At 43.8% G+C, this 111528-nt stretch overlaps 4 protein-coding genes, 1 non-coding gene and 1 pseudogene across 7 annotated transcripts; 1 reads left to right on the forward strand and 5 right to left on the reverse strand.

Moving 5' to 3' along the window:
- Positions 1 to 1359: 1359 nt before the first annotated feature.
- Positions 1360 to 5296, reverse strand: LOC118790470 (toll-like receptor 4). Its single transcript, XM_036547387.1, has 3 exons — positions 5179 to 5296; positions 4208 to 4374; positions 1360 to 4007 (listed from the first exon to the last, which is right to left on the reverse strand). Exons 1-3 carry the CDS (start codon positions 5275 to 5277, stop codon positions 1802 to 1804), a joined length of 2472 nt encoding a protein of 823 aa, XP_036403280.1. The 5' UTR covers positions 5278 to 5296; the 3' UTR covers positions 1360 to 1801.
- Positions 5297 to 8921: 3625 nt separating this feature from the next.
- On the reverse strand, positions 8922 to 14946 carry si:ch211-198a12.6 (uncharacterized protein LOC563253 homolog). The gene is made up of 2 exons (XM_036547450.1): positions 14813 to 14946; positions 8922 to 12003 (listed from the first exon to the last, which is right to left on the reverse strand). Exon 2 carries the CDS (start codon positions 11869 to 11871, stop codon positions 10264 to 10266), a length of 1608 nt encoding a protein of 535 aa, XP_036403343.1. The 5' UTR covers positions 11872 to 12003; positions 14813 to 14946; the 3' UTR covers positions 8922 to 10263.
- Positions 14947 to 19272: 4326 nt separating this feature from the next.
- On the reverse strand, positions 19273 to 47037 carry stox1 (storkhead box 1). Its single transcript, XM_036546905.1, has 4 exons — positions 46551 to 47037; positions 24160 to 24312; positions 21655 to 24013; positions 19273 to 19662 (listed from the first exon to the last, which is right to left on the reverse strand). Exons 1-4 carry the CDS (start codon positions 46879 to 46881, stop codon positions 19506 to 19508), a joined length of 3000 nt encoding a protein of 999 aa, XP_036402798.1. The 5' UTR covers positions 46882 to 47037; the 3' UTR covers positions 19273 to 19505.
- Positions 47038 to 50613: 3576 nt separating this feature from the next.
- Positions 50614 to 52136, forward strand: LOC118790408 (annotated as a pseudogene).
- Positions 52137 to 64139: 12003 nt separating this feature from the next.
- On the reverse strand, positions 64140 to 91592 carry ccar1 (cell division cycle and apoptosis regulator 1). Of its 3 annotated transcripts, XM_036546352.1 has the most exons (26): positions 91520 to 91592; positions 90511 to 90666; positions 89189 to 89364; positions 87902 to 88021; positions 85913 to 85945; positions 85486 to 85682; positions 81984 to 82110; positions 81711 to 81824; positions 80038 to 80236; positions 79391 to 79532; positions 79054 to 79209; positions 77133 to 77358; positions 76250 to 76363; positions 75625 to 75791; positions 74601 to 74811; positions 73195 to 73278; positions 72458 to 72646; positions 71709 to 71900; positions 70652 to 70885; positions 70296 to 70431; positions 69651 to 69739; positions 69370 to 69510; positions 67620 to 67740; positions 66825 to 67010; positions 66447 to 66652; positions 64140 to 64360 (listed from the first exon to the last, which is right to left on the reverse strand). In XM_036546352.1, the coding sequence occupies exons 2-26, from the start codon at positions 90620 to 90622 to the stop codon at positions 64304 to 64306; spliced, it is 3729 nt and encodes a 1242-aa protein (XP_036402245.1). In that variant the 5' UTR covers positions 90623 to 90666; positions 91520 to 91592; the 3' UTR covers positions 64140 to 64303. The 3 variants fall into 3 exon arrangements, with proteins under 3 accessions (XP_036402245.1, XP_036402249.1, XP_036402248.1); XM_036546356.1 differs by lacking the exon at positions 81711 to 81824; XM_036546355.1 differs by lacking the exon at positions 91520 to 91592 and having other exon boundaries at positions 90511 to 90727.
- LOC118790548 lies at positions 75887 to 75951 on the reverse strand. Its single transcript, XR_005005496.1, has one exon. It is a non-coding gene; the product is annotated as a small nucleolar RNA SNORD98 (small nucleolar RNA).
- Positions 91593 to 111528: the final 19936 nt, after the last annotated feature.

The raw sequence follows: 111528 nt of genomic DNA on the forward strand, positions 1-111528 counted from the left end.
CAGGTAATGCTATTAAACACTAACAGTTGGTGAAGGCCTCTTCTTCACAGTTGATTTCTGTATGTTGCAAGGGCTGCTCAGCGGCTGGACAGGGCAACAATGAAGAAATTATGTCAACGCTGAAACTGTCACAGATGACGTCAGTCAATTACAAAAGCATGAATACATTGTTGAGGTCATTCTTAACTCCACACAGAAGAAGAACAACACTTGGGTTTACTGTGTTAGAAGTGAAAACTGAGAGAAGGAATACAGCAAACATCGTTGGGAAGAGATTGGCAGTGTGGCAATAGTAAAATATCTGAGAAAATTAATAACACAGAAACATCAACCTTGTTCACAGTGTACAGAACCAGTTTCAGTAGGTCAGACACCAATGAAAACAGGAATAGGAAGTTTGAAGAGAAGCTACTCGTAAGAGTGTGGAAACTGATTGACTCAGTGTAGGAAACTGTAAAATACTGCAGAATACACACCAGAAGTTACATTCTGGTGCTGAATGTGGAAGTATTTTAAACTAAATCACATTCAGTGCTTGTTGGGGAGAAAGCAGATGCTTGTTGTGAGTGCAGAATGGGTATACATTAATCAGTAAACTACATCAGCACATACACTACACACAGAACTGAAGTCATATTTTTGCTTTGAAAGGGTGAAAACTTTTTGAGCATTAATACGTCTGAAAAAGCTCCAGCTCAGACAATAAAAGGAGAAGTCACATGGTGGTCATTGTGGGAAAACATTTTAAAAGGGTAGCATGAATCAAGTATGCCAAAATATACGTAGGAGAGAAGCCACACTGATTAATCAGTTGTGACATAGCCTTAGGTAGCCTTAGGTACTTTGAAAAACTTTTTTTTTAGAATTATATTTGCACAAGAAAGAAATCTGAGTTGGGTAGGAGACAAACACTTAACAACATTGAAAATGCATCAGTACTCCTGCTGAAAAGACTGCAGTCTCGTACTTAATTAGTCAAACGAATGATCTATACCAAAACCTTGAAAATGGACAATAAAGGGTGTTAATTAGAAAATGCTGTCACAATGATGCATTCTATCTTTGTTCTATTTTCAAAACCAAGTTCAATTAAGAGAATGTTTCCTCCTGAACTTGAAAATTCTTCTTGATCTGGAGGAAAAGGAATGTTTCACATGACAGCTAACATGTGTATCTTTATGCTAATGATCAAACACCATGAAACAAAGCTTTATTCTGAAATTTCAGATCAACAGTATGTAGCCTACTAATATGTTTTAAAACAGTAGGCATATTGCAGACAGTAGTTCTACCAAAAAAACCTGAATGTACCAATTGTTGACAACAGTATTGCTTCACATTTTAAGTAATGGGATTGATATGCATTGCATGCAAACATAATCTACAAGACATCCTTGTCTGGTTGTCAGTACACTGTATCTACAGATTAAAAAACAAGCAGTGGGGGCTGCCGAGGGGCTCACTCATTTAAGGTTGTTATGCACTGGTTGAGCCCTACAGCCCAGTCTCAGGTTCGAGTCTGAGGTATGTTGTTTGCCTACATCAATAACTTTTGCATATCAGTGCATATCAGTGGGACACAACCAACTTTGTTCCCCTGGGACAAGGTGGGTTACATTAGCCATATTTAGTTAATAAGTCGAGTTGGAGCTAGCAAGAAACTTGCTATTGAATTTACAAGTAGTCTGTACAGAGCTAGATACTCAGATGGATATGACCATTGTAAGGATACATGCCTGCAGCTTTCTGAGTTTGCAGTTTGTGGGCCAGTATCATGCAGCGCTCTCCACAGAGCAGGATTCTACTTCCCTGCAATAATAGCATTCCTGAGTCTGTTCCAGAACTTCACATTACTCAGGTAGTTGCCCTTCCACTTCAGGTAAGTGTTCTTTTTCAGGTACTTATGAAGGCCCAGCACCTTCCTGGTCCTCTCCTCCTCCACGTCCTCGAGGATGACAATGATGAGGCTCGGTGTCTCCTCGAAAACAGACCAGGACTGAGCGAGCTCAAACTCAAAGCAGCACCAGGCGCTGTCGAAGAAGTGCCGCGACACCACCACAATGACCTTCCGGCTGCCCACTATGCCCTCATCGATGATGTTGGAGGTGATGGACTTGCCCACTTCGAAGTCCCGCATGTGGAGGCACAGCCGAAACGGTGGCACACCTCTCTCAATGTTCTCCACCAGTTCATCCATCACCCAGGCCTCATCCTCACTGGAGTAGATCACAAAGGCATCGTACTGGAATTCCATGTGTTTTGGGTTCCTGTAACCTCTCAACAGGATAAAACCATAACGCAGATAGAATTTGTACCTGTAAGCCACTGCAGCCACAAAAGAGAGCATAAAAAGTATAGCAATGGCATAGCCCCAGTTATACCTACAGTTAGTAATATCAACGTCAATCACTCTTATATATGTTGAAAATGTAGTTTTACATAAAGTTTCATTGAGGTTTTTTAACTTTTCCCTCTGGTGAATGGTCCATTTGATGAAGTCTTCATTGGAACAGGAGCATTCCATAGGATTGTGAGATAGGTCAAAGATCGAGAGGTTTGTCGGAAGACTGGACAGAACATTTTGAGGGATGGCCACAATGTTGTTTTGTCCTGCATCTATCCATGCTAGTGCTCCAAGACTCGGATTGGTCAGAAAGTCCACCGCCAGTAGCCTGTTGCTGTTGAGAACCAAGTGTCTGAGTTTTTTTAGCCTTGTAAAGGAGTGCCAGCTCAGGGCTTTGATCTCGCAGTTTGAAATATCTAGATGTTCCAGATTGGTGAGGTTAGCAAATACATAACGAAGGCTGTCTCCTTGGAAACCATTGCCGGAAATAATCAGCACCTCCAAGTTGCTTAGACCCACCAGTGGAATTTGGCTCATGAAGACAGTACCTGTGTAGGAAATGTCCAAGTACTTCAAGCGGTTAAGGTTGGACAGCAGAGGATACTGCCCGACAGCAGAGAGCTGTGTGTGCTGGAGGTCCAGTACCTCCAGGAGCTCAAGGCCCTTGAAGGGCATGGTGTCAAAGTATATCTCTGTATTGTGCCTCATGTTCAGGTACCTGAGTTGAGGCGTGTTGTTGAAAAGTCTTCGGCAGCACTCCCTTACTTTGATTTCGTTGAAGCTTAAGTCAACGTGCTTGAGGTGAGGCAGGTCCACAAAGCTTTCTCCAAACTCCACTGGTAGTCTGTTATCTGTAATTGTCAGTGTCTCCAAGGTGTGTAGATGAGAAAGTTGCCTTGCTGGTATGGCACGTAACTTATGGTTCCTTAGATGGAGCTCTTTCAGTTGTCGGAACTGAACAAACTCCATGTCATGCTCAAAGCCTTGCACAATGGTGATTTTTGTGGCATTCAGCATGCAGCGGAATACACTGATAGGTCTGGGTCCTGTTTCTCTGTGCCGAAAATATATCTCCTGGAAGTTGACGGAGCACAGCCCGTCCAGAGTGTCTTCACCCGAAGTCAAAATCTTGGTCGCGTCTCGGTATTGTCCAACCACTAACTTGTCAACCTTAAGGCCGCTGAGGCCCATCACATGGGATTTAGTGAGATTAGCCACAGCATGGTTTCCCAGTAGGCAGAACTCATGGAGGTAGATGCCCTGGAAGGCACCTGGCTCTATATGCAGAATAGGATTTCTGGAGAGGATCAGCGTGAGGTTTCTGCCACTCATCTCCTGCAGGATGAGCGTGTGAGCCACCGTTATGACACGTATTTTGTTGGCGTGAAGGTCAAGCAGCTTGAAATCTGAGAGGTTGACAAAGTAGTGGGGAATCATCAAAGACTCAATGTTATTTGTCCCGGCATTCAGCACCTGCAGTTTCGTTGAGGGCCATAGATGCAGCTCTTCCAGGGAGGAGAGACTATTGTCCACAACAACTAGCTCCTGGATCAAGTTCAAGGACTGATTCCCCAACTCTTTGATCTGGTTTCCAGTAAGAATTAAAGTTGTCACATTCCTCACATTGTGGAAAGCATTAACAGCAATAAGTTGTATGTGGCACCTGGTGAGGTAGGAAACCACAAGATCAGATTCTATAAGTTCTTTAAGACATGAATGCTCAACACAGGAGAATGTAAGCAAAAAACATTGTGGATAAGGCTCTGCTAACAACATAAATAATGTCTACAATAAAGAATTTAAGTTAGTAATGCCTTTAAATTTAATGAATGCCTTTAAAATGAGTTTGCATTGTCCAATTACCTTGTGAGATCAAGAACACGTAAATGGGGTAATTGAGGGAACATAGCCTGGTGCAAATTGCCCAAGTAATTAAAACTGAAATCCAGATTTTCTGCGGTGACAGGTATCTCAGCTGGGATGTAGTTCAGTTTTGTGCCCACACATGAAAAGTGGGTATTTGGGAGTACCTGTACAAGGAAGACACAATATTGTTAAACGTTTATAAACACACATAATCAACAAGTAAGATATTATGAAACAACGTTAAAATTGTCCGTTAAAAATGCTGTGGGGCTTATAATGCAGACTTGGTCATAGATTTAAGGGAAGCTGCTTGCTACAGCTATTTAAGAATATTTATGAATGTAATTGATGTTATTTATTTACAAATGTACTAAGAATGTAATGATGATAGTCAAAGAGGGTTCCACTGATTTTCATAGTTATATTGAGCCTAATGAAAGTGAAAAAGCAAAAGCAAAAATAGAACTTCAGAGGGTGTCTGCTTACACTGCAAAATCTGGTAGCCCAATGCATGTATTAATAACTCTGCTTTTTGAAGAATGTTTTCCCAATGTAGTGGAATTTTAACTTTCAATAATTTCCACCCATGTCCTCTTGTTCTGCTTACAGAATTCAGCTTTAACTGGTTCCCGTTGCCCACTTTGTTAATCCCTTTCAGAAAATTTTAAAAGCGCAGTGGAAACCCTCAGCTCTCCTTTGGCTTCATCTAAAGAGGACAGGTATCCTTCATGAAGGGTAGAAGTATCAAAAGTGAACTCTGAAAGTATCAACTTTTAAGTTCCAGTCTAGAATAAGATTAACATTATTAAGTAAATTGTATAATAACTGATTTGAATTTTCGCTCTCCCCGAACTGCTGAAGTAGATTCGCTAGTCTCAAATGTGTCACCCCTTGCTAAACACTGTGATATAATAGTTAATTTTCCTACGACATTTTCTACACAATCCTCAAACCTGCAAAAAACATACCTCTTTGCATTTTTCTTCTTTCCCCAAAGGCAGCAGAATGAATCCTGCCAAGATGCATTGCAAAACTACTCCCAGCTCCAGAGACTTAACGATAGTCATGTCTAAGCTCCTTGCCTGACCTCATCCATCACAATGATTTGCGGAAATGGCGACTTCTTTACGGGAAGTAGAAGTACCATCTAATCACACTGTAAGAGGAACCGAATGTTGGGGCATGTCACACAGGACTGACGTGTGTTCAGACGTAGTCAGGCTTTGTATGTTTCATTGTTCCTGCAACTTTAAAACATGATTTGTGAAGTCACTCTGGATAAAGGTGTCTGCTAAATGAATACATATGATGTAAACACAGCTGGGGCTAACTCAATGGCTACCCAGGAGAGGCAAAGGCTTGTAAAGGCAGTCCCTCCCTTCTGAGATGTGGGACCCAGTGTTCATGAGGTGCTGCACTGAAACAAAGCAGGTTCATGCCAGAAAATAGAGCTGACTGGTTGATTTTACCAGCTTCATTCAGCCCTGCAAAGATGTTACATGAAATACATGGAGATGGTTCCTACGGCAGCACTTTGCTGACTGTATTCAGGAAATGGTTATTACTTCTCTAATGTCTTCAAAAAATCTCTTAAGCTGGGAGAGCAGTCATAGTGGTACAGTTTGTAGTGGGAAATTTGAATTGATAAGCGCTGAGATCAAGCATAAAAACATTTGTTGCCAGAGTGGTTTAAGGCTTTTTTGCTTTAATGACTAGCTGCCACATAGTACACAATAACATCGTTGCTAAGCTTTCTGAAATCCGCCTTGTATTTTAGATTTGAGAAGAAGTGATGGGTTAATTGGTAGTATTTGGCATACAAGAAGCCAAAACTGTTTAACCTGTGAACTGGCATATCTGGGAACACATGACCCAGGTGGTTACTATGCATAAATGTAGCTGTGAATTTGATTCACATCCTTATGGTACAAATGCTTTGTATTTTAGACTTTCCATATGAACTTTCCAGCCTTTCTTTTTGTCCAATAGTTGGGGAGCGGTCACTGCTCTTTAAACAACTGCACTGTGTTGTCAGAGCAAAGGGGGAGGCACTTCATTGATAACAGACTCAGGAGACAGGAGTGATAACCTTTGTGTATTCATAGAGGTGTGGGAGAAGGGAATTGAAGGGGGCAATCCATATACAGACTTCTTAGAGACAGACAGTTCATGAAAGCTAATCATTGTTCACCATGATTTCAGAGATCTCAGGTGGGAGTTTTCTTGAGGTCTGTTCCTGAAATTCATCCACCTGTACAACTGGGCATAATGCAAGTAATCTACCATTGTCAAATAATGGATGGAACCTCATTTTTCTAAAATCGATTGGCCATGTCATCATTACTGAGAGTGTATGATGACTGCTACCTGCAGCATAAGAATAATGGGATCTTCTATGGTTGATATATACAGGGAATGAACCAACTACATGTGCCGGGGGTTTGGACTTTCAATCAAATCTGTGCCTCTTAATTTTCATCTCAAAAGACAGCAATATCAAACTTGGAAATACAACTGTATGACTAAACAGAGGTGTTCAAGCAGAGGACTGGGATCACTTGCATCAGTGCAATTTTCTCCAGGTTTAATCTAAAAAAGATAAACACATAGATTTCATCAACTGTTTCATCTCAAATATTTAAATTGTCTCAAGTGTTAAAGAAGAGTGGGCCACTTGATTGTTGATTTAGATGTTTAAGTGAGACCTCTAGTGGAGGTGTAACATAAAATTGGTAAACCACGAGCTGAGGATCAGCTTCCGAAGTGTTTTTTTCCCCTACCCAGTTTCATTTTCCAACCAGTGATACTCATGTCTCTGCACTTTAGAAGTTGCTGTGCAGTATGCACCATGTAAAGCTGTGGAATCTTATTTTCCTCAAATAAGACTGGATCATCAGAATTATAACATAGAACGTGTGCATAGCCATATCGTCAGTGGTCTTGTTTTTTCCATCATTCTTGTTCATAGGTTAAAATGGTATCTGAAACGTTGTACCTGAATGTTACGACTTACCAGTTAGTGAAAACAAAGCCAGATTCAAAACCTTCTTGATCACACAGCATTGGATGTTGAGGTAACCATCATTCATTTACCCCTGACAAGAAAAACTAAAAGTGCTCAGATTGTCTTGCTCATTAAATGAGCAATTTGCCAATGTCTATATACTGCATACTACATAATGAGATTAAAAGGATCAGAAATTAGGATTAATTTCAAAAAGGGGTTAAAAGTAGGACTGGCCAAAATTAAGGTTAATACTAAAGCCATTTTTGTGCCCTGAATGCTGCCCTTAATGTGCTCTAAATGCTACAGCTAATTGAGTACAGGACTCCATTCCTACAGGGCCTTTAAAATTCAGGCTAAAAAGTAAATAGCTCCTGCCTTGGTAATGAAAATTAAAGCAGGATAATCTGCCTTCCAGTGTGACAAAAAGAACAAATATACATCCATATTTTACAGCTGTAATGGCAACATGTGTCTTGAGGTAGGTAGTTGCCAGACATCTCTACTGCCAAAGAGTCACACCCCACCCCATCCTCCTGTACATTTCCACAGCCCACAGTACAGATGCAACACAGCTATACAAAAACTGATAAAAATGGTGCACCAAAGCCTCTGTGCAAAATTTTGATTAAGCTTCACAATTAAGTTTCACATTAACATACAAAATCCAGGTATCAATTAAATATGGGGTGTAATGTCATCTTGAGGCATTTCTGATTACAACTTACAACTCAAACAGAAAAAAGTTCAAAGCTCTAACCTGCAATATCTTATTTTAAATTGAAATGTTCTCATTTCTAACAAGTAGATGCATGAATTATTCAAAGTCATATGTATACACTTGTGTAGTGTCTAAGTGTGAAAACTAGATGACAACTGAATAATCACAATTTCAAAAAACCAATGAATTTTTTTTAAAAAGCCACAGCAGTTAAGACAACAGATCACACCATACAGAAGTTGACAGTCAACCTTTATTTATCCATAAATGTGCCACTCAACAAAGATTGGGAGACAGGTGTAACAATTTAAACCTCTATAAAGAGGCCAATCAAAATATGGATTGATGACGTAACTTATCTGAACCTCTAACTATCTACACTGAGGCCAATCAACAAAGATGGAGAAATTAAGAGACAATAGTAACATATTGTAAACATATAGTCATATACATAGAAGCAAAACAAAATAAGTATCGAAATCAAAATCAAAACATGGGTTAGTATGGAGAGGAACAAAGGAGAGATTGCAAAAAACCTTACAAATATTCTCATTGACAGCTCAGCATACATTGCTACACACAGCATGCAATAAGGCACCTATATCTAACACAATGAATAAGCCTATGCTACTAATTGAAGCACAACTGTTATCCAAAAAACATTTTCTCAACGAAAGAAACCAGATCAACAACGTTCACTCCCATAAAAACAATATTCTGTTCGTTTCCCTTTCAAATAATCCAAACCATATTTTAAAAAATACATCAGTTTGTAAAAGAGGATCTTTTTTTCCAGACACATAACAGTACGTAGAAAGCGCAAACCAATGGAATTTTGAAAATTTGAAAGAATTCAAATTAAAGTTTCTTCAGTAAAAGCAAGCTATATACTCTGTACTTGTTGGTAAGTATAATCTACAATCTATTACTATGTCAAATTGGATAGCTTGTAGAATGTAATGCAGTCAGAATATAAGTTAACTATATGCTATACATTGCTAATTTGTTTAGTTTCCAAAGCAAGAGCAAGGAATATTTTGAACATTTGTAAATATGCACAATCACTTATTGGTGACATACATTTGGTGTAATACCAAACAACTGGCTAGAACGAGTTGGTAGAAGGAAAATTCAGGACGCAAGTCAAATGTAAATCTTTAAATTGTGTCAAAAAAAAAATCTAGCACTTGATTCCTTTAACCAAATGCGTTTCGGCCAGGCTAGAACATCTGAAAATCAGTTGAATCTAGTGAGAAACACACAGCACTGATCAAATGAATGGGGCAACAGACTTCGTTTCTGGCTCACAGTTTTGACTGGGGCTGCGTTGGTATGGCGCTTGCGGCCTACTATGGATCCACGCACAATGTTAGCGAGAGGTGAGCACACGAGCACTAAGATCACTGGGCGAAAATGTTTCAAACGCAGGTCATTATTGTCCATTTTCTGTACAAGCTGCGTTACATCTGACACAGAGTACAGCTGTATAGTTACCGCAAACGGAAGAATCCGATTCCTAAATCAGCCGCTTCACAACCCTCTCCCCACACTTCCATTTTAGTTAGTACCCCCCCAACCACATATATATATACTCCCATGTTATTTTGAAGCTGGATGAAACCATAACCCTTTGCTGACAACGTACTGAAAATCGCAAACGTCTGACCGGTGTCCAGCTTTAAGCATGCTTCAAAACAAAAAAAAGCTCTGTTTAAATAAGAGACGCCCTGGGCCTTGGTCCAGAATAAAGCTACATGTTTGGAACTCAAATACACGCTAACTCACCTATGTAAAATCACTTATTTACACCCGCTTCAACTACTCACCACCTGAGTCTTCACAGAACTCAAAAACATTGCAAGATATACTAACCGGTATTAAAAAGATTCCTGACCCGCCACACAAACGGTTATAAAATATTTACAGAAGACATTTCCTTATCCTTTTAATTGCATACCTTTAAATGTTCGCTCAGATTAATGACTTGCACTCTGAAGGCATTTCAGGGGCTCTGCTAATTGTAAGCACCGTTGTCAGCGGGTTCACAGGCTAATTCTGTTCTCAATTACCCCAAACATGATTAGCTCAAATTCTTACCGACTCCTGTCTTTAAGGATCATGCTTCATCAAAGAACTCAAGCTGTTAGCAAAGGGTTACAGATCTTCCAACACTGGCTACAACTGACTAATTTTTACACAGAAATTAAACTTGCAACTTTATTTTTATAAAAGGAAGTCTTCCCACGTTGGGTACAGCTGTTATGGTTGCCTAAACTATTTAGTGGGACCGTACATAAAAATCGTTCATCACTGGTCAGAGCTGCAAGCTCATACATCTGAATGGGTTCTATGGTGTCTTGACAGAGAGGATGAATGGTTGAAACCCTTTCCACACTGAGAACACCTGTATGGTTTTTCGCTTTCAAGCAGTTGCTGGTGTTGTTTTAGAATGGTGGAATGGGGGAAAGCCTTGCCAGTCGGAGGAGAGGTGTATGACTTCATAGCTTCTAAGTGAACTCGCTGGTGTCTCGACAAGGAAGACGAGTGATTAAACCTCTTTCCGCAATGATTACAGCTGTACGTCTTACCATCTAAGTGAGCTCTTTGGTGCCTTGACAAAGAGGACGAATGATTGAAACTCTTCTCGCACTGGCTACAACTGTATGGTTTTTCACCTTCATCTCTCTGGTGTTTCAGTGAGGCCCCATAAGGGAGGCCTTTCCCACTTGGGGAAACGCCATACATCTTTTCATCTAAATGAGATTTGTGGTGTCTCGACAGGGAGGAGGAGTGGTTGAAGCTCTTCTCGCATTGTGAGCAACTGTATCGCTTTTGACCAGAGTGAAGCTGCTGGTGCTTTTTGAGGTGGCGCCTCCTAACGAAGGTCTTCCTGCACTGATTACACTTGTACGGCTTTTCACCCGAGTGAATTCGCTGGTGCTCTCTCAGGGTGCTCGCTGCGGCAAAGCTCTTACCGCACTGAGCGCATCTGTGCGGCTTATCACCCGCATGGACTCTCTGGTGTTGTTTCAAATTGGATGCGGTAGCAAAGCCCTTCCCACACTGGGAGCAGCTGAATGGTTTCTCGCGCGCATGCATTTCCTGGTGTTTTTTAAGATGACGCCGTCGGATAAAGCTCTTTCTGCACTGTGCACACTTGTATGGCTTGTCATCGGTATGCATTTTCATATGCTCTCTCAAAGTGATCGCCGCTGCAAAGCTCTTCCCACACTCAGAGCACCTATGCGGCTTATCAGTTGTGTGGATGATCTGGTGCGGCTTCAAGTTGAACGGATCAATACAACCCTTCCCAACTACGTCTACCCCCTTTAGGTGAATTTTCTGGTGCTCTTTTAGGCTGGCTTCGACAGCAAAGCTCTCACCACACTGGATGCAGCTGTAGGGGTTCCCCGCTTTGTGAATCTCATAGTGCTGATGAAGCTCGGCTGCACTGGTAAACAGCTCCCCGCATTCATTGCACTGCAGGCCCTGCGCCTCGTGGATGACCACGCCGTTCTCAGACTCCACGGTCAGCTCGCCGGCACACTGAGGCGGCCCACCCTTGTCGTTTTTCATGAGATCACCCAACAGTGTCTCGTTGGACACGCACTTGATTTGATTACCCATGTCTGCGGCGCTGAAGCATTGCAGGTCTGTCTGCTGTTCGGCCTTAGTGTAGTCATGATCAGTCTCTGTTATGATTTGGTCGGTCTCCACGCATGGCACGGAGCCAAGCTCCGCTGCGCCTAGGCCCTGGATCTTGGTAAGATCTGGGCTGTGGATGGAGCCCAGCTCAGACTCCCTCTTTTCGTCTAGGGCCATGATCTCGGATCCGGAGGCGTAGTGCACATCACTGACCTGGCTGTGCGGTATGACACACTCCGATCCGAGTGTATCCAGTCCCGGTGTGTCACACTCAGTCTCTGACTCTGCCATCAGTACAAACTCCAGTCCACTGGCTGCCTGGGTCCCGTCCGGTGCTGAGTAGCCCGCCAAGCTCTGGCTCTCCCCCGACTGAGTCGCCTCGTGCTCCACCTCTGCGCAGAGTAGGATCAAGTAATGCAGCTTCTGGTAAAAGGAACAACACAAGAGGACTGAACCAAACTAAGAATGACATTATCTTCAACTAAAACTGCCACCTCCCTCAAGAAAATCAAAACTCTAGCTCTGACTGATGTCTTGCACATCCTTTGAGTACCTGAAATGTAGTTCATTATACATCCATGCTATGAACATGCATACAAGTCAAATTTAAGACACAGACCTTTATTATGCTATTAAACTTTTCCAGAAATTTCAGTTTACAAACAGACTCACTTTGCAGTAGCACTTTCACCATATGCGGTTGCAGATTTCATGTATGGATTTATTTCAAGCCAACTGTGCTATCAATTCTTTTAGACAAAAGATCAAACAAAAGGGACACTAGTTAAATGGCCTGCATTATTCAGCTAAGAGAAGAGTCCCTTAATTTCACACTAGGCACTGAGGCTAACAGTGAAGGATTGTAATGCCAGTCTATAATATAGTAAACTAAGCCAACAAGGTATTTGTCTGACTACTCATCTGCCATTTTCACACTAGATGTCTATACCCAAGTTATCCATTTCAAACATTTGGCATTACCCTTAATTTACTAAAAAGAATGAATATACACATTGTTCCCTCCAACTGATTTCTGAAAACTACAAACTAGCTTTCAATTGTCTTCCAGTAATTACCCATTTGTGTTTTAATAATTGTGATAAATTTCTGTTTTTCTATTAACCCAGAATTTTGCTCATTACATTAAACAGCCAGGTTGAATTGCATGGCTTACATTTCTGTATTTTGCATATATACAGTCAGCTATTTAACTAATGCTCTAGCTGGGATTTAATCCTGCAGCCTTCTTCAGTGAAGCTCTCCAGTGTGCTACACAACACGAGACATTGACATCTGGTTGATTTAAAATGAATGTTAAGCCTTTACACGCTGTGTCCGCACTAACCCCTTCACATGGCACATCTTTCAAAACAAAGGCATCTGCATAAGGATAGCCGCAAGCTCAAATAGGGACAACGCTTCCGTTAAAAGATCCACTCTGCCTTGAGTGTAAATGTTACATACTGTTAAGTGTTCACTCAACCTCTACTACAGAAAACCCCGCAGTGGAGGGGAGCTACCAAGACAAGCCGGTCCTACTGCAAGTAGCTAACTAACCATGAACCATGGCTTTAAAGTTGATTCGTTAAGCAAATCTCACGTGAAATCTCACCTAATGAACCCCATGGCGTTCCTCCAGTTACAAGATGCATGTCGTCAAAGATGACATTTTGGCGACTAGTAACTAGCTAAACTTAGAGTACTTCTACAGAGCACCCCGTGCACCAATTTAAAGCGGGGTAGCGAAATCGGCGGCAACCTAGCTAAGCTAGTCAGCTAACTGGCTAGCTAACGTAGCCAACTTAGCTGGCTACATTAGCCAGCTAGCGGGCTAGTTAGCGGCTCCCTAATAGCGCCAGGGCTCGCTAATGTATATTTATACCTAATGGCAACCCAGCTGGCTAACGTTAGCTAGCTAATAGCAGCCCTGCTCGCTCAGATAGCTTGCTAATATCAATCCGAAGGCGCACCTGCACCGGACGGGCTGCCTATACCGAGTTAACATGGTTGACTAATCTGGTTAAGAGGACCGTGTGCGATTTGGCGTGAGAACAGAAGTAATCATTTTAATGAGCTGAGAAATTCTGGCCCTATGAATATAATATGTGATTTATAGCAAACAAGATATGTTATGTTAGCCATATATCTTAAGTTAGCCAGCTAACTAGCAAACGTAGCTAGTAGCCAGCTAGCTACTAAGCTAGTTAGCTACAATTAATATCGTTCGTGGCGCAGATGTGATGCACACTGATCGCGTTCACTATACATTGCAAAGATGGTATGCAACTTGGAAATGGGGTATAAAAAGAACTGCTAAACCTGGGACCTAGAGACTTAGAGCAGGATTTACCACAGGCCTTTCGGAGTGGGCATCTTAGCGAGGTATGCCACTTCGGTTAGGAACAGCCCTAAAATGGCCGCCACCGACTTCCGCCCTTCAAAGCGCATTTCAGGGCGCAAATCTGCCGTTTGGATCATCGCCTAATGTTCGTGGCGATACTCGAGATAAAGACCGCGGGAATGTCCAATACAGCTACCGGAGCACCAATTGTGGCGGATCCGGGAGGAGGCCTCACTAATACGGCTAAACCTTTGCAGAGATCGACGGCTAAAAAAAGCCCGGGAAAGGCGGCACCATCTTATATAATCAACAACAATGCGTCTCGATAATCGTTGAGGTGTATCTGAATTAAATTTAGAACGACTATGAAATTCCACACATTTCAATTGCAGTATAATTGACATTTACGAAAGAACTGGAGGCCCAGACAAAAAAATTCGAATCAAATTTCACGTGCAACGCAATTTCTCGGAGGTTTTCTGCCCACACTGCCGCGCCATGGCCTACTTTGTTAGCTACTAGCCAGCTAGTTAGCGTGCTAGGTACTGGCTAGTTAGCTGGCTATCTAGCTTCCATCATTGCTAGTAGCTAGCTATTCATGAAATACAAAATCCAACATGGTGTTCAACGTTTTAAAATTATAATTCAATAGTTCTATAATCCAAATCTCCCGACAAATTTCAACTACAACGACACACGAACGATGATTTTAACAGCAAGAAAAAACTGCGAGGACAAGGGGTGCTCGGCTTGAACGGACACATAGCCAGCTAGCTGGCTAAGATTAGCTTGTCAGCCATGTTAGCTAGCTAACGAGCTAGAAAATCATTTCAATTCGGCGGTAGATCAGTGGATGGTTGTTATATTTTGGTTATTTGTAGATTTACCTACCGGTGTTGGAATTAATTGTTTTTGATTTGCACAAGTTTGTGGATTTCTTTTTTTCGCGTCGACTTCCTCGACTTCTTCACCCGTCCGCCTCTCCTCCGTCTTCCTCTCTCAGCAGCGCTGGCGCCACTGATCCAATGGCGCCAATAGTGTTGAAGTAGTCAGGCTAAAGCTTTACGGCAAGTCTCCGTCATGCAGACGCACTGTTGCCACCTACAGGTGTGGATGTATAAGGTCGGTAGACGCTGCAACGTCAAACAGCAAAAACTACCACCTGCAGTGATACCATGAATACTACTAGTTATTGCATACATTGCATCTCTTGTCGTGAAAATTCTTTAAAACACTGGATTAAATAGTTAAATGTTTTAATAACAACAAAGTAATAGGATAATTTAAATTAATCCAATCTTCAAAACCATAGCACTTTGCACCATATCTAATGGTGACACCCAGATACCTTTTAATCTATATAATAGAAAAAAAGTCATATGTCCTGGCAAAAGAGGAAAGGGCTATTTGTTCTGTTGTCAATGAGTGCTGCTCTGCATGTATATGCCTGTGTGTTACCATTTCTGGGTGAATATTCACAGCAAATTAATGTTTTATGCGACAAGCATTGCCAAAGAGGGATTGGATCACCTCCACTCATGCAAGAGATGTCACATGATTGTATATATCCTATTCACTTACTTCAAAAACAGATTCAAGAAACAATAACATTTAATTTAGTACCCAATGTGTAGTTCATCTGTGTCAAAATGCTTTCAGCATTACAGGCCAAGTTACTAGAACACACAAATGTTAACTCAGTACAAATATCTACGAAAAATAAGTAAATCTGAGTTATTAACTCCAACAAAAATGCCTTGCACATACAAATATGGCAACAGGTGCCAAACCTCATATTCTTGTTCTAATACATAAACCTTTGCACATGTAGTTTTGCCATTTAAAGTATCAGTATAATAATAATTTACAACTAACACATTTGCTCACACACTAAACATTCAATACCCTGTATTTTGTCAGTTCTTCCATGTAACTTGGACCCTTGGTATACCTTTTAGTATGGATTTTATGTCATCTTGTAGTGTGCTTTCAGTATTAAAATGACATGCTGATGAACTTATGACAACAAATGTACGCAGACAAGCATACACACATGGAGTTAAATGAATAATGGAAATCATTAGGATTAAAGTAGCGCAAATCACACTGCACTAGACTTTTTTAATTATTCCAAGCGTATCCATGTAAACCGATTTCTCACTGGCCTGGTTAAAGGGAAAAACCTATGATCGAATGTTTTCACACCAGTAATTAGTATTATCCATAATGATTTACAATGAGCTATGATGAACAGATGTAGCTACAGATTGAATATGATGAAAACAGCTATCCAAAAATTCCATGTTTGACAATTGATTGTGTGGTCATATTAAGTTGTATCTGAGGTCAGGTGATGGGGTTAGATGATCTAGATTAATCAACTCCACTGCTCTGGTCAAGAAGGCTCAATAGCGGCTCTACTTTTTAAGGACACTTAGGAAGACCAACTTGTCCACGGAGCTGCTCATGTCCTTCTACCACTGCTCTGTTGAAAGTGTATTGACATACTGTATTACAGCATGGTATGCCAACTTCACAGCAGCAGACAGGAGAGAGCTCTCGAGAGAGTCATAAACACAGCCCAGAAAATAATTGGACTCCCCCTGCCCTCACTGGAAGACACCTTCAGATCACGCTGCCTCTGCAGAGCCAGTAGCATTCTGAGGGATGCAACTCACCCCTGCCATCACCTCTTCTCTCTGCTGCCATCTGGAAGGCACTACAAGGGCCTTAAAGACCCGCACTTCCAGGCTCAAAAACAGCTTTTACCCCAGAGCCATTACTGAACTGAACTCCACAAAACACTGACCCCCTACCACAACCACCCCCCCCCCCCCCCCCCCAACATCATCATAACACTCCACACCACAGGACTAACAATTCTAAATTCTAATTCTAATCTTGATGCGCTTTCAACATATACTGTATACCTGTACAGCAACACCAAAAGGGCCTGACATTTACTGTTTTTAAAAGTATGCCCATGCCATCCTGCATCTTGCGGATGGCATACCTGAGTATGTAGGCTTATCATGACAGTGTAGCTCATTTACTTTTAACTGATTGGTAAACTGAACAATAGAGCAGCAGCTAAACATTTTCTTATGCTTTGAAAGCATTGTATTGGTGTCTTGCAAAACTGCTGATAAAGCATCCATGGTTACTAAATAATAACAGGTAAACATATTTTATATGTTTTCAGTAACAGGTAAACATACTCCAACAAAACACTACTTGTAATAACAGCAGGTAGTATTTATTAGCTGTATTGCTAAGTAAGTGTTCTTCTTTTCGGCCCATTTTTGGAGTTTTGTGTAAATTGATACTTGATTTGACTTTTTTTTCTTTCTCTTTTGTGTTTTTTTATTGCAAGCAAAATAAATGAAGATATTACTACCAAAACATTTGTAATTGCAATCATTTTCTGGGAGAAATTGAGCATTATCTGACAGAATTGCAGGGGTGCCAATACTTTTGGCCAGCACTGTACATAGCTGAGACAAACACACTGGTTTTTGGTTCATCACAAATTCATTACCTATTAAAGGCCTGCCATTTCACAGAATGTGAGTTGAGTGAGTTGACGGTAGGACAAAGGTATTCAATCCTAAATTATGTCCACGTGTTGTACATAGAAATTAATGAACATGAAAAAAATCGTGTAAAAAGAATTCGATTGCGTAAGGGTGATGTCACTTTACCATCCGTTTTCTGTGCAGTTAGTACCTATACTATAGTTTGCTGAAAGAGCGTAACATTGGAACCTGTCAGAATTTGGGAAAAGGCACGTGATGCGTGTAATGTGTGCCTGTTAAGTCAATGAAAACGTACAGATTTTCGCACTATAAACTATAAATAGACTACAGTCATTCTACACAATTCGGTGTCTCTCATTTAATCACTGTCATTAAGTTGTTGTTCACCGATACATATAAAAATTTCACTTTTTTGTATAGCTTCCTATCTGCATTTTTATCATTTAAATCTCTCAAAGCAGATGAAAATACATGCAATCTGTCTTTCCAGCTGCTCTGTGCTCCCCTGGTCGTTTTATCAGTTTTGCCTACCCTTCTGTTAACACATACATTGCCTCCTGCATGCGCGAACCTAGACAATCTGCGCTGCGTCCCAAACCGCGCTTCCTTGCCCTGTGCCATACACCCGGGGCAATCTCAGCGGGAACATTTTCAACTTGACCAGTGACTCGGCGAACAGTATGGGGGAAGGGAAAGGCGGGAAATTTAAGATGTTCACTTTGGGACACACTCAGTCGATAACAATGACATTCTGTGACAGAATTGTTCGAGAACAAAGGCGCCGCTCGTTGAGTATTTATTGGTCAGTCCCTATACAACATTTTAAATATTCTGCTTAGCAATCAACAACGGTCAATTATTTGCCTGCAAGCCAACGAATGGTTTCCAATTATTGCTAGCAAGAAAAATTCTGATGTATTGACAGGAGTAACGGTTTGGCAAATTAACTAATTACTTTGCTCCTGATTATTATTTAGCTTGCCTGTTACTGTAATCAGATGGCTAATCATAACATGTAACCAGCTATAGCTAGATAGGCGTGTAACACAGATAGCTAGTAAACTGTTTTAAACGGATAGGTTATACATGGCTTGCTATACAGCTGCTGCTTATATGCTTCTGTAGTTGGGCAAGCTAATTCAAGCAAGTTGGTACTTAATTTCTCAAAGATGACATATTTATGCAGAACGTTACGTTTAAGTGATTATGTCATACGTAATAATATTGGATTAAATGATGGTGACAATAAAAATGAACAGGTGTTCGAATTTACGCAGACGAGACCCCGCCAAGTTTCGGTTTTGGCTGACTCTGAAAAACTAAGTAAATCATCTCTGTTCAGAGAAGGTTGTGAGTCATCATCTTCGCCTGCAAGCTACCTAGCCTAGGACATTCGATTTAATGACGGTTGAGCCAAAAGATGCGCTGTTTGCTTTCATTAATTAGGCTATAGTACGGCGATATTGTATCATCAACCTAATGAACCCCAAAAATAACGTTGTTTTAACTCGCACACAAATACTCTACGAAATGGACTAAAATGATACTGCAAGTCGTGAAGTCTGAGCAAAAAGAACCAACTCAAACTAATACAGTATGCACTCAATGTATGGCAAATGTCTTACTAAATTGCTGCTGGACTGATTCAAAGGATTTTACTAAAACAACAATTTCCAATTTAAATCATGCCAACACAAGATTAATGAGACAAAAATGTATGTAAAGTTTGTTTTAGTTTTATTCCTGCAAAATGTCTACAAGGAAAAGTAGGAACATGTAGTTGCATTATAAGACATGGAATTGATTTAAGCCCTGTAGGATGTAAAGAAAACAAAATATTTTCTCACAAATAAATGACCCTCAGATCCCTCAGTACAAAAAATACAGTTTTATGCTAAGCATAAGTCATGCACATGTCAGCAAATACACAAAATGCAATTAGGAAGCAATGCACCGGGGACATTTTGAATCAGCATGTTATTTACACACAGCAGCTCTATTTACATTTATACAGTAATCTATGTATAAGCTGACGCTGGCTGTGGTGGTCACATGTTCATGACTGGCGTAAGCTGCAGCAGAGAGCTCTGCTGGGGTCGCATGCCGTTGCTTTTGGAGTGCAACTTCTCCAGGTCCTGCAGAAAGCTCCGCCGTTTCAGGCCCTCCAATATCACCGAGCTGCTGGAGGTGAGGCTCACTCGAGTCCTAATGGGGGAAAAACAGGGGTACAAACAAGGCCATCAGTTCATGTGACATTTTAAAACAATTAGACTAACTGGGTGCTTTGTGTCAGGGGTGTAGGGGGGGGGGGTTCACATGGTGGGATCAGGTGAATTGCACTTAACTTGGGCCACAATGTAGAACTAATGAAGCACAAACAGCAATAAACCCTTTAAGGAATTACCAGGATATACATTTACATTTATTCATTTGGCAGACGCTTTTATCCAAAGCGACTTACATAGGTTACAGTTCTTTACAATGTTATCCATTTATACAGCTGGATATTTTACTGAAGTACCTTGCCCAAGGGTACAGCAGCAGTGTCCCAGCAGGGATTGAACCAGCAACCTTTCGGTTACAAGTCCTGCTCCTTACCCACTATGCTACACTGGTAACTCATGGAAATATGATGACAAGCTACAATAGCAGAATGCTGGTTTTGTGGTGTCAATAACCAGAGGCATTTTCTGTCATTTTAATTTGTTATGATTATTCATCATGTCTTTGATGGGCTATACCTGCTTGACACTTGCCAAAGCAATGAAAGAAACATTATTAGGATGTTAAATTACAGTGTGTTACATGTATTGCTTGTATGAATAAAGCTGATATCTCCAGTTATAAATTAACTTTCAAATGATAAAAACTGTGGTAATTTGACACGTGTCGTTCAGTTTAAATATTGCCAGGAATAGGCAATTATGTAATATGAATTCCACTGATTCCGTAATTGGGCAAAACAAAACAAAGAGAGCCAGGCCAGGAGCAGAATTAGCTAGTCCTGCTAAATCCAGCTGGTTACAGAAATGGCTGAAGGCAGTGCAGTATGTTCAGAGTGGAGATAGTGGAACAGGTTCCTCTGTGCCTTCACACCTAACAGGTAGATTGTCATCACTCAATCCATAGGCAGCCTCTCCATTACTGCACTCCTCGGTTTAAAACTAACAACATCCATCCTCTAAAACAATAATCTATATTGCACAAGGGCATCTCTTGAAGAGCTGAAACCACTTACAGCCACTTATTTTTGCAGGCAAGGTTTGTTGGGGAATTTTTATGAGAAGAGGCAGTATAGATAAAAAGCCTACATTGATAAAGGCGCTATGAATAACTTAAATAAATATGCACAACAAACACTGATGGTGTACCCTCAGCGCTAGGAAAGCCATTTGAAGTCCATGAACTTGCATACTAACCATTACTATCACCATTAGTCTTCCTCAAAGAAAATCTGCTCCCAGTCGGCTGTGAGGAAAAGCATAGTAACAATATCTCTATCTTCTGTATATTTCAGTCACCATCACAGATGTCTGTACAATAAATGCTTGAATGGACAAATAAATAAATCATGCGTGTGTACACACACAAAGGAATAGACTGTGGCAGGGATGTGAAGCAAAGTCATCTGAATGCCCTGTAAACTTGACTGCATGAATACTTATTTACATATTACAATTTATGCAAAAAAAAAACAAATAGCTTTGCAAGCAAAAATACACCAATAATAGGATAGCTCCACACATTTTATATTACTGACAGTACATTATTCTACAAATTCATTGCAATCAAAGACTTGAAGACATCCTTTCTTGAATGATAATTGTGAGCTTGTTGGGGTCACCTGCTACAGCAATTCTCTTCAAACTCTAAGCTCTCTGAAGGTACTCTCAAATTGTTTGGAATTCTCATCAGTGTCCCCAACTTTTTACCACTTTATGACTATTTTTATGATCAGCATATCAGTTATCTTACCAACATCTTTACTTTGTGACAAAGTTTTTTATACTTTGCAGACAGTTAACTCTTATTCTTAAAATTTTCTATACTTAAGTTTTTTTGCACATCGTCTCTGTTTCAAATTAACTAATCTGTATTTGTATTATAAAACCCTACCAATATGTGTCTCTACTCATGACAAAGAGTCACAAAATCCATGATTCAAACTGCTGGAGTCAGACTGCTTGTGACACTTACCTTGGAGAGTCTATCCCGCTGTCTCCTGTGCTGCTGTGATTTTCGACCGTTTCGCCAGTGCTTGTTCCCTCGGGGGCATTCTGGCTGGGGGTGTGAGGGCTGCTGAGATCTTCTAGGTTCCCAAATGACTCCAGCAGACTCTCTTCCACGTTGGGACTGCAGACCCAGTGGGTGGACTTGCCGTCTCCTTCATCGGCAGATTTGTGCAGGGTTTCGGTGTCTGACTCCACTTCACTGGCCTGGCAGTAGTCAAATATGCTGCTTTCTAAAGCTTCGGTAGGCCTTGCATCTAGGTCAGGCTCCTGTGGGCTCTCATGCATAAACTGGGACCCCCACCTGGTGACAATCTCGCTCTGGGAGATCAGGGATTTGCTGGAATGGTGCTGAGAGTTGGGCCCCTGCCACCTGGATTCAGCAGGTTGGTAGGTTCCTAGCATGGGCTCCTGATGCACACCAGTGAAGCTCTCCTCTACCAAAGTGCTGTCCCAGTCCCCCTCACCAGATAAGGACCCGTCATGGTGGACTCTGCCAATCTTGGAGGCCTCGCTACTGTCAGCAGTGGAGTCCTCATTGAGGTAGAGGGAGCTGCAAGCATCCTCATCCTCTACCACCCTCTGATAGAGAGTTTGGTCCTCATCGCTGAAACCATCACTTTCTGTTTGGCTACTGCTTCTAGACATTTGCTTCAGTTTTGTGTTGCTAATTTGCTCATGTGAGGGAACATGATCAAACCTCTGGGTTGTGTCCTCCTTGCTGTCTAGGGGTTGAAAGGGAGGAGAGAGTCTATGTTTGGCAGTAGCTTTGGGCCAGGATGGCAGGACTGCTGCTGTGTTGTAGTGGTAGGTGATTTGGGGTGGCAGTGGATGGGCAGGAAGCTCTGTATCCTTAGTTTGCCTTGTGACATGCCTCAGATCTGATGCACAACCTGTCATCCCCTCATCCTGTAGGATCTTGTGCTTTGGGTCTTTCACCCTCTCCTCTTTTGAACTCCTGTCTCTTGATTTACCTTCTTTGAGGTGTTTAATTTTGTCCTCTATCCTCAGGGTGCTACTGTCTGGGTAACCGGAGCTGTAGTCCCCCAGCTCCTTCACGGGTTTGTTGTCTGGGCTTACGTCTAACCTCAGTCCTCTTTCATCAAGTCCCTCGTAGGATCTGTCATTGCCGGCCGACACCCTCCCGGTTTCATTCGCGGATGATTTTGTACGCGAGGGATCCCAGGACTTTGACCTGTGAGACACCCGCTCCCCACTCTCAACCCCTTGCTGCCTCTCCTCACGCTTTTTTAGGCCTCTATGGCTTGACCCCTGCGTTGTGTCTCTCCCTGATCTTCGCTGGAAGGGATTCTCTATCCTTTTCTTGTACACATTTTTGGCATCCACTGTGGAACAGCCCTCATAAGCTGGATGGTCTGGTTCGTCCTCTGGTATTTCAAGCCTGAGGCGGGATGGAATGTAGTCTGCCTCCAGGTCAGCGGGGCATCCAGAGGTCTTGTTTCTTGCCCTCTGTTTCTCCCTGGAGGAATGTGCCCTTTTCTTGCTGCGGGCAGTTTTGGGTGCAGGCCTCTTGCTGACAACCTTGCTGGAATGGTGCCGCTGCTTGGAGGCAAGGACCTCTGTGGACATGCCCCTGTTGACGCCCTTGTCTGCCCCCTGCTCCTCTAGCTTCTTCATCAGCACGGTGTGGCGCACCAGGTTGTCCACTGTCAGCTCAGGGTTGATGCGCTTGATGATGGCGTGCTCCAGGTCCCGAGGCAGGTTGTTCAGGTCGTCCTCGTCCCGCACAGGCCACTCCGCAGGCGGAAACTGCCCTGAGAATGTGGCATACTCCTTCTTGGGCTTGTCCTTCTTTCCCGCGTTGCGACGAAAGAGGCTAAGGCTGAACTTGCGTCCAGCCTTGTCCTTGTCCTTCTCTTTGTCCTTGCGGCTGGTGGTGGACTTACTCATCTCACTGGGCTGGTAGTCAACGGCTGTCGACGTGGACTGGTGCTGGACAGAGGGCTTGGTGTCACGGGGCCACCTCAGGCTCTTGCCTGTGCATTCACTGATGGACTGGTGGTCCTGGACAGAGGGGGCGGGCCGAGGGGAGAAGCAGCTGCAGGACTTGCAGTGAGCTATGATAGGAGCCTCTGGCGTGGCGTCCATGCAGCTCTCGTTGCTCACCAGGTAAGTGATGGGTGGTGGGGAGGGGGGGTCATTCTCAGAAGAAGCCCACCAGTGCTTGTCCTTGACCACACTGTTGGTGATGAAGTAGGTCTGTGGGGTGACAATGAAGTAACCCTCGCCTGTATGGTAGATCTTCCTCTCCTTGATCAGGGCACCCAGCGCATTGTAGAGGATGTCCTGGGTGGGAATGGTCATTCCTGAAACAGAGAAGTCATCACGGATTAAACCACAGAGTACCACTAAAAGATGCTGACAGGCTAACTCTTTTTAGGTGCATTCCTGCTCAGCAAAAGCACCAAGTCCACCAAAAAAGAGGGAAAAAAGTGCATGTGGAGTGTGTTACCTGGGTGAGCCTTCATCATGTGACTGATCAGGGCCTCCTGGTTGACAGTGACGTGAGCAGCGTTCATGTCAGATATGACTGAGCAGAGAACTTCAGACAGGGGGATGAACTGGGACTGTAATATGGGGGCCATCTGCATCGGAGACAGGTCACCTGGAACATACACACACAAAGGGGGAAAAAATCATTGAAGTGTCTCGCAGTAAGCATCATCAAGTACACACTTTTTCTGAGCTGCTCGGGGGGAGGTATCATGAATCAACACACTGATTCAGTGACCACTATCCAAATAGGACAACTCACAGAAGATGGAATACATCTAATCTGTTGCACACAGATTATTCCCACTTCATTCTGAGTGCATGGCCTTCCCTTTGGGCTTGTTAAGGAAAACTAACAATCAGGGTCAGTTCCATTTTTCAGTAAAAACGCCTCTCCTGACATGTTCAAAATATGAGTGCTACTGAGCAGAATTGCATGGCATTGATTTCCATGCAAGCACCAAATTGATTTTTTGAACTGGGGTTGGCCATAGTATTCCAGTTCTCCTTCAAAACACACCACAGCTCTGTCTCCCGGGGTAACAATTATCACATTTCCTGCTTTGCATTCAGTCTAGCATTGCCATTTACAGAAGGTCTGTGTGCACTGAAACATGTAGAGACATCAGGTCCAATTTGCAGTGGGCCCTTGCATGGGCCACAATAAATAAAAGCTAAGAACACATGCATGTACAATATCGCCAAAGGATTTCGGTGTTCCTGTCTCATGATACACATCCATTACTCACAAAGACATGATCACTGTGCTTTAACATTTCCTGGTAATGCTGTTATGCTGTAATTAAGAATCATGTTTTTACAGTGGTCATTGTAAAAGCACATGATGCACATTTAATGTGAACTGTGTTTTGCTTTTCTGTTCTCATATATCCATCTAATATGTCATGTTCCCTGGATTCCCATACAAAGAGCTATTTTAAAAAGCTTGACTGGATATTTATAGCTTCCATGTGTTGCAGAAGTGGTTGTGTGTTTAGAGCACTGGACAGAGACACAAGGGCCAGGGATCAAATCCAAAGAGCATGGACCTGCAATACTGCAGTACTTTGCTGCAATACTTTCAGTACAGATTACACAACCGTCAGCCTCTAATAAGTCTAAATGTATCTGCTGTCCATAAAAAATGCAAATGTTGACAGCAATTCTGCCCACTAGTAACAACAGATGGTTGACTGTTTTATAAAAAATACACTTGTGTGAAAAAATTAATATAAATGTCAATTCGTACACAGTGCTATTCCTCCAAAAATTCCCCTTAAATTACAATGCCATGTTGCCTCTATAACTAGAAACTAAGACAAGCAAATACGTCAAGAGGCAATGCACGTTTCACTACAAAAAGGCGGGGACCTCTGGGCAAGTCTTTTTGGCTTAAGAATAACTGTATACAGCTGGGCAGGGCCTCTCACTTGAATAATGTGAATGCAGCCTACGAAGCTGAAGCGGGTTTATCTTAAAGGCCAAACCCATAGCCGAAAAACTAGAAAAAAAGACTAACTCTCCTCACTGTGCATTACCTCAGGTCTGTGAGCCGATTATTTCCCTGCTCAGTTCTTAATGTTTAACCACTTAGTTAGTGGACCAAACAGAGCTCTAACTGAATGTGCAGTGGAGTGATTTTAAAAATCCCAGGTAAGTACCTAACGGTCAGACAAAGGGGTTCAGCTGCAACACACGCTCCCATGCCTCCCTCACCTCATAATGCTTAACCAAATACTTTACTGTTCTAAAACACCACCTTTCACTCCCGTGAAGACGGGGTACCCCAGGGCAAGCACTGCCATGCCACACTGATGTCAACCGTCTCCGTCAGGTCTTTGTTGTTGATTTCATTTGATTTTATTTGGTAAGCTTAAAAATACAACATCACCACAACATTGACACCCTACAACTTAAAACCAATTGAGGATAGAGCAAGGAAGTCACAAGATTCACCTCCGTTCCAAGTGCTGAGGAATCAGTGGGTAGGCAGAACAGGTTAACACTTACACTTTGTTTACAAAGAGGATGCATGATGATGGAGGGCAGTTACTCTTACCCATCAATCTGCCATCATAACACCAGGGCACCAGGCTCTGCGTGCTCTAGGCACCGGCAAAGGCTCACAGGAAAAGAAAAATAAACTCTCCATCAAAAGGTGGCCTTGTACAGAGATACGGGCTGCGAGCTGAGTCATGCAGCTCCCTCTCATGCACTTTTAAACAGAGAGGAGACACTTTGCAGGAAACACAGATATATGGAGGGAGTACTGCCACTACCAAAGAGGTTAGAGCTCACAGAGAGAGTTTGTGGTAAGAACTGGAAAAAGACCCAATTTTAAATGATAAGGAAATAACATAAACACTGGCTTCTATGTACCGATGTACTATGCATGTGAACCCAGTTCAGGTTTTGGCTACACTGACATTGTTCCTTCGATCCTGATTTGTGGCAATAAACCATTGTTGTCCGCTCTGAATTCGCTGTCCACAATCACACAATGAGCTTCCTCAATGACCCATGGTTTGGAGGTCCATTATATTAGGTCTAGTAGGTCTAGACCTGGCAAGAACCACAGGACTAAAGAAATGCTAAATATTTACTTTGGGCAAACTGATTCTTGCAGTATGTGAAACCAGAAATGACTTCAGTGCCTTGGAAATCTGACAGAAAAATGTTTGCTTGCAACAAACTGATTTCAAAGCCTGATCTGTAGGCAGGCCAACCTCAGCAAGGCCTACAGATGGCGCTCTTCTGCTGTGCTGTGTAGGCCACCTTGGCAAGTGCACATAGCAACAGACACTGACAAAAGTTTTCACAAAGCATTGGGGGGCCATAGGGGGTGGGATGGAAGGGCGGGGACAGAAGAGTCTCAGGAAAGCAAACAAAAGACATCAATGCCCCTGTCCTCGTCACTGTCCTCACAGGATGTCCTGTTTGATTCCTCTCATTGTGTGTGTGTCTGAGGGAACATGAAAAAGCCTTGGCCGCAGAGATGTGGAAAACAGACCCTACCAATACAATCTGTATGTGCGTGCAGAGAGCAACACACCAATGGCCCCACAGCAGCCACAAGGCCCCGTGCTTCATCTGTGGATATGCATGAGAGGTGCGCGTTAATATTGAACTGGCTACAACAGTCATTTGGTCCATTCCTCCCTTTTTAAATGACTCCTCGATGGTGAATTTTGCTTGACTGTATTTTAACTGGGTTGGAAAATGTGATTGCTCTGAATGAGGATCAAATTAAAGACTCAGTTTTGCCCTTCGGCCAACCACACTACTGACCTTGTGTGTCTTTTTATTATTTATTCTTCTTCTAGCCTTAATACAGCCTACAATGTTCAAGCTACAGACACCAAACCAACACCAAATCGACCAACTTGTTCACCACTGGAGTGCTTGTACTTTTATTATTTTACACTTTTATACTTGTAAAGATATTTTAAAAATCACTCAAAAATTTACCCCCTTTATAAAGTATAGGAACGAACAGCAGGAGGATTTCACTCCCGGCTTTGAACAATATGTTTTTTACACAGCTGTACCTCCTTGAATTCTGGCTCTAGGGGCATAATTAATTATACATCAAAATGTAGGAAAAATTGTGTGCAGATTCTGACGATGCCTGTGATGAACGGTCTTTGAGTTATGAGCCTAAATAGTTGAGGAGTTCAGCCACTGCACTTAAGTCACATGCCCGTGTCAGACACAGAGGGAGGGTGGATAAGAAGGCACATGGCAACTCCAATAATGATATTAACCTTTTCATGCGCACGGTTATTAATGCAAACATGCAAATACACATTGCATTGTCTTCAGGAAATGCACAAAAATCTAGTTATGTGTGATTTCTGAGATGTGATTGGCTTCATGAAACAAATATGTTCAAAAAAAAATCAAAATAGTCAACCAATTAAGTAAAAAAAATACCCTGTGGTTTATGACTGACGCTAGCAAAACACAAAAACCCAAAAACCAAGCATGTAATTTATCTGTCCCTCTCCAGACCATAAGTCTTCATAATTTATAATGCTATTCACCCTTTGCCAGATGTTCCCTCTTTCCTGAACTGGATCATACCTCCAATATGCATCTTGTTGAGTATACAGTGAGTATGGTATTCTACAGGAGTACAATTGTTTTAATTTTGGTCTATGAGGATTTTCTATACATAGTCTGACTGGTATGACTGCTTAGCAATGTATAGAGGGTCAAAAGGACTGAAAACAAAAACGTGGACAAAAGATCCCTTCATTTCCATTTGAAAAGTACTGCAAGGGTAGAGTATACATGTGTGTGTAACAGAGAGATGCTTCTTGCCCCAGAAACAGGTGGGAACAGCTCCGCAGGCCCCCAGATTAGGCTTTTTAATTCCTTTGGATATTAGCGGGCATGACTGCTATTTGGGGATCACTCTTATAACTCTCCTCTCCCCAGGGGCAGAGGGCTCTATTGCTCGCTGTAACATGACACGGTGCAACGGACATTAAGGGCTTTGTTGCGTACAGAATGAGCGCCCTCCTGGGCGCCATGGCAACGGTGCATTGTGCCAGAAGCGGGGCAGGGTATTGGTGGCAGAGGAAAGAAAGTACCCCGGCCAACACGGGTAGTGCTGAGAGCAGAGTCACAGTCCTGACCTGGGAGCACTTCAGTCTAAATGCTTCAATTACCGTACTGCTGGTAGTATTTGTGCACTCTTGACTGCGAGTGAATTGGCTCTGCGTGGCATTTAATTTATGACCTGAGTGGAGGGAAAACAGCCTCCATCTTACAAACAATTTGGGAATGCAAAAGACAAAAGAGTGGCTATGTGTAGGTCTATAGGTTTGAGAGACAATCTTGCATCATAAAGATAATGCTGTGGAATCTGCTTCACATGGATTGCACATGTGGTTGATGGGTATTCATAAAACTCCTCCTTTCCCTCCTGCCTGTCAGAGAAAGTGGTAAATGAATCTAGCAACTCTGTATCTTATCCCCTAGGACAGGAAAACTCATTCTTTACAAATCTGATCCCACCCATTAAATTGCAGAAGTCATCTTTTATGAGGGATGAACCCTAGATACCCTGTTTATCCGCTGAGATTACAGTTAAGGCAGGCATTGACCAATAGCCCGGTCCACGTGGAAAAGGCCTTAAATGATTTCAATTTTGGCTGTACACTCAGTAGGGTGTTGAGAAGGACAGAGATGTGAGTTAAGGGATTAGCACTCTGGGGAGGAAAGGATAGCCTCAGACAAGCCAATATTGGACCGCTGTCTCTCAGCGGGAACAACACACAGACTTGACTTTCTTTTTTATAGACTTGAATGGTAAATACTGCAGATGACAAAAATTCATATAGCTATAACTCAAATTAAATATTTTCACAGCTCAGAGGATATGTGGTGTTTCTTTACACATACGTGGTACATTTAAACCAATCAACACCTAACACAAAGTCAGTGTAGGGCAGTGTATGAATGAATAAATCCATTCTTGTCTTGTTTGTGCACATGTTGCACAACTGCAAAATCCCAAATCAGTTTTTTCAAGGGGGATTAGCTCTTCCAAAGTTCCTGTGAGTTTGATAAGAATTCTTTTCTTAGGTATTATAACATGGTCACACTGGCTCAGCCCAAACATGTCTCCCTATTGACACCCAGCCCTGAAACCAAACTGCAATTTCCCTTACATTTGATTTACAATGAATGCAAGTGTTCTGGCTTTTTCCCAATGTAAACACAATTATTTTCATGAACATATTGGTGATCACTGAACTTGAAATAAACTGTGACATGTGCATATGGCTGTAGGGTCAAAGTTGAGGGCAAATGTTGTTTGTGTCTAGATGCCTGTCACTGCACCAGAGACTATTTAATAAAGTTATTCCTAGTCCAGATAAAGGTTTCCAGTCACCACTGAAACCAATAAGAAATCTGAGTCATGGAGTCTTAGCTCAAAAAACAAGGGGACGCTCCCATTCTGTGTTGTGAGGGTGCTGGCCAATGTACCCCACACAAAAAATGTAAGGAGTAAAATTACCAAAAATCAAAGCATTTGTGTTTAGAAGAACTAGCTTCAAGCACAAGCACAGCCACAGCAAAAAAAAGAAGTGAAGCTGTTAACCTGCCACACACCTGTATTTAACAAACCCATTGGTTACACAGGTGTCGTTAAATAATGCCTGGTCCACATAAATAATCACACAGACTATTACACAGAGAATGGATATCACAGTTGTTTTGAACAGAGCTGATTGAATCAGATATGGCAAGTGTGAATTGTTGATTCAGACAAAGATTCATCTCACATTTACCCAAACACTAAACAGTTAACGTTACAATTAAACACTTGTTTGCTCATTTGCTCAGTTTTTGAGGGACACTGTGTAGAGTATTGGGAGTCCTGTGCAATCAGGAGCTTCTTCCCCTTGCTACCTGACCTGTCTATCTTCCCCAAAGGGTCGTTGTCAGCCTCTGGGCCTGCGCTTTCCTCACGATGTAAACAGGTTGGGGTTATTGGAATCATACTCCTCAGATTTAAAATCCCAGATTGCCGCGTGCGTTCATGTGAGGGTGATCCCGCCCAAGTCACGGGGATGCCGTTTCGTGGGCTCTGATTGCATTACGGGCCTGTAACACAGAGCTGGGTAAGGACAGTCGATGATGAAGAGGCCGACCAAACTCAGGTTCTGAGCTGCTCTACAGGACAACCCTCAGTGCTTGTAATTTCACATCCTACACATTCCATACAAGTTTATTCACCTGTAACCAATTTACTGTGGAAAAACTGAGGGAGAGCACTACGCCTGAGGGTACATATCTGTCCACCCCAGATTCCAACTACCTCCTCCACAGCTCTATGCGATAACCCCAACACTACACGATAACCAGCTCAACAGAGAAATCTCACTGTACTCTGAGAGATGCTACTTGCAGGCAATTCACACAGATTGCATTAGATTACATTACAATCATTTAGAAGATGCTCTTACAGAGAGCAACTTCCAGCACAAGAAGAACAGAAGTGCATCCATCCAAGTTATATGAGATATAAGAGGATATATAAGAGTGTCAGGCTAGCTAGGAACATTCCCAGATAAGTGAGTGTGAGCACAACACCATTCAAACATCACAAGTTAACTTGCTAGTGCTAGTGTCTAGTGCTAATCTGAAACTAGACAGCCTGGAAAACTATGGGAAGTCACACGCATACACTGCCATATATCTCAATGTCACTAAATCACAAATTCCATAACACAGCAATACTTTAAGTAAATAAGAAGCAAGTCATACTAGAACAAGTTCTGTACACTGGTTCTGTGGTAGTTATTTGAATTAGTGCTGGTGAATCACATGCTCAATTGAAAATTGTAATGTTACCAGCTGACAAGAACTTGCTTTATTTTATCAAATCTTAACCATCTGACGGTGTGAGCTCATCTTGTGTTGAAGGTTGTGGTCGGAAATGATAGTCTTAGAGAAACCATACTAGTGTACATGCTACACATCCACTGTGCTTTCCTCTCTTCCTTTTCTGGGGAGGGAGTGACATTTTTAATAATCTGACCCCTTCAATGGCTGTTTCTTTCGGTACATTCAGACCACACCTCTGCAAGCTGAGATGTTTGTCTGCATTATCAGACCATGGCCTGGCACGTTTCAATGCCCCCTTTATTGGAGTTAGACCAATGGGCTTTGGCCTTCCTGTAGATGGACCACTGAAGCAATTAACATGGGAGGGACTCTGGACTCAGCATGGGCGTGTCTGTCTGGTGAGGGCCCAGCTTCATACCCGCCCTTCAGGCACAACAGCCCACTCTGTGTGCTAATGACCACAGCCCAGGTCCTCGTCACATTAGGGCCGTCCCTGTGTTCCTCTTCGCATCTAAAAACAGGGCTCCCATTGGGACCTGCCTTGCAAGCCCCCTCCCCAGCGGGTGAACAGCTGACGCCATCAGCTGGGGGGAGGAGGGAAAACAAATGGGGCGCCTGTGCTGGAAGATAAGAGCGTCTGCTAAATGCATGTAATGCCTGTGAAGGGAGGGGAGGGGCCCCCAGCGAGCCGCCCAAAAGAGAGGGGTCATGACCAGGGCGCCTCGGCTGTCATGAGGCCCCCCTGAAAAGTTTCCTTGTGCCCCAGGCCCAGAGGGTCTGGGAGGTGTGGGCTCCCAGCATGATTCAGGTTCCGGAGTCAAAAGGAGAGGCGCACCTGGGGACATGAAGAGGGGACGCACATGCCTTTCAGGGGCTTTGATCACCATTGGTCTTTGGATTCACCGCTAGTCTGATGAGGGGATCCAGTGTACAGTGCAGAACATTGCTCTGTCTGTTTGGGGGAAAGAGGCTGATTTCATAGTTCACAGTACTCTACCTACTCTATGAAGTCTAACTTTCAGCTCCTTAAATCTTACACAGATAGACATTAAACTGAGGTCCTAACTCCATTTTACAATGAAACTGAAATTCCAAAAAGTCTCACACAACAAAAAGTTAACTGGTGTTATAAATGTAATGACGTATTAGTTATACGTAATTTTATTGCAAAAATAAAATTCCCATTACACCTCCAGGCTTCGTACATGTTAATAAATATGTTCATTTATTTGAATACCAGAAAGTAAACTAATATTTCTCTCACTGGAGAGCTACGCTAATGAAGGCTATCAGAGTAAAAAGAGAGGTCTGTTTCGAGTGTTTCTGAACAGAAGCCATGTCCCACTGCTAGTTATTTTGGTGACCTGCTAATTGCTTTAGCCTGTAAGGTTCTCAGCTCTAGCGGAGAGAATCCCCGCAGAACCCTGCCAATCTCCCAGAAGGTGGGCCCTCAGGTGTGAGTGATGGGATTAGCAAAAGGCCAAGGGGCTATACAATGTTCTCACAACATTTCTACAATGTTCTCACAACGTTCCTCACATTCCGCAACCGATCACCACAGAAGAATGGAGGCCGCATGTGTCTCTCACACTCTGGCTGACTGGTCAGCTGCTCTGTTATCAGAACTGGCATGTAACAGTCATGTAACCTGCAGACCAGGGCACTGCTTCTTAAAGTATACAGCTATCTGTGGGTCCTGGACTTATTGTGGGTTGTAATCATATACACAGATAGACATACAGAAGCAGATGGTAACACTACTTCACTTTCAAAAAAAAAGCTTTTTAAAGAACTGAATCCTAGGTTGCCAACACTTGGCTGCAGTTCAGCTCTTCCCTAATAAGTAAATACTGAGCATGCTGTCATGCCTGTGTAATTGTGTATAAGACAACTGACACAGTTTGAGGCTTTTGGTCCTGCAAGGCTTAGGTTGGGTACCTTAAGCCAGGCAAACATGGCATGTAAAGCCTGAGACAGAGCACTTCCAATGAGGCCTGTTAGTCTTTCCTTTAACTGATGACAGGCATAATCTCTGAGCTGTCCCACCCCCAGCCTGTGCTGCCTGACACTATTTTCTGGCGTGCTTTATCAGGTCTTCCCCATCTCCTCGGCTCCCGGGAGGAACCCCTCCACGAGCGACTCCCTGTCTTTCAGGAAACCATGGAGCCAAGCTTTAGAAAGGATGTTATCAGCACTGAGCCGCCCACACACGACTCAGCAAGATTATACACAACAGATTGGGGTGTAGCGCTCCTGAGCAGCCTGGCTTCAGAGCCATGGTGAGGAACAGCTGTAGCATTCTCACCACAACCAGCACTACTGGCTGGTCACTACAGGTCTCCTCAGGGCCCCCTCCAGTTCTGCCATTGGCGCCGCTGGCCACGCCCTCTGCCATGTTTGCTCAGAGGGGTTTATGGGAGTCGGTTCCTTTGAGCACCGCAGAGCAGACAGATGTGGTCAGGGCTGTAAAATGGGGCCGTAAACCTGAAAGGAGCGCTTTCTCTGTTGGCCAAGACTTACGCATCTCTGCCTCTCGGCTTCAGAAGAAACACAATACACCTGGAGGCGTCAGAGTGGGAGAGAGTTTGGGCTCTTATCGCTAAAGGCTTTTAAACGTGTTTGTTTTTTGTCCTTTATTTAATGTCCAAAGCTTTCAAATAAAAAAGACTTTATTCAGAAATCTAACTAGGAGTGGGTGTTGAGTGTAATGGTGCCAAGGGGAGAGGGGGGGTGCGTGAGTGAATGTAAATGTGAGACGTGCCAAGAATCAATATGCTAACAGGGACACGTACCAGCTACTTCATGCAGACCCTGGCATAGCACCTCACTCTTCACAATGAACCAAATCTGCACTGACCCCTTAGATGAATAATGATGGATACTCTCTACACACCACATGAATGACTGAGGCTAGCACTGCATTGTCTGATAAAGAGTTTCTCTGTTTATGCTCCATTGTGGTTCAGTCAGCAATCCACCTTAATCTTGCTCATGGTGTTTCATTTGGCCTTTGCCGCTGTTTAGTACGGCCGTTCCACATGTGTTTGACTTGACTGAGAATATTCTCAAAGAGAATAGTAGTCCACAGACACTGTCGCCCTGGGCTACTTGGGCGATGCATGGTTCAATTAAAAACAACAGTGGACAAAATCTATGAAAAAAAGATTTAAACACTCCAAGGGCATGTGACATGAGCTAAAATAAAAAATAATTACTACACTAGGAATGAAAAGCTGAGCTGCTTAGTGGCTGGGCAGAGTCAGACTGGGAGTACTTTTTAATGGTGACTGTTGTACAGAGTGGTCAGAAGGTCCTGATTTTTTAGCACGAAAACTTTGGATAAACAATCTTTATACAATCCATTTGCTTCTACATTGAGCAACTTGCAGTACGGTACAAGGGAAACGCATACACACGTGTGCGCACGCAGACACACACGCACAGGTGCACACATGTGCACACACATACACATGCACACACATATACAGAGCCCCTCCTGAACCCAAAATTCACTAAAACCAATGCAGCAGACCTCCAACTTGCCTGTGTCACAAAAACAACATTCACACAGTCCAGTCATTTCTGTGCTGAGCAACCCGAGGCATGTTAAGAAAGGGCGAACACAAACACATAACCGGAGCCCTTATGATTACTTAACAATTATCCTGGATTTCAGGACTTCAGCTCAGTGCAGGCCCTGAATAAATACTCCAGCAGGATCCTGGTGTTTACGGTCCCCACGCATCCAAGTTTAAACATTAAATGGCAGTCCTGAGTGGGGTACAAAGACCAATATTTTGACTGGGTTCTTATCTTGGTGGCAGAACAAAAGGAATGGCAGTGCTGGCATATTCGCATGCATTCCAGCATCTGGGAGAATGGCTTATTTTACAGCGATTTCACAACATAAATAGCAATAGTTAAAGGCTCTTGAAAGTGGCTGGAAGACACAGCAGATCGTGTTCACAGAGCTGCAGGGGGCACATGGCATCCCAGTTAAGTGCAACACTCGCACTTACACTTGGGATAGATCCAGCATTTCACACAGGAGTGAACTGGACCCCCACACAAACAGGGACAGTACCACAGAGCACCTTGGTCCTACAGAGACTTATAGCACTCCCAATGCCCTGCATTCTGAGCCGTTCCAGATTTTACTAAGAGCCAGCTGGGCTACTGTGCAGAAGCCACCAACGCTCACACACGCCATCTCCTAGTAAGAGTTGAAAGGCCTCAAACTGCTGGGAACTGGCAGAGCTATAATACAAGTGCATTATAATTTAATATATTTGCTTTAAATAAATGCATACAGGTCAGTCCATGTACTGGAATAACCTTGCGCCACAGCACAGACAGACCCATATGTATTTATCTGAAGAAAACATATTAAATTATAATGCACTTCTATTATATTATAATGTAATATATATGCAAGGGTATACAAAAGAAAAGGACAACACAATCCGGTGCTTTTTCTTTCTTGTATACAGTATAACATTAGCATACCACTCTGAGACCTGCAGAGGCTCAGATTTCAGTACAAAGAAAGGCCTCTTTGCAACCCCTGCTCACACTTTCAATGGTGTAGGTGGGGACCAGGCAGAGGGGCAGAGTGTAGTCTTTGCTCTGGAACAAAGACCACATGTTACACAAATGGCTGGCAGAACACCAGGGAGCGTCACAGAACATTTGTTCCCTCAAAAGGATTTGTTATTAAGGCAAACATCGAATGAGCAGGGACAGAACCCTGGGCCACTTCCTCTGTAATACTGGATATGAAAGGTGTAGCGTATCAGGGAAAAATCACTTTATCAGATCGTAACAGTTCAACACCAGCCAGCGAGCTTGAAAATGAAAACAAAAACCCCTGAAATGTGATTGTCACCATCTTCCTAAGGACAGAACCTGATGAAATAAATTGCTGGTCTCCCTACACTGTTATAATGTGGGTAAAATTGCATCACACCGTGCAATTATCAAAATTAATGACTCCAGTTGCAACAGACTAGCCCCCTGTGTCTCTGCTCCAGGTTCTTGTCATACTGAATTCAGCATTCAGAAAGAGACCTTCGCCCTAGACACACCTTATCTATGATGCTGAATACCATGCACTCTGGATTTGTTCGGCCAGAAATCCACAACAGGATATCCTAACATTCAAAAGATTATCTCTAGTTTCCATGTTATCAGTGCACACTCCTATCTTTAAGATGTGAATGCTTATTCTGAGATTTTCAGACTGAGGTGCACAGTTTGTTCACCATGAATTGCCACAAATCCATGGCATCACCATCAAAGTGCACATTACCTTTCATGGAACAATTTCAACATCTGATTGGACGAAGTCCCTGTCACTCACATATTTAACTGAAAAACAGGTAGTTACCAATACTGGTCGAGGAAATGGTGAGGAGATACACTCCCTTCAGAAAGGCGGTTTATAAGCTGGAGTGGGAATCCCATTTCCCCTCTTTTTCAGCCAATATGAGGGTGGTGGAATGTCAGAGGGTACGATTTCACAGGAAAGGTTCGAGATGTTTAGACGTCACGGGTGTGCTCCAAGCCGCAGCCCCACCCAAAGGCTCTGTCTCCGAATTAGACTTTGTGTTTATGGCACTCCCACCATCTAATCAAGACAGATGTTGGTAATTTCTCCAAGATGAAGCCCATTTCCTTCTAAACAACCTCAACTGGTTTGTTTGAAAGCCTTGACTTGGAAGAGGCTATCCATTTCATTCAAGATAACAGCCATACCAGCTAAGCCATCCCTTTGAATAAGCACATGAGTATCGTAATGTCTCCACATGCTATTCAAAAATATTAGGCCTACAGGTAAGAAAATATGCACAGTATTATTACAGGAAGTGAAAAATTACACTTCATCAGGGAGACACACAGTACATAAAAATGATTACGGTTTTACCCGTCTTAATGTACTGTCTCATAAGACAAAAACACTGCAAATAGTGAGCATACAAGCAAAAGTAGATAAATGCTTTTCTAATAGCCCCTTATCTGGTGCCCTGACCGCTGTTCATAGATTAGGTGTGAGGTGTGCTGCTGTTGGTGTTTGTGTTGGCAGCAGTTGGCGGACGGTGAACTCCAGAGCCGGGTTCATAAATGTGCTCTTTAGACTGAGTGGAGGGTGAGCTTCCTGTGGAGTGGGAAACAGGACTCTGGAAATGGCTGTGCCGTGTTTGCGAACAGAGGTCAAGCTCGTGAATTGAGGGTGGGCTCTCTCTTCCCATGTGGACTGATGAAAGCCTCCTCACATAGAACTGAGTGCCAGGGAACAGCACGCGCGCGCACACACACACACGCACGCACTCACACGCATTCATACTCAGACACAGACAGACACACCCATACACACACATATATGCATACATACATACATACACAGACATAGCCATACACACACACACACACACACACAAAAAGGCATTCATGCATATACATGCACGCACACGTTCATAAACACACATGCACACACGCACACACTAACACAGATACTTCTAGACTGCAACTTTTACCCACGAGTATGGGGAAACATAACCAGCATTGATGGATTAAGTTATTAATTGGACGAGTCAGGCAGAGGAAGTGTGCATTTCAAACTCTGCCAGCAAGTGCGGTCATGAAAAGGACCCCACAGTCCGAGAGTACCCCTTCAACAACACAGCAACCCTCCCACACTTCAGCCACATCACACACAGCCACTTTCCACTTTAATCACCGCCAAACAGCAGCAGGCGGAGCAGCCTGCAGCCGAGGGCTTTCAGGCACAAATGAGGAGCAAAATGACCGTGGTTGTGTTTGGTAATTGTCTGAATTGACTGGGGGAGGAGGTGGGGGTTTCAGGATAATTGGGACTCACAGGGAGTTTTCATTTGAAAATCTGAAATTGAAAGAGGCAGGGAGAAAGGCACGCGCTCTGAGGTTAAGGGGGTGTGTGGTGGTGGGGTGGGGGGCCAATGCTCGCCAGTGTGGCCCTTGCAAGATCCAACACCGAAAAGAAAGCTCCTCCATCCCCCATTGCTCTGCAGGGTTGACAGGATGGTTCAGTACAATACGGAGGGATAACAGTGGGGGCCAATCACTGAAAAAACAGAAGATACAACTTGAAAGACAAGGTGCAGAACAGATTTTGGGTGTCTGGTTACTTCCCTAGATATTCTGACAGGTTTTTTTTCTTTAGAAACATGATACCGGCCAGATTATCTGAATAACCCCAGTCTCCTTTTCTAAATAAAGCTAACCGCATGGACGTCAGTTCAGTTACCTTGGCTCAGATTGGTCTGTGATCCAGTGGGAAAAAAAACATGTTTTAAGAAAAAAAAAACATAAAAGAGCTCACCTACAGACTCATATAAAATCTAGAGTTCAACATGGTTTTGAATACAATACATTGTGGTCTAGAGCTGGTATTATTCTTGACATAAAAATACCAAATCTAGTAACAATGATTATGTTTGTGCCAACATAACATGTGAACGTACTGCTCGATGTGAGAGGCAATGCAAACCCCGCTCTTTGCAGAGGCACAAAGACACCTTGGTCCTGTGCAGCTCATCCAATTTATTAAGTACTTTATTAAGGCTGATTCTCTGCCCCAAACAAGCAACTTTGATTCAAATCAAAGCCAGTGCTGGGACCCATTTCTCTAACTTTCTTTCCCAGGTTGACGATGGGGCATCAAAGTTACAACTTTTTGTGGATCAGTATGCAAAAAAGCAAAAGAGTAAGAAAGTCATTCATGTGCAACCCTACCAATATGGAAAATTACAATTCAGTAGAGATAAATGTCCATACAAAATGTAAAGACTGCAAATGAGGTTGTTATTGTGGTACTTTTATTTGGCCTAGAGTCTGATGAAGGGCTCACACCTGGCTGTGGGCTGCAGTTGTTGACCCCACTTGTGGACATCATACACAGGGAAAGGAAAGGGGGAGATGGGATGGAAGAGAGATACTGTTAACAGCTGACGCAGAAAGGAGCTGTTCAGTGTAATTTTTACAGTCAAGGATATTTGTCTCGGTTTGGTTAATTGCATAGGGATTGTCTGAAAATTATTCTCCCAAATCTTCATGTTGAACTCCAATTGTTGGAGTTGGATAGGGAAACTTTGTCTGGGAAATGCCTGGTTGCTTTCTAAGCACTGGTACTGGACAGTGGAGACATCTGTGTGGCCTCCTAGAGCCTTATCCAAAACGAGAGTCACTGCTGTACCTCATGGCTCACTGCAAGCTTTCGGCCAGGGCCTGGATGGGTGTCCTTAACAGGTCCAGGTGTGCTCAACAGACAGAACGATATGACCCTGTTGCACATCTGAGCCTCTGTCAGCAAGTTCCCCCCTCTCCCTAACCCATTGAACCTCTTGTCTCCCAAGTGTTTAGGGTTTTAGGAGCATTAGTGAGCTTCTGCTTTTGTACCTCTCATTCCTACATTCCTATTGGTCAAAGATGTGCTCACTCAATTTCCTTCGCTGGATTTCATGCATGTCCAATTTCCACCCGCCATCGAAAGCTGTCTTACAGCTCCCTTATTTGGAAAAAAGGGTGTTTACGTCACCATAACAACGGTTTCTAGTAACCCTGCTCTTAGTGGAGACCAGCTTTTTTCTTTTTGTTGTGATGTGACTCTTGGCTCATATAGGAAGCAGGTCATTATGGGAGTTTTACAGTACACAGTCTGTGTTAGCAGATCTCTGCTGCATTTCACTTCCAGCTGCCAGCTGCACCGTGAGCCACCCTGCTACTGTTTTTCCATTCTACACGCTTGAGTTTAAATAAAAAGTGACATTTTGCAGTAGTATTTTAAAAACACACTTCATGAGGCAGTCAACATTCTGACAAGCTACTGTCTACAAAGTGAAAAAGGCTTTTTAACGCAAAAACATTCTGACATCACTGCTGACATTATTCCACTTGACAAGAAGTGAACTTGGAAGAAAACAATCACATAAAATATTACAAAACACCAACAAACCGTGACTGTGCATGAAGAACACACATCTTAGGCCTTTATTTAATGCGCCCAGTGATGACCCTTGCGAAGGACAGTAACCTCTGGGAGGAGGGGGGATGGGTGGAATGGAACTCACTGCATGGGGACGCCAGTATGCTGGTGGCTGTATGGGGTGATTGCAGGGTGGGGGGGCTGCCACAATGATTGCACGATGATGATCAAATCTCAGTGACTCCCTTTTGCCAATCCTTCCTCCACATTCACCCCTGTGAAGGAGCAGAGCAGGAAAACGCAACCCATTGTCTCTGACTTTCCACCCTGTGATTTCGGAATGGGGAAATGCCTCCCGTCCAACAGCAGGGGAGATAAAAACAAGCAGATGCCTGACAGTTTACATAAATGCCTCACCTTCCTTACCACCTACCAACCATCATCAACACCCTTCCCTCAACATTCATTTTGTTACAAATGTTCAAAATCGCAATTGTTTTAAACAGATTTTCAAATACAGGCTTGCACATATTTCTTAAGAAGCCGAGGATACCCAGAAAATCATCTTCTCTGTAATGACACTTGAGAGGTCGATTGTGCTGGATCAGCTGCGTGACACCAAACACCCAATTACAACACAGAGCGGCCCCACATCAATATTTCACCCCCTGCAGCCACATTTGGTCTATTTTCAGCACCATCCCAAATTATTTAATAATGCAGAGGCAGTGAACAGATACGGCAGCCCAAGGCTCCCGTTTCACCTGTATGGACAAGTTGGAAAACAAACCCTGTGACAAAACGGCTCTCATCCTGTGCGGCACAGGAATGAGAGCCGGAAATGATGGGCAAACTTCAAGCACAACATCCCAAGAACAGGAGATAATGAAAAACTGAGAAAAGAGCAACAAAGGCTTGGAATCCAGGCAGTACTGCATTCCATGCACCAGACTTGAGCAAACCCTCTTCAACTTACACTAAAGCAGGCATCTGGGTTTCCCTGACACTTCCATACTTTAACAGAAACCAAGGATATTAACATTTCATATCAGCACTGGCCTTTATGCCTAACAGGTAACAAGTAGGCCCGAGCTGGACAGGACGGACACACAGAGGTCACTCTCTATTGTATAAATCATTTATGGTATAAAAGCCCTGCCACTCATCTCCCACTTAATAGTGAAGCCTCCACACACTAAGAGCCCAGCCAGGCCCCACTAGAACTCCTGAAGGAATTGTGAGAGGTTCATTATCCCATTGAGCGAGTCACTTTGGACATAGTGGCACACTTGAGACGCCCTGAAAGTCTCAACAGCAAAATTTTGGGGGGTCTCTGGAAAAATCTTTTAAAAATTATTTGTCACTTGCAGTTGTCACTAAAAAGGTCTTTTAACCCTTAAAGCCCAACAGACGCAGCCTGCGTCCAAATTCACATCCCTTCTTCTCGGTTGAATCGCTCACGAAGTATTCATCTCTAACGATGCTAGATGCAAGTGTTGGCAAGAAAAATAATTTACATCAAATTTAATCACAGTTACAATCTGCATACAGCTCTGCGTCCATCTCCACTCCCATTACTCTTGTTTGAATTACTCATGAACTCGTCATTGGATAGATATGGAACACATATCACAAGAAAGAGCCGAACCGGAGCTTTGTAATGATGCTAGTCACATATTTGTACATACCGAAGTAATCACGTTATGAAGACAGATCAAACTTCTGCAAAGTAATATCTTTACTAATTTCTTCCCCCATTTTCACACTCCTGCTTCTTGGTTGAATAAGTCACGAAGTCCCTATCGCTTCACAACGATAAATAAACAGCAGAACAGAACTGCCTTTGCAATGATACTAGTTGTTTCTCTGTGCGACAAAGCGTTGTTGAGTAATCCAGTTTTGAAATCACAGAAAATTTCTGCATTGTCTCCAACATAGGGCTGACATTACATCCCACTTTGTATGAAAAATAAACACAAAATAATGTATTTGCTTTTCATTGCAATGATTCAAAAGTTGTGGTCAAAAGAAATGCGCAGGTGTTTCTCCTGGGAAACTCCCGTAATTTACATGGCAAACTTTATTATGAATAATCGTCATACACAGATACATAAATTTTGTATGTTTGTCTGATGTTACCCAAGTTGCCAGATTGTCTATGAAACACAATCTACAGACACAATCCACACACTACATACAATTATTAATTTAGGCTACTATCCACAACCCCCCCACACCCACCGCCAAAAAACCTCCTGTATTTTGAAACCTATATGTTGGCAAGTAGGGGGTATACCATTGCCACCGGGTATTTTGCACTGTGCTTGTAACCGAAAGGTTGCTGGTTCGAGTCCTTCCTGCAGCACAACTGCTGTAGTGCTGGGCAAGGTACTTAACCCAGAATTACCTCAGTAAATATCCAGCTGTATAAATGGGTAACATGTATAACTGTAACTTATGTAACTTGCTTTGGATAAGATCATGTGTGAAATGACAACAATGTAATGTAATGTAAAAGATCTGACTTTATTCAGCAGTATACTGTCTGTAAAATCTAAGCATGTTGGTGGGATTGCAGAATGCACCTCAGCATCTTGCACAGATATCTACCTCCTGCCAGAGCAGAGTTTACAGATGACAAAATAAGATCACAAATCACTGAAAATTGACCTGCAAAAACCAATTTCAAAAAATCTATTAATATGAAGAGATCCATCAAAGAGCCAGATGAGGGCGTGTTCAGGACCCAGCCGCCAGGGCAAAGTCAAGGCCTCTCTTCTCCTTTGCCTGTGTGATGAAAATGAGCCCAGAACCAGGCATGAAATAGGAGGCCATCAATCCCAGTGGCGGCGGGCTGTTGAGCAGCCAGGGAACGGGGGTGGTAATTGAGCTCAACATGGAGCGCAGTTGGGACAGGCAGTAAAAGGAGGTGACACCATGCCGTGGCACCTACACCCCATCACTGCGGAGGAGAGGCACAGATGAAAGCCTCGGGAGATGTGTTGTCTGGCTTTAGGGGAGTGGCCAGGGGCGGGTGGGAGGGTGAGAGGAAGCCTTCCACACCACCCCACCCCCACATCCCTCTGTGTGGTCTCCCCTCCTGCATTCCTCAGGTTTACACCCTCACACACCCCACCAGGGTCAGCGTTCACCTTGCGAAACGCAGGACACAAGGAGCACACAGCAGGTCTGACACATGGGGCCCTGCACTCTGTGTGAGTAAAAGCTGCCCGCGTCAGAGAGCCACCCACAAGGGCGGGGAGTTCCGCCATGATAAAATGCTATCAGGGCCAGTGGGGGTAGATTTAGGGTCACGCCCAATTCTTCAAAAGTCACTTCTAGATGTAAATTCAATTCCTTGCAGCAGCTGGTGCAAGCAATGTTTTTATTTTAAGCACAACAATTTTCAACTATAATCTGTGTCTCTCAGTCAAGGATGTGACAAGCTTTTTCCTTTCCTGCTCAGTATGTCTAGGCTATATCATTATAAGTGTACCTAATTATCCTTTCTCATGCTGAAACAATGATTAGTTATTTGGTACAAACTTGATTCCATACTATGTAACCAACAGTCTCAGACCCGCTTATTCTCCACCCAATGGGAATGATCTGCTACAGTGTCACTACAGATTTGCAAAACTGCTGGAAAGTGTCAAGTTTACACCAATCCCAGGCTTGGCGGTTGTGCATTCTGTCACAGACACTGACAAACGCAGACCTGTTGGCTAGACAGATTGCAGCGGTTAGGGATCACCAAGCTGAGTGTTCCCCACAGAGCCTTTGGCAACCATGTGAAGAACAGGAAGCGCTGGGGTGACACCCTTAACAGCAGAGCAGTGTCTGGTAATCATGACCCAGAACTGACTGGACATGGTCAAAAAAAGACCCCTGCAAAATTAAGAGCTGCTTCAATAGCTGCTCCTTTAATGGCAACGTTCAGATACGTACAAAAAGTTGGCTTATAATAACTACAAAATAACTAGCCTACAATCTACCATTAGCTCTTAATCCAGGGAGCTATCTGGCCAGATTCAGGAGGCTACTTAGTTAGCCATGTTCCCAGCTAGTTTTGGAGTTAATAATGTTTGGTGGCAGGCGTGACTGGCAGTCTTTGCCAACCTCAATATGTTTGAGGTCAGCACAGTCGACACTGAAGACCACTGAAAATCAAACACAACAGCTAAAGGCCTGTCAGTGACATTTATATGCCATGTTACATACATCTATATTGAAACTTTTGGGAAGGGGGTGCACTTATGGAATGCTCATATGCCTACTTTGTTAACCAAGGTATACCTAGACTTCATTTATTGATAAAAAATAAAATTCTGAACTAGTCGGCATGCCCCCAAATTTTGTTCTGATAAGAGATACATATGGGCTTTTTGGGGGACTTGTGGTTCATATTTTACATGCATTCTTTCTATAGGGCTACGGACATTCCGAACTTGATTTTTAAATCCAGAAAAGCGCTGGGGAAAATGCGGTAATTATGTCAGAGCCCGAATTCACTTCCCCTGTCTGTGTGTATATTTTTGCTACGTCTCACAGCGCCAGACAGCACAGGAATTTTACCGGTGATTCAACGAGGGACAATAACATCGACAAGAGTTGGAATAAGATCAACAAAGTTCAAATGGTTTGAGATAGCCGAAAGCAAAGCTCAAAACACGAGACTGTACATTTTGAGCAAGTAGCCTAAACATTGCAGTTACGTACGTATGTAGTTCTTTTAATAACGACCAAAATCACCTTTAACTTTCAATCCGGGAAAATGGAAACTCATGACAAAGCTAGAAAATATTTGGGCGTACCAAAGAAGTCCAAATATTTATAAATTGCCAATAAAATAACGTGTGTGTGTGTGTGTGTGTGTGTGTGTGTGTGTGTGTGTTTTTTTATTCTGCCGGGGTGAAAAAACAATGACATTATTATTACTGTCATGAGGCACTAAATGAAGTTAGAATGAAAATGAAATGAATGCTCCCAAATGTTCCCGAACCCCCTAATTAGAAAGTAAACATGTAGTGACAAGCGGGCATGATACAATTATGTAGGCAACACACAGTAACCCTTTAAATCTTGAGCAAAATAGCTAGCGTCTAGTGTTTAATCAGATTTAATGTCCCCATGAAATTGTTAGATAAGCGTTACTTCATCAGAATTTGCACAAGAACCCCTTGGAACAGGTAAACCGACTGTGTAGAAAAATGCTTATTCCAATTCCAATAATTCTGAAGCGAGGTTGTGATTCTGTGTGCCACCAACCACACCACCAACTGGGCAACTACTTGCGGTGTACGTACGCTGTCTGAATGTCCGAGAGGTGGCGAACCAAATCCACCAACAAAAGTTAAATGTACCAATGTCAGCTTTGAAAACTGCACTTCAAAGCACTCAGAACACGAATTAACGCCTGGATCCATGACATCGGTTAAACACTCAGTTCAAGGGGATTTGACATGCAATTAGTTTTTGAGATCATAAAACAAAACTGCAGACTGCCAAAGATCAATTATAAAAGCTCGTGTGGTTTGTGTGTATTTCAAAGTATGGCGCATGCAGTCTTTCAAAAAACGGCTGCGCAGGTTGGACAAGTCTTACACCTGCAGAATGAGCTTTTTCGCCGAGTGTTAACAGCACTTGAAAAGACGTACACAAACACATAAAACCGCAGACAGTGCTGGAACTCACGTCCTTGTCATTTCACGTGTTTATTATTTTACTACGCTTTTATCTAGGCGGAATGCGAAGTGCAATGTAAACAGTGTTTGCACCGCAGTTTCCACGCATTTCCTTACTTGCGAGCAGTCAACAACTTTGCGTTGGATCATGTTTCACGGAACAAGGAGCAAAAGAGTTTGCTCCTTTGCTTTCCTCCAAAGCCGCTACCTAGCTGCTATGCTGATATACGCGACAGAGCATGCTGAATTACAGTAAATATACCTTATACACATTTCGTAACTTTAAGCTAAAGTATGCCTATGGAAAACGAAACAAGAGAACGAAATTCTCATTAAAAGACGTACCCACAGCTCTGATGACAAATCCTCTTGGAGACCTCAGTGCCCGGCGCATCCACGCTTCCCTAAGCACTTCCAGATTGTTAGCATTCCCTTGGACAAGAAGGACAAAATTCTCCATCCAACCTTGGAAATGGACTTCGGCCATGGCTTTGACCAGCCTCTTATTCCAAAAGCTTCTCAGGTTCTGCGCTTTAAAATCCGCGAATATCTCCTGGCCGCTCGAGCTGGCGGCATTGTGTTTGCCCCCGCCGGCTCTCGAGCTCTCCTCGTCCCTGCCGAAGACCAGCGCGAGGGACGCCGCAGACAGTTGCACAACTCGTTGCTGCTGGGACATGATCTTGATACGTTCACCTCCAAAAAAGAAAAGTCATAGCATAGATCTTCGTAAGCGGACTGTCCCCTCCAGTAGATTATGGGATGGGTTGTTGCTTTACCTTCCTGCTGAAACCTACAGTTCATTACATTCCTCTGGACTGCTACACAGGCTAACCTGTAGTGTAAATGCCTAGATAGTTTCTCCTCGCTTCCAAGGTAACCGGCGGTGACGGTGGCAGAAGGGGCGGTTGAGAGGGAAATCAGCCACTTGAGACAGACCAATAAAACTACTTCACTCGATAGAGGCGTGCTTTGGAAAAGCTGCCACTGGTTATCTCGAGGGTCAGGTGCGAGGTCTTGGGTAAAGATGCTAATTAGTGCATATGGAACTGTCAGTGCTTACAGTGTTTTTGCAATTACTGTTTGTGTAAGGTACCGTAAGGCTTTTAGAGTGCTCCCTTTGTTATGTTATCCAAACATGTGGAAATAAATCTTTGTCATTTGCAAACGAGAAGTCTTTGTTGAGATAAAAACGCACAACAGAAGCTTATACAGCAAAGCTACAATAGGTATGCAATATTCCTTTAAAAGGCTGTAAGTATGTTATTAGTATTGGAGTGGCAACAAAAAACATCTCTGCCCCTCCCCTATGAAAGTAACATTCAGTTATATATATTCAGTGTTATTTATATTATTTTGGTTGCTTATAATTACGTTGCATATTTTCTCTGGCGCAGTTTCTCCACTGTCTCCAGGACCGAAATTGTCATTGTCCAGTGTAGAGTTTCAGACAGCGGAGAACCTGTACTACGCTGTAAACGAATCACTCAGTAACATGTGAGGTGTGAGAAATTGCAGCAAGCAATTAAACCGACCAATTAAATGAAACGCTCAAATGTTCTGGACCGGTAAAATGTGAAGTGGGAGCGAGCGCTTGCGCACTGCCGTCGGAAAAGAACAACCTTAGAGATGCCACAAACCGAAATTAATGTCAGATGTTTGTTTGTAGTTTACGTCGACATCACGAAAGAGATTAAAATCAGATCGCTCCCGAGTCAATGTGCCGGGATTCCTTGTAAACACTGGGCTGCTGTTTAGGGCTTTTTCATATGAATGTAAGCCTTCCACGTCAGAAGAGCATTCTGGGAAAGTTTATAGGCACCACCACAAAGGCAACTTTTGTTGAGGGCATCTGTCCCAAGCACAGCTTTTGCTGGCCTGTTGCCTCGGGTGACCACCTTGGCAACATGTTGGCAACAGCTAGGCAACTCGCTGGCAAATGGTCCTAAATTGTGACCTTTAAGCTGTAAATGGAATGGGCTGTTAGGGCGAAGCACTGGCTGGCGCAGCCCAAATGAACCAAAACTGGTTTTGCATTTATGGATATGCTTTCCCCAGCAACAGGGGTGACGTGGCGTGCTTATGGTGAACATTTTGAGCTCTATGTGGTGAACCATATTCCACAGTTACAATCGGAAACACTATGGTCGGGCAATTTCCTCTGACAGAGGTGAGTAGAGGCTGCACTCTGTTTCAGTGTGCAGCATTGTATGTTCTGAGTTTACCAGTAAAGTATTCCATAAAGGAGTCACACAATATAACTGAGCCCACTGTATAACTTGCCAACTGAGAGCTGCTTCAAGGGTGAGCCATTAGTATACGCATGTTGACATGTTTCAGAGAACTTCCCAAGTCTTTGTAATTCATTCACATGCACACATATTGCTATTTAAGTGAGTACTATGACTCAGGGCCTCAAAACGCACCACACAATGAAAGCAATTCTGCCAGAGCTTGGAACTTTAGTTCAAAAAAATAAAAAAGGCACCTTCATTAGCCATAGGTTTTGTCACAGTCTTTGCAGGCATGTCAAAAAAACAGAGACACCTCATATATCAACCACCAATGCTTTGGCGTTTAGATTCCACAAGCCATTGAGTTGGGGGGGGGGGGGGGGGGGGGGCACCTCACAATATTAAGCCCACTCTCAAAGCAGGATATTACACTCCTACTAATTCCTCTGAACTTTTCAGTAAGATGTCGCCTCACCCAATTATATATTAGAAGCAGTCCGTGGGGGGGAGGGGAGGAAAGTGCAGTGGAGGGTACGGCATTGTGGGTAAAAAAAAAAGGTCCTCCACAGGCACCCAGCCCGGAGGAAGCGTTTGTTACTTTGGCAGTGGAATCACTTTGTGGTTGGGAAAGGGGGGCAGGGGTATGAGTCTGATTATCCCTCTTCTGGATGTGTTCCCCTTCACTCCCACACCACTTGGCCACACATTCAATGCACCAGGAAGTCTCCCTCATCAGCAGGCCCGGGTCACCCCCAGCCTCCGAAGGAAGTGGGCCACTTTGTGTTGAACTTGGACGTGCCTTTGTTTAGCAAATGTGTCGCCAGTGTCAGATGGTGATGGCTCTTTCAACATCCTAAATAGTACGTTTTGGTAGCATGATGACTGTGTGCATTTGTGCAAATTGCCGGATCTGAAACCACTTCCTCATTTACAGCTGGAGTACTCAGCCATGTTCTTTAACATCATCATAATGCAGAGACTGGCCACAATTACATAGGAGGGGACAGAAGGTTATAGTTTAAGATCTGACATACATATTTGGCATGTGTTCCAGGTTTTAAAAATATGCATTGTGTAACGCACATGGTAGTGTATTAGTGTATGCGTTTAAGTGTCTCTCAAAAGATTTGCACACATCAAATGTCATCACGTGTTTAGATTTTTCTTCTTCCATGAACACTGCATTGTAGATCTTCAGTAGTTACAGGTATGAACTACACATTGAAAGGCCAAGATTTTCACTCATGAGGTAAGGCATGCGTCATGTCCACAAACCCTGCAAATAATGCTTTCAGAATAAACCCGTTTTAGATTTCTTCCCTTCCTTGGCCACTTTTTCAAAACTGAGCAAACATTTCCGACACATGAGGAAGTCTTACAGATAGGGTGGCATGTCTGAGAGGAACCAGGAAGCGTGTGGAACTCATCAGGATCCAGCTGGCCACTTTTTATTTGGTTAACCTGGCGGGTGAATATTTTGGGATGCTATTGCTGCAGAGACCCCGCCGGGGCAGCCGGAGATCAGATGCTGGGGTGTCAGACTACCCACAGAGGGGGTGGGGACAGAGGAGCAGCAGGCCCCAAGTGCAGGTCAGTGGACCAATCTGGACAATCTGTTTGTCAGATGTGAGAGCAAAAAATTCACAGTCCCTTCACCTTATGTTAAGTAAGATGCTCTTACCCAGAGTGACTTTCAGCAAAAGAGAATAGAGGTGTATCTTTTCAGGTTATATAAACAACAGTGTCAGATCTGGTTAACATCACTCCCAGACCAGTGAGAGCCAGCACAATACAATTCAAGCATCACCCCAAGTTAAAACCTAGACAGCCTAGAAAACTATGGGAAGTCATCAAGTACATACACTACCATATATCTCAATGTCACTAAATCACAATAAATAAATTTCAAACACAAACAGGCAATTCCAGAGGAAACCAGGGGGCTGTACTACAAAGTAACTGGCTTATCCAGGTAACTTCAGGAGTAACTCCGTGATGTCGAGTGTAACTTCCCGATTAACCCGTACTACGAAAGGTGGATAAGTCTTACCCGAGGTATGTTGTCATGGCAATTTATGCTGCATCTCTAAACTGCTCCGAGCAGGTTATCTTCATGGTTAACTCGATATTACCCTATATAAGCACCGCCCCTTTCGCCTACAATCTTGTCAAGAAAAATGCCGGCACATTTGGAAGACCCAGTCGACATTGGCGCACGGATTGTGAGAGGCTCACTTCGCAGGGCGAGGGTGTTTAGAGACCGTCAGAATCCTCTAGCTCAGCGTTTCTCAAACCTCTCCTGGTGGCCCATTGTCCTGCGTATCTTCTATCTATCTTTGCTGCTTGATTAAATCAGGTGTGCTCAGCTAATCAAAAGTGCCACTGATGAGTTCAGTCAGGTAGGTAGAGCAAGGACAGACAGAAGATATGCAGGACAGTTGGCTGCCAGGAGTAGGATTGAGAAACACTGCTCTAGTTTACCCTGGTGATGTTCTCTATGAAAGATATTGATTCTCGTCTGAGGCAATTCAGTATCTTTGCCGGCTTCTAGGGCCAAACGTCTCCAATAGCACTCGCTGGAGTAATGCCCTCACTGTTGAACAGACAGTGTGCCTTGCTTTACGATATTTTGCCAGCAGACACTTCATGTATTCCATCGGTGATGCTGAACATCTGAGCAAGAATACTGTATGCTGTGCAGTTCGCAAGGTGGTACTTGCTCTCACTAAACTGCTGGATGCATTTGTTGTGTTCCCTGGCCATTTAAGCATTCTCAAGATCAAAGAGGCTTTTTATGTGATCGGAGGTAATTCACAATATAAAAATACTTGGTCTATTTTTAATATGCATAGGCTAGGCCTATATACAGAACACATTTTTTTCCATAGGAATCCTGAGGGTGATTGGTGCAATTGATTGTACGCATATCCCTATAAGAGCACCCCTGAGAGGACATGAGGGGGATTATGTGAACAGGAAGTCATATCACAGCATCAATGTTCAGGTATTTGATTATGTTGTGTTTGATCTGACATGTAGGCTAGCCTACATTAAACTTAAAACTTCTACTTATATTCAAGACAAAGACACATTAGGTGGTGATTTTCTTACAATGGTAGTATGTTACAATGGCCTGAAATCCTTGGTCAGATGACATGTGATCCCCATTTAATGGTGACCAGTCTGGAGGCTAGATGGCCTGGGTCTGTGCACGATATTTCGGGAATCCACCCCTGGTAAGAGATTTGAACAAGGTAAGGCAACCACCACTCTATATTTCACACATCATGCTGTATTGTGACAATTTCTTTCTATCTTTCAAAGGGCATTTTGATGGTCTACTGCTTGGGAACAAAGGCTACCCGTGTCTGCGTTACCTGATGACCCCCTATCCTGACCCACAAACAAGGGCACAAATAAAATATAATGTGGCTCACAGTAACACAAGGGTCAGGATAGAGATGACATTTGAGGTCATCAAAGCACGCTTTGCTTGCCTACAAGGCTTGCGGGTGTGTCCGGAGCGGGCATGTGAGGTGGTGGCAGCATGTGTGGTGCTCCATAACATTGCCATATTAGAAAAGAAAGAGAACCAGGCCAGCTGCTGATGCCACCAGATGTAGTGGGCCCAGTGACACTGGATTACCCAACAGGAAGAGCCGTCAGAGACGCCATCACAAATCAATTTTTTGATCAATAAAAAAGACACATGAAATTATTCTTTTTTGATTTATGTATTTATTTATTGGCATTCTCCCTTTCCTAGAAATTAAAAGAAAAAAAGTTACAGATGGTAGAGACATTGATCAAAGGATGGTCAGTGTATAGCAATACCTTTTTGTCATGTTCCAGTTTTTCTATTTCCAGTTTAAGTTTTTTTTTATTTGTAGCATTTTTTTCTGGCAGTCGAGCTCAAGCATACGCTTATAGAGCCACCGCACGTTGTCAAATCCAGCCTGCACAGCAAAACACAATGAGAGAACGAACATGGCATGCAGGGTTCGGCATCATTAGTGTTACATATTGTCAGTATGAATAATCCTTTTAATAGCAAAGGAAAAGCTGCCCTTTGAGTTCTCTGAGAGGCCTGAGAGGAGGTAGCCATGGGTGGGGAGAGTGGTTGATTTAGCTCCTCCTGAAAGACAATAATGCGATTGCCAACTAACCAAAGCTTTGTTCTCTTGAAGGTTCATCCTCATTCAATAGATGTATGACTGGAAATATCAGCTCATGACAATTTGCCATACATAGCCTAGTATTAGCCTATGTTCACAGTTAAATAGACATAAAAATACAAGTGATGAAATGGGTCAACCTCGTCAATGTAAGACATGTCTGACATTGTCTCCTTACCCAAGTCCTCCTGAAAAAAAATAAAGAGAAAAGCTGTTAAGCTGTGTCAACATATCAGCATTGATAAATCCACAGAACTCCTCAATTATTTCCACACTTACCTCTACCTGAGAGTCAGAATGAAGGGCATACTGGTGGCTGGAGCAGATCAATAGTATCCCCCTCAACTGTACATAAGACAGGCATGTAAACTACATAAAATTATTTTAAACTGGGCAATTAAAACAATTGATATGATATTATCCTGTACACAAAGGGTGGACATTGAGCTGCCACCAGTCAGAACTGACTGCCCCCTCGACCCCCTCCTTTATAGGCCTTCCTCTCCTCTGCCTGTGAAAATATAGCAGGAGGTGGCTATATATTCACTATCTCTGCCTTTTTTTCTGTTTGCTGTGAACACGTGAATATGCTATTATAAGTGTAGGTTACACACACTGTAAAAAAATTATGCTGCTCCAACTTAAAAAAGTAAGGCAACAAGCTGCACAGCCTTTTTAAGTAAACTCAACTTAGGGGGAGAAAGGGTCTAAAATGTGAATTTCTGAGTTCAATGAAATTACAATTTCAAGTTTTATCAACTGTAAAAATGACGTTTACCAGATTACACATTTGCTGCCAGTACTTTTAAGCCTGAGTTAGGTGAACTGGTGGATTTGTATCAATTCAGTTTGTAGTTGTTAAAACTACTGAAAGTATGTTGTCTAAAAGAGGTTAACTAGGCCCAAATAATATAACTTTTCCCTTTTGTTGCTGTAACTTGAAATCTTAAGGCAACAGGCTTCACAGCCTTTTTTAAGTTTACTCAACTTTGTCTTACTCAACGGGTCAATGTCAGAAATGTAGCCCATGTGTAGGCTATAATTAAACTATCGTAATTGTTTTTACATATTTAGAGAGACTCGGCTATTTTACGTGTCCTTACATCTCAATCATCTTACAAATAAAAGAAGAATCCGTAAGACAAAATAGAGAACATACGACAAGAACACTGTTCTTACGAATTTACTCCTCTCTGGCTTTGTTGGCCGCCACGGTGACGATGTTAGATTTAGCCGTTAACGTTTCTTTAAACTCCTCATATCCTAACATTATCAATGTGCATTCTTTGGGGAAAAATACAGAGCACGAGCCATTGTGCAAAAACTCTGCCTGCGTTGCCTTTTATGCGAACGCGCACGAACTTCGTTATCTGAGAGAAGCAAAAGCAAAGAAAAGCCATAACAATGTATACATTTTTGACTTTGTATTGCACACAAAAATATGTGGGTGTGTTTTCCAGCACACTCTTCACACTTTCTTTGTTTTCACTGAACTACGGATTCCGAAATAAGGATGTCTATATGATTACAAGATTCTTAGAAGTTGTCTGAAAAGGAACAATTGTATGTTTGAGTATTTAACATCTGATAACCAATCTACTCGACAAATAGACTTCCTGTGGAACATAACCAGTCGTCTCCACTGTCAAATAAGAGATTGCCTGTTAAAACTAAATATTTTTGTAAACATTCTGAATGTGCATTCTAGGTTTTAAAAAGAACTAATGCAATTATGTTTCAGTTGCTCGAAATGTGTTTCAATGCTCCTGTGCCCACAACGGAAGGTTTCTTTTTCTTTTTTCCCAGGTCTTAAAGTTGCTCATTTACTTTTCATTAAAATCCCTTCCCTTCTTTAAAGAGGATCAAAGACGCTTCGATCTGCTCTCTGTTAAAAGTTTACTACGCGTATTGATGTACTAAAAAGCAACGGACGTCCACAAGGGTGTTTTAACACAGTCCAGACTTAAGACATTAAAAAATCAATGTTCTACTCTCCGAAAGCTTAAAGGAGACTGTAATTTAAGCTAAGGAAAAAACAGCCACAAACGACCGTAACGAGTTTAGTCCGGATCATAAAATTTAATTGCTCCAGTCAGATCCTAAGGGGGTCATCTTGTTTTAATGTCTCGAAGCTGGAAAAAGCTTTTCAAAAACAGCGCGAAAACTCCCTGCTCACAAGAACAAAATTATTCTGCGGTGGTTTAGGGCCTCTTTTTCTTAACTAGATTGTTGAGGTCTTCAGAAATTGTAAATGGCACATCGCTGAAAAGTGCATCAGACTGTTATTCAAGTTCAGCAATTAATTAGATTATATTAATTTATATGCGAGCGAGCTTGTGTTAATGGTAACCTCAAAGATTTCTCAGTCACTTTTCATTGGCTAAACATGAAAGAAATTTGCGCAAAAACAATCATAATAATAAACAATCTCCTGCGCGTTGACAAAACGACTCCTGCGCTTGCTGTCGCATTTTCTGTGCGGAATGCAGAACGAGTAGCCCCTGCTTATCTGTTGAAAATGTTAAGGACCTGAGCCCTCATGTCAAAACCATTATCGACACTTCTTTGGATTCTATTAAGCACGATAGGGACATATTCCCCTGGGAAATCAGAAAATAATATGATCAGCATAAACATCACAGCCTCGGACACGTTGAATGACGATGTATCAACTCAGACCTGCTCTGGCAGGAGTGGAGGGGCTGGGGGATGCCATGGCTGCGAAACATAATATCCATGTTGTTACCATGAAGAGCAGAATACGTATATGTTGCGTTCTGTCAACATTGCAGAAACCTTATAGAACGTCGCGTTAAAATGATGCACCATCTGATCCGCTCACTCGTACCCCATGCTCAGGGTGTTTGCTGTGCGATTTGTATTTAGTCATTCATAATGAATCACTGGCCACTGCAGCGACACACGTGTGGAAGCAGCGATCTCTCATTAATGGAGCCAGTTTCCTACGCCCATCCCGTACACCTCATTGATCTGCCGGTGGATTAGGGAGGGGCTGGGGGAAAGGGAAGCCATTCATAAGGCAGGAAGCTACAGCTGTGGTTTCCTCTCCCAGTATATTAGTTGATTACATTTCCCCACCCAACACAACACAGCAAGGCTGGGGCAGGCCAATGCTGATCCTTACAGCAAAGTGAATGCTGGTTATGGCTGTGCTCTGAGTGGCACTGCGCTATAGAGCAGGGCTTCACAACCCAAGTTTGGCTTGCAGCTGTCTTTCCCTTGGGCGAGGTACTTAACTTGAATTGCCCCAGCTGTATAACTGGATTACATGTAAAAAAATGTAAGCTGTGTCAATCGCTCCAGATGAAGGCATCAGCAAAGCCAACACAATGCAACCTGAGTACCAAAGAGGCCCTAAGGGGCCTTTCTGAATGTGTACTAGAGAATAACGCAAGCCCCAGCATAGTAGGCCTACATAATCATACACACACCCTGAACACAGTGTTAGGCACAGTGAGGAGTGTGATAATCATGCACACACCCTGAACATGCTGCATTAGGAGCGGGCAAAAGGATGGAACAAGAGCCTGCCCTCCGCCTTGAAGCTCCTGAGTGCAACAGTGCCTTTTTAATGCATTTGCAAATAGAAGTAACATGAACAAAGTTCCAACCAGAGTTGGTTTCAATGCCATTTCAATTCAGACAATTCAGGGAGTTAACTGAAATTCATTTCATGAATTGAATATTCCTAATCAGCTTCTGTGAATATTTTCAATTAACAAATTGAATTTCAGTTCATTTCCTGAACTGACTGAATTGAATTGGAATTAGCCCCTGTTCTGATTTCAACCCCCATGTAATCTTCATGAGGATCTTCAGTTTGCATTGTGGGATAAACTGCCCCTGGGCCAGTCTGAATGTGTGCACACAGAGTTTTGGATAAGGGCATACAAAAGAGGGCAGCACAGTGGTGTGGCTTTTAGAAGCAGGACCTTTTACCCAGAGGTTGCTGGTTTGATTCCCAGGTGGGCCACCACTGTTGTACACTTGGGCAAGGTACTTACCTCAGATTGTCCCATTAAATGGCCATCTGCACAAATGGATAACATGTAGAAATTGTACGCTTTGTAAGTCACTCTGGATAAGAGCTTCTGCTAAGATAATGTCATATAAATCTTTGTGGCTAGCCGTTTTGCTAATGGGTGCAGACCCTGACTGTTTTACGTCCCTTTGCATTGGAGCAACATTAAAACCTTTTTGTTAGTAAATGGAAATTTCCTGTGTTACTCATCTCACACTTGAGGGAATGCTAGTACAAAGCGGTAAGAGATTATTGTATCTTTTTTGTATTTTTCTCAATTCTTAAAACAAAGCCCTTGTCTGATACAGTGCGAGTGGAGTTACCCCCAAATTATCTCTTTAATACAGTTCCTGATGGACTTGGTTTTCATTCTACCTCAAGTGCATGTTTATTGTTCAAAGTACTAACTGTGGCAGAAAGAGAAATAACAGAAATTTAACAATCTGCCTAATTGAAGGAACACACACACCAGGATCACTCTGAACTCTCACATCTTGCAGAGGAATTTTAATTAATGCCAGCGCTGAAACACTGGGAAAAATGGGAGCCCCCTGGGTTTATCTGTTAATGTTTTTGACACCTCCTCCGTGTTCCCATTTTAAACAGACCTCTGTTATGTAAACTACTGGTGTTTTGCTATTGCTGTTTGTATTGGGGGAGAGCAATGGGCTTCATAACAAAACCCATTTTAAGCAGACATGTTATGTGCTGATATTTTTTGAAATTTAAATGCTGCGAGTAAGTGGTTGGATTGGGGGGGGGGGGGGGTGATGACTGAATTAGCTCTACGATTTTACAACAAGGGAAAGTAACAAATGCAAAAATTCAACAAAAAGGCCCTAATGACCCCCATGGAAGAGCAACATGAAGTTCGTGGAATGCGAGAACCCTGTATCCACACAGGAAGTGCCTCCTGTTGACTTCCTGTCCTGGTTGGAGTTTTCCAGTTCAGTGGACAAGGAGTGGAGTCTTGTGTCGTGTTCAACGGTGTCTTGCTCCTTAATCAGTGTGAAAGGCGCCTGTCTCCCTCCGGGTTGCCTAAATGGGTGGCTGTCGACCTCAGCCAGATTCGGACAAGGGGGAGAACAGAAGTTGGCTGGTTAAACATGTATTCGCAGCGAGACCTCTCCACGGACGCTCCCGTTCTATGTTACTTCACACCTCGGTGGCGACGGAATGCCTAACACCTAACCCCTCCCCCCTTTGTAATCCTCTTTTTTGCTGTGCTAATGTGGCTATCAGACAGAAGGCCATTAAGAGCAGGCAGACAGATCAGATGGTCATCCTCTTTCCGGCAAAGCATCAGATCTTTCTTCCTGCTCCAGACAGGAATGGAATTGTGTTTTCCTCCGTTTCCGTTGTTACTCATTGCATGTTTAAATGTGTGCCTCCAGCCTGTCATTTAAAGCGAGAATGTTTAAAGTGGGATTTTTTTTTTTTAAATTTCATGTTGAATTGCACTGTGTTATTATTATCATTTTCTTGGCAGACAGTCTCCTTCAGGGCAACCTAAAGTGCCAATTAAAAACTCCTTTCCCCAAAAAAGCCAGGGTTCGAGACAAGAGAATGCTGAAGAGAAACACATATTGCCAAGAAGATTCAAAACACTAAATGTAGTTATATACTTACTGTATGGTGTATTTTCTTAGCACAAAACATCATTGTCACAGTGACTTCAGTTATGGCTAGCAGTCATGGGTAGGAATACATGTATGATATTTTGTACCTCATAATCCCAAGGCAAGTTGAGGTGGCTGCTCCTTCGGTGTGTCTGGAGTTCATGGTGCAGACTACTCAGAGGCACAGGGATCCACTTTCGAGCGTGGCCTTGGGGGTGTTAAAATCTAGTACTCCCACAACCCCTTCCAGAAAAGGGGATTGCTTCCTTAGGGGACCACATCGCTCCACCAGTTGCTAAATCTGAGCCCCTTGGCTGGGCTTACAGACCGTATGCAGGCCCCTTGCACACTGCGGGGACCAGATGTCAATGAGAACACTCATCAGCAGCACCCCCTGCAGGTAGGCATTTACTGTGGGTATCAAATGGGGTGGAGTGCTTATTTTAATGCACCACCCCAATTCACAGTTTGACTCCAGGAAGGTGAAACTAAATGCCAAACACAACATATTCACTTAGAAATCAGTCAAATAAATGTAATTGGCATATTGCTGATTACTTACTTAATTATGAAGTGCAGTAGATGGAAAAACATGGAGACAGCTCTTAATATTACCAGGTTTTGTCATATCTATTCACCATAAGTGAGAAAGTAATGGGGGATACTGGTTTCTAAAACACAACAGTAAGCTTCTAGAGACCCAACGTGCGGTACTTCCTAACTATGCTTGCACTTTTCCCCTTTTCCATTCTGGGTTTGGAATCATCTTCTACACTCTTTCACTGAGAGTGGAAACACAACTAATACAATGCTCTGATACACTCTCGTGCAGCCAGTGGTTTCTTTTTGCACTACAGGTTCCATCATGCACCACAGGAGAGCAAACACTGAACAGAGGATAGGCAGATCCCCCCAATGACATCTTCTGATAGACTTGTAGGCACCTTATGAATCACAAGAGGGTGATATTGAGCAGTGAGGGGACCTTGGCTAATGTAACCTAGTCTACCCTGGGGGAATGGAGCTGATGATGTTTTGCCAGTGTGGAGTCACAGGCACTGTTGAATAATGCTGTGTGCTACAGGGCTTTGTGTTACAAAGGCCTTAACTGGCTAGACTTTACCCTGGGGCAGAAACAAATACCAGCACCAATCCTATACTTTATTACATCACTTTGTTGTCATCTAGCAGATGTTCTTATCCAGAGTGACTTACATAGGTTAGGCTTTTATTCATTTATATAGCTGGATATTTACTGAGGCAATCATAAGTACCTTGCTGCCTAAGGGTAAAACAGTAGTGCCCCAGCGGGAAATCGAACTAGCAACCTTTCGGTTCTAAGCCCTGCTCCTTACCACTACAACATACTGCTCCTCCTTTTATCAAAGCAACAACCTTTGAATGAAGTATTTTAGAGATTACAATGACATTATAGAATTCCATTACAAATTTTAGAGCTTTTTTCACAAATTTTGCAGAGCAGGATGCTGGCTCCAGGTGTGCTAGGCAGTTCTATTTAGCAGGAAGAGGAAGTCGTGAAGACAATCCAATGAGTAAATGGGAGTGATTCTGACGGGTTGTTGCCTGAAATGGGCAGGTTGGGTCACGTCGGGATTTAAGGTAGCGGGGGAGAAGCATTGTCATGGTAACGGATGCAGAGAACATCCAACTGGCATAGCCTTGCACATGAGGAGTCCAACACGAGAGGGGAGAGACAAAGAGACCAGAAAATTAGGCTCTGTCTAAAATAGAAGGGGGGGGGGTGTCAGGGACAATGATCCAATCTGATTTACAGATGAGGGGTGAACGGTGCTGCCACAAGACAAAAACCCGAGATTAGCGTTTAAATGGAGCAGGAGGAATCCAAAGTGGGAGGAATCACAGATGCAACAAGAAGAGTAATGAGGTGTGAGCAGGTTAACACCTCCAAAGCACAGGAAGAGAGAGAGAGCATGTGTGTGTGTGTAAAATAAAATATGAACTAAGAAACTGTTAGATGGGGATTAATTTAGGAGGTGGACTACAAAAAGGTGGAAACAGATCAACAGCTGTTAAAAAAATCCAAGTAAACCCTCTTTTTAAAGACAGGACCAATAAGTGCAGTTGTGAACAAACAGAACATGATGAAATAAATAATGGTTAGGTTTCAAAAACTTGAATTTGCCCAAGTCTGTCGATCTAACAATGCAATAACGTGAAAGCATTTCTTGTTTTGAACATTCTTCAACACATGCGATAACTAAAAGGTTATATATACATGTATTATATAACATGTAAGCTACAGAACTCCCTAAAGGCATTCACAGCCTCATTCTCTACACTGTATGTGACTGAAAGCTTTTTAATCCACAAACAACCACATATTTCACTGTCAGGGAGGCTGACCACAACAAACAAGCTTTTTAAAGTCTCTGAACCCTGTAAGCTGTGCTGCCAGCCTGTTCTCAGGGCTGGCATCGGGACAATGCTAAAAAATCTGATCCGACGGTAATGTAAGGTACTCTTCAGATGCAGCTCAGCTCGGCTTTCCCCAGCCGAGCAGGCTGTTCTGTGGCCCGGCTACAGTGTGCACCCCCCAGCCCTGTACTGAGGGAAGGTAATGAAGGGAGGACAAAGGGGCTCTGTTTCGGGAGGGGGAGTGAGATTACCTGTGCTGCCCACTGTTCCGAGGTCAGGTTTCAAAACACCCTCCCCCACTCCCCCCGACTCTATGGCGCAGCTGGGGCGGGACGTCCCAGGAGGGGAAGAAGGTTTGTGTGCCACCCATTGATCATCCGGGCCCTGGGACAAAGGGCGCTGAATGGCACCCCCAGCGCTGGAGCATCTGTGCATTCATTGTTGAGCTGGCGGCTTCACAGGAAATGACATATACCCACCGTGGGAATGGAAATGGAGCAGCTTCCTGTAAGTCACCACTGTCATTATACGTAACACAAAAAACTTTGCTGTGACACACTTCCTAGCCCTCACAGAAAAATAGTGAGATTATGAGGTGGTTTGTCAGTCTTCAGACGTTGGGGGGGGGGGGGGGGGTCTCACAAACAAATCACGCACACGCAGCCTATCTGTAAAACAGAAATAACAAGCAGGCAAGAAAACACCATTCAGCAGAAACGAACATAGCGCTTTCACTGTACTCTTTGAAAAACTGTATTCACTCTGTCTGGGAGAGCTCTGTACTACCTTCTGCCCCTTCACTTCAGGCCTTAATTTAGTTTATTTTCATTTATTTTTCATTGTATAATTCTTGAACTTATTTTTTTTTTTGATGAATTGGTTTGTCAATGTCCCATTTATTTGCCCTTTAGTTTGCAGTTGTTTTGTTTTATTGGTTATTTCTTTGTAAACCTTGAAAACACACAACAAAGACAATTTAATGCTAAACTATAAATACATAATGCTATTGCTCATATGCTAAATGATGTTATATAATGCCAGCAGGCCCTCACAGACCTTTCACTCCCAGCTAGCGTGAAAGATGATGCTTTTCCTCTGTGAGCGAACGTAGCTCACAGCCTTAGAACAGGCTGTAACTGCAACTTCAAATAACAAACCTGAAAAACACTAAATTGAATCAGCAAGATATCAAACTGAGTTCATCAGATCAAATATTGTTTAATGGTAGGATAAAACGCATTAACTGGAAATCATGTCAAAAAATGTATGCATGATGCATATGGAAACTGAATACATTATAGTAATCCAACGTTGTCAGCTTTAACACTGCTGCCCCCGATGGTGGACAGAACTTCCACACTTCATCCGTTCTGCAAAGTCCCTCACTACCTTCAAGAAACATCTGAAGACACAACTCTTCCATGCTCACGTGATCACCTGAAACACAACCACCTAAAGCAATTTATGTTATCTTAAACTTTGTCTTCCACACATCTAATGGTTTAATGTACTTGCATCACTCCCAGCTAGTTTGTACCTTGTCTGGCCAATTATTGAAACCTGGTAAACCTGTTGACTCCTTATATGGCTTTTATTGTACTCTGCCTCACTTGTAAGTTACTTTGGATAAAGCATCTGCCAAATGAATAAATGTAAACACTGAATTCATATGTAGGTATGTTGTGTCATACATGTGTAGAATAGTTCATCTCTGGAAATATGAAATTATAAAATAACCTAGACATTTTGTAAGTCTAAAGATCTTAGTTCATGCAATTAATCATGAGTTGGAATTACAGCTAAGCCTCAACTACTATTCATTGGCATTTAGGAAGAATTGTTGCAGTTATTCATGATCTACTTCCAATTTGCAAAATTAAAAATGAGGACCATTACTCACATAAACACACTCCAACTTCGCATATAATCAAGGTTGTTGAAGTGACAAGCCTTTTGGATTGGGAAAAAAAAGAGAACTTTTTGTTCTCTAGTGGCAAAACACGGTTACTGCCATGCATTGCTGTGGGAGCCAAGTGAGGAGTGACATGATTATTTCTATTGCCCTTTGTTTCACGCACTGGGGCACTACTGTTTTACTCACATCACAGTAAGCCGCACCCCAGTGAAGTAATAAGCATTACAACTGCTTTTGTAGTGAAATGCTATACCACAGTAATAAGACTCCAAGTCTTGGCTGCATGCTATTAGCTTTCGTGTTTCAAGTGGCGGCTATGAGTGTGAGTGTGGACACTAATGATCCCACAGACTTCCACTGTCTACTGAAGATATGTGCTATTATTAAACTTGACAAGTGCTGCCTCCTAGTGGACTTTAAAGTCAATAAGCAAACAGGCACATGAACACACATGCACACAGGCAAACATGTTAACAGGGACCAAAAATGCAAAAGGTCTTGAGAAAAAGCTAAAATGAACCACTTTTATTTGCACAGGACAACTGAAAAGTACATTTTGTGTAGAAAAATAATATGCATTTTGCTGCTTTGGGCTCATCTCTCAATTTGGCTCTTTTCAGTAATGCGCATTCCACTCGATACGTGAGGCTTCATTTTCAAAGGAGGTTCACAGGTTAAAAACCAGAGACAGGAAATAGTCGCTTTTCAGTCACTTCCAACATGTTCATGAACACATGGAAAGAGGACTGGAACTTCAAATAGTGGCTACCATTCCTTTAATGTGAACTCACATGAATTCCCTTTATACGAACGAAACAAAAAAATAATCCACACTCTGGACAAATCCTGCTTAAAATCACTCCGAATGAAGAACAGGCCGCAGCTTTACAAATAAAGAGGGTCTTAGAATTGCCACAAAAAAGGAGTTTGACTCCTGAGCTGAGGGGGCAAGGATGGTGAGGGAATCGCATGCAAAAGGAAAACACATCTAGCAGTGCTGAAGTCTTAGTCCAGTTGCAAGAAGGAAAGAAATGCTTCGTTAAGAATTCATTTATTGATCAGCCAAGTCTTCGCAACACTGAGGAACATGTTACCAAACTATGCTTGATCCAGGACTACACCACTGATTTCACTGGTGGTTTTTATCAAAGTATCTTTTTTTATTCAAGCCACTTGAAACATAAATAATACACTATTATTGCTAATTAGAACTCTTTGATACGTACAAGTCACGCATACTGGCACAAACTATTTTGACAGAGGGATTAGAGAGCAAAGCAAATTGATTTGTTTTAAATAGACAACCTTCAAATGAATAGTAACAGAATTTTCTTTAAAAAAAACCCAAAACCCAACATCTTCATTAATATAGACCTATGTTTTTTCCAACAACACAAACCTTCAAAACACTATTCTGAACAAAAGAATGTTTTTTAAATACAAACTTATAACTGAGTCATTATAATTAGAACATATTACGACTGAAGTAATTAACCTATTTGCTTTAAACAAGTTAATTTGTCAATGGATTATCTTAATGTGTATAATTGTGTGAGGTGAAATAAGCTTTTATGATGAACCAATAGTCATTCAGAAAACTGTACACGGCCACAGGAAAAAAAAAATCACTGATCCAAATAAAAGGAGCATCATTTGAATGGTTAGTGTGCATTTACAGTTGTATAAAGAAACAATTCCTGACAGATCAAAAAAGGCAGCTTAATCGTCTGAACCATTGGCTTGTGATTTTTGGTCAGCATCTTCAAAAGGAACATCCTAGGAAAACCAAACAAAATAAAAAATTAGATCACTTCTTATATGCATTCTGTATGAATCTGATTATACACACACACACACACACACACACACACACACACACACACACACACACGCACACGCACGCACACACACGCACACACACGCACACACACGCACACACACGCACACACACGCACACACATACACACACATACACACACATACACAGAGTGCAATCTTCCATGCTAATGTGAGCAAGTGCACAAAGGGTTCCCAGTTAGCGTTAACTCTTCATACCCCTGGAGGGCCAGAGCCAAACACGCTCTGCTACTGCAACCCCAGACATCTTGGGTTGCGGGGCTCACTCTGCCCTCGCCTCTACAGGTGATCCTCGACTTACGATGGGGTTACATCCTGATAAACTCATTGTAAATTGAAAATATTGTAAGTCAAAAATGCACTTAATACATCTAACCTATCGAACATCATAGCTTAGACTAGCCTACCTTAAACGTGCTCAGAACACTTACATTAGCCTACAGTTGGGCAAAATCATCTAATACAAAGCTCACTTGATAATAAAGTGCTGAATATCTCATGTAATGTATTGAATACTGTACTGAAAGTGAAAAACAGAAACACAATATCCAAAAAATGGTGGCAACACAGTACACTATAGAGTATCGGTTGTTTACCGTCGTGATCGTGTGGGATCTGCCCAGCATTGCAAGAGAGTATCGTACTGTATATTGCTAGCCCGGGAAAAGATCAAAATTCAAAATCTGAAGTACGGTTTCTACTGAATGTGTATTGCTTTCGCCCCATCGTAAAGTCAAACTATCGTAAGTCGGGGACCACCTGTAGTGCCTTTAGCCACTGAACCACACAGGAGCCACAGGCACTGGCTTATAGGAGAATTTACTAGCATTTTGACAAACTTCACATTATTTTTCACCTATTTTACTTCTCCCTATGAAATGACTGCTAGGACACAGTGACAAGGTTAAAAATTACGTCCACATTTTGCTGTGCCCTTTTAGCAAGCAGAAGAAGGCAGTGTAACTGAGGATTTGGTTGCCTCTTATAGATGCCACAGGCTGCCACCTGTAGATGATCAGAGATGCACAAACCTGCTTTGACCTACATATGCGGAACAGCCATTTTCATAATGCTACCTGGTCTGTATAGAAAAAATGTTGTGGATAATCCATTCTTGTCATTACTATAATGAACATGATATAATCTAAGTGATGGAAAAAGAAAACCTTGTGCTGCCACTACATACATGAGAACCTTCACTTCCCATGGACTAGGTAGGTGGAATTGCTCACTTTACTCATAGATCAAAAGACCATAATTAGTTTGTCCTGCAGAGGACCACCCAAATAAATCTTAGATTTGATAATCTGAGTCTCTATGACACTTAGTAAATTTTTATTTTCAAAATCTAATAACCATTTCAGTATTTTAAATGAAACAAAACCTGATGTGAGCTTTGCACCTGAGCGAACAGCTAGCACAGGCCCCTGCTAAACACTTACCCTACTTTCATAGTTTTTGTTTTTCTTTGCCAATCCACTCAGGACAGTACATTTTGTAGCAAAGCAGTGGACTGTGGACTGAAGTTGCACCTTTAAGTTCTAGGCAAGGCATTTTAACTTACAAAATGTATAACATGAAAAAAGGCAGGACTAAACAATCTGTAATGACATATTAATACTGAATACACCTATCCAAAATATGAAATATATTCCATTAATGCAGTGTTTCCCAAACCTCTCCTGGAGGACCCCTTGTCCTGCATGTTTTAGATCTCTCCCTGTTCCAACACAGCTGATTTAAATGATCAGCTCGTTATGAACTCCTGAAGCGGCTTAATAACAAACTGATCATTTAAATCAGCTGTGTTGGAGCAGGGAGGTATCTAAAACATGCAGGACAAGGGGTCCTCCAGGAGAGGTTTGGGACACGCTGCATTAATGAGACTGAGAGATAACGTGCCTGTTCATTGACCATGCGTACATGCAAGATCAAGAAACTTATCACTGTATTCCACTGTAGCACACCTAAAGGATATTGGGTTTATGTGACAGTTATCACGTACCTTTTGTAAAACACCCTGCAGTTCCTTAATTACTCCGTTCAGGCTGGTGACAGTTTTATGCAGCTGGTCTTCAAAGCAGGACCTCCTCTCCTCTGTGGCAGTCAGATTCCCCTCGGTTTGCAACAGGTTGTTCTTCACCTCCTCCAGCTCTCGCGAGAGGCTGCGATTGGTTGTTTCTAGCTGCAGCATGTACTTCGCGTCCTCCTCTGCAACAGACACAAATCAGATTTGATGAATCAAGCAAGGGGAACAGGGAAGTCTGTATTTGGTAGCTCTGCTCATCCAGGTTAAAGGCAACACTAAGGAAAGGAATGTCAGGTGGAATGAGCATGGCTGATTCCAGTATGAGAGTTACAGGCCAGTCTCTCTGCTACATACCCATTTTAGCATCCTGCGTCATCAGCTTCTGCTCAATCTCTTCCCTGGCCCTCTCGCTCTTCTCCAGCTTCTGCATCACGCTGCCCACATCCACCATGGCCCCATTGTAGACGATCAGGCTCCCCGACTCATGGGGCTCGCTGGCCTCCCGCTTCAGCTTGTGTGAGGGCACCAGGGCCGTGTTCCCTGTGGACAAGATGTCGGCACTCATCAACACGACCTAGCACAGGGGGCAGCCAGCGAAACCCAGAGCAGGAGCCAAGATAGTGAAACTGGTCAGTCACAGCAATAAACACTAATACATAACATTCATTCACTCTGAGAACTGTAAAATGTGCTCATCATCCATCTGTGCATTCAGTGATGTGAGATTTTTTTACACTCAGCGTGAAGGCAAGGCAATGGAATGGCTATTTTCCCAGAAACCTTCTCCAGTCACACATGTTTTATGCTTCTGTTGAGGTGACAGGGAGAGGCTGAACACTCCATGCTTGAGAGCGCCCTCATGCTCACCTACACTGTAACAGCATTTTGCACATTTCACAAGACACAACATTCTTAATCACAGCACCCATAAACATGTAGCATCATTTAAATTCAAAGCAGATATTTCTTCCTTCATATACTCTCAAGGACACATGTGAAACTCTTAAAAAGTTACAGGTTTGCCATCCACTAATTTCAAACCAAACATTCTCACAGTGACTCCCATAAAATAAATGTTTACATCCATGTCTCAAATTAAGTTTACACACTCCATGTGGATGTGGACAATTTAGTGGCTGACTTTTGTACCTAAGAGGTTGTCCAGTGGAGCCTCGCTGAAAGAAGGAGCTGTTTCATCTTTCGGCCGGTCGGTCAATTTCCGGTAGAAGCATGATTCCCTGACAACTGGCTTATTTAACAACTTCTTGACCTGGAAACAAACAAATTCAAATCCAGTTGGTAAAACAATCAGAGGAATGATTCCCTGCAAAACGTGAACTATGTTTGCAGGTGAGCAGCTGAGGGGGAACCTGGTATTAGGGCTGTGCCATATCGTATCGTCCATGATATCTCACCATCTCAAATGTAGAATGACAACAAGCATGGCGGAAGGCGGAGTTCCAACCCCAGACGATGAGGAAGAATAAAAAAAAAGGAGCTTCCTCCGTAATATGGAAGTGGTTCGGTTACAAAAAAAGATGTGAATCAAACGTCTGATTTTTATCAGTGTGTCAAAACACCCTATCAATAAAGGGTGGAAACACAGTGAATTTGTTCCACCACCTCAAGCAGAAACACCAATCAGAATATGAGGAAAGCCAGAAGTTGGGCGAGGAGAAGGCGGCAACAAGTAACGTTAAGCAAACTCCTTTAATTCAGAAGGGTATTTTCAGCGCATTTGCCAGTGGCACTCCCTATGATTGAAAAATTAAACGCTGGAACGAACTGACGGAGGCAGTGGCATTTTGCTTAGCCAAAGACATGTTGCCAATCCGAACTGTTGACAAGGAGGGATTCAGGCTAATGATCCAGAAAATGGACCATAGATACAACATGCCGTCAAGGAAGTATTTTTCAAAAACGCCCTGCCAGCTATGTACGCAGAGCGTCAAGGTAGGTTTATATACCGTTCGGATGTTTTGCAGCACAGTTTAAGACTTGTTAAGTTTGCACTATTTAAACATTAGTTGTACTTTTACAGAAGAAAAGTATTTTTACATTTCCATTTGTTTTTCCTGGGGTTAGATTATGAATCCTGCAAGTATTGGTGTTTGCATTTTCACTGGAATTTTAATTTGTGAATAAAATTCATAATCTATTTTTTAGCCTACTTAATTGGTATAGTTCAGTATTTGATGATAGTCAGGATTTAGTTTTACTTTTGGATCAACGTTTGTGTTTGGACAGCTCTCAAGACTGTATGCTTATGTGACTTGTGGCCAAAAAGATAGTGCTGAATGGTACTCTTTTCATATCGTCATTTATATCGTTACCACAAAAAATATCATGAAATACCGTGATATAGTTTTAAGTCTATATCGCCCAGCCTTACTTGGTATGTTCAACCAGTAAACCATCCTGTAGCTCTTCGCTTTATAAGCTGAGAAATGGGAAGAGCTATTTTAATACGCATTCTGACAAAACGTCACATCCTATTACAGATATCCATGTATATGATGACATTCCCCTTGAAGTTCAAGATCTACTCAGGCAATGCGGTTTCACAGAATACATCCAAAACGCAAATACCCCCCTGCCCCCCCAAATGCAACGTAAAGTGAGCTTAATGTGAATATAAATGTAAATTTTAGTTAATGTGAATGAAATTCAACACTCAGCAGAATGGAAAAACTCCTTGCAATATACACTGAACCTCACATAACTAAGTAGCTCTGGATAAGGGCATCTATGAAATTAACAAAGGTAAATAACGTAAATGTAATATGAATGTAATTTACGTATATGCACTGCAAATGTAAATGTTAATTTAATTTATCCCAGTTGAAGGGCATCTGCTAAATGCAGTAACGCCTCCATGCTCAGTGCCAGGCTCAGATACCTGGGCCCGGGACAGGTGGAGCCCCAGCGTATACATGATCTCCTCCAGGTCCTTCTCCAACAAGTACCCGCAGTGACTTTGATCGAAGTACACGAAGGCCATCAGGAGGTCTTTGTTGTGCGTGACCATCTGCTTCTTCTCCTACAAGGAAGAGGACACATTCAAAAGGTATGAGGATAACGCAGGAAACTTGTCTATCAGATGATAGGTGTAGTTATCTGAAAACCAGTAAAGGGCTCCCTGGTGAGAGCTCAGTTTGCAGAAAAACAGATTGTACCCACCTTATCTTTAGAGGACCTCTCTTTAGACTTCCTGTCGTCCCTCCTGTCATCTCTCCTATCCCGCCCATTTGAATCTTCATCGTCTTTATCTGAGGGCAGAGAAGGCGTCTTCACGTGCCAGATCTTTATAATGTTACATGAGGTTTCTACTGCTCTTAAGTGGAGCCACTCTACTTATGCTCACCAGCATTACATTAACTACACTGACAAACCTTATGGACCTTTTGGAAATCCCATGCAGCAGGGCTAGCCAACGCTAGCCCCATGCAAACTCAATCAGATTGACAGTTACGTCATTCCCCTAAACCTGCATTCCACCATTCAGACTGAGTCTTCTGTATTCAATTAACATAACTGATCTACTGTGACTACGAGCACACAGGGACGACCAACCTGGAAACATTCCCAGGACTCAAGGACCAGCGTAGCATACCCTCATACCGTGCCACAGCACTAGCATGATTTGCAAATGAAAAACAAGCCCAGTTTGGTAAACTGTTGAAGTGGAAAGCTTTTACTGTTTTCTTCTGCTGGAACTATATCCCCATAGCACTGAGCAGGGTTCAGGTGCCGCACAACAACGAGCAGTATGGCACGACTTAGAGAACACGGTGGCTAACGGAGCTCTGAGGCAACTTGCCGTACCATCGTCGTCATCATCATCTGCCTCCTCAGCCTCCAGGGGGTCGTACTCTTCTGCATTGATGTTGCTGCCCTCATCCTCGTTGTCGTCCTCATCCTTTGACTCCTCCTTCTTCAGCATCCTCTCCCTCTCCTCCTCCTAGCGTGGAAGATGAAACATGCTTATCTATTTAGAGGTCAGAGGCACTGCCAGCATGCTAACAGCTCCAACAGGCCACATTTCCAACTCACCCCAGTGTCTACCCACATAACTAAGAGTCAGAATACCGCCTGAATGAAAGGATACTGGATGCCCTCCACTTTGGCCTTACTGCATCAGTGGTAATGCTAAAAAGCCCATGATCAACATCTACACCCACCTTCTTGTCCTCCTTGTCATCCTTTAGCTTTTTAGACGCGGGCTCCCCATTCTCGTCCTCCTTCTCCCTCTTGACGTCCTTCCTTTCGGCCTCCCTCTTCTCTCCCTCCTTCTTGGCCTTCTCCTTCTTCTCCTTCTTCTCATCCTTGTAGGGCAGGGAGGCAAGGGCTTTGTAGATCCTGTAGCCGAAGTCTCTCTGCAGCATCTCATTAAAGAGCTCAGCGAACAGGGAAACCTGCAAAGGTGATGGGAGGAGAAAGTTATGGATACAAACTGTGTAGATCATCATGGTAATGACATTATGAGTGTGTACTGTGTAGATCCTCATGGTTACTTCAAAATGGATGAAACAGCTGAAGTGGCACCATACCATTTAGGTATCTATTTCTCCACCAATAGGTGCAGTCAGAGACAAAAAAAGAAAAATCAACCCTTGCAGAAGTGCAATGATTTCAAATACACTCATGCAGCTACAGACATGTATTGTGTTAGCTCTGGGGCAAAAGAGCTTGCTCCAACTCTCTCAAAAACATAAAATACCACTAAAAGTTAAATTAAATCCTAAACTGAAATACTAATTAAAGTTAAACTTTAAATTAAATTTTAAGTTTAATTAAATTAAACTAATTTAACTAATTTAAACACTAAATTAAAAACACTGTCACCACAGAGTATTGTATGTTTCCCATTTACCATCCTTTTCCTTTCCTTTCTATGGAAAAGAAACATGACTCGAATCTACTATTCAAATCGAATCTCCAAAAAAAAAAAAAAAAGTCAAACTTGTCTGAACTCAAACTCAAACTCCCTCCTTGCACCCTGTCATTGTTTTACAATTTTCTCTTCAGTTATTACATTATCACAAAACATTGGCTAGACAAACAATGGCTACAGTGGAGGCATGTAAAGAAACAAGCTCCTTCCACTGATTAACTGCTTTTATTGTGCAAGACTTATAAACTGTAATCATACTTTGTTATGTCTGGTTGGCAGACATCCCGTGTCACAAGCTTTTACAAGCAAGAAATCCCTGGGGGTGGGGAAGAGGGGTTCCTCACCTCAAACGAGTGCTCCTTGTTGTCCTCGAGCCGGTAGTCCAGCAGCACGCTGAGGGACATGATGCTGCAGTCGAACTTGCCGTTCTTGGCCGCCCAGTTGGGGTGAACGATGATGGTGGGCTCATCCGGGAGGATATAGCGCCTTTCCCTGCGTTGGCGCTCCATCTCCTCCTGTCGCTTCCGCTCCTCCTCCTGAGAGACGGTAAAATACCGGCTTTTACATCACTGCGTAAAGAAGCACTGTTCTGGTAAAGGACAGCTATTGATATTACATAGAGGAAAATTACTAAGCCAAGTATCTATATTTTCCATGCATACTCTCCATTACCAATACTGTAGACAAAAAAAAATTCTGGCAGCTACTGGCGATGGATTAGTCCTTCAAAGTGTCCCCTTACCAAACTAATGCAATCTGCATATACCCTGCCTCTCGCTGGCACAAAGGAGGCATCAGGTTGCCTGTCTGAAGTCCAGGCTGTTAAAGACTTTCTGGCGACCAGCAGGCCTCACCTGTCAGGTGAGCCATCTACACAGCATATCATCACACTCCTTTACACATTGCAGCCAAACTAAACACCTAAACAATCGGTCTGTAATAAGGGTTAGGTTGCTGAAACTCAAATTCATGTTCTGCTCTCCTAGAGTTTGTTTGAGGCGTTTTACATTCTCAAACGCTTCTGTTGCCACCTGTGGCAGCCGCTGAAGCCTCCATGCCCATTTATCTGCCCCTGTTCCCCAGAGCAACCCACCTCTCGGTCCTCCTCTGACCGGTTGGTCTCCTCCTCCTCCACCGCCACAGCCTCGGGCTTCTCCGGCTCCTTGGCCTCCTCAATCTGCTCCTCCACCTTCAGCTGCTTGGTGAGGCGGGCGATCAGCTGCGACTTCAGCCCTTTGGAGCTCAGTGAGCGGCTCTCCAGCTCCTTGCGCAGGTCGTTCACCTGCAGGGGGCGCCACGGAACAGTTTGGATGTGTAGAATGCATTCCACCACTTACTCTGACAGCATGTTTGTTCTGGAAAGCAATGTGCTAAATGGGCTTTCTATATAAGTTTTATGTGAACATTTCAACCCATACTGAACACACTGAAGTTTACTTCAGGAAAAGATAGCCTAACCACAGCACATGCAACAAGGTACCACAACCTAGAAGCAACTAACTTAAGTTCCCATGGATCATTACTTAGTTACAGGTAGCTAGCTAACACCGATAAACATCTGTGACAATCCTTCATATTGCCTGACAATTTGACTGGTAGTGGTTTGCAACCACTGTCTTAATTTATGTTTGATTGGCTGGTGAGCATTAGACCAACACAGAAACCATCATCAACATCTTGAGAGGGCAAAAGTTTCTTTTTTTAAATTATGTGAACTGAGCTTGCATGCATTTATGAGTGGATAACTCACAGCCGGATAGCTGGAAATGACTGCATAGCTTTTTGGTGGGGTGGAGTGTTCGAGATAAAGCAGATCTAATCGGTTCCTACCTTCATTGACTTCGGGTCAAGTTTAGCCCAGTGTGTGGGGGTTGTGACCTCCTTCAAATCCTCTTCATCCTTCTCTTCTTCCTCCTAGATCAGGAGATGAGTTGAGAGAGAGAGAGAGAGAGAGAGAGAAGAAAGAGACAGAGAGACGAGAAAGTAGAGAGAGGTTGATGAAGGAGAGAGAAAGAGAGATGAGAGAGACGAGAGAAAAGAAAGAAAAAGGAAGAGAGAGGAAACAGACAGAGAAGAGAGAGAGAGACAAAGGGGGTAAATCGGCCACTCCACTCTCCCAGGCAATTCTGAAACAAAGTTGATCCGTGCAAGTAGCAAGGTCACAACTGTCTCATTGTCTCCTCCTATTGAGTTCTCGATTGGGTTAAGGTCCACTGCTAGGATACGTGGAAGCTTGTCTATCCTTTTACAGACCACAATGCCACCCATCAGCCAATCATAGCCAGTTCTGTGGAACACAAAAAGGTAATCAATGACAGTAGGTCCAAGAGGTGTGTGGGACAGGTGCGCTCAAAGCAGGTGTCCAAACTCTGTGTGTGTGTGTGTGTGTGTGTGTGTGTGTGTGTGTGTATGACAGAGTCCCTACACTTAGCAAAGCTTTTTTCAATTATCCTTATTATTACTTCTTTTTTTTTTAACTTCTAGTCACTGTAGACTGTCCTTCGACCAACCAACTGCCCTGGAAAAGTCAAGTGCTTCACAAGAGTCTAAGTGCAGTCCAATCCGAGAGTACCGTAAAAATCAAAAAGGGACAGACAAGAGACAGAACTTGGGGAGTTTTTGGAGTTCAGCAGATATTGAATTCAAATAAAATTAAAAAGGAAACAAAATAGGCTAAAAACAGAAATTCACAAAACTAGCCCTCCAGGTTCCAGCATACTCGCTAAGCTCATTTGTACTTTGCATTTGACTTTCGCAAGTTTGCCATCACCTTTGTGACCCAAATCACAAGGATTAATTACTACCTGAAAACAGGAGAATTTGGTTTAATTGAAATTAATCAGATTATGTGGGGGAAAATACAAATATATATGAATATACCTGAATCAAATTGAGTAAAACTATGGCACCAGATCCAAGGACAAATTAGCTTCTACCGGACGAGCTGGAAACTGATTTGCCAGTTGCAACAGTGTCATAATGACACGGCCTAAGCTCTTCCCACTGTGTGTAACTGCTGTGAGACGTGGGGGAGTGGAGGGTGGGGGAGGGGCGTGGAGCAGGTAAAGGAGGGGAGGGGCAGGGTTGGGAGAGGGAGGAGTGGAAGGCTGGAGGGGAGGGGGCATCTGGTCTGTATGTTGTTTGCAATACTTTTCTGTTTTTTGGTGTGTGCGTGTGTTTTTTTTCCTGTGCCTGTGAGAAGCGGAAATGAGGAGAAAGGGATTAGCGTTCAGTGCCTGTTCTCCGTCAGCCTCCTTTCGCTCGGCCAAGAGTTTCTCTGCCAGCTGCTCCTTGAGTCCTCGCGAAAGCCCCTCCCACTCTGAGCGGGTAGGAAGACAATGCCAAACATCCGGGAGAAACAAAACCACTGTCTCCACATGTGCGGGGACTGTCCGCCCTTTGTGTGTCTCCTCAGGGCGGTGATAGCGAATCTCTGCAAAGCGATACCTGTCGCAAAGGAAGAGGCGCATTGGAAAGAAACACTCCGTCAGACATCTAACAAGGTCCCACCCACCCACACTGTGCCCCTCAAAACCCTGCCTCCTGCCATTGTCCCCGCCCATTCCCCCCCCCTTTCCCTACCCCTCCCCGTCATTAGCAATCAACAGGCCAGAGATAAATGCGATCGGACTGGTCTGCGCGGTCTCCACTGTAGACTCTCACGGTGAACGGCGGCCAAACGTCGGGAAAGCTCACAGACAAAAAAATAACAAAAACAAAACCAAAAAAAAAAAAAACACAAAGGAATGACCTGGATACACACCCCCACCCCCTCCCACACAAAAAAATCATCATGTTCCTTCAGACATAGGGGTAGCTTACAGACCCAGGGGGTTGTTAAATAGACACTGAATCAAAGACACAGTGAAAGCAAGTTAAATATGTAAGATATTTAACACGGTTACAGGAAATAAGAAAGAGAGAGTAATGGTGGCGTCTCCTCCTCCAGGAACTGCTCTTCGAGCGACAGAATCGATGCATTCACCACATAGATAAAGGCTGCTGCACACATTAGCAAAGGACATTGCGAAAATAAATAACCAAGAGCAAATTAAACACAAAATCGGAATTAAAAAAAAATCCAAACAAAATCAAAAAAGCATCCAACATGTCAGGAGATGTAGCTTGGTGGAAAACCATGCAGATCTTCATTACATTGAAATGGATTTGTCTGCTTTTAGTATCAGGCCAAGTATCGTCAACATTAATGCGACAAAATGAATGGTGCGGAAAAAAGATACATAACGAAGTTTGACTTACCACTGCGTGCATAAACTCAGGTCAATGCCTGTCAGAGCCTTACAACAACGTATTGCTGTTTTAATAAGGACTGAGGCGTCTTTCTCAGGGTCAGCGCCGTCAAGGGACGGGGACCAGTGGCCCCCGATGGCCATGGCCTCATCCTTGCCCCTCATCCCAACGAGGAACTGAAAGAGACACAAGCACAGACCCGACTCATCAATCTCCCATCTAACGACTGGCCAAGGGGAGACTGAAGTAGGGGGATGCAGATGAGAGAGCCATCTTCAGTTGGGTTTATTCCACATGGTGCATTCGGAAATGGAATAGGATTATGACATCACAAGTGGCTCTCCCAGTCGACTCTGAAATACAGATTCCCTTTCTGAATGCTGGTCTCAGAATCAACCCCAAAAGTAGGCTGTTTAGGGCCTCAGTTTGGAAACGACAACTCACACACTTACCACTGCTCCATGCAGATCTGACTTGCTAAACTGTAAGATACCAAAGGTCTCTCCAACTCTGAGGAAGCCATCCATTAATGGTTCCAAATCTGGCCTTCCATGACATTAATTCATTAAATGAATCTTAAGCGTGTGAAGTCTAAATGCTCCAGAAGCGAAGGTGGGCCTCTTGGCTATTGTACCTTGATGAGGCGGGCCGGGTGCTGGAAGGAGTCCCTCAGCTCCTGGGGGTCCTCGGCCAACGCGCAGGACTTATGGTAAAGATCGTCCAGGCTGGGGTTTGCCAGCAGCATCACCTGTTCGGGAGGACAGGAGAAACTGCCTGAGCTAAGCTGCACCCAGCGACATGGGAACAGACCACTACTGCCAAAATTTAAACAACCTACATACCCAAACCACTATGTACCTATATGGTGTACATGCATGCTGTTGGTTTCAGCTCTGAGATCACAAAACAGAAGTAGCAGATGCGGATGGGAGAGTCCTTCTCAGTTGGGTTTAGTCCACATGATGCGTTCGGCAATGGAATAGGTTTATGACATCACAGAGGACTCGAATTTCATATATAGATTCCCTTTCTAAATGCTTGGTCTTAGGGTCCACCCACATAAGTGGGCTGTTTAGGGCCTCTGAGATCACAAAACAGAAGTACTGTAGAATGAATACCAGAACTCCGTTGGTTTGAAATCATGGCATGGGTATGGGTTTTTTGTTTTAACAATTATATGGTATTTTTTACTTTTCCCCGTGTACTCAGTCAGCATTCCTTTAACTGAACATTATGATGGTTTTGTATGCCCCAAAGACTGAAATGTTGCTTTTCAGATCCAAGTACAAAGAATCTGTTTCTTGATAGTGAGGGGAGTGGCACACCTCTTCACAGCTTGCACCCTGACCTGGGGGACCAATGCCCTGCAAGGCTGGCTGCGTGTGCACACTATCCCTCTGCAAGGTGAGATCTATGTCACATGTTAGCCAGAACTAACTCTGGCAGAATCAGTGTGCCCAACTGCCCCTGCAAAAACTGCTCCCCGTTTTGGTTGACTGATGGCAGCATGGCGTCACCTTGGCGCTGTAGGTGTGGTTGGCGTCGGGGGGGTCCAGCACGGCCGTGTTCCTGACCAGTGAGTCCACCTCCTTGTGCATGATGTGGAAGTTGCAGTAGTTGCCGAACTGGAAGGGCCGTGAGAGGGGGAAAGCGTCCACCCAGGTGAACTGGGCGTGGAAGAAGTCGCTGGGGATGTAGAGGCTCTGGTACCGCCTCCGCAGCTCCATCATATCACAGCTGTGGCTGGAGAGAGAGACAGAGAGAGACAGAGAGGGAGAAAGAGAAAGAGACAGAGACAGAGAGAACAGGCAGTAAGCACCATGATGATGTCTTGCTGTGCAGCCACCTATACCAGTGCTGGGTGGAGTGGAGGCTATACTCTGTCACTAGCATAACTAACAACACATGAACAGTTTCCACTGGAATTACTTCACCTATGAAATCAAGTTGAAGAATTTCATGGCCAAATTGCTGTATATTACTTTTCTCATTCAATTTTCAGTCTGTGGTGTTTACTTATTTAGAACCTTCCCTTGAAAGTTAAGGAGTGAACACGAAATGCATTTAAAGGATGAGCCTTCAGTATTTTAGGCACAACCAGACCTGCAATGCCCATTTATGACAGTGTGTATCATAGATAGCTAACTCAATAGAAGGTGCAAAATTTACACACTCACTCATACTTTGCCTGACTCACATGCAACCACCTTCCTCAGTTTGAGTAAAAAATGTGATGGGAGGTATAAAGGATCAACTTCCTGACTTCCTGAATGGTTCAGTCTTTAAAAATAGCAACAGAAGCAGATAAGTGCATGAGAGCACTGCCACTGCACATTATCCAAGCCATAAATATTTCAGGTCTGATGAGAGTCCCAGCTAAGAGATGCAGCGTGCATCCTGGAGACCCAGTTCTTCTGAAACCTCCCAAAAAGCACACTCACACACTCTTTGCCATTCTGGAGGCACCACGCACAGCAGTAATGCATATTTAATACACTGGAACTCAGCTCATTCAGGCCCAGGTAGCACCCCTTTTCCCCGTGATATCACTCAAGCTTATGCGGTGACTGCATGTGTAAAGCTTAGGGTTCTGTATTTAGGCCTGGCTGTGTAGTGGCTGTGTACGCCCCGTTCCTCCAGCTTGTTGCTTTAAAGGCAGAGTCAAGTGGTCAGTCTGAGGAGTGGCAGTTACCGTCAGCACGGGCATACTTCTATCAGCCAGGACTGTCTGCACTAAGGGGCCTTCCCATAATGGGAACTGTAAGCTTTGCGATACACATTGTAATTTGAGCTTCGTTTTGGCCGTACCCCACAGTGACAGGTATCACCTGGGCCACAAGTGTAAACTCAGCTGATATGCTTCCCTGTTGATTCCTCTGAGATTCTTCTGATGCAGCTGCATGCTTAAACAGCCCTGTTAAACCTACAGCTGCTACTTGCAAACTGGATGCCCCCAGCAGATATCAACATTACATTACATTACATTACAGTCATTTAACAGACGCTCTTATCCAGAGTGACATACAATTTTATCTGTTTACACAGCTGGATACTTACTAAGGCAAATATGGGTTAAGCAATTTGCCCAAAGGTACAGCAGCAGTGTCCCACAAGCAATGACTTTTTGGTTCAGAGCCCTGCTTCTTACCACACACTACACTGCTGCCCAACCAAAGTGATATGTCAACTCCACCCTGTTTTCATTTTTATAACACCCACCCACAAGGCAACAGCGTAGAGCTAAACAATTCAGAAATGATGATTCAGAGTGGACTGTTAGTGTGTAATCAATTACATTGGTATTTTTAAGACTTTCCACAGGTCTAGATCATCAGTGCGAGATCAGGCTTTTGAGGGCTTTTTGTGCCCTGCTGGAAACCTCCCACAAGTGGGACAAGGCTCTCAGGTGTGGGGCAGAAGGTTTGGGGTTTCACTTACCCGTCCAGGGAGAACTTGGAGAACTGCACTGTGTAGCGGGGTACCACTCTTCGGGGGCGTCTCGGGGATCGGTCCCGGCGGGGCGAGCGATCGCGGGACCGTTTGCGCATGGGAGAGCGCTCCCTTGACCGCCTCCGCTCCCGGTCACGTTCACGGCTGGAAGAAAGGAAGGACATGTCAGAACCCAAGGAATTGGCTGGGCGGGACAGGTGCATCTGATTTCAGTGCTAATGATCACAAAGTAGAGGAATAATTTGCAAAAGCTAAATGGAAGCTGTGGCTGGAACCTAAGCTGGCAGCTAAGGGTGCCGGAGGGAAGGGTTTGAGCGTCGCACACCTGCGGTCGTCCTTCCTGAGGATGAGTTCTGGGCGGTCGTTGCGGCTAGGGAAGCGAGGGGTGGGGTCCAGGCGACGCACCGGTTGGGCCTGGGGCATCATCCTTACTGGGGACTGGAGCAGGCCCCCCGAAAACACACAGTCTAAGAGAAAGGGACACAGGCACAAAGAGACAGACACACCACACAAACACAAACGCACAGAGAGAGAGACACACAGACACAGCAATTTAAGTGCAAAGGTAACACTGGTCTTTGACAGGGAATCTGTGCGCACTCTTAAAATTACCCCTCTAACAAACAACGTGCAGCTGCATGATTAACTACTGCTGAACATCTTCAGGCATTATCACAATCTGTCACCATTCACCAGCATTACAAGTGCTTAGAGCATGGTATCATTGAATGAAAAACAAGATATAATTACTACACCTTGGGAGGAATCCGTGCTCAACATGAAGGGCCATCTGATGTGACTGGAGACACTGATTACAGTGTGGGGGGGTAAGCTTAGGGTGTGATGGTTTGAGTGCACGTGTTCCCTTATGTTAGGGTGTTAGGGTTAATGTGAAATTATTAGAGCATGTCTTCCCTTCTCTCTGGGGTGTTAGGAGTAGTGTTAGGGTTAGTGTGGAGCATGTACCCTTACCTTTGGGGGGCGGCTGGGGCAGCAGTGGCTGTGGGGGGTTCTGTAGAAGGGGCGCCAGGGAGGCGGCGGAGAGCTGGGCTTGCAGGAGAGAGGGGGGTGGGCCCTGGGCGGGGACGCTGAAGGTGGTGGGCGGAGGCAGGGACTGCAGCATGGTGGGGCCGCTGGGGGGCTTCATCATACTGGGCCCTGGGGGCTGGCTCTGCAACGGGGGGGCACACAGGGGTTAGAGTCACCCCCCTCAGGGTCGCCTCGCCCTACAGGCACTCCCACAGAGGAGTACCAATGCAATACCTTCACTCTCCATCTCTCATTTCGATAAAACAGTGGCAGTTTGTGTATGTGTGAATGATGACGATGACATAATTAACCATATTCACCACAGATTCTGCAAAAATCTAGTTTTACTCTCCCAAACCCTTAGATAGTGCTTTGGGGAAAAATACAAACCAACCCAACTCCAATCACTCAAATTGTGGAGTCAGATTAGTTTTGTATAATTAAAATCATAAACTACAATTAAAAATAAAATTAAGACTAACACCTCCCAACACCTGCACGACCAAACACAGGATACATTCTGCTCATTCGAGCAATAGCTGGCCATGAAGGCGTTCCATTTACGAACAACAACGCTTCCTTCGTGATCATTTTGAGAGCAACAGCCCACTTAAATTTTAATGACCATTTTGTTTAGAGCAAGGACAGTGTGCCAGTGGTACCCCTCTGCAGTGAGATTACTGCTCAATGATTTCAGCCCCTGTAAAACATAATTAGCTGAAGCTGAAACAGCGCTGTGTAGTTTTTCCTTTAAAAGCTTAAGCATTTAACATCGACCAGAAAGAGTGTAAAGACTGTGTAAAGTTGTATGGTATTATCATGCTGTCTAAGGGCATACGGGCGTCACTGTGGAGCACTTCACGAGCCACATCACGGCTACAATGTAGAGGGGTGACATGCACTTGAGTTGAACCCTAAGACAAACATCAGGAGACAGGATCCCGACAGAACTAGAAAGACACAGGGGTTAAAACCACTCTGCATTAGTGACCCGCCAGAAGGTTAGAAAGGTTTAGAGGGCTTACAGTAGCACGGGATTCACACGTCATGAACAGGAGTGAGTGCAGACCCACATGGGTGAGGGTGCTGCACAGAAACCTTCCCAGCAGCATTCCCTTGTGTTCTCGACCGCTCGCTCCTGGAGTCTGAGCTGTAAAACTGGGGTTCAGATTTTCGCTTGTGCCCTCATTTACACTTACAGAGGCACTAACGAGGCACAAGTCACACACTGGGATGCTGAGGAAGAGAGCCCCTTGGTTTAATGTCCCAACCCCCAGAAAAACCCGCCAACTTGCACATGAAGGAAAGACTATTCCAATTCCTGTTGAGGAGTAGGGGATGCCATCATGTGAGAATTGGGGGAGCCAAATGACTTGCTTCAACAACGAACTCCGCAGCTGCAAAAATCGAATAGGTGAAAATCTACAAGACTGAAGGGATGTCCCCACAGAAAAAGGGAGGAGGGGGTGTGGGGGGGTGACACTTGAGCATGGTCACTAAGGGCTGTCTGTGCAACAAGTGAGAGGAAGTGGAAGAGGAAGCAGAGAGGGATGAAGAGAGGGGGGGGTGTCGGTGGGGGGGGGGGGAGAGAGAACACCCCGGGTGGTGTGGGTTACATTTTGTCTGGAGTCCACGGTGGGGTGCATTTCAGAGTAGCGGGGCATTCCTGCGTCAGAGTAAAAGCTCTTCAGCTGTGGGGAAGCTGGAGGTAAGGGCTGGGCCTGCTGTAGCTACATGGAGATCGAGAACACAGTAGTCAGCAAAAAACACAGCATCACTGCGGCCGCTGAAAACACACACACAGCATGACACATTGGGGACATTTTGTCTTTGGCCCTGGAGGGTGGGGTCAGGGGTGGGGGGTGGGGTGTCGGTCAGTGGGTACTCACAGACTGCGTGGCCAGCTGAGGTAAGGTCTGGATGCGCTGGGCGTTCCACTTGAAAGGCATGTTGGGATTGTAAACAGCCTCCACCAGGACGCGGTCCCCCACCTGTGGTGTCTTCCCCTTCACCGCACTTCAAGAGAAAAACACACACACACACACACACACACACACACACACACAGGTTTCGGTATGTCACACACAGTGTTGTGACATCAAGATCAACAAGCACTTGTCATCAGTGATTCGTCTAAGGAGAAAAACGGGTCTCCCAGCAACATTTTGTGGTTTTCTTACAAAAGCCCAAGGAACAGTCTGTTGGCCCATGGCTCTCCTGTATCTGTTTTGCGTCTTTCAAAAGGGATCAGTTTTAAATGACAAACATTCTCAACAAGAGCTTCAGTAGAATCAGTGCTGAAACCATGACATACTACAAAGTGTGTCTGTATTTTTGTGTTTCAGAAGACAAAAACAACCCTTTAGTTAATCCATTTTCATTCAGAGCTGCTGTGTGATGGAACATCAATGCTCCATTCATCTAGATATTTTTCACTCATTTCTCCTCCCCAGGAGTTATGCCTGTCACGTTCATTAAAATATCAAGTTTCAACTGTTCGGTCAGTGATCTGAGGTTAGCTGGAGCTACAGTGGCCTGTGACAGCATGTGCCGTTTTGTGATGGGTGAACCAGACTGGATAGTCTTGGTCTGAATGGCATGTTTACATTGTAGCTCCACGCATGGCTTCAAAAATCATATCAGGGTCATGCTGATTACTTCCATACGCACGCGATGGAAAACATTCAGCGTCTACAGGATCACGTGAGTGACGCATAAAGGGTCAAGTCTTGAGTCTCCTCGGTGAGCTGTAGTATACAAAACACAATTGCCACAAAGCAGCAGGTATCATCTCAATGGAAACATCAATACATTTCCAGGATTATCTGCAAGTGTGGCAAACGGACACGTGCATATTAAACTCCCTGTTTTTTGACTGTCCCAAAAGGTACTAACAACCCACCCAACCAGCCAACAACTCTCACAGCTGTGTGCTGGGGGCGTTTTGACCCACATCCAAAAATACAGGGTAAAACTGCAGGGCTGGGATAGACCAAACAGAAATGTTCTACACTGGCCAGGACCTCATGCATGTGTAAACAAGGCCCTGACAGATGGAGAGCAGCTTGCCCTTTTAAAAGGAAAGTCTTAGGCAGAACATTCGTTCATTTTTATCTGTAGCCTTTTTTACATGCTCTGTTGAAGCGCATATACTTCGACAACAGCAACTGTCATCAAGAGCTCCTTGCTTCCATGTCATTGACATTCAAATCTCCTCTGTCAGAAAAAAATGCTATTGTTATGGCTAAGATTCTTTCCACAAAATTCCCTCATTGGCCGAGACAGACAACGTTATCTGACCTTGAAAATCAAACATTTTCTCAGACCTGCTGCTGGAAACAAGGATGGAAGGCAAGTATCCAGTAAAAGGGTCGTTGTGCTCAAACCATGCCGTTCACCAAATTGCACTAGGCTAATTGGACCTTTTTGAAGCAGTATAAGCAGTCTATGCTTAAGCCAAAAAAACAAGCTAGGAACATAAAAGAAATAAGGACTTGTAATAAGGACTACTTGGTGCACTTATGCTATAAGTTGCAACAGTTCGACACTGCACATTTAACAAATAGTAATGTATATTTATTCTTTCAAATGAAACATTCAAATTTATCCTAAAGCACAGCTCTTCTGAATTACAGTCGTCATTTAAGCAACCATTCACGAAATTAAACTTCAGCTTGCTTGCGGTTGCACTGTATGTCGGAACCTCACGCCGAAAATACCCGTTTGCCGCTTTGATGTTTCATCATTTGGCCTCATCATCATTATCGAAATAGAGTTAAAATAAAAATTTGCAGTACACAGTTTGCACTTCACAGTACTTTCACTAACTTTATCACAGTCCTTCTACACGCTACCCTGCTTTTGTATGAGCTGTCCATTTTTCACATGACTTATGAACAAATGGGCTCCTACAATCTCCCCACAGCTTCAGAAAAAGCGTGGATGCACAAGCTAGTTTTAAGCTTTGATATTTCATACTTTATGATGAAAATGCACCCGAAATGATGTATCAATTTGCCTTATTTCTTACACGATGATTGCCATCGTTCGTCCGATAATTGAATGCTTTTGAAATAGCGATAGACATCTGTTGCGTAGCCAAAATAAGATAACCATAGAGAGATTTACCCACAACGTCAATATTAGCCCCCTTTTAGTAGGCCCTGTCTCTCTCTCGTACACCGTCTCATTCGAACGTGCACACCCTCACACACACGCTGCAGCTCAAATGTGACCCTCACAGATAATCTGTAATGCCAAATGTGGTCATTTTAGTTACTGCAATTTTTAGTTTATTTTTATCTTTGAGAAAGAATTTTCATTTGATCTTTTTCCTCTTTACTTAACTTTATGCCTGAAAACGTGACTAAGTAAAGAGGGTTTGTAATTAAGTCCATGTTGTCACAGCCTATGTCTTTTCACACTGAAAAAAAAACATGTTAAAAGCATTCAAATAGCGGCCTGAAATATCGGTCATCGTCCTCTTTTTGTCACCGATAATCATTATTGTATCGGCCTTGAAAAAACCTTATTGGTCGACCCCTAATATGTGGTGTCATTTCCGTGATGAACCGCAGCTCTCCATGCGCAAGCACTCCAAATCAGAATCGTGCGATATCCATCAGAGGGAGGCCCGCTTGTTTTGTTCAAAAGTGCGACTGCCAAAACCCAGGAGCAGTTCTAAACCAAAACACATGCTATGCCAAGACGACACTTTCTGGCATGGCCCGTGTGTTTTGGTTTAAAACTAGGGAAATGGCAAACTCTTGTGCAGACATTAAGGCTGTCTATGTAGCCACCCCTAAATACATGTGTACATGTGTATATGTGTCTGTCTGCCATGCACTATCACCCTGATGAAGGCTGTTTAGCTTATGATGTCAGTTTGCAGCAGATTTGCAAACGTTCTTGCCCAAAGACAATAAAGAAATCCATGCGAATGCCTTGGAACTTTTCTTCTTTTTAGTAATTTCCTAACCCTGTTTCCAAAGAGCACCAGTGGTTATAAATCTTTCCACCCTTGAGGCACACAAAGTATTTTTTTCATTTGTGTAACTCGTAACTTGTCTACCATGAGGCAAGTGGACTACAGTACTGCCCACCCCCACTGTGTTACAGAATACTACTGAATCTGCCAGTTCTTCTGAGAGAGGGCTAGAACCAAGTGCCTGTCTTTCTCCTCAGGTGTCAAGTTAGCCCTGGTGTTCATATTCTGAGACTGTTCCAGTATATGTCTTTATTTTGGATTTTCTCTTTGTGTGTTTTTCTTCCCAGTACTGGTCAGCAGATGACAGTCCGTTTCGTACCCAGCTGTTGGGGTCAGCCTACAGCTCCTGAGCATGTGCTTTAACTGGCTGAACGCAGGCGCGCAGGTGAAGGGGGCCCCTCTACCTGAGCTGGAAGAAGACATCCTCGTCCACAAAGCCGAAGGTGTCGTGCAGCTTGTTGACGACGCCGGTGAAGACGCGTTGCTTCTGGGGCTGGGTCTGCTGTTGGTGGCTGGAGCGTGGTGTGGGGTAGGACACCGTGATCTGGGCCGTCTGCTGCGGGTTTGACAGGCTCAGGCTGGTCGGCAAAGCAACAGGGGGCTGCAGGATAAAACGGGCCAATCACATCAAGGAGACTGTGGGTGGCAGACAGGGGTGTCCAACCAGAAACTAGCCAGCGGTTCGTTAAGGAATTCAACACTGGTCTGACACGGCAAAATAAAGAGACATCAGCCACACGTTTCAAAGACATGATGACATTATGACTGCAAAAGGAAAGCGCAAAGGGGATGCAGAGTAACACACAGGAGAACTGCATGGTTTGTAGTTACCTGCGAAAGCAAGGCTTGCTGTGGCTGCGGTAGCTGTGGACAGAGAGAAAGAGAACGGTTAGTAAGAAAGAATGCAGCCTCTCTGAAAGATACCACATCTACTTTACAACAGCACTTCAACAAGAACACTGCCAAGAACACTAAATTTCATTGCACTTCGCTATACTTTCCACATCCTTTGAAATATTGCAATGCTATGCCAAATATTTATTTGTACACAAACATTTGTACCTGCTTCCTCTTCAGGCCATGCAGTGGCACCAATTAAAAACATGTCTATATTTGTGCTGAATTTCAAAAACCATGTGATTGTGCTCCTTTCACTGGCCTCCATGAAGGAGGCTAGCAACCTTCAGGAGCCTGCACCTGAACCAGCACCAGCACAGTCTGACAATGTTTGCTTTAAAAAATCTTTAAAGGCTTAAAGGTCTGGATTTGAATTTGCTTTCAGCACAGGTTACACCTAGTCTAATAAAGAAGCACAACATGCTTTCAATCTTACATTAAAATACCCCTACATTAAAATGGGCAGCAGTGTGGTATACTGGTAACAGAGCGGGGCTCATAACCCAAAGTCTGCTGGATCGATTCTCCTGTGGGACACTGCCAGGTAGGGATTTAACCTGAATTTGCAGACAGCAAATAACCAGAGGCAACAACACTGGCAATCATTTATTCAGAGGCAGGTACGTCACCAAGACGTTCAAGATATCTGGACCTTGTACCCTAAGCTTTGCACTGTAAATTTGCTCTGGACATGAGTGGCCCAATGCCAACAATGTAATGACACAATAAATGAATGAGAATCAAGAGAGAGATGTTCCATACTACATTCTACCATGATCAGAGTATACAAATGGTTGATGAAATGAAGCTGGAGATATTACTGCAGAGACTGGGTAGGTGTGTCTGCCCCAATCTGGCATGGTCTACGTAAATTCTGAGGACCGCCTAGGGACCTGCTCCTACAAACACGTGGGCCAAGCTGACTGGGTTATCAGGGCGAAATCAACAAGGTTCACTGTGCGCCATCAACCCAGTTCTGAAGTTAAACTGATCTTTTTTAAAACTCCTTTTTGTTTGGAGTGCTAATTTTCCCCAGGATAATAAACTGCAGTGGCTTCCCGCACAGTTAACACTACGGGAGGCTGAATGCTTTCATCCGACGCTCAATGTGCTGTGCCCGGACTGAGGCTCACCTCCCCACTCTCCCACCCACACATGCGTGTCTGTGCTGGATGACTGAAACATCCTATCCGAACTAGAACATCATTCACTGGGTAGCAGGGCTTCCCACTCAAGCAGTGTCATGGCACATGTACATTTTTTTTCATCACAAAATCAACTTTAACACCATTTCCACACAGGTCATTTTGTTTTTTTGTTAGTCAAGTTATTGTAAATAAGTAACATGAATAAAAAATTCACAAAAAACTTCCAAATGGCTAAATTCAAAGTGTCCACACTATGGAACAGACAACAAAATTCTCACATACAATACAGAATGATCACATGATCATAGTCTGCTCATTCACAGATAGGGATCACACAGCTATAACTGCAGTTTGGGTTCTACATGGACAGGTGTGATTCTAAACCATTCACCCTGCCCTGGCCTCCAGGTGGACCCTCGCCCATGTTTGCTTTCACCTGCATGTACCATTGAAAATCTCCACCTTCCACCTCCATCAATCTACAACACGACAGATTTCACTACGGCTTCAACTACAACACAACCTCCTAAGATAATCTCCTGCCCTAACCACATGACCTGCCCCCAGATGCACTCAGCACTCCCGGTACATCATCCCGGCCATGGCTGACAAGCCATGCCCACGCCCACAAATGCTCAACCACAGATTTGCATTCGACCCCCTGACTGGCGATAACTCAGACCTTGGTAAATTTAGCTAACAACCAAAAAGCCATGGAATACAGGAGAGGTGTTTAAAGGCACAGGTTTGAAGGTGGACGGTAGACGCATGGTACCTGGTGAGGGACATTGTAGAGGGTCTGCTGAGGTGGCGGCTGAGGCTGCGGTTGCGGCTGCTGCTGCTGCTGTTGCTGCTGCTGCTGCTGATACTGCTGCAGGGCCGTGTTGATTTGTGACTGCGGAGAGAGACAGATGGGCAAACGTTACGGTTACAGCATCCTCAGAGGGTGCCATGGAAGCATGTTCACAGCGAGTCTGTTCAGGAACATGGGATGAGGGAAGTGCAAAAAAAAAAAAAAAGAAATGCTCAACGACCAACTTGTGCTAGCCGTTTTAATGAACAGCTGCTCCGACCACACTTACAGAGGAGACATGACCAGGACGCAAACAGAAAATGCTTGAGGACAGTTCTTTTGTGCACAAAGTTAGGACTTCAACAGCAGGGAAGGCTTACCAATCCAACAAACCTTTACTGCTATGTGTCATTATCCATCCTGTCATGTGCCTTGAATTGACATGGATGAGTTTTGTTTAACAGGTAAAAATTGAGCGTTGCACATCAGTTTGTGTGCAACAACCATGCTGAGGCAGAGATATCTAAAAGAATACAATCTGGAAGAGAGAATTCAATCTGAAACAATCCCAAATTTAAAGCCATCCCCCCTAAAAAAGCCTTCAGCATAATTCCAAAGGTTGCTGGGGTAAAGCTTCTGAAAATCTGGTCTTGCCCGATGTGTGACCTGTTTCACGGTGTCTCGTTCCTGCATCTCACTGGCTTAGTGGCGGGGGGGGGGGGGTTGCTACAGTGTGGGGCTGCTGTTGATACAGTGTGACACACGGAGGCAGACTTTTAAAAGGGACTTTCTGTTCCCGCGCATAACACTCTCCCCCCCATCATTACTGCTGCGGCAGCAACCGCCTGACTGGGTGTCACCAAGCATGGTATACACATTCCAATTTTGCCTCAAATTTTCCTTTAATCCACACTGTAAAGACAGCTTTGACACTCACTTTGCTGGCTTCATATTACTGGTAGGCAGTCAATGACCAGCCAAAAACAGTAACAAGCAGACACTAGTAAGCTTTTCAAAAAACACACATTATGTTAGGTATCATATTACATACATACACACATACATACATTTAATTTATTTATATTTATATATATATATATATATATATATATATATATATATATATATATAAATACACATACACATGTAACATTACTGATATAATGACGAAACACACAAACTGATCCCTGACAGTCAGATTGAGACCCGAGTTTTGGGTTGTTTGATTGGCTGGATGGGCCCTTCTTTAGACCGCGCTCAGTGGCTCACCTGTTGCAGGGCTGCAGCGGCGGCGGCGGCAGCTTGCTGCTGCAGGGCCGCCGTCTGCTGTGAGAGCTGGTAGTTGGCGGCTGATTGGGTGTTGAGGGAGGCGGCTGCTAGGGCTGACTGCTGCGAGTACATGGAGGGGGATGCACCCAGGAGAGAGGGCTGCTGCACTCCCAGAGCTGGGGGGCGATGGAGTGGGGAAGAAAAGAGGGGAAGAAGAGAAGATAGAGAGGGAGAGAGGGGGAGTGAAAGGGGAAGAAAGGGAGAGATGGAGAGAAGGGATAGGGGAAGATAGAGGGAGGGAGAGGGGGTGAGAGGAGAAGAAAGAGAGAGGGCAGAGAGGGGGAGAGAGAGAAAGAGGGAGAGGACAAAAAGAGGGAGGAGGAAGATAGAGACAGTGAAAGAAAGGGGGAGGGGAAGAAAAAGGGGACAGATGGAAAAATGAGAGAAAGGGGTGATGGGATGATGGAGGGTGAAAGAGAGGAAGAGGGAGAGGGGAAGAAACAGGGAGAGAGAAAGAGACAGGAGAGAAACAGAGAGGGAGACACAGAAGCAGACAAGGGAAGACAGGAGAGAGCGCGAGAGAGAGAGAAATTTAACAACTAGGCCCCTCGCTAGAAATAAAGTGCTTCTCTAACACAAGCTGTGGACACAGAGAAAAATGCACTGAAACTTCTGACAAAACCCAACACTGACAGTCAAACCACAGTGTACTGAGCTCCCCACACGAGCCACTTCCTAAGAACTGACAGACACAAACACATTTCCCACTGGGCATCAACAAGGACTACTGTTTACAACTAATTACAAAGAACCAACAGAATTTCCGAAAAAAAAAAAAAAAAAATACTGCCACACACAGAACTGCTTCATGAGAACGCAGGGGACATCAAGCATTTCCCATGACACACCTGAACTCGGGGGTTAACCGTGTGAGTGCAGCTAACGGTGAAAGTGATCCCGTTGCTCCAGTAATAGCAGGCCTCCCAAGCGGACGCAGCTCATCGCTGCTATTCCGTTTCATTTAGGTCATAGGGGTTACGCTTCTTGCTTTCCACTGGGCATCTTGTCACCATACATAACTGTAGCAAGCGCTCTTTACAAAATGAACCAAAACCTCGAGCTTCACGAAAACCTGTGATGCTTCAATATTTCAAAAGAAACGTTCAGAGGTAGGAGATAATGGTCTAAACTTACCTTAAAAAGTGAACAATTCCACTTAATTTGCATTGCTTTAAACCGCGAACTCGCATGCATTGTTTCTAACATGAACAGTGCAAAAACAAACCAAAAAACAGATTATCACGGTGGTTAGCTATACTTACAGTGCAAACTGTTCAAGTCGAGCGACTGCCCTGAGTGTCCTGGCTGAGACACCGCCGTGGCTGCGAACTGTGCCGCCCACGGAGGGTTCTTCTGTCCCCCAAACTGAGCCATCGGTCGGCGCTCAGATTGCTCGGCGGAATGGTCGTGCTGTTTATCTTCTCAAAATATAACACAGCTCCTTCAGGGTAACGCTAGGACTATTAAACTATAACATAGGGCAAGGGCAGTGATCCGTAATCTGATTAAGAGCTCGGATTAAACATTTTGCGTGTTTTAATACTCAATTTGTTGGTTAGCTAGTAATACGTACTATTACCTAACGATTATCATTTATCATTTAGCCAGCAATCCAGGTAGGGAACCGAGAGGATCGTCGGCGGAGAAACTGATCATTAGCTTTCTGCTAATTAGTCATAAAGGGCATTTAGCTAACTATACCTAGCCAGCCAACTCGCTATCACGGTATCACTTTAGCTCCTGACTACCCACACTAGCTAACGTGATAACGTTAGCGACAACTTCCAAGTAAAAATAATAAAAGTATCTTGCCAGCGACATTTATAAAGTTCCCACAACTACTAAATACAAACTTGAAATCGTATTAAAATAGAGAAATCCAGCAAGGGACCTGCACATTATCTGATGAATTGCCTGTGTTGATTACAGTTGAGTAGCTCGCTAGCTAGCTAGCTTACGCGCTAGATTTTAGCTACCCACATCAACTGGGACTAGCCAGTGCTAAGCTAACGTGACTGGGGTGTTTTGTTTTCATGCAGCGCAGGACGGGGTAACTCAGGCCCCGGGCCTTGGCCAGTAAGCTAACCAACTAACATTACCTAGCTAGCTAAACTAGCCGGCTAACTGGCTAACCAGCAACCAAAATCATGGCTCCGCATTCTCTAAATTCAAGCAAAATTTACTCAGCGTGTGCAGCGCTCGCATTTCAGCGGACCTGCTCTGCTAGCCAGAAAAATTCACTGAATTAATTTATTATCCAAGTCATCTTACCCTCGCTCTCTTCATGCACCGGCGGAGACAGACGAAGAGCTGACAAACGTTACGGCGCATGCGCCGACCTTCCTCCGCACACGCGCTGTTAAAGTGACGTGCGTGGTGGTCAGATGCGGCCCTCTTTTCTCCGCTTTAACAGAGCCATATGGCCGAAATGTGCGGGAGACGAGCGAAAGCGGGGCCACGTTTAACACATAATACAGCATTATTAAACATCGCCGCAACTTATTCTTCCTCTCGTCTCGCATTCAGCCTGTAAGGTTAAAATATTAGATGTAAAAATATTAAATGTACAGAGGTAAAGCTGTGAAGTAATGTAAATTGTTTCTATCATCATTTAGGTGACCAACGCTTGACTGCCCTTTCCAACCTCTAATGGGAAAACGTCTATGCAGTGAGTATTATTGCTTCTTCCGGTCATATTTAAAAAGGCAGTTATATATTTGTATTAAGATTATACAATTTTTCATTCTGAATTTACATAAGAAAATAAGTTTTTAATATGCTTGTTAACTAAGCAAGGTACTTTTGTCAACGTGTAGGAATTCTTCCACCTCATTTGGAAAAATTCAACGATGAGGGATAGTTGCTGCCTTAAGCTTGTTTTGGCAGGGCTGTCTCACGTGGACGCCGCAGCGGGCTGATCAGTAACAGGTCCCAGGCGTTTTAAAGCAGTCCAAAAAGACATCCAGCCAAGGGTGATTGCATTATTTTTTCTACAGGCAAAATGGCTCTTAGCATGGCAAGAAACATAAGCACAAACTGTCCAGCTGTTTCCCCAATCCAAAACCAGAACTCTGGGTCCTGATCTCGCCTATAATGAAGCCAAATACGGACCTGAATGACAACATGATCGAGCTTCTTGGAGCAGTGTGATATTTTGGACAGACGAATGCCACACTCATCACCTATCCAACACGTAATTAAAAAATACTGTGTAAAATATTTCATCTTTACTCTGGCGGAACTATAACATCACTTGCATTCAACCAATCCTTAATGTTTCATGGCAGACATATTACTTAAAGTGACGCAGACCCCAAAACCGAACCTTAGATAAAACAGAACTGATCATCAGAATCTTGTTGTAATTCACTGCCATCGCAGACCTGGGAGGTGTTCCCCTTGAATCAAAGCTTCTGTGTTATGGCAGTGATTTGCAATTGAGGTTATTGCAATTTTCTTCAAACTATGCTCTCTGAATTAATTTTCAAGTTATTAAGGGGCCTCATGAATAATGAATAACAAGTAACTGCCTCTCTAATCAAGTACTGCTATACTACGCTTAACTAAGAAGATTGGGATGGTGAACCTGGCCACAGGTTCATAGGAAGCACAGAAGGCTTCCTATTTGGTGCCTCAATGGATTGCAAAAAGTAAGAAGCCACACACTGTTGCACAAGAACTCTGAATAAAATGACCCTCTGTTTAAAAGTATATAAGTGGTATTAACTTGATTCAAATTGAAACATGTTTCTGTTTATCACTATGAAACAGGTCTGAAGTATTTACGTTGAAAAGTTTTAGAATACAAATGGTTCCAATGGCATCTAAGAGTACAAATGGTAGTAAGCGTATGCTTAATCTGTGTTACAATTATGAGAGGGTCCTTGGAATATTTTCTCCCCTGTAAGGGCTCGCTGGCCCCAAAAGGTTTGAGAACCCCTGGTCCAAGTTATATGAGCAACAGCAGAAGACCTGGTTAACACTTCCAGTCAAGCAAGTGCATGCACAACACCATTGAAACATCAACACAAATCAGATCATGATAATCCTAAACTCAAACAAACCTAGAAACTATGGGAAGTCATCCAATACATACAATACCATAGTAAAAGTAGCTAAGCACCAAGTAACAGAAGTTGTACTAGTAGCAGGTGGTAGGGATGGGGATTGACTGGGAACCGAGATGCAAGCTGAGACGGTTGGTCTTCAGTCTGCACCAGATGATGGCCAGTGGTTTTGCTTCTGTCATTCTACACCTTCACAAATGTCTGTCATGCAAACATGTTCATTGTCAAATAAACTAATAAAAAACATAGATCGGCAATTCAAAGATGTAGACAATGCATTAAGAAGCTGCACACTCCACCCTTAGCACCGCTGTCCTCACTTAACTGGCCAGTCATGAGTGAGGCTTAGCAGCTAAATTAGCCTCATTCATAACCCCACTCAGGCCTGAAAACAGCAGTGGAAAAAGTGGTCAGGCCATTAGCTGTAGTTCCTGTGAGTTTGAATTTGATCATGATTCAGGGCATATTGAAATCCAGCCTGATTGACTTTTGAGTGTTTTCAGTGCTAGAAAAATTTGCATAATGAATACAGAGATTAACTTTTTTGTAATGCAAGATCAGCTCCAAAGATGGAGGATGGGTTACCTCAGGTTGAAGGGAACCCATATGAGACACTTAGCGTAGCACAGTGTAGCCTAATGTGAACCCTGGTTCATATCAGTTTATATCAGTACCCTGGTTCAGATAGTCTGTGCAGAGGTTCCGTTAGACCAGGGGTGTCAAACATACGGCCCGCGGGCCACATCCGGCCCGCACAAAGATTCAAAACGGCCCGCACATCAACCAGAGGATGTAATACAGGCCCTACTATTTCCGTCAACTCTTTACCATTACCACAAAACGTAATTCGTCATCCATCCACTAGGTGGCAACAACCTATTTCAACTGATCAGCTGGTCATCTTTCATGACTAAAGAAAGATTGCGAGCTAGCTACTTGCTGGCAAGAAAATGGTGTCATAGATAAGAAAAATTGATAAAGAGTGTCTGGCCTTTCAGGAAAAATGGACAAACGCCCACCTCTTTGGGGATGTTAACAGTAAGTGTATCTGTTTAGTTTGCTCACAGCAAGTAGCTGTTCCAAAGGAGTATAATATTAGATGGCATTACCAGACTACTCACGCTGAGAAGTATGATCGCTACACCGGCCAGTTGCGGGAGGAGAAAGTGAAGGAGTTGGTGGCTACATTACAGAAGCAGCAATCAGTATTCACAAGAGGCCATGAAACAAGTGAGGCTGCTGTAAAGGCCAGCTATCTGATAGCCAGTGACATCGCGCAGGCATCAAAGCCATATTCTGAGGAAGAGTTTGTAAAAAACTGGTTAAAGCAGCTGAACTCGTGTGTCCAGATAAACGACAGGCTTTCGTCAACATTAGCCTCTTCAGAAACACTGCGGCAGCACGGATTGAGGACATCGCTGGACAGCTGACACAAAAGCTCATTCAAAAAGTTCAGGGATTTGTTGCTTTTTCCGTCGCAATTGACGAAAGTACAGATATAACGGATGTGGCACAGCCGGCGATTTTTATTAGAGGTGTTGACTCTACTTGTAACATCACAGAGGAATTCGTAGAACTGGTACCCACGACTGACACTACTACGGCTACATCATTGGATAAATTGGGAGTAGACTGGGCCCGTGCCGTAAGTATGGCGTCAGATTTATGTCAAAAGTCGCGAGCGCAGAAAATATACTCGCGAGCACACGAAACATGCTGCGAGCATATAAAACATTCTCGCGAGCGCAGAAAACATTCTCACGCACAAAGCAGCCACCACGCGCGAGAGAATTTCTGCTTTGCGCTGGCCAAGCGAGCATGTTTCCTGCGCTCGCGACTTTTGACATAAATCTGACGCCATACGTAAGTCTTGCGACTGATGGCGCACAATCAATGATTGGTGTGAAAGCTGGAGTTGTGGCCAGACTTCGAGAGGAAGTGTAGCAGTTTGGAGGGGGTGAGTTTTGGAATTTTCATTGTATACTCCACAGAGAGGCACTCTGTTGTAAAACACTGAAAATGGACAATGTCATGGCTGTTGTCATCAGAACTGTCAACTTCATTCGAGCCAAAGGGCTCAATCACCGCCAATCTGTAATATTTTTATGTTAAAAGATATGAAACAAAAAAGTTGGAAATGTATTGAAATGGAATCAAATAAAATAAATGGGAAATTAGCCTAGTAGTTGTTTTACTGATTCCCAATGAAACGGTGTTCAAACTGTCTTGAAAAAACGAATCGTACTGCCATGCAGATTTCATGGTTGCCCTTTTTGAATGGATGGTCAATGATTATTTGGCCCTCGATGACCTAGAAATTTAGTGATGTGGCCCTCAGTGAAAATGAGTTTGACACCCCTGCATTAGACTTTCTCGTTGTGCGTCATTTTGACAGACAGGGTCGTAAAAATCCTGTCATAATCTATTAAGGGTGCAACGGATCACAAAACTCACGTTTCGGATCGGATCACGGTTTTGAGTCACGGATCGGATCATTTTTCGGATCAGCAAAAAAAAAAAAAAAAGGGGGGGGGGGACGGACAAATATAACTTTGTTTTCCATTTATTACTTAAAGATCTTAAAGAACCCTTAAAGCAAGGAACTTTTGCCCATGGTCTTAAATGAAAACAACATTGAAGATGTCCAATGCTTAAATAAAATCTTAAGGTTAAATAATCAATACTCAATTGTTAAATTAAAGCGCAACATGAGCATTTGTTCTGCTGTTTTTCGGCTGTGTCCGCAATCGCTCCTTATTCACCATGTAGTGCAGATATATATACATTTTACACTTGAACGTTGGACTTAACTGCCAGCTAGCTAGCTAACGTTAGTTTCAACTAATTTGAACAGCTGAACCTGGATGCCAGTTCTTTCATTAAGTGGTGAAAGTGGTTAGCTGGTGAAAGCTAGATACAGTAGGTAGCGGTAGTGTAGCTGGCAGGTTAATGTCAGTTGCAACTACCTGGTCACTTAGCTAGCTAGCTGGCACAGTTAGACACAAAGATGTTCATACAACTGTTCGATTAAACTTGCAAACACAAAAATATATCCGGAAATTATTAATTTATTGTATGCTAATAAATATGCTAATGTAATGCTATTGTATGCTAAGGCCAGGTTCACACTACATGACTTTCAAAGTCGTTAGATCGCTGTACTGTTCACACTACACAACTTGCTGTCTTGTAATCGGGAATCCTGAAGTCATTGTGGTTCGCACACTACATGACTGATCAGCGACAGGAGGGGTCACACATCACAAGATCATTCACCAGAAAGAATCTCCGACGAGTCTGTCTGATCTCCAAACTACGTTTTGTCACGAAAACACACGCGAGAAGCGACACAGAGAATGACACGATACCATGCGCGAGACAGGGATTTTTTCTTCCAAAAATGGCTACTGTAGACAAAGAAAATATGCTCTGTAAGCAATATGGCCAAATTATCATCTCACAATATTTGTATTTTGACGGGGTACTGCTATTATTGATATTGTTTATGTAATTAAATTGTAATGTAAGAGTCACAGTCTTAAGTCGTGAATTCATATTCACAGTACTGCAGAAATTTATTATTTTTTGGAAACATCAACAATGCATTGGTGCAACCAAAATTGACTCCATTTCTTGGGTCCAAGCAGATTGCGGAACTTTTGTTGAAGCCCTGCTTGTTGATGTTGTACAACTCCTTCCCCAGGTTTCCCCTCACCTCATGTCTTGCGCTCTCATTGGCTGTAGCTCGTCACTGCACTCACTGCCAGTCACAACGGGGTCACAACACCTTTCACACTACAGGATTTGGACTCCTCGACAGGTCCAGGTATTTAGTATGGTAGATATTTTTCGGACGTCTGCGAGTGTCTCGGATGGCTTCTTTGAACAATTCACACATATTGATCGAGAGTCGATTTGCGAGCCCCGAGCGAACGCAGATTTGCCTCTGATCTGGGGCTTTTGTCGGCGATCTCCAAAAACTGTGGGCGAGTGGAAAATCAGGGCTAAAATCGTGTAGTGTGAACCTGGCCTAAGTGCCGAACCGTGGGGGGTGATCCGTACAGATCACGGATCAACTACGATCCGTTACACCACTAGAAACTATGATGGTTAGGTCTTATTAGCTCCCTTTCTTTTTCTACAATAGTCAGGGGCCTTCTTTCAGGCTTTAATTTGGATTTGATTTTAAGTTTATTTGGGTTAAACAATAAAACATACATGATAAAAACACATGTATTTGAACCCAGAGGATGACACTATGAAGTATTAATTAAAACATTTCCATTGTGGTTGTAATGTGATGCATGAACGTGTCCAATGATGCGTGCCCTGAAGGTATAACGGGTGACGTAATTGGGGTACGTTGGTGGAATCAGTTAGGCTACCTGAAGAGACAAGTTCGCTGTAACGTGAGTTGTGGAGTTCTTAATAAACTCATTGCGATTAGAAACACCGAACGTGTGTGTTTATATCGTGACATGGTGTCAGAAGTCACGGACTGAATCCTGAAAGAAGCGCAGATGGCCAAGTTTGGACCGCCAGAACAGTTTGACTTTACCCGGCCAGCGGAGTGGCCAGTGTGGAGGCGCCGATTCGACAGGTTTCGAGCGGCTTCCAAGCTCAACAAAGAGAGCGGTGAGGTACAAGTCAACTCTCTTCTTTATTCGATGGGGAAAGAAGCAGAGCCAATTTATGAAGCGTTTGTGTATACCGAGGACGACGAAAGTGATAACCCTCAACTTGACTATGAGATAGTTATAGCAAAGTTTGATGATCACTTTGTGCCTAAGCGCAACATAATTCATGACCGGGCATGCTTCCACAAGCGGGTACAGAAGGCGGGAGAAACTGTGGAATCTTTCGTGAGGAGCCTTTATGAGTTAGCCCAATATTGTGAATTCGGCATAGCAAAGGATGAACACATTAGAGACCGACTGGTCATTGGCATCCTAGATAGCGAGGTCTCGCAAAAGCTACAGCTCGAGGCGGATCTCACGCTGGAGAAAGCTATCCAGCTAGCTCGACAGAGTGAATAGATCAAGAATCAGAGCGTGGAGCGAGGCGAGTGCTTGGTGAATGCTGTGGGACAAAGAGGACAGACAGGCTGGAAACGCGGCAAGGGCAGGCGGCAGCGAGATGGACAAAACGGTCCGAAACGAGATGAGCCCAGTAAACAAAATGGATGCTCACGGTGCGGCAGAGCACACGATAAAGGTCTATGTTGTCCTGCACGTGACAAGAAATGCAGACGATGCGGTAAGCTTGGACATTTTGAACTTTTGTGCAAAACCAAAATGACTAAACAGTTAATGGCTGTGACACACGAAATAGATGATGATGATGATGATGATCAAGCTTTCTTCATTGGAGCAGTGACAAATCAGGCCCATACAGTAGTTGAGCAGCCAGATTTCAGTGATGATTGGCGTGTCACACTCCCCATTAACAATAGTCTGGTTGATTTTAAGATTGACACGGGGGCGGACATTACTGTAATGACTGAGAAAACGTACAACAAACTGCCGAACAAGCCCCAATTAGCTAAGACTACAGTTAGTGCCACAAGCCCAGGCGGGGAAGTGGAGTGCATAGGCAAATTCCTGGCCACAAGCCTGCACAAGGGCCAAAAGTATGCCTTCTGGGTCACAGTAATCAAAGGACAGTTTGCACAGAACCTACTGGGGGGAGGAGTGGCCAAAAGGATGGGCCTAGTGAAAAGACTTAATGCAGTCAGCACTGTGGCGGACGACGACATATTTGGGGAAATAGGGCTCTTACAGTGCGATCCAGTTAGAATTGAACTGAAACCTGACGTTGAGCCCTACGCCACCACAACACTCCGCCGAGTGCTGTTTCCCCTCCTGCCCAAGGTCGAAGCGGAGCTAGAGCGCATGTTAGCGCTAGGCATCATCGAGCATGTGACAGTGCCCACTGACTGGTGTGCACCCATGGTGCCAGCAGAGAAGAAGAACAAGGACCAGGTCAGGGTGTGCGTCGATCTGAAGCGCCTCAGCAAGGCCGTCAAGAGGGAAAGATACGTACTGCCGACACTGGAGGACATCGCTCCCAAGTTAGCTGGAGCCAAGATATTCTCCACGTTAGATGCCTCCAGTGGCTTCTGGCAAATTCCCCTGGACCCTGACAGTCAAAGACTGACCACCTTCATCACACCCATGGGCAGGTTTTGCTACAGGCGGCTCCCATTTGGGATCTCTTCAGCCCCTGAAATTTTTCAGAGGCTGATGACTGACCTGCTCAGGGGTCACGACGGAGTCGTTGTCGTGATGGACGACATACTCGTCTATGGGGCAGATGAGGAAGAACACAACAGGCGGCTGAATGCAGTCCTCCAGACAATCCGGCGGTCTGGACTGAAATTGAACAAAGCAAAGTGCCGTTTCAACAAGTCAGAGATCAGCTACTTTGGACACATAATCAGCGCAGAGGGCATGAAACCAGACAAAAGTAAGGTGAGCGCAATCACTGAGATGCCCAGCCCAAACAACGTGGGAGAGCTGCGCCAGGCGCTGGGCATGATTAACTACCTGGGGAGGTTTCTGCCAGGCCTCTCGACTGTGCTACACCCAGTCACTGACCTGCTCAAAAAGGACAGTGTGTGGGCATGGGGTGACCACCAAGAGAGAGCGCTGCAGAGAGCTAAGGACATGCTCTCATCAGCTCCAGCACTGGCCTACTACGACTCCAAGCGTCGCACAGTCGTCAGCGCGGACGCCAGCAGCTACGGCCTGGGCGCCACACTACTTCAGGAGCACAGCGGTGAGTTGAGACCAGTTGCTTTCTGCTCACGCACACTTACAGAGTCAGAGAAACGTTACTCCCAAATAGAAAAGGAGTGCTTGGCAGCGGTGTGGTCGTGTGAACGATTTGTATGCTATGTACAGGGGCTAGACCATTTTTGCCTCCAGACAGACCACAAGCCGCTAGTCCCATTGATTAATGCGTGTGACCTGGACAAAGCGCCGGTGCGGTGCCAGAGACTTTTAATCAGCCTGATGCGGTTCAGAGTGACTGCTGTCCATGTTCCAGGTAAACAGCTGATTGTGGCAGACGCGCTGTCCAGGAGCCCTCTGGCTCACGAGACAGAGTCAGAGACAGAGCGCCACATCGAGGCGTACGTCGATGCAGTGGTGACAAACAAGCCCATGTCACCAGAGAAGTTGGAGGAGATAAGAGGAGCAACGCAGATGGATCCAGACCTGCAGGCGGTCATCTCCAGTGTGCGAAACGGCTGGCGTAAGACTCACAACTTTCCCTCCTTCTCTGCGTTCTATTCTGCCAGGCATCATCTGTCTGTAGCGAAGGGACTGGTTCTGTATGATGACAGAATTGTGATTCCAAAAGAACAGAGAGCAGACATTCTGAAAAGAATTCATACAGGTCACCAAGGACTGACAAAGTGCCGCGAGCGAGCCAGAATGTCCGTCTGGTGGCCCGGCATTGGTGGCGACATCAAAACAACTGTGATGCAGTGCAAGTTCTGTGTGGAGCACAAGCCCAAGCAGAGGCGGGAGCCTCTCATCACAACGGCCCTGCCAGAGGGGCCTTGGCAGAGGATCGCTGCTGACCTGTGCGAGCTGGAGGGGAAGCAGTATCTGATTGTAGTAGACTACTATTCCAGGTACATTGAAATGGCACACTTACCCTCCACATCAAGCCAGCAGGTCATCACACGCCTCAAAGGCACCTTTAGCAGATGGGGTGTACCTCTTGAACTAGTCAGCGATAACGGCCTGCAGAATTCACTGACTTTAGCAAAGAGTATGGGTTTGCACACACAACCTCGAGCCCCCACTACCCCCAGGCCAACGGGGCGGCCGAGAGAGCAGTCCAGACTGCCAAAAGGCTGCTGAAACAACCGGACCCGTACCTTGCCCTGATGAGTTACCTGGCAACACCCATCGCTGCAACAGGGGCCAGTCCGGCTCAACTGATGATGGGACGACAGATTCGTACCACAGTCCCCACACTGGAGCAAAACTTGCAAATGACTCCAATAAACCCTGAACTAGTAAGACTAAATGACTCGAAAGCCAAGAAATCTTACGAGTACTTCTACAACCGCCGACACTCCACCCACCGTCTCCCAGGGCTGCCGTTTGGCGAGGCAGTGCGTGTCAAGCTGGACACAGAAAAGGGGTGGAAGACTCCTGCACAGGTGGTGAGAAAAGCGGAACAACCCCGATCCTACATGATCAAGATGGACAACGGCACGGTGCTGCGGCGCAACAGGAGACACCTGCAGGCTGTTCCTGAGACTACCGGGCCTGCAGAGCCACAGCTACAGCCTGAGACCAGCCCAAACCGTCCCATCGGCAGTCCACCTCCGGTGATGGTCACCAGGGGCCACGGAGCGTCCCCGGGGCCCTCTGCACCAGAGACTACACAGAGAACACCGGCACGGCCTACTCTGTCTGGCGCAGCCAGACTGACCTCCAGGGGCCGTGAAATCAGACCACCTCTCAGATTCAGACTCAATGATTGACTTGTGTTTACTGGTTTATTGCTTATGTTTATTCTTTATTCAGGTTCAACTACTGATTTACAGTAAAATGTTTAGTTGAAAAAAAAAGGAAAAAAGAAGAAGAAGAAAGAAATGGAAGGTTCTGAAGTTAATGTTCTAATGCACTTAAGGGGAATGTTACATGTGAATGTGAAAATGTTGCAAATACTATGGTACAGTAGTATGTATGGTTTCTGAAAAAAAAAAAGAAAATTCTTTGGGGAAAATAGATTTTGTTTTGAATGAGACCTAGTTTACTCTAACCTAATCTATAAGGGGTAAGTACTGTTTATTTGAAGGTGTGTTTAAGGATACTCTGAATGAAGTGAGTACTGGTATATGTTACTCTTAGTTTATTGTCTCAAAAGGGGGAGATGTAATGTGATGCATGAACGTGTCCAATGATGCGTGCCCTGAAGGTATAACGGGTGACGTAATTGGGGTACGTTGGTGGAATCAGGCTACCTGAAGAGACAAGTTCGCTGTAACGTGAGTTGTGGAGTTCTTAATAAACTCATTGCGATTAGAAACACTGAACGTGTGTGTTTATATCGTGACAGTGGTCCTTGCTGAAAAACAAATAAAACATTTTGAATGAGGTTAAAAAAAACCCTTGGCGATAATTTGACAGTATTTTGGGATGACTACTCTATTAGTGCTTACAGAAGGTATTTACACACAAGAATTTTTTTAAAGAATCATTAGTACTGTGGATATGATGAGCAAACAGGTAGAGCCATTCAATATTCATTTCATTCAGCTACAACTGTCTAATAAGTTGAGAAAATTTCAGCATTTTACTGTAATGCAGCTTTTAAGACCAGGAAAAGCCAAGATTTAAGATTAAAAAAATAAAATAAAATAATCCCAGACAATATCTAGTTTCATTTCACAATGTCTCACTATACACTATTTTCAAAAAAGCAAAAACCAGAACCACACACCATGCAAATGAGCAGACAACCACTATAATAAAAACAATCATATTGATTTATTTTTATGTTGTTAAGTACATTAACCCCTTGAACTCCCATTTTCCCTTAAATTCCACCTTGGGTAGCTTCAAAGTTAGAAAAACATAACATGTGTTTCCATTAGGCTTGGGCGGTATCTAGTTTTTCATACCTTCCCGACATTTCACCAGGGTATACGGTATATGACGGTATTTGTATTACATTTACATTTATTCATTTAGCAGATGCTTTTATCCAAAGTGACTTACATAGGTTACAGTTCTTTACAATGTTATCCATTTATACAGCTGGATATTTACTGAGGCAATTGTGGGTTAAGTACCACCTACAGCAGCAGTGTCCCAGTGGGGATTGAACTGGCAACCTTTCGGTTACGAGTCCTGCTCCTTAACCACTATGCTACACTGCTACCTACCTACCTACCTACCCCCCCCCCCCCCCAAGCTAAAACACACCATACTAGTTAGCTAGTTAACAACTCACGGACGTTTCACAGCAATTCCGTGAAACAGTAAAACTTATGTTACAGAAATGGTAGCCAGCGACCATGGCAACATCAAGAACAGGCCATCGGGATGGACGGTCAAATAACGTTACTAAGGGTGTGTAAGGAAAAACAAAGTGCAATTCCGATCTTCGTGGAAAAGACTTATATTTACAGGAATGGCAGTTGTCAGACATACGTGAAACGCACTCTGGGTTCAGCGGAGTCAAATTGAGTATGACAGCACTGGGACATTTTATTATTATGTATCACTTCGCTTTACAGATGTTCTGATGCAATTGTTGATTACACCAACTTAATTCGCATTTACCGACAGCGCAAATGTGGATACGTTTCCGTGCATGGTAAAAAAGAACCTAGCTAGCCTGCAGTTGGGTATGATAAACAATAGCTAGCTAGCAAGCCTACCGTATATCTAGTCCGCCCATGTATGCTAAAAAGTAGCTCGCTAGCCTGTACTGTGACAGAGTCACTGCGGCTTCCACCGTTAAGCTTGAATGCTGCGAAAACACAAATAAAATGGGAAAGCGCTGCTGTGCGATTGACTGTACAAATAGATTCAACAAGAAATCGGAGCTATTTATTTACAGACTGCCGAAAGCTAAAGAAAAGAGAAGCAAATGGATCACTGCAATTCGCAGAAACAACTGGAATCCATGCACCGAGAAATCCTATGAGTATGGATGTTATCTTGCATTAAGCGTTTTCCTCTCCATTGACGCCCATTATAAGGAAAAGGCTTAACGTAGCTTATGTTCCAAAATACCGTCCAATGATCACCAAATTTGTCTGACATCTCACATGTCACAAACACCGTCTCATATCAAAAAAGCAAAATTAAATTTTCCTTATAATAATAGAATAATTTCTTTATTGTCATTGTAACATCTACAACGAAAATTGAGTGCAATCCTCAACAGTGCAAAGGATCAATAAAAAGCTAATAAACAATCTATAAAATAATTTAAAAAGTAAGGCTATATAAAAAGTAAGAAAGGTAGAACAAGTAAAAACACACAGAGATATCTAAATTGTACAGATCCCTTATTGCAGAGCGAGAACCCTTATTGCACAGTGAAGAACCATGAACATTAATTGCACAGATCTCTTATTGAACAGTGAATGTGAACATTATGTTTTGTGACATTTAAAGCTTGTACAGCTATGGGATAAAAACTGTTTTTGAGTCAGTTTGTCCTTGTTCCAATGGCTCTATACTGTCTGCCTGACGGTAGCAGTTTGAACAGAGAGTGACCGGGGTGGGATGTGTCCTTTATAATGTTATGGGCTCTCTTGAGGCAGCGGGAACTGTTTAGATCCTCCAGAGTGGGGAGAGGGAACCTGATGATTTCCAATGGGCCAATGGGCGTCAATGGAAAGTTTTGCTTTTTTTGATAGGAGATAGTGTTTATGACATGTCATAAACACTGAGAAGAGGCATCCAACATGCCAAGGAGGTCTACAGGAGGAAGATGGAGGGCTACCTCACGGACAACAACCCTCGGCAGATGTGGAGGGGCATCCAGGCCATAACCAACTACAAAGGCCAGAGCCCAACGACCACCAGCAGCAGCAGCACGCTGGCAGAGGAGCTGAACAGCTTCTTTGCCCGCTTTGAGACCACCACACACCTGCACTCACTGCCTCCCCACAACTCCAGCACCCCCCCCTCTCTCTCCAGGAGCATGAGGTGAGAAGGACACTGAGAGCAGTGAACCCCAGGAAAGCTGCTGGACCTGACGGCATCCTGGGGACTGTGGTCAAGGCATGCGCAGACCAGCTGGCAGGGATCCTCACCAAGCTGTTCAACCTCTCCCTGACGCATGCCACCGTCCCTTCATGTCTAAAGGCCGCCACCATCATCCCCATTCCCAAAAGACCTGCTATAGACAGTCTCAGTGACTACAGACCCATAGCCCTCACGTCTGTAGTGATGAAGTGTTTTGAGCGGCTAGTCTCTCAGCACATCAGAGACTGCCTCCCTCCCTCCTTCGACCCCCACCAGTTCGCTTATAGAGCGAACCGATCTACAGAGGACGCCATCGCCATAACACTTCACAGAGCGCTGAGTCATCTGGAGAACCGGAAGAGCTATGTGAGGATGCTCTTTGTGGATTACAGCTCAGCGTTTAACACAATCATCCCAGACATATTAGTTACAAAACTGTTCAAACTGCGGATCCCCCTCCCCACCTGCACCTGGATCAAACATTTTCTCACAAACCGCCCACAATCTGTCAGACTTGGCCCCCACCTCTCTTCCACGCTCACACTCAGCACTGGTTCTCCTCAGGGCTGCGTGCTGAGCCCCCTACTGTACGCCCTGTACACTCACGACTGCGCTCCGTCCCACCCAACCAACGCCATCGTTAAGTTTGCGGACGACACCACCGTGGTTGGGCTCATCTCCGATGGGGATGAGACGGCATACAGGGCTGAGATAGAGAAACTGTCCGTGTGGTGCTCAGAAAATAACCTGTCACTGAACGTCCTTAAAACAAAAGAACTCATCATGGACTTCAGGAAACACAGACAAGTCCACGCCCCTCTCCTCATAAATGGAGAACGGGTGGAAACTGTCACCACCTTCAGGTTTCTGGGCACCCACATCTCTGCAGATCTCTCCTGGACACCCAACACCAAGGCCTTAGTGAAGAAGGCTCAGCAGCGGCTGCACTTCCTGCATGTCCTCAGGAAGAACAACCTGGACGAGAAGCTGCTGCTGGCCTTCTACCACTCTTCTGTGGAGAGCATATTAACATACTCTCTGGGGGTGTGGTACGCAGGCTCCACAGCTGAGGACAGGAAGGCTGTGCGGAGGGTTATTAACACCGCCCAAAAAATTATTGGCTGCCCTCTGCCCACCCTGGACGACATATCCAGATCCAGTAAAATTAAGGCCATCACAGGAGACTCCTCACATCCCTCCTATCACCTGTTTGACCTGTTGCCCTGCGGACGGCGCTTCAGGTCAATCAAGTCCCACACCACCAGACTAACAAATAGCTTCTTCCCCTGGGCCATACGGACTGCAAACAAACACTGACACCCCCCCCAACCCTCTACCTCAATACAACTGTGCAATTCCACTGTGCACTTTAAGTAGTTTTTAAAAAAGGCCATATCAACGCACAAGTTTTTCTTTATATTTCTTTTCATTTACATTGTGTCTTCTTTTTTTAAATTTGTAAATCTGTATTTTACTGTATTTATTGTATTTTATTGTATATTTTGTATATTTTTTTCTCCTATGTCACGTGCCTTATTTGTACTGTGTGTACATAAATGTTCATCAGTGCGCTGCTGTTATAGACCACCCACAATTTCGTTGCACCCCCACCGTGCAATGACAATAAAGTCTATTCTATTCTATCTATTCTATTCTATGTGAGATGTCAGACAAATTTGGCGATCACTGATCGCTGTGTTGAGACATTAAGCCACGTTAAGCTTTTTCCTTACAATGGGCGTCAATGGAAAGGAAAACGCTTAACGTGAGATAATGACCATACTCCTAGGATTTCGGTTCTGATTTTTTTTTTGACAGGAGAAAGTGTTTCTGACAAGAGATGTCCAAGAGAAATTTGGTGATCATTGATCGCAGTTTTGGAACATTAAGCCACGTTAAGCGTTTTAGAACGTCCCAGCTTTTGTATGCCTTCAGGCTTTACTTTGTGTATTTCCCCGGCGTCGAAATCAGATACTGTACATATAAATGTCAGGAAACCACGATTCCTGGCCACATGTCAATGTCCATTGACTACTGGTTCTTTGGTAAGTTGTAAGGATTGTTTTACTCGCAGCTTCACAGTTTCCCCTACTAAAGGCAGCCATATTGCAGCATGTTTTGCCACTCAGTCCGACTGAGGGGGCGTATTCTGGTGGGAAAGTGATGTCAGTGCATACCCTCTATACGGGAGGTTTGCCTTTAGCTCACTACTAGCCGCTTAGCTAAACTGAGTTGTCGACAGTTAGTTTTAATGTAGCCCTGTGTTCAACCTTACATTAAAAAACTGTAAAAGTGGTTAAGCATACATATGCCTACATACAAGTTATAAAAATATATAACATTTCAAATCACATACCTGAATACAAACTATTAATGCATATCAACTTTTCAAACACATACTATCACTTGCAAATTAAAGTGATATGCTTTTCCAACCCATACCTGAATGACCTCACAATTAAGGTGCATATGCTTTTCAAACACATACCTGAATGACTTAAAAATTAAAGTGCATGCTTTTCAAACAAATACCAGAATTATAACCTAAAATGAATAGCCTATGTTTTCCAAACACATATATGCTTGAAACAAAGTAACCTACATAGAAGTTTTTCAAAACCCATCTACATACAAACTGTAAGTGTAAGGCTTTTCAAATCCCATAGACTCAACCAAAGTTTTTCAAAACGTGCGTCTGATAATCGGTTCCTCTTGGGGGAAAGGTCGAGACTTCCCAGGCTAAAAAGCCTCTCCACAGGTGCACTAGATAGTGTTGCAGTATTGACTCGTAGCAAGATTTTCTTGATCATGGGGTGTACAGAGTGCTGTCGCTACAGTTGAGTATGCGCTCTGACTGCTATACCAATGAGCCTGGCTCTTTGGTGTCGCAGTCAAAATTGCATGGTTGGTACCCTGTAGACCCGGGTTCGAGGCCGGGTGGGATGACTGCTCTTGCCCTTCGCTACATGGGGAATTTGTTTAATACATCCATCTCAACACCCGACTTAAGATACTCTGGGATTTCAGTGTCCACTGACTCTGATGTCGTGTGGCTATCCTCTGTGTCAAATGCAAAAAAGTCACTGTCTGCATCTCCTCCGCAGACAGGTGCAGGCGGCAGTATATCTTGCGCTGGTTCCTCAGAAGGGAGGGCACGGCACTTGCTGGCGAGTAGCATCTTGATGTTGTCCTTTTCCGCTTCCCCAATTATCCAGCGCAACTTGAATTTAGGAATGGTCACTGCAGCTAGCAGGACCTCCTTACTATCCAGCGTGGATGGAAACCGCGTCTTGATGGCCTACAAGACATCACATCACAAGTCTTCATAAAAATGTATATACAGTGTGTATGTCTAACATTATCAAAATTAACCTTATTGGGTAGATGCAAACACTACTGTAACAGACTCTCATTTGCTAAGTGTGTCTAAACGTTTATTTATTTTAATTGTGTGTGTGTCTATGTGTTTGCTTTGGATGAGCAAGTGAGCATAAAAATATAGCCTATTTACCTTGACTATGACATCGGGCAGGCCAGATGTCATACGAGAAAGGTTGTCCTTCATTCCTAGTGTTTTAGCCATCAGGGCCTCATGTGTTGGCAAGATAGTTCCATAAAAGCAGTTATCTTCCCCTTAAAGAACATTCAAAGCCATTGTCAGTGGCTTCAACACTATACAGTACTCTTTTATAAACTGGTATTCTCTGTCTGTAATGCACCTGATGCCAAGTTGGGTGCAAAGATTATTCAAGTCAGTAATGGGAATGTCAGTGACTCTGCTCAAAGCATTGTCGAAGGAGTTCCACCGTGTTGTAGCTGGAACCAAAAGCTTTCTCCTGCTAAACTTCTCTACAACATCTGATGCCACAGTTGACCTACTAGCTTTTGTCCACAACCCAGAACATTTGCCAATGGCACTCCTATACACCGCTTTGGTTTCCGTGTTCAAGGACAGCCATTTCCCTATGACTGTGGTGCATATGAGATTGAGTGTAAGCGACGCGCATCTGTGCTGTGGAGGAAGAACAAAGTTGTTACTGTTATCTTCACCACCGCTGCTGGAGAGAACTTTGTGCAGGTCTTCAAAGGTAACTTGTTCGTCCCCACCATCCTCCTGTTTCAGAGTCAGAGCCAGTTTTTTGATACAGCTGGAAAGCCTTAACAAAAATGGATCCGTTGTCGGTGACAGTGGCAGTCACTTTCCCAGCTAGGCTATATGATGTATGTATCTGCTCGATCTCACCAGCAACTGTGTCATATGTGTCTCCCTCTCACTCGCTTGCATGCGATACCAGCTTTCATGTGCTGTAAAGAACAAGGATGGATCCAGTGTGCTGTCATGCCTATAAAACTCTTTATTGTTGGCTGTCCACACGTCCGCTGTGGTGGAAACGTATTCCAAGCACTCAAATGTTTTTTTTCAGTTTTTTCTCCATGTCCGAATAAGCTTTGTCGAGGCAGCTAGCAAATGTTTTTCTGTCAGGTACTGTTCCCTCCATGTTACGTGTCATAGGAATTTTACTGAAAATCTTACGGAAAGCTGGAGACTCCACAGTTGACAATGGTAGCATCTCCTCCACCACATAGCCTGCTACAAGCTCGTTAATCTCCTTCGGAGTGACAGCTTTATCCAAGTTAAAAGCTAGCTGTTGCTGTTTTGGGGCTGTAGCACCACTTTAGCCGGTGGGGTCATCCTCTTTCTCCGCGGACCTTGCCGCCACCAGTGCTGTCGAGCTGTGCTTAGCTTGCAGGTGCTTCTTTAAGTTTGAAGTACAGTTTCTCACAGTAGACAGGCTCTTGTTACCCGGGCACAGTTTGCATTTTACTGTGATGTTCTTACCCTTACTTTCTCCTACAAATTCAAAATAATTCGAATATTTCCACGAAGTAAATGCTGTCCTTTCTGCCATTGTTTACCCTGAACTGCTGCACACGTGAGCAGTGATACAGGCTGTAGCACACAGCCAAGTGTCTGCCTGCCTGCCAAAAAAGTAGGCTAGGATAGAAACAGGGACGTTATGAATTCATGGTGGACTTTCTCGCAAAGTACAGGAATAGTTGGTTAAAAATAACGGATTACCATTTTGAAAATGTAACTAAGTACCTCAGTAGTTATATTGCTGATGTAAAGCGTTAGGTTAGTCCTTACATGAAAAAAGTCATCTAAGTACTCTAACGTGTTACTTTGTAATGCGTTACCACCAACACTGGTGGAGTTAGTACCAAGGTAAGCTAACCAGCTTGTGTAATGTAGATATTATAGGAATCGTTTGCTTCTGTCTGGTTCGCCCAGCTGACCGATCCGGCTTTAGACTGAGGTATAGGACCACCCACTCAATTAACATACGGACACAGAAATACAGAAATAAATAAATGTGGAAATGTAGAAATGCATAAATAAATAAATGAATACATGTAGAAATACAGAAATAAATAAATAAATGTAGAAATGCATAAATAAATGTACAAATACAGAAATAGCCTTTATTTATTTATTTATGGATGCATGCATGCATGCTTGCAGCTTACATCATTTTTTGTCCTCCACAGAGAAGCCTATCTTGGCAGTGTCCGGTTTCCCCATACTCTACAATACTACCCGTTACATTGGTGCCGTGACTTGGATCACTGGCTAAATCACAGCTTGGCCGCCAGTGGTCGCTGAGGAGTCAGAGGAGGCCAAAGGGGGTGAGTGTAGCAGAGCTGAAGTGATTAGCTCGTGTGAGTCCTGCGTATAGCCTTACCGTACGCTAACACCGGGAGCGGCGAGGGCGTCAAAGTGACCGGAGGTCATTCATTTTCTATGTGAGCCAGCGTCTCTTGGCGGCGAGCAGCGGCATGACCGTTGGTGGCACGTCTTGGGCGGTGTGGGCGTCAGAATAAAGTTGAAGTCTGGGCAACTTTATGGTAATGAGCTATGACACGGTTCGGCGGGAACCAATCGGAATAGAAGTGCTCCGCTCTAGAGAATTCTAAAGAACACAACGGTGTAAACTTTTGTTCCCACCAAACATTAGTTTCCAAGCACAATGGAGGAGAGGTTTATTTAATTAATGTAGGCAACACACAAATTAACGTTAATGTTAACTAAAGACCAAGGCTAGTAAATGTGTCCTATAAACTGCATGTTGAAATTTGACTTAGCATTTAGCATCAATACAAAAGTCACACCAACATGTAATTATAATTGTTTGTTTCTTTCCTTCATTGATCGATTTCTTACCGTAACATTTAAAAGATTACATGAGGTTAACTGCACTACTTGTGGTCAGTCGGCACAAAGATACCGGTCGACACGTTTGTTTGCTTTAAGGCAAACAACTTGTAGCCGCCTATTTCATCTACGTCAGAGCGTCCACTTCTTCGACAGCGTTGTCGGCAGGGCGGCCAGAGTGAATATTGACGCTCTCGCCACTCCCGGTGTGAACGTACAGTTAGGGAGCGGGTAGCAGGTAGCCGAGCAGTTGCAGCGGCTACGTCACTC

Source organism: Megalops cyprinoides, chromosome 15 (genome assembly GCF_013368585.1).
Source record: "Megalops cyprinoides isolate fMegCyp1 chromosome 15, fMegCyp1.pri, whole genome shotgun sequence".
NCBI lineage: Eukaryota > Metazoa > Chordata > Actinopteri > Elopiformes > Megalopidae > Megalops > Megalops cyprinoides.

Bases quoted from the DNA above. Each gene is read 5' to 3' on its own strand.
- LOC118790470 (XM_036547387.1), bottom strand. From the start codon at position 5,277: ATGACTATCGTTAAGTCTCTGGAGCTGGGAGTAGTTTTGCAATGCATC. The intron at 4,375-5,178 runs GTATGTTTTTTG...TTCCTTGTACAG, and splicing joins AAGAAGAAAAATGCAAAGAG to GTACTCCCAAATACCCACTT. The intron at 4,008-4,207 runs GTAATTGGACAA...CTACCTCACCAG, and splicing joins CGTGTTCTTGATCTCACAAG to GTGCCACATACAACTTATTG.
- si:ch211-198a12.6 (XM_036547450.1), bottom strand. From the start codon at position 11,871: ATGGCAGAGTCAGAGACTGAGTGTGACACACCGGGACTGGATACACTC.
- stox1 (XM_036546905.1), bottom strand. From the start codon at position 46,881: ATGTCCCAGCAGCAACGAGTTGTGCAACTGTCTGCGGCGTCCCTCGCG. The intron at 24,313-46,550 runs GTACGTCTTTTA...TGTATGTTCCAG, and splicing joins ATTTGTCATCAGAGCTGTGG to GTGACCTGTCTCCGATGCAG. The intron at 19,663-21,654 runs GTAAGTGTCACA...TTCCCCCATTAG, and splicing joins AGCGGGATAGACTCTCCAAG to GACTCGAGTGAGCCTCACCT.
- ccar1 (XM_036546352.1), bottom strand. From the start codon at position 90,622: ATGGCTCAGTTTGGGGGACAGAAGAACCCTCCGTGGGCGGCACAGTTC. The intron at 89,365-90,510 runs GTAAGTATAGCT...ATCGCCCCCCAG, and splicing joins CGACTTGAACAGTTTGCACT to CTCTGGGAGTGCAGCAGCCC. The intron at 77,359-79,053 runs GTAAGTGAAACC...CTCTCTCTCCAG, and splicing joins TCCAAGTTCTCCCTGGACGG to CCACAGCTGTGATATGATGG.